At 42.6% G+C, this 142,971-nt stretch overlaps 9 protein-coding genes and 1 long non-coding RNA gene across 10 annotated transcripts in view; 3 read left to right on the top strand and 7 right to left on the bottom strand.

The window, feature by feature from the left end:
• LOC140372077 (myosin light polypeptide 6-like) overlaps positions 1-402 on the top strand; it is a 631-nt gene extending 229 nt beyond the window's left edge. The window contains exon 1 of the mRNA XM_072459356.1: positions 1-402. This exon is cut by the window's left edge and continues 229 nt beyond it. Within this exon, the coding sequence (XP_072315457.1) occupies positions 1-391 (391 nt within the window). The 3' untranslated portion in view covers positions 392-402.
• A 28,451-nt stretch (positions 403-28,853) lies between these two features.
• Positions 28,854-39,918, bottom strand: LOC140371534 (butyrophilin subfamily 3 member A3-like). Its single transcript, XM_072458704.1, has 14 exons — positions 39,859-39,918; positions 37,544-37,580; positions 37,265-37,348; positions 35,388-35,726; positions 34,196-34,471; positions 32,970-33,083; positions 32,878-32,900; positions 32,160-32,213; positions 31,879-31,941; positions 30,174-30,230; positions 29,933-30,043; positions 29,691-29,795; positions 29,415-29,531; positions 28,854-29,331 (listed from the first exon to the last, which is right to left on the bottom strand). The coding sequence occupies exons 1-14, from the start codon at positions 39,916-39,918 to the stop codon at positions 29,287-29,289; spliced, it is 1,485 nt and encodes a 494-aa protein (XP_072314805.1). The 3' UTR covers positions 28,854-29,286.
• Positions 38,979-45,157, bottom strand: LOC140371993 (butyrophilin subfamily 3 member A2-like). The gene is made up of 5 exons (XM_072459230.1): positions 45,098-45,157; positions 41,947-42,288; positions 41,586-41,864; positions 41,246-41,356; positions 38,979-40,806 (listed from the first exon to the last, which is right to left on the bottom strand). The coding sequence occupies exons 1-5, from the start codon at positions 45,150-45,152 to the stop codon at positions 40,145-40,147; spliced, it is 1,449 nt and encodes a 482-aa protein (XP_072315331.1). The 5' UTR covers positions 45,153-45,157; the 3' UTR covers positions 38,979-40,144.
• Positions 45,158-59,305: 14,148 nt separating this feature from the next.
• On the bottom strand, positions 59,306-74,977 carry LOC140372076 (butyrophilin subfamily 3 member A2-like). The gene is made up of 5 exons (XM_072459355.1): positions 74,909-74,977; positions 72,495-72,836; positions 72,134-72,412; positions 71,680-71,796; positions 59,306-59,986 (listed from the first exon to the last, which is right to left on the bottom strand). The coding sequence occupies exons 2-5, from the start codon at positions 72,823-72,825 to the stop codon at positions 59,325-59,327; spliced, it is 1,389 nt and encodes a 462-aa protein (XP_072315456.1). The 5' UTR covers positions 72,826-72,836; positions 74,909-74,977; the 3' UTR covers positions 59,306-59,324.
• Positions 74,978-78,463: 3,486 nt separating this feature from the next.
• On the bottom strand, positions 78,464-84,815 carry LOC140372078 (butyrophilin subfamily 3 member A2-like). Its single transcript, XM_072459357.1, has 6 exons — positions 84,795-84,815; positions 84,301-84,364; positions 83,414-83,755; positions 83,053-83,331; positions 79,304-79,420; positions 78,464-79,208 (listed from the first exon to the last, which is right to left on the bottom strand). Exons 2-6 carry the CDS (start codon positions 84,353-84,355, stop codon positions 78,565-78,567), a joined length of 1,437 nt encoding a protein of 478 aa, XP_072315458.1. The 5' UTR covers positions 84,356-84,364; positions 84,795-84,815; the 3' UTR covers positions 78,464-78,564.
• Positions 84,816-85,722: 907 nt separating this feature from the next.
• Positions 85,723-91,317, bottom strand: LOC140371533 (uncharacterized). The gene is made up of 5 exons (XM_072458703.1): positions 90,969-91,317; positions 90,608-90,886; positions 90,154-90,270; positions 89,063-90,058; positions 85,723-85,760 (listed from the first exon to the last, which is right to left on the bottom strand). The coding sequence occupies exons 1-5, from the start codon at positions 91,297-91,299 to the stop codon at positions 85,723-85,725; spliced, it is 1,761 nt and encodes a 586-aa protein (XP_072314804.1). The 5' UTR covers positions 91,300-91,317.
• A 3,140-nt stretch (positions 91,318-94,457) lies between these two features.
• On the top strand, positions 94,458-116,613 carry LOC140371532 (Fc receptor-like protein 5). Its single transcript, XM_072458702.1, has 13 exons — positions 94,458-94,509; positions 94,702-94,968; positions 96,506-96,754; positions 96,828-97,067; positions 111,269-111,517; positions 111,591-111,830; positions 112,009-112,137; positions 112,216-112,251; positions 113,375-113,446; positions 115,577-115,636; positions 116,142-116,204; positions 116,290-116,343; positions 116,603-116,613. The coding sequence occupies exons 1-13, from the start codon at positions 94,458-94,460 to the stop codon at positions 116,611-116,613; spliced, it is 1,722 nt and encodes a 573-aa protein (XP_072314803.1).
• LOC140372111 (Fc receptor-like protein 5) lies at positions 98,839-108,087 on the bottom strand. Its single transcript, XM_072459393.1, has 6 exons — positions 108,003-108,087; positions 107,857-107,910; positions 102,592-102,861; positions 101,282-101,530; positions 100,969-101,208; positions 98,839-99,062 (listed from the first exon to the last, which is right to left on the bottom strand). The coding sequence occupies exons 1-6, from the start codon at positions 108,031-108,033 to the stop codon at positions 98,839-98,841; spliced, it is 1,068 nt and encodes a 355-aa protein (XP_072315494.1). The 5' UTR covers positions 108,034-108,087.
• On the top strand, positions 109,661-110,173 carry LOC140372080 (uncharacterized). Its single transcript, XR_011928516.1, has 3 exons — positions 109,661-109,745; positions 109,838-109,891; positions 110,046-110,173. It is a non-coding gene; the product is annotated as an uncharacterized lncRNA (long non-coding RNA).
• Positions 116,614-135,456: 18,843 nt separating the features above from the next.
• Positions 135,457-142,971, bottom strand: part of LOC140371948 (phosphatidylcholine:ceramide cholinephosphotransferase 2-like) — a 17,429-nt gene continuing 9,914 nt past the window's right edge. Inside the window, exons 4-7 of the mRNA XM_072459187.1 lie at positions 142,552-142,609; positions 142,229-142,324; positions 138,367-138,533; positions 135,457-137,419 (exon numbers count right to left, since the gene is read on the bottom strand). Coding sequence (XP_072315288.1) covers positions 137,246-137,419; positions 138,367-138,533; positions 142,229-142,324; positions 142,552-142,609 — 495 coding nt within the window. The 3' untranslated portion in view covers positions 135,457-137,245. The remainder of the gene's footprint in view (positions 137,420-138,366; positions 138,534-142,228; positions 142,325-142,551; positions 142,610-142,971) is intronic.

Raw genomic sequence — 142,971 nt, 5'->3', positions numbered from 1 at the left:
CGGCGAGATGAAGATCACCTACGCCCAGTGCGGTGACGTGATGCGCGCCCTGGGGCACAACCCGACCAACGCCGACGTCCTGAAGCTGCTCGGGCGCCCCAAGCCGGAGGAGATGAACTCCAAGCTGCTGGACTTTGACACGTTCCTGCCGATGCTGCAGCACGTGGCCAAGGCGAAGGAGCTGGGGAGCTTCGAGGACTTCGTGGAGGGCCTGCGGGTGTTCGACAAGGAGGGGAACGGGACGGTGATGGGCGCCGAGTTGAGGCACGTGCTGGCGACCCTCGGCGAGAAGATGACGGAACACGAGGTGGACAGGCTCATGGCGGGGCAGGAGGACGCCAACGGACACATCAACTACACCGAGTTTGTCAAGCACATCCTGGCGGCCTGAGCGAAGAGCGACCGCTTTGTGTTCACGCAATAAACGACTATTAACGTTGTAGCTCTGTTGTGTGCTGTTTAATAAATCGATTTAATTAAGTATAATATTGTTGTTATGGAGTTGATAGTTACACATGTGTTGCAGAATTGTTTATTTGTGAGGAATAGACGGACGAAGATTATGCAAATATCAAGTTCTCCTGTAAATATGATGTGTTTTACATGAAATACAGCAATTAAAGTTTTTTTTTTGCATGTAATAAAGTGAAATCTGTTTGCCCCAGTGTAGATATATTGTAATAGTGGGTGAAAATGAGACCACAGCGCTTTTTTCTGCCTCTAAATACAAAGTTTTGTATTCCCCGAGGAGCAGGAAGTGTGCCATTAGCATGCTAATGTTTGTTAGCTTTACCCGGGACGGCAAAACTCACTCTGGACTGGTGAAAAGTGCTAATAAAACACATTGTGGTGCATGTTTATGATGCCGGGACTGCATCAGGTGATGCAGTCCCGTTCTGTGTTTTTCACATTTCAAAACAGTAAAAAAAGGGTACAGCTCCTTTAAACTATTAAACGTGCGCGGTATGACATGAAATAATTTGAGTGAATGAACACGACGACAGCATAGACCAACTTTATTAAATGTTTCAGGATCATAATTCACAGGAAAGACATAAATACATGGGGTTCTCATTTACAGAAACTCATTTGACACTCACTATTCTACTTCAACAATATATTTATCTATGAAGCATTGACCAATCAGAAAGACCCGTTAACCCAGGGTGATTTACAAAGACCATTAAAAGCATATTTCTGACACCATATACGGTACACAAACAAGAATCTCCTGTCAATCACGGCCTTTGACTCGGGGGGAGATGTTTGTGTCCTGACTCACTAAAGTATAGGATAAATGTGTGTATTCTCCGCAGTCAAAGCTCTAGTCGGCTGTATTTGTCTGTGCCCTTCGACAGCCGGGCAGTTTTCCAGCGCGATGGAGAAACAGAATCTGTAATATGACATTACCGGGCAGATTGAACCAGCCACCCGATAACCACAGAGCGCACGGGCTGTCGGCGCTACACCTCACTCTACTCGACGCTACACTGGACGCGATTTCGCCCGCGACCTTCAGCACCAGAGTTCCCAAAATGGCGGATATTGTGTGGAAGGCTCTCTGTGTGGATTTGTTCTTCTTCGCGCCATCTCCTGGCCGTGGACGGAGAAGTGCTACCAAGACAGAAATGTTAAAGAAAAGAATGAAGCCAAATATCAACGCCAATCCAAAATTGATAAGGAAGAAATCGATCTCGTTCTCTAAGTACCCTAAGCAAAACCCCTGGACAATGCACTGCAGCCACATCAGCCCGCAGATGATGTTCCGGGCCAAAACTTTCTTTTTCAGACGCAAATATGTGAGTGGATGGACCACAGCTATGTAACGCTCGCCACATGTCAAACACTGGAACAGTGAGAACGCTGAAGTGTTGACAGAAAACATGTAAATACCTATGAAAATCAAAATGTCACTGCGCAATTCTCTGCCGATTATGCCAAGGAGCGATGCACAAGCACCTATAATTTGAATGGCAGAGACGTGGTACGTGAAGGCGTCGGTGTGGCTGATTTTGGCGACCTGTTTCAGCTGCTGGAGACCCAGGTGCAGGACGGCGACGCAGATGGGCAGGACAACAAGGAGGTTCACACAGAAGAAGACAAGGCTGCTGTTCCAGCCGACTCTGGTGTAGAAGCACAAGAGCAGCTGCTGGAACACAGGTCCAGACGGAGATGAAGAGTTCTGGCACATGGCTGCGTAAAAGAGAGGAAACAACATCACATCGTTCAGAAAAGTAAGGCTTTGAAAAGAGGATTCGAGGAACTTGGACTGAATTGAGTTACAGTTTAAACATTTGAGAAAAAAAACACACATATTTCCCTCCACAAATGCACAAAGTGGCTTTATGTGGATTTTTTCAAAAACAAAATTATCCATATTTCAAATCAAATAGTACAAAGTATTTTGGTCGATGGCATCACGTTTGTTTGTTTGTTTGTTTGTTTGTGCGCTTCACCTTACAAACAGTGCTGCGCTGTGATTGGTCCAAGCCACTGTCGGTCAGATGGATTCTCAAGAGTTTGTAAACTCACAAATACTGTAAGAATTCATCTGACGGGCCAGGTTAAAAAAGTGTAACGCTTCAGGGTCTGACCGTCTGAAATGTAAGGAAACAAGCAAAGCAAGGCAGTGCCGCCACGTTACAGGTCAGAACTGCGGTGAGGCGACCCCGCTCACAGCAAGAATGCATGAGTTTTAGCCAATAAAAACCCCTGCAATTGAATAAATGCAAGATAGTGAAGTTGCAGCAATAACGTCTCCATGGGGACAACCACAGGACCTGAAACACTTTACAGTGCATCTTTAAACATCTTTAAACATTGCAATTTAAGTTCAGCCCTCAATCAAGATAGCAATTGACGTCCACATAGAAAAACTGTCCCATCATCCATCTCTAACATTTCCTGATCAAAATAAAACACACATTTTAACAGTTACATCCAGAGCAAAGGTAAAACCACTCGCCTCACCTGCAGCGTAGAGTCTGAGCAGCTGAAAGAGCTGCTGCTGAGCTCACACCTGAACACATTTGCATCTTTTCCATGTTTCTAGCTCCTAAACGCGGGGGTTTTGCATGTTGCAAGATGAATCCCGACCAAAGTCTGTGATTTAAACAAACTGTGGGTTCTGGGCTGCTTTATGTACATCCAGAAACCCACAAAGTCTTTTACAGGTGCACAATTATTATTATTACTATAGAATTTACTGAATTGGAATGACGTATTTTTGTGTCTTGAATGATCACTTATTATATTTTTAGTTCTTTCATTATTATTGTGACTGGAATAATCTACTAATGAAGTTTACATTTGTTGTCTTAAAGAAGAAATATTATTATTAGGCCCGAGCGCCACAAGCTGGCGAGAGGCCTATTAATCTCGTAAGGCCGTGCGAAGCACGGCTGCGAAAGTGCACACGTAGTGCGCACGAAATCGAGCGCGAAGCGCTCGCCCACTTCCAAACACTCACTAACGCACTCCTTCACTCACGCACGCCCCGTGCATACTAATTAGTAGTAGGAAAATGGAACATTACCGTTGTAAACGGGCAAAGCCCGTGTAAAAGTGCGCACTAAACGAGCACTTTACATTGGGATGAATATAAAGCACTCATTTGCCCTAAGTTGCTCACGAATACGTTCCCCATCTCTTGCATGTTCCGTGCATATAAGCATGTAATGCAAAAATTTAACATTATTACTGTATAGAGGGCCAAAAACACAAAGTGGGCAGAGCCCACTCAAAATTAACGAAAGTACCCGTCAGTGACCAGGGACCCACACCATGAGGTAGGAAAGCGCGAGCGCTTTCTGAAAATGTATAGTTTATGATGTTTGAAAAATGGGAAACATTGTTTTCGCATCGGAATATTATTCTTTCTTTCTTCTTCTTCTTCTTCTTCTTCTTCTTCTTCTTCTTCTTCTTCTTCTTCTTCTTCTTCTTCTTCTTCTTCTTCTTCTTCTTCTTCTTCTTCTTCTTCTTCTTCTTCTTCTCGGGACCAACCCCCCTATTTTTCACCCAGTGAACATTGACGAAAAGTCACGAAAATTTGCAAACCTCTAAAAATCGTGCCTCTCTAGATTCTGGCTATTTACCTTTTCTAAAATAAAAAGATTGGCGCGTCAGCGCCCCCAAATGTACCAAAAATGCATTGCGAGATAGGAAATGACCCCAAAAAAATCTGATCGTAGAATCATGAAATTTGGCGCAGAGGTAGATGGTGACAAGAGAAGTAAAAAATATTATTACGGCAACGCCGTCCACCAAACCAAATGTCGGCCATATTGGTTCAAAAATGGCTAAGCAGGAATCGGGAGTTTTTCCAAATGTCGTACTTTTATGAACTCCTCCCAGGGCGTTGGCCCTAAAAAGCTGAAATTTGGTGAAAATGGAACTGAGGAGTGGGACATCAAAAGTTATTCAAATTACATTGATACCTGTCACGGTCTCTGTGCGGCGAAGCCGCAAACTTTAGCTAGAATTTCAGAAATCTCCCAAATTTAACATTTCTGCCGTTTGCGCAGATAAAGTCAGAATTGTGTCAAATTAGAATCGGTTGTTAAACTCTTTGCGCTAAACGTACTTGAAGTGAAATAAATTAATTTGGCACCACAGCGCCTCCTACAGATTTTATATGGAGGTTAAATGTTTAGTTTTGCGAAATTTTATGAAATTTAACACACAACTCAATTTTGGCATCCCCATCAAAAAAGTCAATGAGACCCATGTCATAATTGTTATGGCTTTGCCGTAACAATGACCGAAACCTCCCACGTTATTCCGATGGGGAAATCGCCAGAACATGTTTACACTTTAGACTTTCACAAACTCCTCCCAGGGCGTCAGCCCTATTAACCTGAAATTTGGTGAGACTCATCTTCAGGGGTGAACCGTTTATTCAAAGAGTCACGGTGTCTGTGCGGCAAAGCCGCACATTTTGCCAAGAATTCAAAATAAAATTGCTTTTTGATGGTAAAACAAAGGGGAGAAGATGTGACAGCGTCACAGATTCAGCAGCAGGCGTACTAAAAGGACAATTGGGGCGCGTTAGCGCCCCCTCCTCTTGCGGCGTGGCGAGGGCCGATCATTGCCGCTTGCGGCTATATTTATTATTATTTACAACTTTAATGAGCTTTTCACCTTGTTACAGCAATGTTTCCTCATCATTATTTCATTCAAAGTTGTATTTTGCTGTGTTTGAGTAATCCTGTGTAATCACCTGAGGCTTGAGCGCTCAGAACACTGACACTGTCACTACCGTATTTTCTGGACTATAAGTCGCACCGGAGTATAAGTCGTACCAGCCAAAAAATGCATAATAAAGAAGAAACAAACATATATAAGTCGCACCCCAGCCAAAACTATGAAAAAAGGTGCGACTTATAGTCCGGAAAATACGGTATGAAGAGGCGGAGCTTATCAGTGCTATTAAGAAGTTAATGGACCAAATCAACATTGCGGTTTACACAGTGTATGTAAAATGATGATGTACTTTCAATACTAATGATACTTGACAAAAGCACAATACGTCCCCTTTAAGTTCAAGAGCAGGACCACACCTCACCCACGCCCCTTTGACCTTTAAACCCTTTAAGCTCCTGGCCACACACCTCTTTCCAGGAGGGGTAGTTTCTTCTGCGCCAGATTTGCGTTGTTTTTAGCTCCAATCGCCGTCGTCGTCCTTCCTCATCTGTGTCGTCGTCCTCCTGAAGCAGAGTAGAATTAACAGTCGTGGACGTTCTGCCTCGTTTACCGGTTCAAGCTGAACTCTGACCTCGTGTGTGGCGCTCGTCCTCAAAAGTAAACCTTCTCGCCACGACTGAAGCTGTGACCATGTGATGTTGGTTCAGTTTGTCCTGGAGAGTTCCAACATCCGCACCGACTTTTATCAATCCGCCCCGACTTTTTTCGCAGGGACTACTTTTTCTTCAAGGTGTTACCAACCTGCTCCTCAACCGCTTATGAAACCTACACTCACTGCAGCCTGGGCGACCTCCCCATAAGCTTTTCTCCCCACATTATTTGGGAAGAAAGTAGATAAATACTCTTCTACACAAAAACACACACTCTAATTAAATAGGCTGCATTTTGCCTCTTTTAAGTATATTATAAAAACGTAAGTTGGCTATAATGTTATACAAAAATCACTATAAAATCCCAAATATTGTGAATTAAAGCTGAGATACCCGACTTTTTGTTGATTGTAAACTGAATTGTGTGTTTTCCGTCAGTGAGTACATTGTAAAAGCTGCGATGTGTAACAAAACGAGACCTCTGCGCGCTGTCTGCAGCTAATAGTAACATATTTTATTGCTCGTCAACCAGGATTTAGCAGCTGAAAGCAGCGCTGTGATTGGCTGCGATTTGGTGGTCCACCCCAGTTTGAAAAAGCGTGTGAAAAAGCTGTTCTGAAGCCGCGCACGAGCCCAGAAACGAATGCGTACGGAGACGATTTTTTTCTGAATGTGAGAGATGAGTTAGCTCTGATTCTTTCATGGTTTGAAAATCGGATACCGCAGCTATAATTTTAACTTACTATATTTAAATTGGGTCAATGTTTAATTTTTTTAATGTTTCCACGACTCTGTTAGCGCATGTTAGGGAAATTTGTATTGTTGTTGTTATCGTCAGAGTCTTGGTTATAAAGTTATAGCAAAGTTAGTTAAAGTTTAGTGCCTCGCTAGCTCCACTCAAAGTAGTATTTTGCTTGATTCACGGATGTTCGAATAACTGCGTACATTTAAAAGAGGCGGGACCAGCAGCCGAGTATCAGTTCTGCCATTTTGAACAGGAAGTCCGTTGATTTTTAATCTTTTTTTTAAATTATGGGCTGAAAAAAAACATACTATGTTTTCGCTGCGTAGGAGGAAGAACACAGAGCCCCAAAAATGTCTAAGAAATTCTTAAATAGAGAATTTAAAAAAAATCTAAATCACTACAACGCGGGATTATCATGACTCGTCCGGGAAATGAACGACAACAACAGAACGTACCGTAACCGACTATTGGCCGCGAAGGGCTCCAACTAAAAAATCTAAAGTGTACAGTCCTCGTTTTCTACACTTTCCGCGGGTTATTTCTTGCAGCAGACTAGTTTCCCCGCTCTCTTCAGATACAGCAACGGCAAAACAAGTTGACTCGGGATGTTGAACAGGAGAACGGAAACGAACGCGAGGCACTTGTCAGCGTCGCTCAACGAGGAGTACTGGAGCATCATGCAGAGCAGCATCCCCGTCAACCAGACGAGCAGAACCCCCACGATCGCCGAGATCGTGTGAAAAGCCTTGCGTTTGGACTGGTCGACGCGCTCCCCGTCGCTCGGGCCGGGACGCAGGAGAACGCGCTGGACGGCAACGCTGCAGAAGCAAACTATGCCCAGAGCGGCTCCGAGTACGCAGACGAGCAATACTGTCGGGAACTCGGGGTATGTCGCCTGTACTGCGCCGAGGTAACCGCAGCACAGCAGCCAAGCGCACGCCATCGCCGCCTTCCGTAAGCGTTCCCCGCTCGCGCTCCTCAGTTTGAGGTACGTGACGGGGTGGACGACGGCGAGATAGCGGTCGGCGCAGGTGAGGCAGTGCACTTCTATCTCCACGAAGTACGTCGCGGTGCTGCAGTAAAACGCGATCTCCGTGAGCACGCCGCTTCGGATAAAATAACCGCAAAAAAATGCCACTGTCGCCAAAGCGGAGATCAGCTGCAAGGAAATCATGTGGAAGGTGAAATAGTCGGCGTGGCTGGCGGTTTTCGAGGACGTCTGCGATCGGCGGCCGTTCCGGAAGCCCAAAAATAAGACGTAAACGTAGGGTGGAAGCACGAGGAGCAGCTTGACGATGGTGGAGGACAGGGAGATCACGTGTGGTTTCCATGTTTCGAAGCAGAGCGGGGAGGACGAGTTGTTCCACATTGTCTTTAAAAAAGCGAGGTCGGAACAAACGCTGCGGAAAACACAAACGTCAGTCGTTGTTAGAGCGGCTTTCCTTCGTTTGGATTAGTTTTGACTCGACCGACATCACCGAGCGGAGTGACAAAACGAATCACTTAAAGGTGCAAGATTGTTTCCATGGATATTGTATTGCTTTGCCCGGAAAGTTCTACATTAGGATATTTATCTTGCATTTACCTTATTTTCCGAACTGTAAGTCGCAACGTTTTTCATAGTTTGGCCGGGGTGCGACTTATATGTGATATTATTTGTTATTTTCACACTGACGACCACAAGAGGGCGCTCTAGGCTCTAAGCGACGCAGAAGAAGAATCTGCACTTCCTCTTCCTCTGGAGTTTGTGGAGTTGTTTAGAAGTGACACAGAGGAAGAAGAATTCAATGGATTTAGTGATTTGGGGTAAAACTGATGCTTTGGTAAACTTGTTAGCATGTTCTTTATGCTATAGTTATCTGAATAACTGTTCATATGTTACGTTAACATACCAGACACTTACCACAGTTCTGTCTGTGCCTCATGTAGCTGAAGGTGTTAGCGTTAGCATACGTCATGTAGCTGAAGGTGTTAGCGTTAGCATACGTACACCTATTCACCATGTTCTCTCATCTGTTATTATTTTAAACTGCATTTCAAGATGAAATGACTGTTCTTGGTCTTGGATTCTATTTAATACATTTCCCCCAAAAATGCTACTTATATATGTTTTTTCTTCTATATTATGCATTTTTTAGCTGGGGCTTATAGTCTGGAAAATACGGTATTCAACTACAGGTGTTTTATTGCCAAAACCTCGCTCTGGTAACTTGGCAAGATGGCGTCGCCTGCTTATCTCCATGGAAACAGATGCGTTTAATGCCATGCTGTGGAACATTCAAGTCAGTAGCCATGCAATCGGGTAATTTATAATGCTTTAGATATGATAAAACATAAAATAAAAAGTAAAAAAATCCATCAAAACTATTGACATTAAGGTTTGGTTCTAGTGTCAAAGCTACTCAACAAAACAAGTACTGAATGAGGTGAATCAACACTTTAGCAAAAAGTTTAATTGATTTAATTAGTGTTAAATAGAAGGGTTGTCGTATAGAAGGGTTTCATTAGTAATTATGACTATAACAACGAGTATATTGGCCGTTTGGACAGTTCTTTTTTCTTATTTTAATGATATTCATGTTTAACTAGATCTCACGGAAACATTATTGAGGATGTATGATTTATATTCAAATACTTTTCAATTCTACCTTAAAAATAAAATAAAGAACAAACACATCTTGAAACAAGGATCTAAAACTTTACAATTTTGATGCAAACTCAAGCTCAAAAAGTGAAGTCGTTCATTAAGACGTTTGAATGGCATAAATATCACACAGTTCTCATAGTATTTTAAGTCGAACTTACCTCTGGACGGTGACTTCTCGGACGCCGCCTCGAGCCGTGACTGGTGAGGGCGACTCTCATGGAAGTGGATATTTTTGCATATCCACATTTTCATATTTTTGCCTCGAACCTTTGTTGATTTTCTTTTCTATGCTCAACCTATGCTATTATAAAGTGCTTTTTTTGACTTTGTGTAGGCTGCATTTGTAAATTAATTAATTCACCTGCAAAGCCCAGTATTTCGTGTAATACGTGATTAAAAAGCGAGACGGGCAGATTCAGTTTATAATGTTTAATAATAATAGTAACAGCTTATGTGGCATAATGTGTGGTTTTACAATAGCTGAAGTAAAATATAATAAATAATGGAGATGTTTTATATGGTAGCTACAGTATATATTAATTTAAATGTATATGGTAGTGTTTTTTCCACACATTAAAAAAAACATTAAATAAAACAACAAAAGATAATATTAATTTAAATGTATATGGTAGTGTTTTTTCCACACATTAAAAAAAACATTAAATAAAACAACAAAAGATAATATTAATTTAAATGTATATGGTAGTGTTTTTTCCACACATTAAAAAAAAACATTAAATAAAACAACAAAAGATAATATTAATTTAAATGTATATGGTAGTGTTTTTTCCACACATTAAAAAAAAACATTAAATAAAACAACAAAAGATAAAATAAAATAAAAACGCAGTGGAGTAAAAAGTAAAATATAAAATTATTAAAAGTAAAAACAAACAAAACTATCGGCAATTACATAGTGCAACTTTAAATAGATCATCTGAAATCCAAATAAATGCAAATGGAAATGAAATCCAATGGAAAAAAGTGACATATTATATTTAATTATGGTCCTTGAACCGACACCTTAACGTGGTGGAGGGGTTTGAGTGCCCGAATGATCCCGGGAGCTATGTTGTCGGGGGCTTCATGCCCCTGGTAGGGTCTCCCAAGGCAAACAGGTCCTAGGTGACGGGTCAGACAAAGATCGGTTCAGAAGCCTCTTATGACGACGACACAATCAAGGCAGTTCACGTCGCCCGGATCGGCGTCACCGGGGCCCCATCCTGGAGCCAGGCCTGGGATGGGTGCTCCATGGCGAGCGCCTGGTGGCCGGGTCTTACCCCACGGGGCCCGGCCGGGCACAGCCCGAAAGAGCGACGTGGGGCCGCCCTCCCGTGGGCCCACCACCCGCAGGAGGATCCATAAGGGGCCGGTGCAGAGAGATCTGGGCGGCAGTCGACGGCAGGGGCCTCGGCGACCAGATCTCCAGACACAGAGACTAACTCTGGGGACATGGAATGTCACCTCGCTGGGGGGGAAAGAGCCTGAGCTTGTGCGGGAGGTTGAGCGATACCGACTAGATATAGTCGGCCTCACCTCCACGCACAGTTTGGGCTCTGGAACCCATCTCCTCGAGAGGGGCTGGACGCTCCACTTCTCTGGTGTTGCCCGCGGGGAGAGGCGGCGGGCTGGTGTGGGCTTGCTGATAGCCCCTCAGCTCAGCCGCCACGTGTTGGAGTTTACCCCGGTGAACGAGAGGGTCGCGTCCCTCCGCCTTCGGGTGGGGGACAGGTCTCTCACTGTTGTGGCGGCCTACGGGCCGAACAGCAGTGCAGAGTACCCGGCCTTCTTGGAGTCCTTGGGAGGGGTACTGGACAGTGCACCGACCGGGGACTCCGTTGTTCTACTGGGGGACTTCAACGCCCACGTGGGCAATGACAGTGACACCTGGAGAGGGGTGATCGGGAAGAACGGCTTCCCCGATCTGAACCCGAGCGGTGTTCAGTTATTGGACTTCTGTGCTAGCCACGGATTGTCCATAACGAACACCATGTTCAAGCACAAGGGTGTCCATCAGTGCACGTGGCACCAGGACACCCTAGGCCGGAGGTCAATGATCGACTTAGTTGTCGTGTCATCAGACCTCCGGCCGCGTGTCTTGGACACTCGGGTGAAGAGAGGGGCAGAGTTGTCAACCGATCACCACCTGGTGGTGAGTTGGATCCGCTGGCGGAGGAGGAAGCCGGACAGACTTGGCAGACCCAAGCGCATTGTGAGGGTCTGTTGGGAACGTCTAGTGGAGCCCTCTGTCAGTAGGGTATTCAACTCGCACCTCCGGGAGAGCTTCTCCCATGTCCCGGGGGAGGCTGGGGACATTGAGTCCGAGTGGACCATGTTCTCCGCCTCCATTGTTGATGCGGCTGCTCGGAGCTGTGGTCGCAAGGTCTCCGGTGCCTGTCGTGGCGGCAACCCCCGAACCCGGTGGTGGACACCGGAAGTAAGGGATGCCGTCAGACTAAAGAAGGAGGCCTATCAGGCCACTCTGGCTTGTAGGTCTCCGGAGGTCATCGACGGGTATCGGCAGGCCAAGCGAGCCGCGGCTCGTGCTGTCGCAGAGGCAAAAACCCGGGCCTGGGAGGAGTTCGGGGAGGCCATGGAGGAGGACTATCGGTCGGCACCAAAGAAATTCTGGCAAACCGTCCGGCGCCTCAGGAAGGGGAAGCAGTGTCTCACAAACACCGTTTACGGTGCGGGTGGAGGCCTGCTGACCTCGACTGGGGATGTCGTCGGACGGTGGAAGGAATACTTTGAGGATCTCCTTAATCCCTCAGTCACGTCTTCTGAAGAGGAAGTAGAGACCGGGGACTCGGAGGCTGGCTCATCCATCACCCAAGCTGAAGTCACTGAGGTTGTCCGCAAACTCCTCGGTGGCAGGGCTCCGGGGGTGGATGAGATCCGCCCTGAGTACCTAAAGTATCTGGATGTTGTAGGACTGTCTTGGTTGACACGTCTCTGCAACATCGCGTGGCGTTCGGGGACCGTGCCTCTGGACTGGCAGACCGGGGTGGTGGTCCCTCTGTTCAAGAAGGGGGACCGGAGGGTGTGTTCCAACTACAGAGGGATCACACTCCTCAGCCTCCCGGGTAAGGTCTATTCCAAGGTACTGGAGAGGAGAATCCGACCGATAGTCGAACCTCGGATTCAGGAGGAGCAGGGTGGTTTTCGTCCCGGTCGTGGAACACTGGACCAGCTCTATACCCTCCATCGGGTGCTCGAGGGTTCATGGGAGTTTGCCCAACCAGTCCACATGTGCTTTGTGGATCTGGAGAAGGCTTTTGACCGTGTCCCTCGGGGTGTCCTTTGGGGTGTGCTCCGGGAGTACGGGGTCCGGGGCCCTTTGCTCAGGGCTGTCCGGTCCCTGTATGACCGGAGCAGGAGCTGTGTTCGCATTGCCGGCAGTAAGTCAGACCTGTTCCCAGTGCATGTTGGACTCCGCCAGGGCTGCCCTTTGTCACCGGTTCTGTTCATAATTTTTATGGACAGAATTTCTAGGCGCAGTCAGGGGTCGGAGGGGGTCCGGTTTGGGGACCACAGGATCTCATCTCTGCTGTTTGCAGACGATGTTGTCCTGATGGCTCCATCAAACCCGGACCTGCAACATGCACTGGGACGGTTTGCAGCCGAGTGTGAAGCGGCTGGGATGAGAATCAGCACCTCCAAATCCGAGGCCATGGTTCTCGACCGGAAAAAGGTGGCTTGCCCTCTCCAGGTGGGTGGGGTGTCCTTGCCCCCTTTGCCCCAAGTGGAGGAGTTCAAGTATCTCGGGGTCTTGTTCACGAGTGAGGGAAGGATGGAGCGTGAGATCGACAGGCGGATCGGTGCAGCGGCTGCAGTGATGCAGTCGCTGCATCGGACCGTTGTGGTAAAGAGGGAGCTGAGCCGAAAGGCAAAGCTCTCTATTTACCGGTCGGTCTACGTTCCTACCCTCACCTATGGTCATGAGCTTTGGGTAGTGACCGAAAGAACAAGATCGCGGATACAAGCGGTCGAAATGAGTTTCCTCCGCCGGGTGGCTGGGCGCTCCCTTAGAGATAAGGTGAGGAGCTCGGCCACACGGGGGGAGCTCGGAGTAGAGCCGCTGCTCCTCCACGTCGAGAGGAGCCAGCTGAGGTGGCTCGGGCATCTGTTCCGGATGCCTCCTGGGCGCCTCCCTCGGGAGGTGTTTCAGGCATGTCCCACCGGGAAGAGGCCCCGGGGAAGACCCAGGACACGCTGGAGAGACTATGTCTCTCGGCTGGCCTGGGAACGCCTCGGGATCCCCCCGGAGGAGTTAGAGGAAGTGTCTGGGGAGAAGGAAGTCTGGGAGTCCCTGCTCAGACTGCTGCCCCCGCGACCCGGCCCCGGATAAAGCGGCAGAAGATGGATGGATGGATGGATGGATGTTCTCAGTGTGTTACTTGCAGAGAGTACACCTCACGGTCCTTTGGAAGTACAGCACAAGAAGCACCAAACTGGAAGGCAGACTTAACCAGGTGATCGCCTCGAACATCACATAATGAGCCGTTAGGTACGTCTTGACCACGCCCCCCAGGCAAATGCCAACGAGAACCCCCATCACCCAAATCAGTACCACCACCATCACGGCCATAATCGTTTGAAAGGCTTTCAATTTTGCTGGGACCTCTGTCGCCTGGACCCGGGCGACACAGAACGCAGAGAACATAAACGCTACAAAAGGAAACAATGAGAAAAGTCATTATCAGCGCGCCGACCATCATAGCGAACGGGTAGGTGGGGTAGTAAACGTGCACGAGACCTACGGACAAAGCCGACACCAACCACGCAAGGCCTACGAGGACATTCCGGACCACCACGCCAAGACTTTGTTTGAGCTTTAGGTAAAAGATCGGCTTGGCGATTGCCAGGTATCGGTCCACACAGGTGAGGCAGTGAATCGACAGCTCTGTGACGAAGTGTGAATAGTAAACGTACACGCCTGCTTGGATCACGCCGTGCGACGACGCGTAGAGACCGCAGGTGCTGACGAGGGTCCCGAGCGTGTTCAGGAGCTGCGCCAGAGCCATGTTGTAGGTGAAGAAGTCGGAGTGGCTGACGTTTCTGAGCGTCCTGCGCGGCTTCTAGCGGCGATATGCGTGGCACAGGACGTAGAGGGCCAATGGCAGCATGAGAGGAGTTTGAACCACGCTCCGCGACAAAGACATGATTTTTCGAAAGGCAAACATTTGCTCAAAATTGTCGCTGCAGTTCGGCGACGATGAGGCGTTCCTCGGCATGTCGGTCGTAGCGCTGAGTCAGAATAAAAATTGAGGGCTGCGGTACTCGACGTTGTGTCTCCGTGTCAGTGGACCCAGTCGCTGTTTGTAAATGATTGATTTGCATATCAGTATCTTTTACATAGTTCCTTTAGTGCATTGGACACTCGACCTGTGTCATACTTTTCAAAAATTCAAATCAGTCATAGATAGAGGCTGCTGTTCATTCAAATGTGTGTCACAACACAGATTTTTATTTGCACTCTGTTGTCATTAATAAACCTTTAACATCGTAAAGCGTTGTGTTCAGCAGTGTGGTTCAGGCTTCACACGCACACTGCAAATACACATCTCACTCTGGCTCTTCTGATGTGGACTCCAGGTCACGTACAACCAACGAGTGCATCTGTCTCGGGTGAAGTAACACTTTTCTTTAGCCGCCACCCGCTCCTGAGCACGACATGACCATATTAGGAACGAACAGAGAGGCAACAACTTCATGGAAAAGAACTGCGAGATTCAACCTGCATTAATATTCATAATGTTTTTATCACAATGTACGGCGCAAGGGATTCCAAGTCGAAGCAGCTGCTGGAATCCTGTGAATAGAGTGGTTTGTTTTAGTTTTTTATTGAAACAAAATAATCAGTAGACAATTCTAGGTATTTAAGGACAATTCTAGGTCTATAAGGACAATTCTAGCTCTGTAACAGGACAATTCTAGGTCTTAAAGGACAATTCTTGGTCTATAAGCACACGTATAGGTCTATAAGGACAATTCTAGGTCCATAAGGACAATTCTAGGTCTATAACAGGATAATTCTAGATCTATAACAGGTATATTTACCAGCAAAAAGTCGCGTTTCTAGAATAACAAAAGGCCCGGGTCAGAGGGGTTAAATATGATCCAAGCCAAGGTAAAGACCTGAGATGGGTTGTGGGTCAATAGCAGCGGACACATTTACCTGGAACAATAAAGGTCAAGTAACTGTTAAAACCCTTTGCAAGATCCAAATCGATTCGGTCACCTTTCTCTTCATTAAATTAAATAATCGCTGCTGAATAGACTTAAATAGTCTGGAAACAATGACCACAGTTTAGTCAAATCAGAACACCTGTGTTTTCTTTGGCCGTCGTCACCTTCTCTGAACCAACAATAGACTCCACACTAAAAGTAGCTCGAGAAAAGAATGTACGTTGACGCCAAACCTTCTATTGAAAGAGATAATGTGAATTGTACAAACAAATACATGAAGATCTTGCATAGAAAAAAGAGCACTCAAACAAAACAATCTTCCAATCCAAGGGAACATTTTCATTCACAAACCATTCATACTTAAAGAAAGTCAACCACTCCTTTTAGTGTGAGTGAAGCCGATATCTCCTGCTGGAAATAAAACTGTCAATATCTCGTTACCTTTCCTAGGATGAGGCTTCAGTTAAACAGTCTTATCTGATCGCATTACATCAAGAAAGTCCTGGAAAACAATGACCACAGTTTAGTCAAATCAGAACACCTGTGTTTTCTTTGGCCGTCATCACCTTCTGTCGAAAGCCACGTTTTATGCAAACTCAACTCTTTAACCACGTTAGAATGGTGTTCCCTCATCGCCAGCTTAGTCAATGTTGTATTTTGAGTTATACATGTTCGAGTAATCCTGTCTTTTTCACAAAGTTTTGCAACAAAATGTGTGCTGCTCTGTACTGTGAACTGATAAGGAAGCACTGTAGTCCAGACGATATGTCTTTCGAAGTTTCCAAACACGTTTAGCTATATTTTGGAGTTTCTTTAAGACTCCAGACTTATTCTGATCACGTCTTAGCTCAAATTGCATCCGTTGCGCTCCACAGCTGTATCTGCCAGTTTAGCGTTCCATTGTTTTTAGCTTCAGACAAACTCCTGCTCTTTTCAGTCCACCAGCAGATGCTCTTTTAAGGATGATCGGGATCCCGGTGCTGGGCCATCGGTACTTAGCGTGGCATCATCCGAAAGCTTGGCGTCGGTGGCCATATTGGGGAATATCCCGAGCAGTTTAGCGTTAAAGCTGCTACAAACATTGCGTTTCGCCCAAACAAAGCGTGCAGGTGGGTACATTGAGCTGACGCAGAGGCAGATAAGCCTCGACTCTACAAACCCTGTACAAAGATGTGGCTAATTTATAGATTTTTATGCGCTGACTGCCTCTAGGGGCGCTCTCTCTCTCTCTTGCACAGGAGCAGATCAAACCAAATGTGAAGACAAAGTAAGAAAAGTGCTTCAAAATGCTGCGTGTCTTATTACAATCTGACTCACATTCACTGAGAATGAGTCTAATGAGGAACTGAATTTAAACACGTCCAAACGCAAAAGAAATGAGAATTACTTGTCCCAACGCGGGTAACTCATGAAACTCAAACGGCCACCACCACAGAGGTTACACGGTGCACATTTAAATCAATGTATGGAAAACTGATTTGAATAAGGGGTTCCTCTGTGTGTGTTTTGACAGTGGTTGTTTGCATAAACCTTCATTTACAAAGAACTTACTTGTCACATACAGTAGACAACCTATACATCAGCCGAAGGAAAAGAACACACGGGTAAGTGTGCCCTCTACTAATCACTCTGTCGTCAATACTTTGTAACATTTAAAAAAGACAATTTTCTATTTTCAGCTTGAGTTAAGATGATTTATTTAGTTTTACCGCAAACACAATATTGTCATGTCTAAAATGTAATAACTGAAAATATTTGACTTTTACTACATCCTTCTAAACGATTACTTCTTATTATTATTTTCACCTTGATAACTATTTAGCTCAGGTAGCTTTTGTCCATGTGACAAGATTTTGTGACCGAATAAAATAAAATAAAATGCTGTTACTGTTGAATTAGAACTGCAGCTATTGATTATTTTAGTAGTTGTGCAATCTATTGATTATTTTCTTTGATTAATTGTGTAATCATTTTTTACATTCCGTAATTTTTTAAAAGCACATAAAATCATGTTTAATAACCATTATAATTCATAGTAAAAATAAATAACAAATAAGAACTTTCTGCTTAAAATCTATAAATACTGCAGGTCTCATTTCCATGCAAAATTTCCATGAAGTTTAATCCTGGATTTAGTTGCCGCAGGTCTGCGTGGAACCAAGCTCTGTGTGATAAAACCCACTCACAATTAGTTCCTTTTGCCACAGATTTACACGGTTTTACTTTAAAATCAAATTACTCGATTACTCGTTTCAGCCCAATGTCGACTACATTCTCTGTGCAATGCAACTTAGTGTCATCATTATATTTTTGACAGAAAATGAAGGCAACAAATCACACCGACCTGGAAATGAATTTGGAGATGGGTTTTGTCGTTTCGTACATCCTGGTCATGTTTCCGATCTCCGTTTACATCCTTTATTTGGGATTTCTCCGCTGGAAACCGCAGAGGAACGCCGAGTCGTCCGTTAGCCACTCGGACTTCTTCACCTACAACATGGCCGCCATGGAGCTAATCGGTGTGTCGGGCTACGTCGTGTGGTTCATCACCCGCGACAACGACTTGGTTTTCTGCATCGGCACCTTTCCGTGGTATGCCGAAATTATGTTCCCCGTCTACACCAGCATCGAGCAGTACATGGCTGTCGTTTATCCGCTAACGTACCTCAGCCTAAAGCGCGGTAAAGGCGGTCTTTGGTTACGCTACGCTAGCACTTTGTTTGTTTGGCTGTTTAGCTTGGGCAAGACAATCGTAATGGTAAAAACGAAGAACCGGATAACACTCTTATTCACCTTAGATGTGATTGAAGTTGCGACGCTGTTTATTATCATGATTTTCTGCTCCACGTCCGTCCTTTTCGCGCTGTGTAAGCCCAAACCCGGAACTCGCGGCAAGGCGGACAAAGCAAAGCAAAAGCCGTTTTTCATCTTGCTGTTCGTCACGGTCGTGTTGGTGTTTCGATTTGTGTGTAATTTGTGGCACAGTGTCGTCTGTGCCGTTTCAAAGCGGGGCTCTCAGGAGGAGTGTTTTGTCTTCGGTGAAATTTTGAACTGGGTGAATCTGGTAACGACGCTGCTGACACCTCTCCTGTATTTGCAACGCGCCGGCAAACTGCGCCGATGCAGTTCAGAATGAAAGTTATCAAACATGTTTACAATGATGTACAGAAGTTGTTTCATGGTGAGGCCGTGTCTTCTAAAAAACATTGCCAAAATAAAAAGTATAGTGTCCAAACCAGATTTAGAGAGAATTATCCATGTGTTTGTCTCCAGTAGATTAGACTGTAACGGCCGCTCACTGGTCTCTCCAAACGAGCTGTAAAACAGCTGCAGTTCATCCAGAACGCTGCTGCTCGGGTCCTGACCAGAACCAGGAAGTACCATCACATTAGTCCTGACTAGAACCAGGAAGTACCATCACATTAGTCCTGTCTCTGCACTCCTGCTGGTGCCAGAGTCAGGACTAAACATGGACCGGCCTCCTGCTGGTGCCAGAGTCAGGACTAAACATGGACCGGCCTCCTGCTGGTGCCAGAGTCAGGACTAAACATGGACCGGCCTCCTGCTGGTGCCAGAGTCAGGACTAAACATGGACCGGCCTCCTGCTGGTGCCAGAGTCAGGACTAAACATGGACCGGCCTCCTGCTGGTGCCAGAGTCAGGACTAAACATGGACCGGCCTCCTGCTGGTGCCAGAGTCAGGACTAAACATGGACCGGCCTCCTGCTGGTGCCAGAGTCAGGACTAAACATGGACCGGCCTCCTGCTGGTGCCAGAGTCAGGACTAAACATGGACCGGCCTCCTGCTGGTGCCAGAGGCAGGAGTAAACATGGACCGGCCTCCTGCTGGTGCCAGAGTCAGGAGTAAACATGGACCGGCCTCCTGCTGGTGCCAGAGTCAGGACTAAACATGGACCGGCCTCCTGCTGGTGCCAGAGTCAGGACTAAACATGGACCGGCCTCCTGCTGGTGCCAGAGTCAGGACTAAACATGGACCGGCCTCCTGCTGGTGCCAGAGTCAGGACTAAACATGGACCGGCCTCCTGCTGGTGCCAGAGTCAGGACTAAACATGGACCGGCCTCCTGCTGGTGCCAGAGTCAGGACTAAACATGGACCGGCCTCCTGCTGGTGCCAGAGTCAGGACTAAACATGGACCGGCCTCCTGCTGGTGCCAGAGTCAGGACTAAACATGGACCGGCCTCCTGCTGGTGCCAGAGTCAGGACATATGACTTAAATGATTTTCTTTGCACTCTTCTCTTTCCTTTCTTAAACTGTTTTGTGATTTCTGTCATGTCTGTGTTATTTTAATGCATTTCCGTCCTGTTGTGTGAAGCACTTGGGATATAGGGCAGACCCTGTGTTACAAATGGTTTTATGTTTGGAAAATGTATTTACCTGTTAAAAAGAAAATATCATTTACTTTTACGTCCTTGAGCCTGATTTTTTAGATAGTTTGACCACTAGAACCAGTTAAACTTGTGTTTTCCAGCAGATTCTTGAAATAAATTAGCTGTAATACTTATAGACTGAACAATACATCACAGTTATAGTGGTTTTAGTAATAGAAATAGTAGTAGAATACAATATCAGGCGGAGAACGTGATTATTCAGGCACTAAACTGAACACTGCTTTTTCAGACTAATTCAGAACACGTCTGATTCACTTCAAATTAGTCTTTTTATTGATTATTTCAGTTCATGCGGAACAAAATTGCACACAACGTCAACATATTGGAATTGCAAAGTATTCATATTGTATGTAAGATCAATTACAAACACACAAAAGAGAAATAAGATCTAAGTTACAACATCGACATACAGGAAACACGACAGAGACATTGGAGGCAAAGCGGGTGAAGTTAATGTTAAGTTAAATCTCTTACACGGCATTTAATCACTCTATTTCTTAACTCTATTCATTAAACTGCATGTTGAAGTGAAATAGGGTCAGCTAACACAATAATCTACTAAAATAAATACAATTAAACATATGGCCGCTCCTGGCTGGAAAGCCCTGGATCAGGGTTCATCCGTTCATATATTCTGTCCTTCAACTGAAAAAACAACACATAAAGTCATTTTATTATCACTTAGTTTGTGTTTTATGTTGTGAGGACAAAGTGAACAGTGAACCCACCTCTTTGTCTTTGTCGTAGAGAGAAACAACAGCTTTTTCTCCAAAGTTCCATGGATCCTGCTCCTTCCATTCCTTATTATATGTATCTTCTTTCTCTAGACGACCTTTAGCCCAGATCTGCAGAGGAATTTACAAATAGGTTACGAAATACAGTATTTTATGGCATATCATCATGAATATGTACATGATTTTCCAGTTTCTTGTAAGTTATTTTAATTCTGTGTAAAAGTCAGATATTTTATATTTTGTGAATTCTATAAAAAATCTTTCTAAATTCTTTAAAACATAATTTTTTGTCCATGTTAAATGTAAAAGCAGAAAAACTCACCGTAAAAACTTTCTTTTCCCACAGTTTTGTGCAAGTCTCAAATGTGTAGATCAGAGTTTTATCATCGATCGCGATTTGGACGCTCCAGTCTTGAAGATTTTGAGCCTAAAATGTAAAAATAGAATAAACTTTACATGAACAGACTTTGTTTTCCTCAGAAAAGTGAAAACAGAAGTAAATATTCTGTCATTATTTTAAATGTAGGAGATTATTGTTTAAATAAAGTGTATTTAATGATTCACCTCTGTAGATTGATTTTTCAGACTGAAACTCGTGCCAAACTTGCTGAAACTGTTTATGATTACAGGAGATTTACACTCTGAGATTTCCCTCTGACGCTTCAGTTCTTGGATTTGAGAAAGACAGAAAGAAAACATATTTGTCCCTCTCAATGTAGGATGTTTGGGGTAAACTGTAGTAAAATGACAATACAAAATCTGAAGTGACATACTTTTAAATAAACATAATACATTACATAAAATAAATATTCTCAGCTCTTCTAAAAGCTTCAACTCTTTTTGGAGTTTGTGGAGATCAGTCGGTGAATTCTCCTTTTTAAAGACAAAAACATAATGATTCTGGACATTGTCAGAGCAGACTTTGTCACATAAAATGTCTCTTTTCACTGCTATGCTGATGATCTGCAATTATATCTCCCTCTGTCCCTTGGAAACCAGTGTTCTATTGAAAGGCTCAGTGACTGTATCATGGACATAAACACTTGGATGGCTCACAGTTTCCTACAGTTAAATTACAGCAAAACTGAAGTGATTCTGTTTGGTCTGACTAAACAAACCGAAGGCCTGAGAGGAATCCTGGGCTCCCTTCCCCCATCTCTGAAACCACAGGTCAGAAATCTTAGAGTGCTTTTTCATCCAGAATTAAAATCTGGTAAGGCGAGAGTTTTTTAAATCAATTGTTTTGCGAGCCCGCCAACATCAAAAAACGGACATCCAAAACCTGAATAAAAATAAAAATACACATTTATTCTGCACCAGCGACTCCGACCCAGAGTTAGATCACTTTCATCAGAACGTCAGAGAGCTTTAAAACTCTCGCCACTCACGGCTTCCTAGATCCACCATAGATCATGAGATCGACTGATAGATTCACTTAAAGGATGCGGGGTGGGCGTGGCTTTGGCTCGGGCTCCCATTCATTGAACTCGTCGTGTTCGAACGAGGAAATGAAGAATACGCGTCTTGACCGATTATGTCATTTAAGTAGCACAAGTCCTACTCATGTGGACAAGTCCTCATGTGGACATGTCCTCCTCATGTGGACATGTCCAGCTCGTCTGTGGAGTCACGTTCTCATCTGATCGCATTGTAAGACCGCATTGAGTTGATCTGAGCTGCCTGTCCACGACTCGAGCGTGTGAAAGATTCCTACTCCACAGTCACGGTGGCCAAATTGAAGCTGCTCAATAAGACATTTTCATTCATTGCACACTTTGTGTTCCTGTCAAGACTCAATGAAGTTTATCAAAGCGGCATGATGGTCACGGGATGATTCATTTTCTGAGAATCTGTCAGTCTGGTACTACTTTCTGTCTGATCACTGAGTTCCACCTTTCATTAAACAGTTAGTTTATGACATTGCAACGGCAGCGCTCCATCTCTGAAACCTATGGAAGGAATGTTTACTTTAAAAACAAATGACACTGGATGTAAGAGTGTTAAACATGAATACAGGCCATCATAGTACTCCACATTAAAGGTGAAGTTCATTCATTCACCAGGCTTAGGGTTAAGGTTAAAGGTGAAGGTCATTCACCAGGCTTAGGGTGAAGGCAATCACTTTTTGTAGTCTACTTTATTGTGCACTTGGCCAACATTTAATTAAAAATATAGTGAACAGGCTGCACACCAGTGGAGCATCTATTATCTCACATCATTGACATTTTGCTGGAGCCATCTTTTTTGAAGGCATTTTTGTACCGCTCAGTATAATAAGGGTTATTTTCAATTTCTTGCATTGATAACTATAATTATGTAGATAATGTAGAGAGGTGAGGTGATAGTACGGCCTTTATCAGGGGTGGGGAAACTACGGCCCATGGGCCACATTAGAATATAGGCCCTATATTCTAAGAATCCAAGACGTTTATTTAGAATAAAATTTTGATAATGTGAAAATAACATTTAATTTTTAATTTTCATTCCGTCCTCCCCTCTTAAAAAATGCCAAGGAAAGTCCATGAAACAACTCTTGCCTTAACAGGTCAATGCTGTTGTCAAGGGCAGCTTCTATCAGCTAAAACAGTAGCTAAATCAAAATAATTTTGATAAAAACTGCAGTAGATTTGAGAAAGTCAAACATGCATTTATTACTTCAAGATTGAACTATTGAAATGCCCTTTATACTGGAATAAATGAATAATCTCTTTCAAGATTACAGTTAGTACAAAACGCAGCCGCTAGACAAAGAAATACAAACACATCTCTCCTGCATTGACTTAATGTCAAATTTAGAATCCAGTATAAAGTGGCATTGACTGTTTTTAAATCACTACATGGAAAGGTTCCAGGTGATGTCTCAAACAAGCTCAATTTTTACACTTCATCACGCCCACTAAGATCTGCATCCCACGCACCCCTGGACACGCCCCGTACCCCTGGACACACCCCATACCCCTGGACACACCCCGCACCCCTGGACAAACCCCCGGACACACCCCACACCCCTGGACACACCCCGCACCCCTGGACACACCCCGCAGCCCTGGACACACCCCGCACCCCTGGACACACCCCGTACCCCTGGACACAGAAAGGTGACCGGGCTTTCAGCAGTTATGTACTCTGGAACAGTTCACCTCAAGACCTTAAATTAGCATCATCAGTGACTGTTTTTTCAGACCTGCTTTAACAGCTCCTGAGCCTGTGAAATAACTGGAATTTTCTGGAACCCCGGCGTGCCCGGGCCGGGGTTTGCGTACCTGCACGGGGCAGAACACATCCCCTCCGCGGCGCTCTCCAGAGAGTGGTCTCAGTCCCGGTACAAAGCCCATAGTCCGACATTCGGGAAGAAGTGCATTTCCCCCAAACCAGTAATTTGTCCTGGTTTTGCACAGGCTTCGTCCTGTGTGACCGGGACTAAACCGGGTCAAAACCGGGTCTAAATTGGGTCTAAACCGGGTCTAAACCGGGTCTAAAACAGGTCTAAACCAGCTCTAAACCAGGTCTAAACCAGGACTAAACTCTGGGTCGATTTGAGCGATGTTGTAAGCCGTGTTTTCAATGGGAATTGATGGTCATGCAGTTTTAGTTGTCTGATTTCGAGTACTCTCTGGTAGCGCGGTGACGTCACATGGCTATTATTTGCTCGCCCGCGTTGAGCTATTGAGATTATGTAGGGTGTTTAATCATGACTGTGGTTTAGTGAAGTGCTAGTCACTCAGCCACCGTGCAACCATGCTGTGGCTGTAGTACCTTTTTAAACCCCTAGGAACACATGCTTACCATTAAAGCTCCTTCCTTGGTCTCTGTAAAATAAGCACATTCACTTAAACAACAGACATATTCAGCAGTACAACAAAATTATATTAACTTACGATTCTGTTTAGTTCTGAAAAGAAGAAAGAAAGAAAGAATGATGGCGACTCCAGCAAAAACAACCAGTCCAACTGTTAAACCCACGACTACTGGAAAAACAGCAAAATAAGAATCTGCAATAGAAGAGAGAGAAATGTTTTATTATGAAAAAGTAAAACACAATTCCATAATGATGTTTGTGCGAGGATGAGACAAAACAGAAGCAGTAAAAGGAGAGAGCATTTAAAACATAAACTAATGACTAATAACTAATTACATTCCTGAGGACATTTGCATCCTTGTAACCCCTTCTCAAGAGAGGTGGATTGTACTGTGTTATTACACGTTACATAATAACACTGTTATAACAATCTTTTTGAAGTAGTGGTGCTTGAGAACAGTTTTTGTCTCCTCTAGCAACGTCATTGCTCATGCTCGTGCCTTCTGCTCTCACCTGACACCTGCACACTGCTCTGCTCTGTGAGGTTGGTAGCGCTCTGGGTCACGATGCAGCTGAAGATGCCGCTCTGCTCCACAGTCACTCTGCTGCTGACGTTGTAGAGTCCATCAGAGAGAGACACAGTGTGCTCCACAGACAGCAGCCTCCCCTCAGAGTCGAGCCACCACAGCTCAGGCTCCGGGAACCAGCCTCCAGAGACACACTGCAGCACCACCGCTGCCCTCCACTGGGCCACTGCTGCTACTGACACCACCACTGACGAGGAGGAACCTGGGAACAACACAGCAGCAGGTTGGTAACAACTGATGTGTTACTTTACATTTAACTTAACTGAAAAAAAACATGTGACTTCTGCAGGTTTCAACACCGCACATTGTTTTCTTTTTACTTGTGCAAGATTATATATTATTATATTTTAAAGTAAAAAACAATATAGTAATCCTAGGATACTGTATTACATTTGTATCATATTCATGTTTCTTGCATTCTATTTTATTTAAGGACTAATTTACAAGCTTTTTCTATGGATTTATCAGAATTTGTCCAGTATTTCATGTTTTGTTTACCTGTAGAATAAATACAAATATAATCAGATTTAATATTAAGGTAAGTTAGAGTATGTCCCACAATTACAAATAAATTGACAAGAAAAATTGTAATATCATTGTAGGTTGTGTTTTCCACAGTGTCAAACTTTTAATTTTGGTGTTAAAGTGTCAAATATCCCAGTAAAATAAAAAAAAATGTACAATAAGGCTACCCCAAATAAATTGTCTGTTTGCTGTAACCCGAGTCAACATTTTTCATCTGGCTCGGTCGGAAGGCAAATTCTTATTTTTTTCACTTTGAAGGCAAAAAAAAAAGATCCAAATTTTGTCATTTTTTGAGTCGGAGTGACCACCAGGGGTCAGGCTTCAACAGTCAATGACGGAAAACGTGAGTGAGTTAGTTTTAAAGTTTAGTGTTTTAAAATAATAGTCTGTTTACAATTGCAAGATGTTTGAAAAATGTTTAAGGATCAGGGCCAGACATGTTTCTAGAGATTTGTGCGAGGACCAATTTCAACAACAGATGGCAGTGTCGCTCAAAAAGGTAAATCATGGGATGGACCACTGCGAGGTAGTGCTCCACGTGGGTTAAAATGTCCAAACCAAGGCAGTTTATTCACAATTGACCCCACCATCAATAAATATCCATCTTTACTCAACTTTACATGAAGTTGTCAGAGTTAAGCCCAAAACATTCCAAAAAACAAGAACGACACAGGAGGCAGTTATTTTACTTGCGTGAGGAGAAATGTTGGAGGTCTCAGTCGCAGGACGTCACAAACATCTCTGAGCTCTCTGCATTTCTCCTCAGTTTTATTGGTTTAGAGTTTAGCAGTCCAGGGTCAAAAGTTCACAAGACACTCCACATATTGGTTAATGGTCCCAAGATAAGCACACACAATGTTATTTTCCTTGAGTCCTTGTTTAAACATTAACATCCGCTTCATATTTTGGCAAGGTTTGAACAGCATATATCTCCTGCCTAGTCTTGATTTAATGTCTAAAAAGATGGATCTTTAGGATCTTTACTTTTTTATTTTTATTTCCTGACTCTGTTTTTAATTGTAATCTCATTACAAGTCTGTACTTTAAGATTTCCTTTGAATTACATTTTGACTCCCCATTCATTTTTTTAGCAGACCCATTTCTTGAACGACAGGTCCTCATTTTACCGCATATTTGATTTTCTAGAATGGCTTTAAATTGGTTGTAACAACGACGCGGAAACTAATAATATATATATATATAGTCCCTTTAATTTAATTAGTATCATTCCTGTCCAGATTAACTTTCTAAGTTTTCCTTATTTTTAAGTAATTTCTTACATATGTTCTATTGACTTCTCTTTCAACTTAATTTACAACATTTTATATCAGTTCTTAGTTACAGAGTGTGGTTGGAATTCAAGGAGAATGACTCATGAACCGCGGTGTATTTCCTACGTGGCAAGCTTCTAGGTCAAACCTATTGTCTGATCCAGCCACGTACTGGGCGCTCTATCCCAGAAATACAGAACATTTTAGACTCCTAATTCTTTCCACCTAAAGCCTTAATGAGATGTTCTCTCATTCTACTTCAACAAATGACAAGTTTGTGTTAACACCATTTGGTTCAATCTGCTGCTTCAAAAGAGTTCACTCCAATCACACTTAAATTCACACATACACAACTGGCAGTTTGAATATTTTGTTGTATCTCAGGTCTCTTCTCTTCTTTTTTGAACCTTCATTTTCAATTCAATGGTATTTTGCATGCTTAATTTTTTTCTTTTCCCAATGTTTTAAGCATTTAATAGCAGTTTTTCCATGTTTGGCATGCATATATTTTGCATCTCCCTCCAATCCTTTGCCTAATTTTAAACATAAAAAACGGTTACAATATCCCATTTCAATGTTCTACATTTATTTATTTTCTCTCCCGTCCGAATTTTGTTCCTCTCTGTAGACTAGGTAACACGGTTTTGGCTTTTACCGGAAATTTTAGAGGACACTGACTTTATTGGCGCTGAAGGACCATGTAAAATGTCAGAGTTAAGCACAAAACATTCCAAAAAACAAGAACGACACAGGAGGCAGTTATTTTACTCGTGCGAGGAGAAATGTTGAGGAGGTCTCAGTCCTGTCTTTGCCCCAATGGCAGTTACTGAAACAGAGCGCTCAGGGTGTGGCTCCTGAAACAGAGCGCTCAGGGCGTGGCTCCTGAAACAGAGCGCTCAGGGCGTGGCTCCTGAAACAGAGCGTTCAGGGCGTGGCTCCTGAAACAGAGCGCTCAGGGCGTGGCTCCTGAAACAGAGCGTTCAGGGCGTGGCTCCTGAAACAGAGCGTTCAGGGGGTGGCTTCTGAAACAGAGTGTTCAAGATGGCTCCTGAAACAGTGTTCAGGCCGTGGCTCTGAAACAGTGTTCAGGGCGTGGCTCCTGAAACAGTGTTCAGGGCGTGGCTCCTGTAATAGTGTTTGGGGCGTGGCTCCTGTAATAGTGTTTGGGGCGTGGCTCCTGAAACAGAGCGTTCAGGGCGTGGCTCCTGAAACAGAGCGTTCAGGGCGTGGCTCCTGAAACAGAGTGTTCAAGGCGTGGCTCCTGAAACAGTGTTCAGGGGGTGGCTCCTGACACAGTGCTCAGGGCGTGGCTCCCGACACAGTGTTCAGGGCGTGGCTCCTGTAATAGTGTTTGGGGGTTTGGCTCCTGAAATAGTGTTCGGGGCATGGCTCCTGAAACAGAGCGTTCAGGGCGTGGCTCCTGAAACAGTGTTCAAGGCGTGGCTCCTGAAACAGTGTTCAGGGCGTGGCTCCTGAAACAGTGCTCAGGGTGTCGCTCCTGAAACAGTGTTCAGGCGGTGGCTCCTGACACAGTGTTCAGGGCCTGGCTCCTGACACAGTGTTCAGGGCCTGGCTCCTGACACAGTGTTCAGGGCCTGGCTCCTGACACAGTGTTCAGGGCCTGGCTCCTGACACAGTGTTCAGGGGGTGGCTCCTGACACAGTGCTCAGGGCGTGGCTCCTGACACAGTGTTCAGGGCCTGGCTCCTGACACAGTGTTCAGGCGGTGGCTCCTGACACAGTGTTCAGGGCGTGGCTCCTGACACAGTGTTCAGGGCCTGGCTCCTGACACAGTGTTCAGGGCGTGGCTCCTGACACAGTGTTCAGGCGGTGGCTCCTGACACAGTGTTCAGGGCCTGGCTCCTGACACAGTGTTCAGGGCCTGGCTCCTGACACAGTGTTCAGGCGGTGGCTCCTGACACAGTGTTCAGGGCGTGGCTCCTGACACAGTGTTCAGGCGGTGGCTCCTGACACAGTGTTCAGGGCCTGGCTCCTGACACAGTGTTCAGGGCCTGGCTCCTGACACAGTGTTCAGGGGGTGGCTCCTGACACAGTGCTCAGGGCCTGGCTCCTGACACAGTGTTCAGGGCCTGGCTCCTGACACAGTGTTCAGGGCCTGGCTACTGGCACAGTGTTCAGGGCCTGGCTCCTGACACAGTGTTCAGGGCCTGGCTCCTGACACAGTGTTCAGGGCGTGGCTCCTGACACAGTGTTCAGGGCCTGGCTCCTGACACAGTGTTCAGGGCCTGGCTCCTGACACAGTGTTCAGGGCGTGGCTCCTGACACAGTGTTCAGGCTGTGGCTCCGGTCCTGCATTATACTGGAGCTGAGTCTCTGCAGCTGCTGGTGAACATAGACTCCATACTTCGTTGTGGACGCCTGATCAGCCCATTTCACAATCTGAGAAAGTGCATTTTTGTTCTTCACCGACACTTTTCCAAACCAAGATGCAGAAGGCTAAGATGGACTCAATGAAAGCAGAAGAAAACAAAGACACACCAAACGTTCACTTCTTGCACACGGCCTCACAGTTTGCATCAAAGTTAAAAACTCCAGAATTCACCGACAAATCACTGCCAGGTGTAAGTCTAAGTTTGCAACAGCGACATCCGTTCATATATTCTGTCCTTCAACTGAAAAAACAACACATAAAGTCATTTTATTATCACTTAGTTTGTGTTTTATGTTGTGAGGACAAAGTGAACAGTGAACCCACCTCTTTGTCTTTGTCGTAGAGAGAAACAACAGCTTTTTCTCCAAAGTTCCATGGATCCTGCTCCTTCCATTCCTTATTATATGTATCTTCTTTCTCTAGACGACCTTTAGCCCAGATCTGCAGAGGAATTTACAAATAGGTTACGAAATACAGTATTTTATGGCATATCATCATGAATATGTACATGATTTTCCAGTTTATTGTACGTTATTTGAAATCGTGAATCCTATATAATTTCCTGTCCATGTTAAATATAAAAGTCAGAAAAACTCTCACAGTCAAGTCATAATTTTCCCTCAGTGTTCTGCGACTCTCAAATGTGTAGATCAGAGTTTTATCATCGATCGCGATTTGGACGCTCCAGTCTTGAAGATTTTGAGCCTAAAATGTAAAAATAGAATAAACTTTACATGAACAGACTTTGTTTTCCTCAGAAAAGTGAAAACAGAAGTAAATATTCTGTCATTATTTTAAATGTAGGAGATTATTGTTTAAATAAAGTGTATTTAATGATTCACCTCTGTAGATTGATTTTTCAGACTGAAACTCGTGCCAAACTTGCTGAAACTGTTTATGATTACAGGAGATTTACACTCTGAGATTTCCCTCTGACGCTTCAGTTCTTGGATCTGAGAAAGACAGAAAGAAAACATATTTGTCCCTCTCAATGTAGGATGTTTGGGGTAAACTGTAGTAAAATGACAATACAAAATCTGAAGTAAATAAACATAATAAAGTACATAAAATAAATATTCTCACCTCTTCTAAAAGCTTCAACTCTTTTTGGAGTTTGTGGAGATCAGTCGGTGAATTCTCCTTTTTAAAGACAAAAACATAGAGTAATTCAGGACATTGTCAGAGCAGACGTTGTCACATACAAGACGGTCTGTTAATAGTTGTCACGATTATTATCAGTCTCTAACATTTAGAGAAACTATTATTTTCCTGCTTATACTTTCTCGTCTTGTTCAGATCGTCTCTATTGTCATTAATAAACATTTGATATTTTAATATAATAATAAACCTTTCAATGTTATGCTTACTGCCTTCACACACACACACACACACGAACAAACACACACGAACAAACACACACGAACAAACACACACACACACAAACACACACACACAAACAAACACACACAGACACATACACAAACACACACAGACACAAACACAAATACACTCTACACACACACACACACAAACAAACAAACAAACAAACACAAAAAGACACACACACAAACAAACAAACAAACACAAACAAACAAACAAACAAACAAACAAACACACACACACAAACACACACAGACACAAACACACACAGCAGATATATTATGGCTCTGTCTGCTTCCTGTTCACAACATGACCATATTAGGATTGGACAGAGAAAAAGCATCTCCGTGGAAAGTCCTGAGAGGCTGGTCCTGAGAAGATCCACCCTTCATGAATATTCATATTCTTTGTCTTGTGTGTGTTAGGGAAAAGTTCTAAGCAGAGCGCCTGATGGATCATGTGAGGGATAATCTCGCGCTGTTTTATTTGTATTAGTCTGTAATGTCAGGGAATAAATTAGCTTTCCCCCGCCCCCCGGCTCCGGCCCCGCCCCCCGGCCGGCGCCGTACCGCGTTTCCACAAAGGAGGAACTCATGAAACTGCGGAGAACAGTCGTCTTACCCGGAGATCGTCACGTTATCCCGTCGCAGTACTGACCTAACCTAATACTGATGTGCAATTCTGTCGTATGTGCAATTACTGTGAAATTCATGTGCAATCTATGTGCTGTCGTGACACATATTCATGTGCAATTACTGTCACATGCAATGGTATTTATTTATTTATTTGTCTATGGGAGTTTTTATTTATTTATAGGAGATCTTCTACTGAAAGTGTTTTTCAGACTTCCTATAAGTGATCTGTTCTTCTGTATCTACCTCTGTATCTACCTGCGTTGCACCAATGAAATTTCCCCATGTGGGACAATAAAGGAATATCTTATCTTATCTTATCTTAGCTTGATCTACACGACCACGTCCTGCCTTGTTTTCAGTTATAATGAATCCAACACCTCCAAAGTGCAAGTCTTCACTTACTGCCCCCTGCTCTACGGGAAGTGAAGCTGAATACTGTACTGACACTAACACGTATTTAGTTTGTTTTCTCATATAATTTGAGTAAAATGTGCCTTTTTACTCATAAAAATCTGCATTTGTATCAGTGATCAGCTGCTCTGGATTCAGATCTCTGTCACTCAAAGATCTGATGTAACCATGTGCTCATTTCATAGACGGATTATGGTAAAGGTAAAATACAAATCCTTATTCATTTCAATGTAAAGAAACTTGCGACAAACTGAGTTTACCAATACAATTATAAAAATGCACATCATTATTTATGATGATTTTAATTTACATTGTACATTGCACCAGTTGTGTCAACACTGAAGGCAGTAATAATTACTCACCAGTTCATTCTTTAAGCTTTCATTCTCCTGTTCAAGTGATGCAATCTGTTTGGTCAATGAACCCTGTAAAAACAAACAGCATTGAAATCGTATTTTTGAAAAAAACGCATTGGATTAACAAAGAAGTATTCTGTTAATCCAATGCAATTACACAGCAACCAAAACAGACCACAAAAAGATGACAAACAGCCGATAATGTACATAATTATGCATAGTAATGCCAACTTACATTGTACATTGCACCAGTTGTGTCAACGCTGAAGGCAGTAATAATTACTCACCAGTTCATTCTTTAAGCTTTCATTCTCCTGTTCACGTGATGCATTTGGTGTGATCTGTGTAGAAAGAAACAGCATTGAAATAGTCACGGTATTGAAAAAAGTGTTGTATTTGCCCAATGCAATTATACAGCCGACAAACAGAAGACAAACAGACGACAAACAGGCGACAAACTGACGACAAACTGACGACAAACTGAGGACAAACAGCAGACAAGCAGACAACAAGCAGACGACAAACAGACAACAAACAGTCAACACACAGACAACAAACTAACAACAAACAGTCAACACACAGACGACAAACAGTGGACAAACAGCAGACAAACAGACGACACACATGCGACACACAGATGACAAACAGAAAGCAAACAGCCGACAAACCGACAAACACTGAAAACAAACAGATGACAAACAGACGACAAACAAACAACAAACAGTCAACAAACAGACAACAAACAGACGACAAACAGATGACAAACAGACAACAAAAAGACAAAAAACAAAACACAAACAGACAACAAACAGCCTGTATGTAAAGAAACACATCCTTCAATGCGTCTGGGTTAAACATGTTGGCCCTCAGAAACAGAGACATTCAAACTCTGGTCCAACTCGGGAGTCGAACCTGTGGCTTTCTTGTGCAAGTCACTCATCCACCGTGCAGCCATGCTGTGGCTGTAGTACGTACCTTTTTAAACCACTAAGGACACATGCTTACCATTAAAGCTCCTTCCTTGGTCTCTGTAAAATAAGCACATTCACTTTAACAACAGACATATTCAGCAGTACAACAAAATTATATTAACTTACGTTTCTGTTTAGTTATGAAAAAGAGAATCAAAAATATTATAGCGACTCCAGCAAAAACAACCAGTCCAACTGTTAAACCCACGACAACTGGAAAAACGCCAATCAAAGTATCTGCTACAGAACAGAGAGAAATGTTTTATTATAAAAACGTAAAACAAAGTTCCATCATGATGTTTGTGCGAGGATGAGACAAAACAGAAGTAGTAAAAGGAGAGAGCATTAAAAACATAAACTAATGCCTAATATTATTACATTCTTAATTGTGTGAGGACATTTGCATCCTCGTAAGGCTGAGCAAAATAATATGTCTGTTTGCCGTAACCCGATCGACCCGGTATGGAACTAGCCGATTGAAAAAAATATATCAGCATTTTGTCAATATGACGCAAAATTATTTTATTTTTCTAATATTTCGGTGACTCACCGACCGTTCTTTCCAAAAGCGCTGTGTGAAATAATGTTATAGCGCTGGTAAACTTATCTTTCATCCCAAGGGACAAATAACGCATTGTATGACGCACATACGTTAACATATTCGGTCATAACATATGCTTCTGTATTAAACAGACCAAGCAGGAGAAAACCTGTATTTCCTTTTAGTGGATGGTTTGGCTCTGTCAGCGCCTCTGCCCTGGCCATCGCTCATGTCGTTCTATGTCATAGTGTGGCTTCATGTAAAATTTGACCTGCGCTTTGCATTCTGGGAGGGAAACAGCCCAGCAGCGTCATCACAATAAACATGGCGGTGCCCGTGTCCTCCGCATGTTCCCCCCGCTCGCCTTCGCTACCAAAATAAAGGATAACGGCGTACAAAAGGTCGATTGAAATATCTTAAAATTGGGAGATTTAGTCTCCGATCGGGTTGATCGAGACGTTTTCTGTCATTGACTGTTGAAGCCTGACCCCTGGACTGTTGAAGCCTGAACCCTGGTGGTCACTCCGAGTCAAAAAATCTGGACGATTGGACCTTTTTTTTTGCCTTCAAAGTAAAAAAAAAGAATTTACCTACCGACCGACCCACTTGAAAAATGTTCGGTTGGGTTACAGCAAACATACAATTTCTTTGGGGCAGCCTAACCCCTTCTCAAGAGAGGTGGATTGTACTGTGTTATTACACGTTACATAATAACACTGTTATAACAGTCTTTTTGAAGTAGTGGTGCTTGAGAACAGTTTTTGTCTCCTCTAGCGACGTCATTGCTCATGCTCGTGCCTTCTGCTCTCACCTGACACCTGCACACTGCTCTGCTCTGTGAGGTTGGTAGCGCTCTGGGTCACGATGCAGCTGAAGATGCCGCTCTGCTCCACAGTCACTCTGCTGCTGACGTTGTAGAGTCCATCAGAGAGAGACACAGTGTGCTCCACAGACAGAAGCCTCCCCTCAGAGTCGAGCCACCACAGCTCAGGCTCCGGGAACCAGCCTCCAGAGACACACTGCAGCACCACCGCTGCCCTCCACTGGGCCACTGCTGCTACTGACACCACCACTGACGAGGAGGAACCTGGGAACACACAGCAGCAGGTAAAAGGTTCATGTCTAAAGGTTATATAAGGCCCAAAATAATACCGTGGGTTCATAAAGCGCCTTTCAAGACACACAATGCTCTTTACTGTGTATTATTCATTCAGTCCACACTCAAGGGAGCTACAGACGACTACTGCAGATCCAAAGGTGCCAATCAGCACCAATGGCCACGACTAATGCACACACCATAAATGCTGGGTGGGTCAAAAAACATGAGCAAAGTAACTCTAGAGCAGTAGTTCTCCATCTTTTAAGTACCATCTAAGAAACAATTTGGCTCTCCAAGATCCAGGGCCACTGCAAGCGTTTTGGGTGCACTAAGTAGAAATGCTCAGTGGTGCCCCCATGACCCCTTTGAACATGTTAAAAATACAACTATAATAAATATAATTTTTAATATACTGTGTTTCATTTTGCATTTTGCTTAAATCACAACCCTAAGGGGGGTCTGGGGGTCATAAAATGTCCTGTAATCTGGTGCATTTTAGGTGTAATATTAAACTTGTACAGTGGAGCTGCCGGTGCACATTTGCAGCTTGATTTGGAGACAGAGCGCTAACACTCGAGTCCTAGAGTTAGTTTAGTAACTAGAGACAAAGTAGGCCTTCTTTATGCTCCCTGTTTAATTGGAAAAGGAACGGTGCAACTGCTGCACAAATAAACCATTCTGTCATTCAAGCCAAACTGCCTGATCAGGTTGTTGCCCTTCAGAGCACCTGATGCTCTACGGCGTGTAGAGTCTACGCACTGCATGTTCTGGAGGCGGCGAGTACCACTGCATCAAAATCAGGTTGTGGGATTATTTCACGTCTAAATTGGGCCTAAACCAGGTCTAAAATGTAAAACAGCTTCTACTTTTGTACATGTTTATTGTTGGGTCTGTAATGACTCACCAATAATTAGTTTGACTGAGGTTTCTTCTCCTTCTGCTGGGATGAAGCACCTGTAAACGCCACTGTCCTTTGGTTTTACATTGGTCAGTTTCAGTGAAATGTTTCCATGTTTCAGTTCGTCTTTGAACAGAAATACTCTGTTGACAAACTGTGTGTGTTTTAGGCCTGAAAGCTCCTCATGTGATCGCCAGACAAAAATGAATCGGGGATTCAGGTCTGGTCGGGTCCACTCCAAAGTTAAAACTGCTGCGTCTCTGGGAGGTCGGAAAAAACATGGCAAAATGACGTCATCACCGACACTGGCGACTATCGGCCGAGACGAGCCAATCAGAGCCTGTCCTGGAAAACACAAGAGAGAAGATGGGTTTGCAAGTTTCTAAAATGATCAAAAGGTCATGCTGCTTTCCACTCATCTTCGGAGGTCAGAACTCGGACCTCAGAGAAAAGGGTTGTCAACCGAGCACCACCAGGTGGTGAGTTGGCTGGAGGAGGAGGTAGGCCCAAACACATTGTGAGGGTCGGCTGGAAATGTCCTCAACTCCCACTTCCGGGAGAGCTTCTCCCAGATCCCGAGGAAGACCGGGTACATTGAGTTTAAGAGGGCTATATTCTCGACCTCCTTTGCCGACCTGTTCACAAGGTCTCAGGTACTGCAGGTGCAACTCCTGAACTCGGTGGTGGACACCAGAAGTAAGGGATTCTGTCTGTCTGTGGAACTTCTAAGACAGTTGACAGCTGCCAGCAAGCCTATCACGCTGGTCAAACGGACTCAAATGCTACACTGAATGGAGTGAACTCAAAAGACAAAATGTAGCAGACTTCTTTAAACAGAGGCAACAGGAGGCGTGAATGTCTGTGTTGACAGTTCGACAATCAAGCAGAGACGGACGGGAGAGAGGGAGCATATACGCTCCCATGGCCTACGAGGGAATGAAGCGAGAGAGGGAGCATATATACCCCCCATGGCCTACGAGGGAATGAAGCGAGAGAGGGAGCATACCCTCCCATAGACTAACGAGGGAATGAAGCGAGAGAGGGAGCATATATACCCTCCCATGGCCTACGAGGGAATGAAGGGAGAGAGGGAGCATATATACCCTCCCATAGACTAACGAGGGAATGAAGGAAGAGAGGGAGCATACCCTCCCATAGACTAACAAGGGAATGAAGGGAGAGAGGGAGCATATATACCCTCCCATAGACCAACGAGGGAATGAAGGAAGAGAGGGAGCATTTACCCTCCCATAGACTAACGAGGGAACGAAGGGAGAGAGGGAGCATGTATACCCTCCCAAGGGTAGCTGCAGAGAACGGGAAAACAGGGCATGGAGCAAAACTCGAACAGGAGCTGAACCAGGGAAAACAGAAACACAGGATCATGACAAAGCCAAACACACTGCGACTCGTTCAGTCGGAGAGGCAAAACCCCAGGTCTAAAAGGAGTTCTGGGGGGACATGGAGGAGGACTATCGCTCGGTCTCAAAGAAATTCTGGTAAACTGCTCGACGCCTCAGGAAGGGGAAGCAGTCTTTCACCTCAACTGGGGATGTTGTCGAACAGTGGAAGGAATACTTTAGATTTCCTCAATTCCGCCATCATGTCTTGAGACTGAGGACTCTGAGGACTCATCCATCACTCAAGTTGAAGTGGCTGAGGTTGTTGGCCAGCTCCTTGGTGACAGGGCTCCCAGGGTGGATCAAATTCAACCTGAGTATCTTACGTCTCTGGATGTTGTAGGACTGACACGTCTCTGCAACATCGTGTGGCAATCAGGAAGAAGTGTCTGGGATGAGGGAAGTCTGGGAGTCCCTGCTCAGACTGCTGCCCCGGAAAAGCAGAAAAAGATGGATGTTTTATCTACATATTTTTGCGCTTACCTCTACAGTCCTGTATTTGAAGAAGACACCAGAGAACCAGAAGAACACAGAGAGTTTTGAGAGAGTTTTTCATCTTCATCAAATCTAGAAAAGAGAAAGAAAATAAAACAGCCATTTCCAACAGCTCCTTCAGTTAGATTCACTTACAGCTCATGTGGACTATTAACTATTTCAAACTAGTCATAATAAAAGCATGCTAAACGTTTGAAACAGTGTGTATTTTTAACTGTTTTCATACATTTCAGGCCATGATGTTTATTAGTTCAGAAAAGCTCTTACCTCTATTGGGGGATTGTGATGGCAGAAGTTTGAAACGCTGCAGCAACACAGTTTTAAAAGGAACATACTTTCACTTTCTCCTCCTCTCCCCTCTGCTAAATTTAGTTTGACATTTGATACAGAAGCCAGATAAAAATAAACTTGTGCACAACATTCAGAGCAACTGATGTGTTACTTTACATTTAACTTAACTGAAAAAGAACATGTGACTTCTGCAGGTTTCACACCGCACATTGTTTTATTTTTACCTTTAACTTGGGAAAGATTATATTATTACATTTTTAAGTAAAAAATAATGCAATAATCTTAGGATACTGTAAGTCACTTAAACTTTTGGATCACATGCATGTTTCTTGTAGTCTGATTTACAATGTGTAATTCAGGTTTTTCTTTGGATTTATCAGAATTTGTCCAGTATTTCATGTTTTGTTTACCTGTAGAGTAAATACAAATATAATCAGATTAAATATTAAGGTATGTTACAGTATGCTCTATCATTAACAAATTGAAAAGAAAAAATGTCAAAGTTTCAATTTGGGTGTTAAAAGTGTCAATTTTCCCAGTTCTTAAAAACATTGAATTACAGTAATGAATGTTTAGAAGACACTGGTATTGCCACATATGATTCTTGGCTGGAGTTAGTTTGAAAGTTTAGTGTTTTAAAAGAATAGAAAGCTTCAGGGCCAGACATGTTTCTAGAGCGTTGTGCTTAGACCAATTCAAACAACAGGTGGCAGTGTCGCTCAAAGTTTAGCCAAACAACAGACCAGGCTGGGTACTTCTAAACGTGCATAGAAATGTACACTTTTTTATTGTTTATAATCACGACAGGATATTTTTTCTGCAAAGGAGTTTTTTAATATTGCACAAAAAGTGTAATTTGTTCCTTTAATTTTTAAAATTTTATTGACAATCAAAACAAGTTTAAAAAAAAATACATATTAGTCAAATAAATTCACTTTTTTTCCTGTAACATAACAGATATAATACTTGCACATTAGACTGACAACATGAGAAAACTGTTCAGTAAAATCATTAAGTTTGTCAAGTTTTAGATACTGTGCAAAAATATTTTTAAAAATATTCAGCAGCGTGACATTTCACAGGTTAGACTTGGTTAGACTTGGTTAGACTTCACAGATAAGACAAGATAATGCAGTAAATCAATTTGTCGTGTCATAATGTAATCGTAAAATAATGGTAATAATTTTAGAATCAAAAATATATGATTTAAGGCGAGACGAGACGCTGCAGGTGAATCGGAAAAACAACTTAAATTTAACTATATCCATTGTAAACTTCTCTGTAGTTTACTCAAATAAATATAAGAAAAAAACATTTATTACAAGTTTTTCATCATGTAAAGTTTTTGTATTGAACCATTTAAAGGCATTTAAAAAAAAAAAAAAAGGTCAAAATTGCACATACTTCGGGACATTTAAATCTGGAAAATGGACGGAGCCAAGTTTAATTTTTTTGATTTCCTTTTGTTGAAAAAAAACACAGAGGGGATTTTGGATATCTTTGGATTTTGAGCAAACTAAATTTGACTGAAAATTTGAAGGGAAAAAAAGGGGAAAAAAATCTAATTGTTGTTTTAAATTTAATTTAAAACATCAATCAGGCTTAGCATTTTTAGATATGAACAAATCCTTCTGTGCGTCTAATGAGAAGGATATTGTAAAGTTTTGTGTGTGTAGAAGCTAATCAATGATCTTTATGTCGCCACAGGAGGAAAATGCATTTTAAGAAAACAGTCTTTAAAGTTAAAATATCCCAGAGAAATCCTTAGATACAAGCGGATTAAATGAAATAATAAAAAATGTTGACAATGTTGTTGTTTTGACATGAATTACTTGAAAATGATTAGTTTTGCTTGTAGTGTCTCGCCCTAAAATTTGGTCTTTACTTCCAGAGCAAAAACGTTACATGCTTGTTTTTTGTTTTTTACTGGTGATCTGTGAAACATTGTGAATTAAATTGAATTAAATATTTCCCAGTTGGATAATCGTGTTTCTAATGGCAACAATCGCGACACTAAAACTCATATTGTTGACCATCGTGAGCAGAATCCCAAGTTTTAACACGCAAATTGACAAAATTGCGAATGCTGTCGGTTATTTGACTCAAGTCAGACGCAAGTGAGATTTTACTGTTATTTTTCTTCTTCTTTTTGTAGGTAAAAGCTCCTCCCTCCTCGTCTCCATGGAGCCGTTATTGCTTGGCTCGTAATGTTCTCCAGTGTAGCGTGACTTTATACCTGCCGTTCATTCAATTAAAGGCGTTTCTATTCAAATAAGAAAAATACATATAACCGCATTCTCTGTGCCCGCCTCTCCGCAGATCTGACCGAATACTTGGTCTGGCGGCGTCATTTGCTTGTCTCCGTGGAGATGGATACGTTTAATGGCAATAAACTGTGGAACGTTCAAGTCAAAGCGATACCAAAGCACGTCTCCAGACCTCAACCAGTGGCATTAAAATACTGCCCGATTATTGTCTTCAAAGATATAGGAACATTCTTTTTGTGACCATTGTCCACTGCCTCCATTTGCAAATCAAGAAACATTTATATTTTTCCAAACTGATCACATAGGATCTCTACCTCGTCCTCTGTTGACTCCAGTTTGTTCCATGTTCACTGGTCCCTGACTGAGCTCCTTCTGGCTGATCCTGAACTTTGTCCTGAACATTCTCATTTCCTTCCTCTTCCTTTCCCTTCTGTTGTGGCTCGGTTTCCAGATGTTTCTTCTCTTTTTCCATCAGCTTTGTCATGTGTTTAAGTTCTCCCTCCAAAGCCCCTTTTCTCTGCACCGTCACCAGAATCACCTCCTCTAATGTCTTCATTTGTTTTTCAAGATCTTCAATTGTTTTTTCATACTGCTTCTTTTCTTTCTCCAGGGCTTCAAGGTTCTGTTTCTTTTTTTCCCCTTGTTTCCCCATTGATAATACATTATTCATGGCACTAATCTGCCTATTCTTTTCTGCCTCTATTAAACGGTTCATATTATGAATCGCTTCCTGAGGTTTGTCCTTGAGCGTCGTTAAGAAGACTTTTGTCTCAGTCAGTTTGTGGATCACATCATTGACATAAAACAGGTCATTTTCCAGGTTTTCCTTTTGCTCTGGAACAAACTCCTTCAGGTCAAACCTCTGAGTGACTTCTTCAAACTTCAGTACATTTGTCGTCTCATCGTTCTTGATCATGATCTCTCTTTCTTCTTTTTCTCCAAGTTCAATGTTTATGATTTCAGATTTATTTCCTAGAAAAAGGGAAAAAACAGACTGAATATTATGCATCAGACTTCAAAATACTCACTGGAACATACCACCCCAACTTACATATTAATGTCAACAGCAGCATAAATAAAGAGACGAGTAATATATTGCCCAGTTTTACTTTTGTGTCACTTTTAAAGTATGTGGTGCAGAATGTATTTATTTAATTTATTCAACTATGTAAATCTTACAGTTAATTAATTTTATATTTTGAACATTCATTCATAACAAAGGATCATTAAGCAACAGATTGTATTTGTGTCCTATAATGATCCATCATAATGTAAATATAAATATGAACTTCCCATGTTCCACAGACCTGTGAGTGACTGTGCAAAACATAATTATGAGAACGTCTGAAACTTACAGTTCTTCGGCTGTTGCAGCGTCTCACAATAATGCAAAGACTAAAACTGAACTTACTGCTGGATTTAAACTTCCACACGACCAAAGCGACAGCAGCAGCAAAGACCAGCCCCAAAGCAAAGAGGATCCAGGCCAAAGAGCACGAGGGACAAGAGTCCAGGAATTCATCTGAAAGAACATGTCAGAACATGTCAACCATTCCATATTCTGACTCTGCACCGTACAACAAAGTGCACAGACTGATGGGTTCAAAGCTACAGTAAAACTAACACTTTACACATGCAAATGATCAGTGGAAACAGGAAAGTGTCTGAACTATTGTTTAAACTGCTCTAAAACATGTGTAGAATACTTTTCCTCAGAGTCTGATGGAGTCGATTCCCTGTGGCCCTCTCACCTGTGAGTCTGAGCTGAGCCTCCCTGCTCTGGCCGCTCTCCTGCTGCTTCACTCTGCAGGTCAACGTGTTCCCGAGCCTCTGCTCCACACTCAGTCTGCTGCTCACACTGAACAGCTCGTCACTCGCTCCTCTCTGAGCCTCAGTCCTGAGCAGAACCGTCCCCTCTGAGTCCAGCCACTCCAGCTCCGGCTCCGGGTACCAGCCCCTGGACTCACACCTCAGCACGGGAGACCCCGAGCGCTCTTTGGTCAGGCTCAACGAGACAGGGGCCACGGACACTGGAGACAGGAACAGTCAAAGAGCAAAGAGCGAGAGAAGGGAAGAGTTCAACTGGGAGAAAAACACACAAACAGCACTCACCGACCAGCAGAGTGACCTCTGCTCTGGTGTTCATCTGGGGGATGAAGCACTGGTACGTCCCTCCGTCGCTGGACTTCACTCGGGTCAGACTCAGGGACATGTCCCCCTTCTGCAGCCGGCTCTCGGACAGAGCTGTGCGGCCCAGGTACAGGGAGTTCTGGTCCAACATGAGGGCCACGCCGTCTCGCAGGATGTAGACATAAGGTGGAGTCAGGTCTTGCCGCGCCCACTCCACCGCCAAGTCCCTGAGGTCTTTAACGGGGTCCAACTCACAGGGCAGAGTGACATCACTGCCAACGGACGCTATGATTGGCTGAGACGGAGCGATCATTTTGTACTGACCTGAGGAAATCAAAATAAATGATGACTAGAGCAAAGTAAATGTGTTTGTGACAAGAGATTTGCCCTGTTTCTGCCGGGTGCTTGATTGACAGGCCGAGTAACCAATCAGAACTTAGCATAGGCAAGTTTGGTTGACGTTGCTACGTGTAGGGTAATTACACTCGTTTCTTGCTCACACATTTGTACCAAGATGGAATGTATATTCTCTGGGACTAGCCATTTCATCGTGGACAACACGTGTAGCACTTTAGGTAGTTAATGTTCATATTTATATTTAAAAGGGCACCATCTGAAGCTTGTTCAGCAAAACATTAACATCTACTAGTCTCATTCTCTGAAGGGGAGTACACGATTCATTGACCGACAATTATAATTCTATAAAGATCAATACAAAGGCTCTATAAACCAGGATGGTTTTGTGTGGTTTAATAAACAAAGATATAAAATCAATTAATGACACATTTGGTTACACAGGCTGTGCCTGGGCTCAACTTAGTTAGAGGAAATGCTGGTATTAAGAATTAGTTTTTGATTGGTTTTAGGGAATAATTCAAGGGAACCTGTCTTTAAATGCCACTCTGTAATCAGCCACTCTCAGGTCCAAGGAGGATGTGGAGCGAGGCCTCCCACGTCTTTGCGTTCTCAGAGTCCTTTGCGTCCTTGGAGCTGTCGGGCGCTGATGCTTGAGCAGGTTTAGCATTCGAAGAGTTTGATGAGTCCAGGGTTCGTTGAATTGTGCATTTTTTTGATAAAGATGTTCGGGTTGTTTGGTGAAAGCCGAGTTTGGGAGACAATGCAGCCTCCCTGGTGGGGGAGGGGCCCCTGCGGGGGTCCCCGACCCGGTGTGTCGTCCTGGCAGGTCACGATGGAAGAAAGAAGAGGAGGAAGCAGAGCTGAGTCTGCTCTTTTATTGACCTGAGAGGCGTGGCCTAGTGGGAGTGGCTTTAACTCTTGGTCAAACTTATTCTCAGTTTGGGCAAATTTAACTCAAACCAGCAGAAATGACATGTGACCATAATAAAATACACAACATTGTCAACAAACACACATCAATAGCAGGTGATGAGAAAGTACATTAAGTACGACATGAACTCACTTCAAACCAGTTCTTGTGGCAAACGAAACTAAAACATGATTTAGTCACAAGTTTCGATCACACATTCAGCATCAAGTCGGTTTAGATGTGAAATATAGTCATTAAGAAACGTAGTCCTGAGGAATGTCTCTTATCAGATTCAGGGGGAGGGGCTCCGGTGAAGACAGTGTCCTCTCCGTGGGGGGTCATTCCTTTACACCCAACATTACGCTTTGATTTCTGCAACTGTGTTGAGCTGTGAAAAGGTATTATCTTTCAATCGTCTTTTTGGGACATATGGGTCCCCCACATACGTGTTTGCTAAGTTTGAGTTGTTTTCATCCACATCGTGCAGAGCTTGTGGTTTTCGATTTGTGTGCGTAGTAAAAAAGTGAGTAGTGATTAAAAATGAAGGCAAATATAAACCCTGCATTTGTTCATATTGTTTATAAAGTTTTGCATGTCATGTGGGTTGTTAAATAAGGTAGTTAAGGCCGTATATTTACATCGTTTGTATTTGTAAATGCTAAGTGCCTCGAGCTAAGTGCTAACAGCATTGGTTATGACGGAGCTCAAGTGTATTTGTGCATTATATGTTGTCGTTTATTATATGTTGTCATTTTATAGATTGTATTATAAGACCAAGACCAAAAAATAAAGGCGACATCACAAAGTTTAATGATGGGAAATGTATATTGTTAATAGAGAGAAATAATATATAAATAAATCCTCTGTTTGACGTTTGTGAATATTCCTTTGGGATGTTTGGTATCAAAATATTCACCAACTCATTTTTACTCATTTTTTTATTATAAAATTGTACTTTTAAAAGTTGTTTTCAGACATACTTTTACTACTTGAGTAACACATGAAGTGTATTAAAACTAGGTCCATGCAAAGTTAGGCCTCATTCTGAGACTGGCTTTTAGGAATATGTGTGTTTCTACCAAAATGTCTATTCCACGGAATGTAAGGGGCCCACATCTGATTAACTACCGAATGGGAGATGTCTCCATTGGCTGCGAGGCCTTGAGATGCCTTGTGTACAGCTGTGTTTTCTCATGATCTCATTTCTGTAACTTCTCCCCTGGTGCTACCCAAATAAGGATACCTTTACATCTTGCTCTCTCATTGGCTAATCCGTTGGTACATGGATAGGGTCATACCTGTCAGATATTGTTTATCGGTCTTTGTGCGTCTTCAGTATATAAAGGCCAGATACGCCCAGAGACGGGGTTCGTCTTCCTGATCACCAGCGGACCCGGGGCGCTGTTTTCTGCTGTCCTGTATTTGACACTGCTTTCTCTGTAAATAAACTACCTTGAAAAGTTTGCAGAGCTTTGTCAGCGTGAATCCTTTGTCTCCACCCTACGCCCCAAACGAGCATTGATCCAGCCACCACAAAATGGCGTCACGACACACATTCACAGTGAAAGAAACAATATCAGTTTGGGATTTTGTTTGTCAAAAAAGTGACAAAAGGTTTACGTTGACAATATTGGAACATTTAGGAATTTCTTACACCGCTCCTAAGATATGATTTATTATTATTTATTATCTGTGGTCTTTCCTTTGAAATGTCCTATTTTTGTTATGTATTATTATTATTTTTCCTTCAAATTATTTCCCCAAATACTTAAAATAACAGCTTAAGGAAAAAAAATAATCAAAAAACGTGATAATCTACTATTGTTTCAGTGTTTTTGACAGACAGAATCCATGTCCTGTACTTACTCCAGCAGAAGTGAGCCTGCATGAGTGTGAAGAGGGACAAATGCAGCAGGAACATGCTGAAAATCTGAGGAAAAAACAGTCAAATCACTGAAATGAACTCATCACGTGAGCTTTTTCTCATTATAAACACATTATTAATCACTTTTCTAATGCTTTTTTGCTGCATTGATTATCATCACATGACTCGTGTTATTAGTCATTTCTGTTGTAAGTTTTTAGGGCGCGTCACTAACTCAAAACGAAACTGAAAGTAAAGCGCACAGGCTAAAAACACGATTAAAACCCGTCTTAGAACAACACACGGCATTAACGCGACTAAAACAACATCTGTCAGTAACGTATAGATGCAGTTGCCATGCCAACAGTAAATAACAGGTGACATATCATTTATTATGGCGCAAACGTGGATGAAACGCGCACGTTTGAGCCTCGCGCACTGAAGATAAAGACACGAGACAAAGGATCGTCTCAAGATTAGAAAGTCGTAAAATTACCTTTTATTGGACACGATTATATGTTCGGGTCAGAGTAAAGTTGGCACGTTTCCTGGAGCAGGACGAGCTGCGCCTCGACTCTCCCAGTTCAGACAAGTCAGATTCACAGAGTCGGACTTCCGGTGTCAATGGCTCCTAAACAATAAAGTCTTTACAGATCATTAACATGCAAACAAATTCACATTTACAGCAACTTTCATTTTTCCATATGAAGCTTTATTGGTGTTTTATTTATGAAATATGATTAAACTTGAAAATATAATCTTCAATAGCTTTTTTATTATTTAATGTAGTCATCAAATTCACAGCACTTATCAATAATGACAATATATATCTACTACAACCTTTATTTTACCCATCAGAAGCATACTACATGTTTTAATGATAAAATAGGACCCTATATCCAATAATAATACATTTATTGAAGATGAATTAGCATATTTCATCATATTTTATCATGAAAACATGTACCATGGGACCCAGGATTGACCCCAAGCAATCCTGGGTCCCCTTTTGTTCAACCTCTACATGCTGCCGTTAGGTCAGTTGATACGCAGTGAAAATGTGTCCTATCACAATGAAGCAGACGAGTCAGATCTATGTTTCACTGTCGGCAGGTGAATATGGACCAGTGGATTCACTCTGTCACTGCATCCAACAGATCAGTTTGTGGAGCAAAACAACTTTCTCCAGCTGAACTCAGACAAGACTGAAATCATCGTTTTTGTCACAGAAACAAAGAGAAAGTGTTAGCGGTCACCTCCAGAGTCTCGCTCTAAAACCAACAAATCAAGTTAGAAATCTGGGGGTAATAATGGACTCAGACTTGAACTTTAACAGCCACATCAAATCATTAACATCAGCAGATTTTTATGATCTAAAAAACATCACAAGTCAGCACTTACTTTGACACAGGAGAATCAGAAGAAACCAAATGGCAAAAGAGACGAGCTGCTTTTCCAGAGCCATAAAGAGAGAAAACCTGGGACAAAACCAGTCACAGATGCATTTGCACACGGCCAAGAACGTCTGAGTAAATCTAATCTAACTCACTCAAACTTATACTTTATCTTGTCTTAACAAACATGTTTAAAAACGTATTATTTTATCCCATTTGAACAGTAAATGATGCATGAATCCTCTCACATGAAACTTGTATAAATGAACCTAAATCTTAAGCATTTCTAACACATTTAACATGATTTCTTTTTAAATTTTGAAGTTTTTTGTGTGTTTTCATGTCATTTTGTCAAACATTATTGTGACAGAAACACACAGTATCTTCACTGACTCTTCTCTCTTTGTGAAATAAACACTAAACTAAATCAACACAAACGGCAACATACCTTTTATTTTAGGTCCTTTTTCCTCCGGTAAAAAGCAGCTTCAAAACCACAGCTCACAATCGACTGCACCTCATGAGCCACGCCCACTGTTTATCATGTGACTCCAGTAACATCAAGATTACTCAAGAAGCTTATTCAGTACTGCAGTATTTATACCACACAGTAATACCATCAGGTATAAATACTTTAATTCAAAAGTAACATTTGTGGGTTTCTACCATTGTAACTAAATGAAAAATGTTGATTAATTATTAACTTTATGAGCGTCTTGTTTCCTGCATGTGCCACTGTTGTACATTAAATATGAAACTTTCCTTGACTACGAACATTTTAATACAGGATGAACTCAATGAGAGAAACTCTTTTCATGAGTTCCCTGTTCAACACAAAACACATGAAAACACATGAAACCAATAGAACAGAATATGTAGATAAAATAGCAATAAAACATATTTTACTTTCACTTTTCAGCAGTTATATGTATTTCACCTTCAACACTGGTTTAATCTTTAATCTCTGTCGTTACTAAACTTTACCCTTTATAATAGAGTTCATTACAGTGTATTTATACTGCTAATCTAAGTGTTTTTTATACATTAAGCTTTAATAACGTCCAATAGCGTAATAATGTATTTATTTTTACCATTACTATAATCAATATAATTCAAAAAGAGATGTAATCATCACCATAATTCTTGAGAATGTGGCAGTGATGAAATCGGACAGGTTTTCTATCCATAATTATTATTGCCTTGTTGTAAAGTGAACCGATTTTCTTTGTGGCTGAGGGAGCTGCCTGGGCCCATGCTGTCATGCAGTATGAGATGTGAGAGAATATCAGAGCATGTAGCATGTAGCATGTAGCATGTACAGCAGGGCCGCTTGGTTTGGGATGTAGTGTCTGATTAGTTTGAAACAATTTAGATTTCTTTGGATTGTTTTGGATATTTTCTTAATGTGTTTGTCATTTTTTTCAGTTTGAAGATTGATTTGAAATTTATGGTCCAAATTATTATTATTTTTAATGGAAAAACACATGGCAACTGTCTTTGTGAGATTTAGAACCAAATTATTTTGAGTAAGCCACTGACTAACCTCAGCCGTGCAGACAAGATCTCTGCTGCCTGCTCCGGTGTCTTGGCGGGTGCATAAAAAACTGCATCATCCGCATAAAGTTGGCAGCAGACACTTGGACAGATCAAAGGCAGGTCTTATAAAGAGACTAAACAGTAGTGGTCCCAATATGGAGCCCTGAGGTAGGCCCATACTGATGTTGAGACTGACAACATTAGGAATCTGTTCAGTAAAATCATTAAGTTAAGTCACATTTTCATTAAATCATTAATCATTAAATTAAGTCAAATTTTAGATTCTGTAAAAAATATATGATTTAACGCGAGATGCTGCAGGTGAATCGGAAAAACAACTTAAATTTAACTATATCCATTGTAAACTTCTTTGTAGTTTACTCAAATAAATGTAAGAAAATACACGTATTACAAGTTTTTCATCATGTAAAGTTTTCATATTAAAACTAGGAATTTCATGTTAAAAAACTGCCAAAATTGCACATATTTCGGGACATTTAAATCTGGAAAATGGACAGAGCCTCCATCCATCCATCCATCCATCTTCCGGGGCCGGGTCGCGGGGGCAGCAGTCTGAGCAGGGACTCCCAGACTTCCTTCTCCCCAGACACTTCCTCTAACTCCTACGGGGGGATCCCGAGGCGTTCGAGCCGAGAGACATAGTCTCTCCAGCGTGTCCTGGGTCTTCCCCGGGGCCTCTTCCCGGTGGGACATGCCTGAAACACCTCCCGAGGGAGGCGCCCAGGAGGCATCCGGAACAGATGCCCGAGCCACCTCAGCTGGCTCCTCCTCCGAGATACTTGAACTCCTCCACTTGGGGCAAGGACACCCCACCCACCTGGAGAGGGCAAGCCACCTTTTTCCGGTCGAGAACCATGGCCTCGGATTTGGAGGTGCTGATTCTCATCCCAGCCGCTTCACACTCGGCTGCAAACCGTCCCAGTGCATGTTGCAGGTCCGGGTTTGATGGAGCCATCAGGACAACATCGTCTGCAAACAGCAGAGATGAGATCCTGTGGTCCCCAAACCGGACACCCTCCGACCCCCGACTGCGCCTAGAAATTCTGTCCATAAAAATTATGAACAGAACCGGTGACAAAGGGCAGCCCTGGCGGAGTCCAACATGCACTGGGAACAGGTCTGACTTACTGCCGGCAATGCGAACACCGTACCGGACCCCGTACTCCCGGAGCACCCCCCAAAGGACACCCCGAGGGACACGGTCGAAAGCCTTCTCCAGATCCACAAAGCACATGTGGACTGGTTGGGCAAACTCCCATGAACCCTCGAGCACCCGATGGAGGGTATAGAGCTGGTCCAGTGTTCCACGACCGGGACGAAAACCACTCTGCTCCTCCTGAATCCGAGGTTCGACTATCGGTCGGATTCTCCTCTCCAGTACCTTGGAATAGACCTTACCTGGGAGGCTGAGGAGTGTGATCCCTCTGTAGTTGGAACACACCCTCCGGTCCCCCTTCTTGAACAGAGGGACCACCACCCCGGTCTGCCAGTCCAGAGGCACGGTCCCCGAACGCCACGCGATGTTGCAGAGACGTGTCAACCAAGACAGTCCTACAACATCCAGATACTTTAGGTACTCAGGGCGAATCTCATCCACCCCCGGAGCCCTGACACCGAGGAGTTTGCGAACAACCTCAGTGACTTCAGCTTGGGTGATGGATGAGCCAGCCTCCGAGTCCCCGGTCTCTACTTCCTCTTCGGAAGACGTGACTGAGGGATTAAGGAGATCCTCAAAGTATTCCTTCCACCGTCCGACAACATCCCCAGTCGAGGTCAGCAGGCCTCCACCCGCACCGTAAACGGTGTTGGTGAGACACTGCTTCCCCCTTCTGAGGCGCCGGACGGTTTGCCAGAATTTCTTTGGTGCCGACCGATAGTCCTCCTCCATGGCCTCCCCGAACTCCTCCCAGGCCCTGGTTATTGCCTCTGCGACAGCACGAGCCGCGGCTCGCTTGGCCTGCCGATACCCGTCGATGACCTCCGGAGACCTACAAGCCAGAGTGGCCTGATAGGCCTCCTTCTTCAGTCTGACGGCATCCCTTACTTCCGGTGTCCACCACCGGGTTCGGGGGTTGCCGCCACGACAGGCACCGGAGACCTTGCGACCACAGCTCCGAGCAGCCGCATCAACAATGGAGGCGGAGAACATGGTCCACTCGGACTCAATGTCCCCAGCCTCCCCCGGGACATGGGAGAAGCTCTCCCGGAGGTGCGAGTTGAATACCCTACTGACAGAGGGCTCCACTAGACGTTCCCAACAGACCCTCACAATGCGCTTGGGTCTGCCAAGTCTGTCCGGCTTCCTCCTCCGCCAGCGGATCCAACTCACCACCAGGTGGTGATCGGTTGACAACTCTGCCCCTCTCTTCACCCGAGTGTCCAAGACACGCGGCCGGAGGTCTGATGACACGACAACAAAGACGATCATTGACCTCCGGCCTAGGGTGTCCTGGTGCCATGTGCACTGATGAACACCCTTGTGCTTGAACATGGTGTTCGTTATGGACAATCCGTGGCTAGCACAGAAGTCCAATAACTGAACACCGCTTGGGTTCAGATCGGGGAAGCCGTTCTTCCCGATCACCCCTCTCCAGGTGTCACTGTCATTGCCCACGTGGGCGTTGAAGTCCCCCAGTAGAACAACGGAGTCCCCGGTCGGTGCACTGTCCAGTACCCCTCCCAAGGACTCCAAGAAGGCCGGGTACTCTGCACTGCTGTTCGGCCCGTAGGCCGCCACAACAGCGAGAGGCCTGTCCCCCACCCGAAGGCGGAGGGACGCGACCCTCTCGTTCACCGGGGTAAACTCCAACACGTGGCGGCTGAGCTGAGGGGCTATCAGCAAGCCCACACCAGCCCGCCGCCTCTCCCCGCGGGCAACATCAGAGAAGTGGAGCGTCCAGCCCCTCTCGAGGAGATGGGTTCCAGAGCCCAAACTGTGCGTGGAGGTGAGGCCGACTATATCTAGTCGGTATCGCTCAACCTCCCGCACAAGCTCAGGCTCTTTCCCCCCCAGCGAGGTGACATTCCATGTCCCCAGAGTTAGTCTCTGTGTCTGGAGATCTGGTCGCCGAGGCCCCTGCCGTCGACTGCCGCCCAGATCTCTCTGCACCGGCCCCTTATGGATCCTCCTGCGGGTGGTGGGCCCACGGGAGGGCGGCCCCACGTCGCTCTTTCGGGCTGTGCCCGGCCGGGCCCCGTGGGGTAAGACCCGGCCACCAGGCGCTCGCTATGGAGCACCCATCCCAGGCCTGGCTCCAGGATGGGGCCCCGTTGACGCCGATCCGGGCGACGTAAACTGCCTTGTTCGTGTTGTCATCATAGGGGGCTTCTGAACCGATCTTTGTCTGACCCGTCACCTAGGACCTGTTTGCCTTGGGAGACCCTACCAGGGGCTTGAAGCCCCCGACAACATAGCTCCCGGGATCATTCGGGCACTCAAACCCCTCCACCACGTTAAGGTGTCGGATCAAGGAGAGGTGGACAGAGCCTGTTTTAAAAAAAAAACAAAAAAAAATGTATTCATTTTGTTGACATATTAATTACAGAAAAAAACATACAGAGGGTCTTCACATCGTTTTCTTCTTCTCCCACTTCCCGTTGGGAGTGGAACAGGCACATCGATGACCTGGGGACCCAGATGATCCTATAGTCCCTGGAGAAGCGGTCTCTACTCCATATGAACGGTTCTCCATCTGCCTGGAAGAACTGGTTTGACAAAATTACTATTGCTCTACTACTGCAACATTTTTGGCGTTGTTGTTTAACACGCAAGCAGTGATGACCTGCAGTGACCAGCGACAGCTTCACATGTCACGCTCTGGGGCAGATCGTGAATCTCCCACAATTTCATTGGCTGTGAAATACGTGGGAATTATGAAGTTTTAAAAGTACCTTTAATATTTCAATAGGCAGATCCGAGTAGTAGTTTGTGAAATACAAAATATAAAAATTGGACAAATGGGACTGTTTTTTCCTCATGTTTTTGAATTTGCACAGTTGTCCTGTTCCTGTCAGCTCATTGCTCTGTCAAAGAAACACGCTCTGATTGGCTGCAGTGATGGCGACAGCGACAAATGTTTTCAGCTTTCTGGATCGTGTCACAGGCCGACGTGTGCACGTCGACATGCACAAGCATGACATCGCTCCCAGTGTGTCGAGCCCTTTACAGTGTATTATTCACTCAGTCCACACTCAGGGGAGCTACAAACCACTACTGTAGAAGCTAAACTGCTAGTCCGCACCACTGGGCCCTACGACCACCACCAATCACTTACAGACTAGAACACAAGGACAGTTTACTCTAGGCAAGGCAAGTTTATTTGTAGAGCACATTTCATACACAAGGCAATTCAAAGTGCTTCACAGCAGGAAAAATGCATTCAAATCACAAAGAAATTACAGAAACAGAAATACAATAAAATTAACTAAATTAAAAATTATCAATCCAACTGATTTTCTAAACTAATAAAATCACAAACAAAAGAGAAGAGTGCAAAGAAAAAATCCTTTCAGTCATATGCACAGCTAAACAAAACTGTTTTTAGCTTAGATTTGAACATTGTCAGAGTAGAAGCCTGTCTCACATCTTCAGGAAGACTGTTCCAGATTTTAGCTGCATAAAACTGAAACGCAGATTCCCCATGTTTTGTCCTGACTCTGGGCACCAGCAAGAGGCCGGTCCCTGAGGTCCTCAGAGTCCGAGATGGTTCATATGGCACTAACATATCCAAGATGTACTTTGGTGCTAGGCCATGGAGAGACTTGTACACAAGCAGAGCTGCTTTAAAGTCTATTCTCTGAGCCACAGGAGCCAGTGCAGAGACCTGAGAACAGGACTAATGTGCTCATACTTCCTTGTTCTAGTCAGGACCCGAGCAGCAGCGTTAGGTCTCAATCTGGGGGTCCTGAAATGATTTTAAGGGTTGTTGTTTTAAGGGTTTCTCCATCTTTTTACATTGGTTGGTTGTGGATAGGTCCAATTACAGAGATATGAACCATAAATCATGTCAACAAATCTGCAATCTGATGGTTAAAGAGTAAGAAGCATAATAATTCTTACCTGATCCAGCTCAACTTTAAACTTTATCGTTTAAGTTTATTACTGTTGGGTCTGTAATGACTCACCAATAATTAGTTTGACTGAGGTTTCTTCTCCTTCTGCTGGGATGAAGCACCTGTAAACGCCACTGTCCTTTGGTTTTACATTGGTCAGTTTCAGTGAAATGTTTCCATGTTTCAGTTCATCTTTGAACAGAAATACTCTGTTGACAAACTGTGTGTGTTTTAGGTCTGTCAGCTCCTCATGTGATCGCCAGACAAAAATAAATTGGGGATTCAGGTCTGGTCGGGTCCACTCCAAAGTTAAAGATGCTACGTCAATGGGAGGTTGGAAAAAACATGGCAGAATGATGTCATCACCGACCATGGCGACTATCGGCCGAGACGAGCCAATCAGAGCCTGTCCTGGAAAACACAAGAGTTAAGAGAGTATGTAAATCCCTGCTTTTTGGTGCTTTTTATACCATTGCTATTTTGCACTATAATGTATTCTATCCATTCAACTTCTCATGCTTCTCATGCACCAGATGAGAAAGAATATTTTTCCTGAGGTGAATCCTGCGCTTTAGCTGCTTCTTCTCATGTCCACGTACTTAACATTAACTGTCGCTCTGTAGCGGGTTCTCCAACAAACTCTGCAATTTCTTTTTTGGGTACTTTAATTGTGTTATCCCACAGTGGAAAAACAAGTGCAGAAGGTGCTCTGAGAAATATTTACAGTGATAAATCTTGATTTGAGCTCTTAAAGTGTAAAGTTTTGTGTCTATTTGAGGCCTGTTTTTCTGTGTCAAGTTTTATAGTGGGCAGATAGCATTTTTGATCTGGGCCCTTTTTAATAAGTTTGCACAAAAATCGTTTTGAAGGATGTTTGGTTTGGCTGTAAAATGCATGATAGTTTTGGAGTTTGTTTTCTGAACTCACTATTTGTGATGCACTGTTTTGACTAAAAGTGTGTTTTCTCTAATGCTGGGTAATGTTTCTGCTGTGTTAGGCTCAGATTGACTGATTGGTCTCAGCGTGGGCCAAGTTTACCATCCTTCATCAGCTGTTCAGGCTGCTGTAAGAAAGTTTCCCTTTTGGTTTGATGGTCAATGAATTTACTAACATTTCGACTGGATGTTAATTTTTTGGGGGATGCAATTGTGTTTTTTACTGTGGCGTGTGAGAATCTATGCCTTTAAAGTCAATGTCTTCCAAATATGTGTCAGCATGAGAAGGCGTCCCACCAAATGTGTGCTCAATGCAACTGAGGTCTTATAATATATAATATTATATACTAATATATAATTAGGGTAATTGTTGCCACTATTTTCTTTTAGAGTTGAAATTTCAGATTTCAAATGTTTTAACTCTAAATCGGCTTGATCATGCTCGTACCCCTTTTAGGCTCGTCTTGTTTAGCTCAGTGCGTGTTCCTGTTGTTTGGGGATTATTTCTCCTGCTTTGTCAAAATCTGATTATGTAGAATTGAAGAGTCATGAGTGCATGAGTTTCAGGTCATCTAAAAGAATGTTCTTATCTTCTTTGAGAAATGTAACTTGTGTAACCAGTTCATAACAGCCAAGTTAGGTTATGGTCTGTTGACTTTCTCCTACCGCCTCATTTACCAAAGATGACACTTGGTATTTTAGTTCAATGTGATGTTTTTTGCACTTTGTCCCAAAAGTTGGGACATGGTTAAGGACGTCTCGCCAACTGAGGTTAGAGGGCGCTAGGACTTCCATCTTTGTATGGAGACACTAGTCTTTATTTAAACTCGTATTGCGTGCCACTCAACATTCCTCGTGTGCCCACGGTGCCTAGGTTTGCCGACCCCTGCTATAGGAGGAGATAAGGCTATAGAATTTTTATTACTATTATTATGACTTTATAATATTAAATTGATTTATCTACATATATTTGCGCTTACCTCTACAGTCCTGTATTTGAAGAAGACACCAGAGAACCAGAAGAACACAGAGTTTTGAGAGAGTTTTTCATCTTCATCAAATCTAGAAAAGAGAAAGAAAATAAAACAGCCATTTCCAACAGCTCCTTCAGTTAGATTCACTTACAGCTCATGTGGACTATTAACTATTTCAAACTAGTCATAATAAAAGCATGCTAAACGTTTGAAACAGTGTGTATTTTTAACTGTTTTCATACATTTCAGGCAGTTTTTAGTTCAGAAAAGCTCTTACCTCTCTTGGGAGATTGTGATGGAAGAATTAGAAACTCTGAATCAACACACAGTTTAAAAGGAACATACTTTCACTTTCTCCTCCTCTCCTCTCTGCTAAATTTAGTTCAACATTACAGAGAAGCCAGAGTAACTGATGTGTTACTTTACATTTAACTTAACTGAAAAAGAACATGTGACTTCTGCAGGTTTCACACCGCACATTGTTTTATTTTTACCTTATACAAGATTATATATACAGTATTTTCATATTTTTTCATAGTTTGGCCCGGAGTGGGACGTATACTCCGGAGCAACTTATATGTGATATTATTTGTTATTTTCACACATGACCACCACAAGAGGGCGCTCTAGGCTCTAAGCGACGCAGAAGAAGAATCTGCACTTCCTCTGGAGTTTGTGGAGTTGTTTAGAAGTGACACAGAGGAAGAAGAATTCAATGGATTTAGTGATTTGGGGTAAAACTGATGCTTTGGTAAACTTGTTAGCATGTTCTTTATGCCCATGGCACAGCCGTGAATCCGTCTGAAAATTTGGTGTTACGACAGAAGTAGTTTGCAGATGTCCTCAGGAGTCAGTTTGGTCCTTTCCTGTAGGTGGTGTCTTCCTGCAGTCTGGTCCTCACCGCTGCTACTGCCTCAGAGGTCGAGATGCAGGTGAAAAGGGACACGACATCATATGAAACCATGAGGTCATCTGGGTCCAATTGGAGATGTTTCACTTTGTCCACAAAATGATGTGTGTTTTCCACATGATGTTCCGAGTTCTCCACCACTCTCTTCAGATGTGATACTTGAAGGAGGAGGTTTGGCACGTTTGTGACACGTAGCCTCAGGTCTGAAGCCTCCGTTTATCTCATCTTGTTGTTCCTAATGGCTGTTTCTGTGGCTGTGATGTAGTCTTCTGTAAGGATGTGTTTAGAAAGTAGTCGAAAAGTTGAGCCCTTCAGAGAGCACGTTCTTTTCTGCCTGAGAAGGACGCGGTGTGTTGTTTTTGCTGGTCTCCAATAAGTCTGTCTCTGTCCTTCTGTCATGCTGGTCCTAAACAGGGTTCTTTTATTCAACAGAATGTTCAACTTCTTGATTTGGCGTTCCTTTCTCTTACTGTGCAGTGCTTCTTGTGCTGTTGTTGCGCCCTCTGCTCCGACAGTTTGGGAGAGGTACGTGGTTGCTTTTTGAATGGGAAAAGAGAAGGACAGAGACGGTCACGTCCTTATTCTTCCGTTTTATTTCAGGAAAGAACACTGAAAACTTTGCGCAGGCGCATATCACACATTTCCGCCAGCCAATAGAAATAAACATTGTTAACAGGTCATATGTACATTTTTAGCATTCACACTTTTTGTACTGAACACAGTCTTGACCACAATAATTAACTAAAAGGTGAAAATAGTGTCTTGTGACAAATTTCAAATCTGTGACTCGCTTTTTAACCTGTCACACTGTCTGTGTAAAATCCATCACTCTCTTGAAGGCTTCTTCAGGAAGAATACTTTAGTAGTAAAGTATACTATTTCTTCTGTAAAGTTTCTGTTCAGTCTTTCAGTTTATCAATCCTGAAGTTGATTTCCTGGATCCTTTCGCTGAGCATCTGCATTAGGTTTCTTCTCCAAATCATCTCTGCTCTGTGTCCTTCTCAGGTTAACATCAGGTTTACAAGAGAAGACCCTAAGGAGAACCGCTTGGCCTTTCTAGATTGTTCCACGATCAGAGGAGAGGACGGGAAGCTCCAAATAGAAGTATAAAGGAAATCTACACACACAGATCAGTATCTGCTCTTTGGCGCTAACCCAAGAGCCCAAGAGGAGCCCACCAGCTCAGAGGGCAAGAGGAGCCCACCAGCTCAGAGGACAAGAGGAGCCCACCAGCTCAGAGGACAAGAGGTGCCCACCAGCTCAGAGGACAAGAGGAGCCCACCAGCTCAGAGGACAAGAGGAGCCCACCAGCTCAGAGGACAAGAGGAGCCCACCAGCTCAGAGGACAAGAGGAGCCCACCAGCTCAGAGGGCAAGAGGAGCCCACCAGCTCAGAGGACAAGAGGTGCCCACCAGCTCAGAGGACAAGAGGAGCCCACCAGCTCAGAGGGCAAGAGGTGCCCACCAGCTCAGAGGACAAGAGGAGCCCACCAGCTCAGAGGACAAGAGGAGCCCACCAGCTCAGAGGGCAAGAGGAGCCCACCAGCTCAGAGGGCAAGAGGAGCCCACCAGCTCAGAGGGCAAGAGGAGCCCACCAGCTCAGAGGGCAAGAGGAGCCCACCAGCTCAGAGGGCAAGAGGAGCCCACCAGCTCAGAGGGCAAGAGGAGCCCACCAGCTCAGAGGACAAGAGGAGCCCACCAGCTCAGAGGACAAGAGGAGCCCACCAGCTCAGAGGGCAAGAGGAGCCCACCAGCTCAGAGGACAAGAGGAGCCCACCAGCTCAGAGGACAAGAGGAGCCCACCAGCTCAGAGGACAAGAGGAGCCCACCAGCTCAGAGGGCAAGAGGAAAGAGGAAAAACACTTCCGGAATGCCCTCTAAGCCTGTGGATACCCGGCTTGGGCTCTTAACAAAGTGAAGAGAACCAAAAAGCAGGACAAAAGGGACAAAAGGGAAACAGAACAGAGAAGGAAGGGTGTTTCTATCCCTTATGTCTCTGGACTCTAGACATTTTTTAGACAACACAAAATCCCTGTTTATTTTAAAGCAGGAAACACTTTGAGACCCAGAGGAGGATAAATAGCTGAGTTCCGGGTCTTGATTCGCAGATGAATGAAGAATGACTCTATGAGATGATACAACTGAATCTTTATCTGCAATGGAACCCTCCTGGACGATTGAGGGATTACAACAACATTTAGTCATGTGATCCACAAAACAAGGGAAATAAGTGACAGCTCATTTTCAGTATTATTAGTTCAAATAACATAAAACATATTCACACAACAGCACTTGTACTTTAGAAAGAAAACACAAGTAAATGACAATATAATTCACATTATGGTGTATTGTTTTATTTACTACCTTAAGTACATTAAAATGTACATTTCACAGAAAATACTTCAGTATTTGTATTAATGTTCAGGTTGTCAAGATTCATCGATAAATCAGTAATAAAAAAGAAGAAAAAATGTAAAAGCAAAAATGTGTCATTCAATCAAATCTGCACTTCAAACCTAACCTAACCCTAAATGTGAAATTCTGTTTTACTTTATCGATCAGAAAGTTGATAAAACTGGTCACACACAGGAATTGTTTAGGTTAGAATAAGTTTAGGTTAAGTTTAGTTCAATTACATAAAACACAATGTAATTCTAATACATAAAAGAGCGTTAGTCATTTTATAATAAAAACACTATAATAATCAATCATCTCCCCCACAGTGCATTTAATCAAGTTTAGTGAAAATATTGTCTACATTTTGACATGTGGCACTTCTGTTTAGTAAAAATACTTGTTATTGTATTTTTTCTCTCCAAACATTTCATACAATCCAACTGTTCTGTCATATTTTAAACTTATTAGTATTAATAGGGTGAGGTTTCAATACAGTTTTTGTGTCCTTTAGCAAGGCAATACTTCATTTCACCTTCACAACTAAAACACTGGAACTTCTTAACTTTCTGTGCAACATTGGAACCTCAAATAAATACATTTAAGTATATTTTCAATCAATTCTTATTCTCATGTCTGTGTTTTTGTGCGTTCAGACCGCGGCGTCAAAGCTGTTGAGTTTACATGAAAAGTCTACGATGGACGCGCGTCAACCAATCAGGAGCTTCCTCTAGAGTATCAGTCATTCATCGAAATGACAAGACCGTGGATTTGCATCTAGTTTAAACTCGTGTCCAGGACGCCAAAGACCCGAGTCAGTGTTTGTCCTCAAAAAAGGTCCAGCTAGAGGCGATTTGGCGCCGCAGTCTGAACGTGGCATTCAAATATTTCCAGATTATTGTCTTTGTGATCATCTTCAAAAATAAACTCATGTTTTTTTTGTGACTAGTCCACTGCCCCCTTTTAAAAATCAAGAAACATTTATCTTTTTTCCAAACTGATCACATAGGATCTCTACCTCGTCCTCTGTTGACTCCAGTTTGTTCCATGTTCACTGGTCCCTGACTGAGCTCCTTCTGGCTGATCCTGAACTTTGTCCTGAACATTCTCATTTCCTTCCTCTTCCTTTCTCTTCTGTTGTGGCTCGGTTTCCAGATGCTTCTTCTCTTTTTCCATCAGCTTTGTCATGTGTTTAAGTTCTCCCTCCATAGCCCCTTTTCTCTGCACCGTCACCAGAATCACCTCCTCTAATGTCTTCATTTGTTTATCAAGATCTTCAATTGTTTTTTCATACTGCTTCTTTTCTTTCTCCAGGGCTTCAAGGTTCTGTTTCTTTTTTTCCCCTTGTTTCCCCATTGATAATACATTATTCATGGCACTAATCTGCCTATTCTTTTCTGCCTCTATTAAACGGTTCATATTATGAATCGCTTCCTGAGGTTTGTCCTTGAGCTTCGTTAAGAAGACTTTTGTCTCAGTCAGTTTGTGGATCACATCATTGACATAAAACAGGTCATTTTCCAGGTTTTCCTTTTGCTCTGGAACAAACTCCTTCAGGTCAAACCTCTGAGTGACTTCTTCAAACTTCAGTACATTTGTCGTCTCATCGTTCTTGATCATGATCTCTCTTTCTTCTTTTTCTCCAAGTTCAATGTTTATGATTTCAGATTTATTTCCTAGAAAAAGGGAAAAAACAGACTGAATATTATGCATCAGACTTCAAAATACTCACTGGAACATACCACCCCAACTTACATATTAATGTCAACAGCAGCATAAATAAAGAGACGAGTAATATTTGTCCAGTTTTACTTTTGTGTCACTTTTAGAGTATGTGGTGCTGAATGTATTTACTGTATTTAATTTATTCAATTTAGTATGTAAATATTATAGTTAATTCATTTTATATTTTGGACATTAATTCATAACAAAGTATTGCCTTTTTTTTCCTCACTTCCCCCGATCCCCAAGGACGTGTGAGAGATGCTCCTGGTGAAGCGGTCTCTACCCCGTATGGACGGTCCTTCATCTGCCTGAAGATCTGGTTCTCCTCCTGAAGAGCTGGTTCTCCTCCTGAAGATCTGGTTCTCCTCCTGAAGAGCTGGTTCTCCTCCTGAAGAGCTGGTTCTCCTCCTGAAGATCTGGTTCTCCTTCTGAAGATCTGGTTCTCCTCCTGAAGATCTGGTTCTCCTTCTGAAGATCTGGTTCTCCTCCTGAAGATCTGGTTCTCCTCCTGAAGATCTGGTTCTCCTCCTGAAGAGCTGGTTCTCCTCCTGAAGATCTGGTTCTCCTCCTGAAGATCTGGTTCTCCTCCTGAAGATCTGGTTCTCCTCCTGAGGATCTGGTTCTCCTCCTGAAGATCTGGTTCTCCTCCTGAAGATCTGGTTCTCCTCCTGAAGATCTGGTTCTCCTTCTGAAGATCTGGTTCTCCTTCTGAAGATCTGGTTCTCCTCCTGAAGATCTGGTTCTCCTTCTGAAGATCTGGTTCTCCTTCTGAAGATCTGGTTCTCCTCCTGAAGATCTGGTTCTCCTCCTGAAGATCTGGTTCTCCTCCTGAAGATCTGGTTCTCCTCCTGAAGATCTGGTTCTCCTCCTGAAAAACTGGTTGTCCTCCTGAAGAACTGGTTCTCCTCCTGAAGATCTGGTTCTCCTCCTGAAGATCTGGTTCTCCTACTGAAGATCTGGTTCTCCTACTGAAGATCTCTCCTTCACTCTGGAACTCCTCCAGGTTTCTACATTTTCCCAAGGAGGTTTTCTGTAGTTTTTCCAGGCTGAGAAGGAACGTCTAAGGACAGAGGACTCTGGGACATCGTCCCTCGTCCCCACGGACATTGTTTAATCTGTTTTTCACTGTCGCCCTCAGAGGCAACTGTTGTGATTTTGGGCATTACAAAAATTAATTTAATTTAATCTTTGAGTGAGTGTGTGCAAAACATAATTATGAGAACGTCTGAAACTTACAGTTCTTCGGCTGTTGCAGCGTCTCACAATAATGCAAAGACTAAAACTGAACTTACTGCTGGATTTAAACTTCCACACGACCAAAGCGACAGCAGCAGCAAAGACCAGCCCCAAAGCAAAGAGGATCCAGGCCAAAGAGCACGAGGGACAAGAGTCCAGGAATTCATCTGAAAGAACATGTCAGAACATGTCAACCATTCCATATTCTGACTCTGCACCGTACAACAAAGTGCACAGACTGATGGGTTCAAAGCTACAGTAAAACTAACACTTTACACATGCAAATGATCAGTGGAAACAGGAAAGTGTCTGAACTATTGTTTAAACTGCTCTAAAACATGTGTAGAATACTTTTCCTCAGAGTCTGATGGAGTCGATTCCCTGTGGCCCTCTCACCTGTGAGTCTGAGCTGAGCCTCCCTGCTCTGGCCGCTCTCCTGCTGCTTCACTCTGCAGGTCAACGTGTTCCCGAGCCTCTGCTCCACACTCAGTCTGCTGCTCACACTGAACAGCTCGTCACTCGCTCCTCTCTGAGCCTCAGTCCTGAGCAGAACCGTCCCCTCTGAGTCCAGCCACTCCAGCTCCGGCTCCGGGTACCAGCCCCTGGACTCACACCTCAGCACGGGAGACCCCGAGCGCTCTTTGGTCAGGCTCAACGAGACAGGGGCCACGGACACTGGAGACAGGAACAGTCAAAGAGCAAAGAGCGAGAGAAGGGAAGAGTTCAACTGGGAGAAAAACACACAAACAGCACTCACCGACCAGCAGAGTGACCTCTGCTCTGGTGTTCATCTGGGGGATGAAGCACTGGTACGTCCCTCCGTCGCTGGACTTCACTCGGGTCAGACTCAGGGACATGTCCCCCTTCTGCAGCCGGCTCTCGGACAGAGCTGTGCGGCCCAGGTACAGGGAGTTCTGGTCCAACAGGAAGTCAAGGCCGTTGCGCCGGATGTGGATGTAACGTGGAGTCAGGTCTTGCCGCGCCCACTCCACCACCAAGTCCCTGAGGTCTTTAACGGGGTCCAACTCACAGGGAAGAGTGACATCACTGCCAACGGACGCTATGATTGGCTGAGACGGAGCAATCATTGTGTACTGACCTGAGGAAATCAAAATAAATGATGACAAGAGCAAAGTAAATGTGTTTGTGCCAAAGAATAAGACAAATTCTCTCTCTCCCTCTTCTGTTCTACCAACATACACCCAGTATGTTACCTGTCCCACCAGAAACAACAGAACATTGGACTTGTTTTTTGCCAAAACCAAAGAGGCTTATTCCTCTTCCCCCCTTCCTCCCCTGGGCAGCTCGGACCACAACCTTGTACATCTGAGGCCTGTGTATGAACCCATCGTGCGCAGGCAGCCTGTGGTGTCCCGTGAGGTGAGGATGTGGTCTGCTGAGAGCGAGGAGGCTCTGAGGGACTGCTTCAGCACCACTGTCTGGACTGAGCTTTATGACCCACATGGGAAGGACATCAACACCATCACAGAGTGCATCACGGACTACATCAACTTCTGTTTTGAGAACATTGTTCCCTCCCGGACGGTGCGGTGTTTTCCAAACAACAAGCCATGGATTAACCGTGAACTGAAGGCTCTGCTGAAGGAGAAGAAGAGAGCCTTCAGGTCAGGGAACAAGGAGGAGCTGAGGACAGTGCAGAAGGAGCTGAGGAGGAAGATCAGGCAGGCTGAGGCCGGCTACAAGAGGAGGATGGAGGAGCAGCTGCAGCAAAAGAACATTCAGGGAGTGTGGATGAGCCTGAAAACCATCTCGGGCTTCAAAATCCCCCCTGCCCAGACAGAGGGGGATCTACAGTGGGTGAATGATTTAAATGCTCACTTCTTGAGATTTGATCGGTCACCCGCCCCTCCCCCTGCACAGCTGCATGCTCCCTCTTCCACAGCTGGACAATGCCCTGCATCTGTTCCTCTTCACTTCTCTGCCCCGGACCATCAGCTCCCCACTTCACCTGGACTCACCCATCCCCCCAGCACACGGTCCCCCTGCCAACCACTGACTGTCACAGCAGCACAGTTGAGGAGTGAGCTGAGGAGGATTAAAGTGAGGAAAGCAGCAGGACCTGACGGCATCAGCCCCAGGCTCCTTAAGTCCTGCGCAGATGAACTGTGTGGAGTTATGGAGCATGTCTTCAACATGAGCCTGAAGCTGAGGGTGGTACCACAGGTCTGGAAGACCTCCTGTCTGGTACCTGTGCCCAAGACACCGCGCGCCAAAGACTTCAACAGCTTCAGGCCGGTGGCTCTCACGTCCCACCTGATGAAGACACTGGAGCGGCTGGTCCTGGACCACCTCCACTCCACCGTGAGCTCAGCCATGGACCCGCTGCAGTTTGCATACCGGCCTGGCATCGAAGTGGAGGACGCCGTCATCTTCCTGCTGCACCGCTCTCTCTCTCTCACCTGGAGAAACCTGGCAGCTCTGTGAGGATCCTGTTCTTCGATCAACACCATCCAGCCGCTGCTCCTGAGGGACAAGCTGGAGACGGCTGGTGTGGAGTATGACCTGGCAGAGTGGATCCTGGACTACCTCACAGACCGACCCCAGTTTGTGAGAGCCCGGAACTGTGTGTCTGACACTCGGACCTGCAGTGTGGGGGCGCCCCAGGGCACTGTCCTCGCGCCCTTTCTCTTCACCCTTTACACTGCAGACTTCAGACATGACACGGACAGCTGTGTCCTGCAGAAGTTCTCTGATGACTCTTCCATCATCGGACTCATCACGGACGATGATGCTGAGTACAGGGAACTGGCGCAGGACTTTGTGGACTGATGTCAGCGGAACCACCTCCTCATCAACGCGGGGAAGACCAAGGAGATGGTGGTGGACTTCCGCAGACGCCACCCCACTGCCCCCTCACCAGTGAACATCCAGGGACGGGACATTGAGAGAGTGACTCATACAAGTACCTGGTGTTCATCTGAACCACAAACTGGACTCATAACACAGACGCACTGTACAGGAAGAGCCAGAGTCGGCTTTACCTCCTGAGGAGACTCAGGTCTTTTGGAGTGACAGGGCCACTCCTGAAGACCTTCTACGACTCTGTGGTGGCATCGGCCCTCCTGTACGGTGTGGCCTGCTGGAGCAGCAGCATCACAGAGAGGGAGAGGAAGAGGCTGGACAGAGTCATCAAGAAGTCCAGCTCCGTCCTGGGCTGTGCTCTGGACTCAGTGCAGGAGGTGGGGGACAGAAGGGTCCTGGCTAAATTCACATCTATGCTGGACCATGAGTGCCGCCCCCTGCAGGACACTCTGTACCCTGCAGGACACTCTGTCCCCTGCAGGACACTCTGTCCACTCTGGAGAGCAGCAGTGAGAGACTGATCCACCCTCGATGTGTGAAGGAAAGGTTCCGTAGGTCTTTCCTTCCTGCTGCTGTCAGACTTTATAACAAACACTGTTAGTCCTGAACACTCGCAATACTGACCTAACCTAATACTGATGTGCAATTCCGTCATATGTGCAATTACTGTGAAATTCATGTGCAATCTATGTGCTGTCGTGACACATATTCATGTGCAATTACTGTCGTGATCACATGCAATGGTATTTATTTATTCATTTATTTGTCTATGGGAGTTTTTGTCCATAGGAGATCTTTGTTACGAACCTCTCTCTCTCTCTCTCTCTCTCTCTCTCTCTCTCTCTCTCTCTCTCTCTCTCTCTCTCTCTCTCTCTCTCTCTCTCTCTCTCTCTCTCTCTCTCTCTCTCTCTCTCTCTCTCTCTCTCTCTCTCTCTCTCTCTCTCTCTCTCTCTCTCTCTCTCTCTCTCTCTCTCTCTCTCTCTCTCTCTCTCTCTCTCTCTCTGCGACTGGTTGCTGTGCTTTGCACATTTTCATTGCAACGATACATAACACAGTACACTTAGTTAGTTGCCATCTACACTGATACTTAGTTTCTTTTGTCAGGGCCTGATTATTTATAATAAACGATAATATTAATTATTGTAAGTGCTGTGTGGACTCCCCTCTTTGTTTGGCTGCCGTTGAGCCAGGTGGTCGTAACATCTTCTACTGAAAGTGTTTTTCAGACTTCCTATAAGTGATCTGTTCTTCTGTATCTACCTCTGTATCTACCTGCGTTGCACCAATGAAATTTCCCCATGTGGGACAATAAAGGATTCTTATCTTATCTTAAATGAATCCTCTATTTGACGTTTGTGAATATTCCTTTTGGATGTTTAGTATAAAAATAAGATAAGATAAGCCTTATGTCCACACAATGGGGAAATTTTGACGTTGCAACACAAGTAGATACGGAAGTAAAAGAACAGATGACTTATAGAAAGCTTTAAAAAAAAAACAAAAAAAAACACTCTCAATAGAAAAGCTCTTGTAAACAAAACTCCTATAGACAAAAACCTCTTATGAGGAATAGAAAGACAAAAATAAAATAAAAATTAAGAAAAATAATAATAGTGGCAAAAGTAAACTCTTATTTACAGCAGCAATATGGACGGAGAATATTGCACAATTACGATTGACTAAAAAATATCTACCAACTCATTTTTATTTATTTTTTATTATAAAATTGTACTTTGTTTTCAGACGTACTATTACTACTTGAGTAACATATTCACAGTGTAACAATATCAGTTTGGGTTTTTATTTGTCAAAAAAGTGACAAAAGGTTTCACAAATTAACAAAGCAATACAGACTATTTTTGACACCCCTATCCCACTCAAATTTGGAATAATGTATTTTGGTCTCAAAACTCCTGCCATGAACATAATGGATGGATATCTATGGAACATACTTTTGGCCGCCGGGAAGAAGGCAATAACAAAAAAGTGGATGACCCAAGCTGCCCTGACGGTGAAGGACTGGACGGACATTTATAACTGACATACGCAACATGGAAAAAAATAACCGCCAGACTCAACTTGAAAATGGACGAATTCAACAAGCAGTGGACAAAATGGGACTCATACTTCTTGCCATAAGATGCTTTAACCCCTTTTTTTTCGATTAGATGCAACCTAGTTCACTTTCTGCTAATCCCTATCCCTTACATATCTTGAATTCGCGATGTCCTACTCAGCCCTACCCCTCTTTTTTCATTCTTTTATTTTCTCTTTTATTTTAATTTTTTTTTATTCATATTATTTGTTTTTTTTATTTGTATTTATTACTCTAATATAAGCATAAGAGAAAATGTATGTATGCATAAGTGAACCTAAATTTGTACATCGATGTATATATAAATATTTTTTTTCCTCTCATTATTTAATTTTCTTCCCTCAACCTTTAAATAGGTCATTTTGTGTTATGTCATTTTTGTTGTTGTGTGTTTCAAAAACAATAAATAGTAGAAAATAAAAAAATAAAAACTATTTTTGTGCTTTATTTTTTTTCCCTTAAAAATTATTTCCCCAAATACTTACAGTAACAGTTCTCTCTAAAACCTATGACCAAGATTTCAAGTGGCTTAAGGAAAAGAAAAAACGTTATAATCTACTATTGTTTCAGTGTTTTTGACAGACAGAATCCATGTTCTGTACTTACTCCAGCAGAAGTGAGCCTGCATGAGTGTGAAGAGGGACAAATGCAGCAGGAACATGCTGAAAATCTGAGGAAAAAACAGTCAAATCACTGAAATGAACTCATCACGTGAGCTTTTTCTCATTATAAACACATTATTAATCACTTTTCTAATGCTTTTTTGCTGCATTGATTATCATCACATGACTCGTGTTATTAGTCATTTCTGTTGTAAGTTTTTAGGGCGCGTCACTGACTCAAAACGAAACTGAAAGTAAAGCGCACAGGCTAAAAACACGATTAAAACCCGTCTTAGAACAACACACGGCATTAACGCGACTAAAACAACATCTGTCAGTAACGTATAGATGCAGTTGCCATGCCAACAGTAAATAACAGGTGACATATCATTTATTATGGCGCAAACGTGGATGAAACGCGCACGTTTGAGCCTCGCGCACTGAAGATAAAGACACGAGACAAAGGATCGTCTCAAGATTAGAAAGTCGTAAAATTACCTTTTATTGGACACGATTATATGTTCGGGTCAGAGTAAAGTTGGCACGTTTCCTGGAGCAGGACGAGCTGCGCCTCGACTCTCCCAGTTCAGACAAGTTAAAGGTGGTATGGACGATTTTTCGGCGATTTGGGAACGCAGGCGGAAGTGCGCATGCGCACTCCCCCGTGCGGACTGATACATCACACACGTGCGTTTGTTTATTAGGGCAACGGAGCGCATCGCATCTCTCGTCTCTCGTAGATTTCTGTCCACTTCTGCGTCAGCTCGAACTGTCTTTCTCCGTCTTCATTTTGCCCCGTACACTGAGGGAACTATATTATGATAGATCCATGCGCTTAGGCACGCGGAAACGTGGGGAAGAGCCTGACACGGCTGCAGGTGAGCGGTAGGTGCGTTTTATGATTGATACGTGGCAGGACAAATGATTTATCCACGCCATGAGGAAATATGATAAAAAAAATTGCTGAAAAAAATCGTCCATTCCACCTTTAACTTCAGATTCACAGAGTCGGACTTCCGGGTTCAATGGCTCCTAAACATTAAAGTCTTTACAGATAATGCACATGCTCATATTTACAGCAACTTTATTTTTTCCATCCATCCATCCATCTTCTGCCGCTTTATCCGGGGCCGGGTCACGGGGGCAGCAGTCTGAGCAGGGACTCCCAGACTTCCTACTCCCCAGACACTTCCTCTAACTCCTCCGGGGGGATCCCGAGGCGTTCCCAGGCCAGCCGAGAGACATAGTCTCTCCAGCGTGTCCTGGGTCTTCCCCGGGGCCTCTTCCCGGTGGGACATGCCTGAAACACCTCCCGAGGGAGGCGCCCAGGAGGCATCCGGAACAGATGCCCGAGCCACCTCAGCTGGCTCCTCTCGACGTGGAGGAGCAGCGGCTCTACTCCGAGCTCCCCCCGTGTGGCCGAGCTCCTCACCTTATCTCTAAGGGAGCGCCCAGCCACACGGCGGAGGAAACTCATTTCGACCGCTTGTATCCGCGATCTTGTTCTTTCGGTCACTACCCAAAGCTCATGACCATAGGTGAGGGTAGGAACGTAGACCGACCGGTAAATAGAGAGCTTTGCCTTTCGGCTCAGCTCCCTCTTTACCACAACAGTCGATGCAGCGACTGCATCACTGCAGCCGCTGCACCGATCCGCCTGTCGATCTCACGCTCCATCCTTCCCTCACTCGTGAACAAGACCCCGAGATAATTGAACTCCTCCACTTTCCATATGAAGCTTTATTGGTGTTTTATTTATGAAATATGATTAAACTTGAAAATAGAATCTTCAATAGCTTTTTTATTATTTAATGTAGTCACCAAATTCACAGCACTTATCAATAATGACAATATATATCTACTACAACCTTTATTTTACCCATCAGAAGCATACTACATGTTTTAATGATAAAATAGGACCCTATATCCAATAATAATACATTTATTGAAGTTGAATTGGCATATTTCATCATATTTTATCATGAAAACATGTATTAAGTTTCTGATGGTTAAAATAAAGGTTGTAGTAGCTAGATATTACCATTTTTGATAAGTGCTGTGACTGTGGTGACTTTACATCAAATATTTAAAAAGCTATTGAAGATTAATTTTCATATTACATCATATTCCATAAATAAAGCTTCATATGGAACAATAAAGGTTGCTGTGGTGTCCATCGTGTTGTATTTATTGTGTTATTCAAATTGTATCACTCTATTTAATGTTCCATTCCAGCTATAAAACTTTTCCATTTTTGGTTCTGCTTTTTGATGACGGTCCCTAAGCGCTCGGCTGCACATTCAGAGCAGTGGAATTCTCTGCACACAAAATACACATCTGATTTATAAAAACGAGGTTGAAGTCTCTTGGCAGTGTAAATATGAGTTTGGCATGTGAATGATCTGTAAAGACTTTAGTGTTTAGGAACCATTGACCCCGGAAGTCTGAGTCTGTGAAAATGACGCTAACTTGACTTCCTTCGTCTCACTCTCACGTTGTCTGGGATCAGCGGTGGGAAAAGTACTCAGTAAGTACAGATACAAAGAAATACTTGGTGGTACTTTCTGTTTGGTTTGAGCTGCTGTTCATTTTCAGCACATTCATGGAGACATTCTACATTTTTGTACCTTGTGTTAGACCCACCTCAATGGCCCAAACTGTCCCACTTTTAGAAAACAATTAACTGAAAAACATGTTGATTAATCAGATTTAGCATTAGGGGAAATTTAAACACAATGATACAGAGTTAAACCATGCACAGACCAGTCCATTAATTATTATTTATGATGAACCTTTTGACTGTCATAAAAAACATCTTTAATATGATGGACTCATTCAATGAACAGTTTGTTTTTGTTGTTTTCAGTTTTTGTTCCATTCTCGTTTTAGAATGGACCAATCTGCTCTTTTCTAACATATATTTCCATCTTCAATAGTTTGTCCAAGAAATCCAAAAAAACAGGCTCAGTTTTGCCTATGACTTTGTGGGAGAGAATAATGTACATTATTTGCTGGTTGTAATAAAGATAAATATGTTATAACAAGTGTAATCCTGTTTCATGTCATTCATAAACTAAATAATGAAACTATTGTCAGACGTGATCATATCTGTGGTGTTGTTCTCCAGGTCAAAACACCAGGACAAAGGGCTAAAGTTTCATCAAGATAAACATCAACTTTTACTTTTTTTTCCAAATGAAACAGTTATTATATATCTTACAAGTTGTACAAGTTTTACTTGTGGATTTACATTTCAACACCAGATGGCATCATTGCACACAATTTAAATATTCTAAACATTCTATGCTATTAACTAAGTTTAAGTAACAAAAAAATCATTTCAAACCTCCAAAAATAATTTCATTTCTTTCTCTTTTATAATGCCAATAATTAATTTTATTGCAATTAATGAAACGATAACTAGCACCAAAACCTTAAACCTTTTTATTGTCAAATAAATACATAAAACAAAGAGTTAAAAAAGCATTTATTCACCATCTTATAATGTCACTTATTGAACTCATTGAATAAACAAATACAATATATAAAACTAACAGTTGTACATTTACAAGATAAGAATTAAAACACAAAAGTTCTCTATATTTGTCATTTGGTACAAAAACATTATTATTTCAGTTCAATCCCATTTCACAGTTAGAGAATCGTTAGTGAAGGATTCTTGAATTGTTTTACATCAAGTCCAACATTAAACATGATTGACACATATTTACTGAGACATTATTATTATTGTTATTATTATTACTAGCATTATTATAATTTTTTAATATTAGTGTTGTGTATGTAAAGATTCCCATAGTTTAGTATATATTCACTTAGACTTTAATCATTATTGTTGTAAATTATGATGGAACTTGAAAAATGTTTTTTGCTTCGATGATGCACGTTTATCTTTTGTTTGTGTTTGTCCTTTTCTTTTCTTGCCTTGTTCAGCTGCAGTTGTGGATCCTGTTTCTCCTGCTTCCTCCTCCTGTGGCGGGGCGGAGCCTCCGTCGGCTCCTGAGGCGGAGCCTCCGTTGGCTCCTGAGGCGGAGCCTCCGTCGGCTCCTGTGGAGGGGCCTCCGTTGGCCCCTGAGGCGGAGCCTCCGGAGGCGGAGCCTCCGTCGGCCCCTGAGTGTTTGCAGACATTTCCTCATGAAGTTCTCCATCATTAAACCCTGTGGTTCTGTCGTCGTGACCTCTGACCTCCAGTGTTTTCTTCTTCTCTTCTTTGGCCTCAGTCGCTTTCATTTGACTTTCATCTGTTTCTTGGTCGTTTCCTTTTCTTTCGTCCGTCACGACCACTCGCTCCGTCTCAGGTGGAGCTGCTGTCTCCAGACGTCTCTTCTCTTTTTGCACCTGTTTTTCCTTCTCCTTCTTGTCCCTCTCCAGCTTCCCTTTCTTCTCCATGGTTTTGTGAACAATCTTATCGATTTTAGACATTTCTGTGTCAACGTCTGTGATAAAGTCTGTAAACTCTTCAATTTGAGTCTTAAGTGTCTTCACTTTCATGCGATAATTTTTTTTTCTCTCTTTCTCCTTACGGTTGATCTTTTTGTCGAGATCGTGATTATATTCTACTAGTTTTTCTTTGATCTTTGTTAGAACATTCTTTGTTCCTTGTAGTTCTTCACTCAAACTTGCAGCAGCTTGTAACTCTTCTATAATCTGATCTAAATCCTCCTGAAGTTCAGTCACTTTTTGGTCTTCACTGTGACTTTTCTCTTTCTGCTTCATCAGAGGCAAAACTTCTTCACAATCTTCAGGTTTGTTTCTTGTTGTAAGAGTCTTGGTTTCTGTGCAGAGAGTCCAGAAGTTTAAACATCAGCATTTTACTGAAAACTACAATAAAACCGTATAACCGTAAAGTGAAGAGTAAATCAGAACTTACTGTTGATTTTGAACTTCCAGACGACAAAGGAAACAGCAGCAGCAGCAACGAGACACAGCCCCAAAGCAAAGAGGAGCCAGGCCACAGCGCAGGAGGAGCAGGCCTCCAGGAACTCATCTGGACACAACAACACAACGTAACATGACAAACTTTACTAGAGCTGAAAGATTTGACAACAATATATTTAGTCTGAAAAGCATTGGTTTTATATCACGTTTTAAATGTTCAGAGAGAACGTTCAAGAATCATTGTGGACGATTGTCACACGTTTGGGCTTGAGACATTCATCAACACTCACAAGTAACAAGATAAAATGTATTTGTAGACTTTCTATTTCTTTCTACATTACTTTGTCTGTAAATACCATGAACCTGTTTATGTTGAAGAGCAAATCAATAAATGAAATGAATAAGATGTGACAGAAGTTATGAACAAGTGTGTTTCTGGGCCTCACCTGTGAGTCTGAGCTGAGCCTCCCTGCTCTGGCCGCTCTCCTGCTGCTTCACTCTGCAGGTCAACGTGTTCCCGAGCCTCTGCTCCACACTCAGTCTGCTGCTCACACTGAACAGCTCGTCACTCGCTCCTCTCTGAGCCTCAGTCCTGAGCAGAACCGTCCCCTCGGAGTCCAGCCACTCCAGCTCCGGCTCCGGGTACCAGCCCCTGGACTCACACCTCAGCACGGGAGACCCCGAGCGCTCTTTGGTCAGGCTCAACGAGACAGGGGCCACGGACACTGGAGACAGGAACAGTCAAAGAGCAAAGAGCGAGAGAAGGGAAGAGTTCAACTGGGAGAAAAACACACAAACAGCACTCACCGACCAGCAGAGTGACCTCTGCTCTGGTGTTCATCTGGGGGATGAAGCACTGGTACGTCCCTCCGTCGCTGGACTTCACTCGGGTCAGACTCAGGGACATGTCCCCCTTCTGCAGCCGGCTCTCGGACAGAGCTGTGCGGCCCAGGTACAGGGAGTTCTGGTCCAACATGAGGGCCAGGCCGTCACGCAGGATGTGGATGTAACGTGGAGTCAGGTCTTGCCGCGCCCACTCCACCACCAAGTCCCTGAGGTCTTTAACGGGGTCCAACTCACAGGGCAGAGTGACATCACTGCCAACGGACGCTATGATTGGCTGAGACGGAGCGATCATTGTGTACTGACCTGAGGAAATCAAAATAGACATATTGTCAGGGAAATGTTAACAGCAATGAATGGCAGCAATGTGTCTTGAAACTAATCAGATTAAACCTTAGCGACCCTTGACCTTGCACTGGAGTGTTTTTAAAAAGCAGTGTTAGAGTCTGGACCAGACTAAAAGAGACATAGCCCATACCACGAGACCAAGACTGAGGCTGAGTGTCGAGATCGAGACAAGACTGAGACGAAAGCACATTGAAACCAAATCAAGACCATGTTTGTAATTTTCTGCATGGTTAAGACCAAAGAGCTGTCAAAAGACATCAGAGACGAAATTGTAGACCTCCACAAGACTGGAAAGGGCAACGGGGCAATTGACAAGCAGCTTGGGTAAAAAAGATCAACTGCAATTGTTAGAAAATGGAAGAGGCTAAAGATGACTGTCAATCTCCCTCAGACTGAGGCTTCATGCAAGAACTCACCTCGTGGGGTCTCACTGATGATAAAAAGGTGAGGAATCAGCCCAGAACTAAACTGGAGGAGCGGGTCAACGACCTGAAGAGACCTGGGACCACAGTTTCAAAGGTAATACACCACGCCGTCATGGTTTAAAATCATGCATCGCACAGAAGGTTCCCCTGCTTCAGCACATGTCCAGCACCATCTGAAGTTTCCCAATGACCCTCTGGATGATCCAGAGGAGTCATGGGAGAAAGTCATGTGGTCAGATGAGAGCAAAATAGAACTTGTTGGTATAAAATCCACTCGTCGTGTTTGGAGGAAGAATAAGGAGGAGGACCGTCCCAAGAACACCATCCCTTCTGTGAAGCATGGGGGTCCTCATGCTTTAGGGGGCTTTTCTGCACAGGGGACAGAACTGCTCTGTATTAAGAGAGAATAATTTGGGCCATGTATTGTGAGATTTTGGGCAACAACCTTCTTCCCTCAATCAGAGCTTGAAGATGGGTCATGAATGGGTCTTCCAACATGACAATAACCTGAAGCACACAGCCAGGAGAACCGAGGAGTGGCTCTGTAAGAAGAGTGGCCGAGCCAGTCTCCAGACCTAAATCCAATAGAAAATCTTTTGAGGGAGTTGAAACTCTTTGTTGCTCAGCGAAACCCCGAAACCTGATAGATCTAGAGAAGATCTGTGTGGGGGAGTGGCCAAACTCACTGCTGCAGCGTGTGCAAACCTGGTCAAGAACTACAGGAAACCTTTGACCTCTGTAACTGTAAACAGAGGCTTCTGTACCAAATATTAATATTGAGTTTCTCAGTGATTCAAATACTTATTTGCAGCAATAACATACAAATTCATAATTTCAAAATCATACAATGTAATTTCTGGATTTGTTTTTTTACTCATTTCTGAACTCATTTGATGTTTTTCAGTCAGGTTTTAGACCTCATCACAGCACTGAGACTGCTCTTGTCAAGGTGACAAATGACATCCGCCTGAACACTGACACGGGCAAAGCCTCAGTCTTAATTCTGTTAGATCTGAGTGCTGCTTTTGACACTGTCGATCATGGGATCCTCTTACAGAGACTAGAGGACTGGGTGGGCATCACTGGCACTGCCCTAAACTGGTTAAGGTCCTATCTGGAAGACAGGAAGTACTTTGTTGAAATTGGCAGCTGTGTCTCAGACCACATGACCCTGACCTGTGGAGTGCCCCAAGGGTCAGTCCTGGGTCCCCTTCTGTTCAACCTCTACATGCTGCCGTTAGGTCGGATAATACGCAGTGAAAATGTGTCCTATCACAATGAAGCAGACGAGTCAGATCTATGTTTCACTGTCGGCAGGTGAATATGGACCAGTGGATTCACTCTGTCACTGCATCCAACAGATCAGTTTGTGGAGCAAAACAACTTTCTCCAGCTGAACTCAGACAAGACTGAAATCATCGTTTTTGTCACAGAAACAAAGAGAAAGTGTTAGCGGTCACCTCCAGAGTCTCGCTCTAAAACCAACAAATCAAGTTAGAAATCTGGGGGTAATAATGGACTCAGACTTGAACTTTAACAGCCACATCAAATCATTAACATCAGCAGATTTTTATGATCTAAAAAACATCACAAGTCAGCACTTACTTTGACACAGGAGAATCAGAAGAAACCAAATGGCAAGAGACGAGCTGCTTTTCCAGAGCCATAAAGAGAGAAAACCTGGGACAAAACCAGTCACAGATGCATTTGCACACGGCCAAGAATGTCTGAGTAAATCTAATCTAACTCACTCAAACTTATACTTTATCTTATCTTAACGAACATGTTTAAAAACATATTATTTTATCCCATTTGAACAGTAAATGATGCATGAATCCTCTCACATGAAACTTGTATAAATTAACCTAAATCTTAAGCATTTCTAACACATTTAACATGATTTCTTTTTCATTTTGAAGTTTTTTGTGTGTTTTCATGTCATTTTGTCAAACATTATTGTGACAGAAACACACAGTATCTTCACTGACTCTTCTCTCTTTGTGAAATAAACACTAAACTAAATCAACACAAACGGCAACATACCTTTTATTTTAGGTCCTTTTTCCTCCGGTAAAAAGCAGCTTCAAAACCACAGCTCACAATCGACTGCACCTCATGAGCCACGCCCACTGTTTATCATGTGACTCCAGTAACATCAAGATTACTCAAGAAGCTTATTCAGTACTGCAGTATTTATACCACACAGTAATACCATCAGGTATAAATACTTTAATTCAAAAGTAACATTTGTGGGTTTCTACCATTGTAACTAAATGAAAAATGTTGATTAATTATTAACTTTATGAGCGTCTTGTTTCCTGCATGTGCCACTGTTGTACATTAAATATGAAACTTTCCTTGACTACGAACATTTTAATACAGGATGAACTCAATGAGAGAAACTCTTTTCATGAGTTCCCTGTTCAACACAAAACACATGAAAACACATGAAACCAATAGAACAGAATATGTAGTTAAAATAGCAATAAAACATATTTTACTTTCACTTTTCAGCAGTTATATGTATTTCACCTTCAACACTGGTTTAATCTTTAATCTCTGTCGTTACTGAACTTTACCCTTTATAATAGAGTTCATTACAGTGTATTTATACTGCAAATCTAAGTGTTTTTTATACATTGTGCCTTAATAACGTCCAATAACGTAATAATGTATTTATTTTTACCATTACTATAATCAATATAATTCAAAAAGATATGTAATCATCACCAGGCTAAATTTAAAGTCAGGTCTGCGGAGAGGCGTCCACAGATTCACAGTGAGAAAAGCAGGATTTTCCTTTTTTAGCTATTAATGAAACAATTTAAGCTTAAAAAGTTGATTTATTTTTATCTCCTCACATTTTAGGTGTCAAGTTACAGTTCAACACATTTACACAAGTCACCAAACACAGCAAACTTAAAATCATTAGTTTGTAACAATCATACTGTTATTAAACCTTATTTTACCCCAAACATTCACAATAATCCTCCTGCTCCAGATCTGGAGCTGGAGCCCGAGCGCCTCATGATTCATGAAGTGAACTTCAGCCTTAACCACGAGTGCAGCTCATGTGAAAAAACACCATGGACTCTAGTGAACTAAAATATATATTGATGAGTAAAAATGCATAATGTATATTCATATATTACATGTTAGATTAAAAAAATACATTTACATTAGGCTGAGCAAAATATTGTCTGTTTGCCGTAACCCGACCAATGAAACTAGCCGACTGAAAAAAAAAAAAAATCTGCATTTTGTTGAAAAAACGCCAAAATATTTTATTTTTCAATTATTTCGCCGACTCACCGACCGATCTTTCCTGAACCACCGTGTCGAATATTTTTATCACACTGGTAAACCTGACTTTCATCTCATAGGACTGACAACGCACTGCGCACCATATGCGTGTCATCATTTACAGTCCTCCACATGTGTCTATAACAAAATAGAATGCGCGTAGGGGTTGTCATATTGCCGTTTACAAACTGGTTTGCCCCTGTCGACGCCACTGACATTTCCATAGTAATGTCACCCTCTGTCAGGGTGGGAAATTTGACCTACGCAGATGCATTCTGGGATTGAAACACCCAGCGTCATCACAACAAACGTGGCGGCGCCCGTGTCCCCCGCATGTTCCCCCCGCTCGCCTTAGCTACCAAAATAAAGGATAACGGCGTACAAAAGGTCGATTGAAATATCTTAAAATCGTGAGATTTAGTCTCCCGATCGGGTCGATAGAGACGTTTTCCATCATTGACTGTTGAATTCTGACCCCTGGTGGTCACTCCGAGTCAAAAAATGACAAAATTTGGATCTTTTTTTTTGCCTTCAAAGTAAAAAAAATAAGAATTTGCCTACCGACCGAGCCACTTGAAAAATGTTGACTCGGGTTACAGGTAGCCTTAGATACAAAAATATGATACTTGATGATACTGAAATATAATTTGCACATATTTAGTTGCCAATTCAGTCATATGAAAACATAGCATCATTAGTGTAACATGTAAACATTGCTGTTCACCGTGGACTTAGAAGGATCTTTTTCTAACCTGCAGCTCAGTACTTTCAGTCAGAGTGTATATTTATACTCAGAGAAGGTCATAGGTACACTATCCTTTACAGATGATTATTCAGGTGTAGTGTTTGTGTACTTGTGTACTGAAAGGTCCTGGCTGACATGGGCCCTTATGGGCAGGTAGAATACATGAGGTCTGATGATAGTACTGAGTACACATGAGGTCTGATGATAGTACTGAGTACACATGAGGTCTGATGATAGTACTGAGTACACATGAGGTCTGATGATAGTACTGAGTACACATGAGGTCTGATGATAGTACTGAGTACACATGAGGTCTGATGATAGTACTGAGTACACAGGAGGTCTGATGATAGTACTGAGTACACATGAGGTCTGATGATAGTACTGAGTACACATGAGGTCTGATGATAGTACTGAGTACACATGAGGTCTGATGATAGTACTGAGTACACATGAGGTCTGATGATAGTACTGAGTACACATGAGGTCTGATGATAGTACTGAGTACACAGGAGGTCTGATGATAGTACTGAGTACACAGGAGGTCTGATGATAGTACTGAGTACACAGGAGGTCTGATGATAGTACTGAGTACACAGGAGGTCTGATGATAGTACTGAGTACACAGGAGGTCTGATGATAGTACTGAGTACACAGGAGCAGTACCAGGCTGTGCTGGATCAGCCTCATCCTCTCCACATCCAAATGGAACTGCTGAACCTGGAGAACTCTGACATGTTCAGGCTCATTCAGAGCTTCCAAACATGTTGTGGGCCTACGCTGAGCAGAGGCTGCTGCACTCGCACTAAACACACTCTCTACATGTAACTGCCTCACAGCCTCATGCTGCAGGATGCTAATGTTCAGTTGTGTCGTGATTTCAAACATCAAGACGTAAAGTTGGACTCGAGGTGTGAGAGTTACAGTGAATATTTAGTGTTTTAAATTATAATGGACAAACCTATTAATACTTAGTCTTGCTTTGATTACATGTTAACGAGTTAATGAAGGTCCAAGTTCTCCTCAACATGCTAGCATGTTATTTAAAAAAGCATTGTTATGTATTTATTTAGAGAGAGGAGAGACATTTGGCAAACATGGCCAGGAGACAATCCCACATCACCAAAGCACAAAAATAAACTCTAATTTATAGTTGTTTTTGGGTTAGTCAGTTTGCTTTCTCACAGTAGTGTAATGTACTAATGTATACAGTTTATTCTTTTATTCTATTGCATGTGCCTGATCCTCGTCTCTGCTCTTGAGGGTTTTCAGAATTGATGTTCATATTATTTAATGCAGTGGTTAAATCATCCTCATCCACAATCTCCGGTTTCGTCTCCTCATTTTTTGTCTCGTCTTTTGTCTCCAGACATCCCATTACTTTTTGCATTTGTTTTGTCATTATCTTCATCTCTCCCTCCAGCTTTCCTTTCCTCTCACTTGTTTTCCTAATGAGCTCATCAATTTCAGACATTTTTCCGTCAGTGATTTTCATAATATCTTCAAACTCTTCAATTTTCTTCTGAATTTTCTCAAGTTTGGCAGCTGTTTCTTTCTTTCTATCTGACATCATTATCTTCTTTGACTTCATCTGGTTTTCCATCTCTTCTTTTTCAAAGTTGAGTTCATAAATATTTTGATGCAGTTTTTGTTTGAGCTTTAGAAGGAACTCTTTTTCCCCTTTTAGTTTTTCACACAAATGATTCACAAAATCTAACTCTTCTATAATCTGATCTAAATCCTCCTGAAGTTCAGTCACTTTTTGGTCTTCACTGTGACTTTTCTCTTTCTGCTTCATCAGAGGCAAAACTTCTTCACAATCTTCAGGTTTGTTTCTTGCTGTAAGAGTCTTGGTTTCTGTGCAGAGAGTCCAGAAGTTTAAACATCAGCATTTTACTGAAAACTACAATAAAACCGTATAACCGTAAAGTGAAGAGTAAATCAAAACTTACTGTTGATTTTGAACTTCCAGACGACAAAGGAAACAGCAGCAGCAGCAACGAGACACAGCCCCAAAGCAAAGAGGAGCCAGGCCACAGCGCAGGAGGAGCAGGCCTCCAGGAACTCATCTGGACACAACAATATTCATGTCTCAGAACACAACTTCACTGACAGTTGAAACATATCCTCTAATACCAATGATCCAGTACATTAGAGGTCATAGTCACGTCTGATACTTTTATTCATGGGTTTCAGTCACTTATTTGTTGTAGTTTCCATGTTGAAGACGTGACACGTGATGTTTCCTCTGTTAGAAAGTCATGAAAAACAGAGCATGAAAATGAAAAGGTTTGACACTTGAAGAGGACAGAAGTTCTGGGCTTTGATCCTCATCGAGTCGCTGACAGAGATGGTCAGCCTCCAATCGTGAGAGGTACCGATGTTCCCCCTGGCTACAGGCTACTGTGGCCCGTCCACAAAGACAATACGATTACGCCCAGGTCATGCGGCTCCAGGTGTGCTATTCCTGTGCCAACACCGTGACCGCTTGTAAAAAAATATCCACAAGAATCCCATCCAGCAATTGTCCACACATGTTGTTCAGTCCCGCTGTACGTGACAAGGCCGCAGCGGATCTGGACGTGTCATTACAAGGCATTAGAAAATATGCAAATTTAGGACCCCAGAGCGCCTGTAGAGGTCATTAAAACACTGTGACTTCAACCAAGCTTCAGCAGCAGAAGTGAGTGGAAAACAGGCTTCATCCATCCTTCTTCTTTCACTTATCCGGGGCCGGGTCGTGGGGGCAGCAGTCTAAGCAGGGACTCCCAGACTTCCCTCTCCCCAGACATTTCACCCAAATCCTCCGGGGAGATCCCGAGGCGTTCCCAGGCCAGCTGAGAGACATAGTCTCTCCAGCGTGTCCTGGGTCTTCCCCGGAGCCTCTTCCCGGTGGGTCATGCCCGAAACTCCTCCCGAGGGAGGCGCCCAGGAGGCATCCGAAACAGATGCCCGAGCTACCTCAGCCAGAGGAGCAGCGGCTCTACTCCGAGCTCCCCCCGTGTGGCCGAGCTCCTCACCTTATCTCTAAGGGAGCGCCCAGCCACCCGGCGGAGGAAACTCATTTCGACCGCTTGTATCCGCGATCTTGTTCTTTCGGTCACTACCCAAAGCTCATGACCATAGGTGAGGGCAGGAACGTAGACCGACCGGTAAATCGAGAGCTTTGCCTTTCGGCTCAGCTCCCTCTTTACCACAACAGTCGATGCAGCGACTGCATCACTGCAGCCGCTGCACCGATCCGCCTGTCGATCTCACGCTCCATCCTTCCCTCACTCGTGAACAAGACCCCAAGATACTTGAACTCCTCCACTTGGGGCAAGGATACCCCACCCACCTGGAGAGGGCAAGCCACCTTTTTCCGGTCGAGAACCATGGCCTCGGATTTGGAGGTGCTGATTCTCATCCCAGCCGCTTCACACTCGGCTGCAAACCGTCCCAGTGCATGTTGCAGGTCCGGGTTTGATGGAGCCATCAGGACAACATCGTCTGCAAACAGCAGAGATGGAATCCTGTGGTCCCCAAACCGGACACCCTCCGACCCCTGACTGCGCCTAGAAATTCTGTCCATAAAAATTATGAACAGAACCGGTGACAAAGGGCAGCCCTGGCGGAGTCCAACATGCACTGGGAACAGGTCTGACTTACTGCCGGCAATGCGAACACAGCTCCTGCTCCGGTCATACAGGGGCCGGACAGCCCTGAGCAAAGGGCCCCGGACCCCGTACTGCCGGAGCACCCCCCAAAGGACACCCCGAGGGACACGGTCGAAAGCCTTCTCCAGATCCACAAAGCACATGTGGACTGGTTGGGCAAACTCCCATGAGCCCTGGAGCACCCGATGGAGGGTATAGAGCTGGTCCAGTGTTCCACGACCGGGACGAAAACCACTTTGCTCCTCCTGAATCCGAGGTGCGACTATCGGTCGGATTCTCCTCTCCAGTACCTTGGAATAGACCTTACCCGGGAGGCTGAGGAGTGTGATCCCTCTGTAGTTGGAGCGGGTGATCCGTACTTTTATCTCTACGCGTCTTGACAACTGTAATGCACTGGCTTTTCTGTAGCTGGCCCTAAACTTTGGAACGCTCTTCCTCCCACATAAAGACTGCACCTTCAGCTGATGCTTTTAAGTTTTGTTTAAAAACGCATTTTTACTCACTGGCATTTAACCTGGCATGAGAATTGTGTGGTCAACTGGCTGTCTTTCATTATTTCATATATTTTATGTTGTTTTCATTTAGTTTTTATTTTGTTTGTACATATTTATTAATTTTTTATGTATTTATTTATTGTTTAACATATTTTACTTGTGCTTGTTTTGTACTCTGTGTAGCACTTTGGAGACTTTGTTTTGGTAAAATGTGCTATACAAATAAAGTTGGATTGGATTTGATAGTTGGAACAAACCCTCTGGTCTCCCTTCTTGAACAGAGGGACCACCACCCCGGTCTGCCAGTCCAGAGACACCGTCCCCGACCGCCACGCAATGTTGCAGAGACGTGTCAGCCAAGACAGTCCTACAACATCCAGAGACTTTAGGTGCTCAGGGCGGATCTCATCCACCCCCGGAGCCACTCAGGAGTTTGCCAACAACCTCAGTAACTTCAGCGTGGGTGATGGACGAGTCAGCCTCTGAGTCCCCGGTCTCTGCTTCCTCTTCGGAAGACGTGACTGAGGGATTAAGGAGATCCTCAAAGTATTCCTTCCACCGTCCGACGACATCCCCAGTCGAGGTCAGCCGGTCTCCACCCGCACCGTAAACGATGTTGGTGAAGCACTGCGCCGAGAATTTCCTTGGGGCCCGACTGATAGTCCTCCTCCATGGCCTCCCCAAACTCCTCTCAGCCCCGGGTTTTTGCCTCTGCGACAGCACGAGCCGCGGCTCGCTTGGCCTGTCGATACCTGTCAATGACCTAAGGAGACCTACAAGCCAGAGTGGCCTGATAGGCCTCCTTCTTCAGTCTGACCACATCCCTTACTTCCGGTGTCCGCCGCCACGACAGGCACCGGAGACCTTGCGACCACAGCTCCGAGCAGCCGCATCAACAATGGAGGTGGAGAACATGGTCCACTCGGACTCAATGTCCCCAACCTCCCCCGGGACATGGGAAAAGCTCTCCCGGAGGTGCGAGTTGAATACCCTACTGACAGAAGGCTCTGCAAGACGTTCCCAACAGACCCTCACAATGCGCTTAGGTCTGCCAAGTCTGTCCGGCTTCCTCCTCCGCCAGCGGATCCAACTCACCACCAGGTGGTGATCGGTTGACAACTCTGCCCTTCTCTTCACCCGAGTGTCCAAGACACGCGGCCGGAGGTCAGATGACACGACAACAAAGTCGATCATTGACCTCCGGCCTAGGGTGTCCTGGTGCCATGTGCACTGATGGACACCCTTGTGCTTGAACATGGTGTTCGTTATGGACAATCCGTGACTAGCACAGAAGTCCAATAACTGAACACCGCTCGGGTTCAGATCGGGGAAGCCGTTCTTCCCGATCACCCCTCCCCAGATGTCACTGTCATTGCCCACGTGGGCGTTGAAGTCCCCCAGTAGAACAACGGAGTCCCCGGTCGGTGCACTGTCCAGTACTCCTCCCAAGGACTCCAAGAAGGCCGGGTACTCTGCTGCTTGTTTTTTGAGTTCAGCTCATGAAAAAAGGGAGCAAAAAGAAAAGAAAGAATATGCATTCGCGGGCCTCACCTGTGAGTCTGAGCTGAGCCTCCCTGCTCTGGCCGCTCTCCTGCTGCTTCACTCTGCAGGTCAACGTGTTCCCGAGCCTCTGCTCCACACTCAGTCTGCTGCTCACACTGAACAGCTCGTCACTCGCTCCTCTCTGAGCCTCAGTCCTGAGCAGAACCGTCCCCTCTGAGTCCAGCCACTCCAGCTCCGGCTCCGGGTACCAGCCCCTGGACTCACACCTCAGCACGGGAGACCCCGAGCGCTCTTTGGTCAGGCTCAACGAGACAGGGGCCACGGACACTGGAGACAGGAACAGTCAAAGAGCAAAGAGCGAGAGAAGGGAAGAGTTCAACTGGGAGAAAAACACACAAACAGCACTCACCGACCAGCAGAGTGACCTCTGCTCTGGTGTTCATCTGGGGGATGAAGCACTGGTACGTCCCTCCGTCGCTGGACTTCACTCGGGTCAGACTCAGGGACATGTCCCCCTTCTGCAGCCGGCTCTCGGACAGAGCTGTGCGGCCCAGGTACAGGGAGTTCTGGTCCAACATGAGGGCCAGGCCGTCGCGCCGGATGTGGATGTAACGTGGAGTCAGGTCTTGCCGCGCCCACTCCACCACCAAGTCCCTGAGGTCTTTAACGGGGTCCAACTCACAGGGAAGAGTGACATCACTGCCAACGGACGCTATGATTGGCTGAGACGGAGCGATCATTGTGTACTGACCTGAGGAAATCAAAATAAATGATGACAAGAGCAAAGTAAATGTGTTTGTGCCAAAGAATCAGACAAATAAATCCTCTGTTTGACGTTTGTGAATATTCCTTTTGGATGTTTAGTATCAAAATATCTACCTATTCACTTTTATTTATTTTTTATAATAAAATTGTACTTTTAAAAGTTATTTTCAGACATACTTTTACTACTTGAGTAACACATTCACAGTGAAACAATATCAGTTTGGGTTTTTATTTGTCAAAAAAGTGACAAAAGGTTTACGTTGACAATATTGAACATTTAGGAATTTCTTACACTGCTCCTAAGATATGATATATTATTATTTATTATCTGGGGTCTTTCCTTTGAAATTACCTATTTTTATGCTTTATTATTTATTTTTTTCCTTCAAATTATTTCCCCAAATACTTACAGTAACAGTTCTCTCTAAAACCTATGACCAAGATTTCAAGTGGCTTAAGGAAAAGAAAAAACGTGATAATCTACTATTGTTTCAGTACTTTTGACAGACAGAATCCATGTTCTGTACTTACTCCAGCAGAAGTGAGCCTGCATGAGTGTGAAGAGGGACAAATGCAGCAGGAACATGCTGAAAATCTGAGGAAAAAACAGTCAAATCACTGAAATGAACTCATCACGTGAGCTTTTTCTCATTATAAACACATTATTAATCACTTTTCTAATGCTTTTTTGCTGCATTGATTATCATCACATGACTCGTGTTATTAGTCATTTCTGTTGTAAGTTTTTAGGGCGCGTCACTGACTCAAAACGAAACTGAAAGTAAAGCGCACAGGCTAAAAACACGATTAAAACCCGTTTTAGAACAACACACGGCATTAACGCGACTAAAACAACATCTGTCAGTAACGTATAGATGCAGTTGCCATGCCAACAGTAAATAACAGGTGACATATCATTTATTATGGCGCAAACGTGGATGAAACGCGCACGTTTGAGCCTCGCGCACTGAAGATAAAGACACGAGACAAAGGATCGTCTCAAGATTAGAAAGTCGTAAAATTACCTTGTATTGGACACGATTATATGTTCGGGTCAGAGTAAAGTTGGCACGTTTCCTGGAGCAGGACGAGCTGCGCCTCGACTCTCCCAGTTCAGTCAAGTCAGATTCACAGAGTCGGACTTCCGGTGTCAATGGCTCCTAAACAATAAAGTCTTTACAGATCATTCACATGCTAAAACACTCATATTTACATTGCCAAGAGACTACAACCTCGTTTTTTAAAATCAGATGCATGTTTTGGGTGCAGAGAATTCCACTGCTCCGAATGTGCAGCCGATGATGATTATGAAATATGATTAAAAATGAAAATGAATCTACAATAGCTTTTTTATCATTGGATGTAGGGTCATTAAATCCACAGCACTTATCCATAATAACAATATCTACTACAACATTTATTTTACCCATCAGATGCATAATACATGTTTTTTATTATGAAATAGCCCTATATCCAATAATAACACATTCATTGAAGATTAATTTTCACATTTCATCATGAAAACATGTATAAAGTTTCCGATGGGTAATATAAAGGTTGTAGTAGATAGATATTGCTGTTATTGATAAGTGCTGGGAATTTGGTGATAACATTAAATAATAAAAAAGCTATTGAAGTTTGATATCCATAATTCATCATATTTCTGCGTAAAAACATGTATTAAACTTATGATGGGTAAAATAAGATATATTACCATTATTGATAAGTGCTGTGAATTTGGTGACTCTACATCAAATATTTAAAAAGCTATTGAAGATTAATTTTCATATTACATCATATTCCATAAATAAAGCTTCATATGGAACAATAAAGGTTGCTGTGGTGTCCATCGTGTTGTATTTATTGTGTTATTCAAATTGTATCGCTCTATTTAATGTTCCATTCCAGCTATAAAACGTTTCCATTTTTGGTTCTGCTTTTTGATGACGGTCCCTAAGCGCTCGGCTGCACATTCAGAGCAGTGGAATTCTCTGCACACAAAACACACATCTGATTTATAAAAACGAGGTTGAAGTCTCTTGGCAGTGTAAATATGAGTGTTTTGGCATGTGAATGATCTGTAAAGACTTTAGTGTTTAGGAACCATTGACCCCGGAAGTCTGAGTCTGTGAAAATGACGCTAACTTGACTTCCTTCGTCTCACTCTCACGTTGTCTGGGATCAGCGGTGGGAAAAGTACTCAGTAAGTACAGATACAAAGAAATACTTGGTGGTACTTTCTGTTTGGTTTGAGCTGCTGTTCATTTTCAGCACATTCATGGAGACATTCTACATTTTTGTACCTTGTGTTAGACCCACCTCAATGGCCCAAACTGTCCCACTTTTAGAAAACAATTAACTGAAAAACATGTTGATTAATCAGATTTAGCATTAGGGGAAATTCAAACATAATGATATGAGTTAAATCATGCACAGACCAGTCTATTAATTCTTATTAATGATGAACCTTTTGACTGTCATTTAAAAACTCATAAACCACCAGCTTTAATATGATGGACTCATTCAATGAACAGTTTGTTTTTGTTGTTTTCAGTTTTTGTTCAATTCTCGTTTTAGAATGGACCAATCTGCTCTTTTCTAACATCTATTTCCATCTTCAATAGTTTGTCCAAAAAAACAGGCCCAGTTTTGCCTATGACTTTGTGGTAGAGAATAATGTACATTATTTGCTGGTTGTAATAAAGATAAATATGTTATAACAAGTGTAATCCTGTTTCATGTCATTCATAAACTAAATAATGAAACTATTGTCAGACGTGATCATATCTGTGGTGTTGTTCTCCAGGTCAAAACACCAGGACAAAGGGCTAAAGTTTCATCAAGATAAACATCAACTTTTCTTTAAAAAAAATAAATTAAACAGTTATTATATATCTTACAAGTTATACATGTTTTACTTGTGGATTTACATTTCAACACCAGATGGCATCATTGCAAACAATTTAAATATTCTAAACATTCTATGCTATTAACTAAGTTTAAGTAACAAAAAAATCATTTCAAACCTCCAAAAATAATTTCATTTCTTTCTCTTTTATAATGCCAATAATTAATTTTACTGCAATTAATGAAACGATAACTAGCACCAAAACCTTAAACCTTTTTATTGTCAAATAAATACATAAAACAAAGAGTTAAAAAAGCATTTATTCACCATCTTATAATGTCACTTATTGAACTCATTGAATAAACAAATACAATATATAAAACTAACAGTTGTACATTTACAAGATAAGAATTAAAACACAAAAGTTCTCTATATTTGTCATTTGGTACAAAAACATTATTATTTCAGTTCAATCCCATTTCACAGTTAGAGAATCGTTAGTGAAGGATTCTTGAATTGTTTTACATCAAGTCCAACATTAAACATGATTGACACATATTTACTGAGACATTATTATTATTCGGCCCGAGCGCCACAAGCTGGCGAGAGGCCTATTAATCTCGTAAGGCCGTGCGAAGCGCTCGCCCACTTCCAAACACTCACTAACGCACTCCTTCACTCATGCACGCCCCGTGCATACTAATTAGTAGTAGGAAAATGGAACATTACCGTTGTAAACGGGCGAAGCCCGTGCAAAAGTGCGCACTAAACGAGCACTTTACATTGAGATGACGACCGCGAAGCGGTCGTCATCCCCATATAAAGCACTCATTTGCGCTAAGTAGCTCACGAATACGTTCCCCATCTCTTGCATGTTCCGTGCATATAAGCATGTAATGCAAAAATTGAACATTATTACTGTATAGAGGGCCAAAAACACAAAGTGGGCGGAGCCCACTCAAAATTAACGAAAGTACCCGTCAGTGACCAAGGACCCACACCATGAGGTAGGAAAGCGCGAGCGCTTTCCGAAAATGTATAGTTTATGATATTTGAAAAATGGGAAACATTGTTTTCGCATCGGAATATTATTCTTTCTTCTTCTTCTTCTCGGGACCAACCCCCCTATTTTTCACCCAGTGAACATTGACGAAAAGTCACAAAAATGTTCACACCTCTAAAAATCGTGCCTCTCTACATTCTGGCTATTTCCCTTTTCTAAAATAAAAAAATTGGCGCGTCAGCGCCCCCAAATGTACCAAAAATGCATTGAGAGATGGGAAATGACCCAAAAAAAATCTGATCGTAGAATCATGAAATTTGGCGCAGAGGTAGATGGTGACAAGAGAAGTAAAAAATATTATTACGGCAACGCCGTCCGCCCAACCAAATGTCGGCCATATTGCTTCAAAAATGGCTAAACATGACTTCGGAGTTTTTCCAAACGTCGTACTTTTACGAACTCCTCCCAGGGCGTTGGCCCTAAAAAGCTGAAATTTGGTGAAAATGCTACTGAGGAGTGGGACATCAAAAGTTATCCAAATTACATTGATACCTCTCACGGTCTCGGTGCGGCGAAGCCGCAAACTGTAGCTAGAATTTCAGAAATCTCCCATATTTAAAATTTCTGCCGTTTGCGCAGATAAAGTCCGAATTGCGTCAAATTAGAATCAGTTGTTAAACTCTTTGCCCTAAACCTACTTGAAGTGAAATAAATTCATTTGGCGCCACAGCGCCCCCTACAGATTTTACATGGAGGTTAAATGTCTAGTTTTGCGAAATTATATGAAATTTGACACACAACTCAATTTTAGCATCCCCATCAAAAAAGTCAATGAGACCCATGTCATAATTGTTATGGCGTTGCCGTAACGATGACCGAAACCTTTCATGTTATTCCAATGGGGAAATCGCCAGAACATGTTTACACTTTAGACTTTCACAAACTCCTCCCAGGGCGTCAGCTCTATTGACCTGAAATTTGGTGAGACTCATCTTCAGGACCATCAAAAGTTATCCACATTTTCATTCAAAGAGTCACGGTGTCTGTGCGGCAAAGCTGCACATTTTGCCAAGAATTCAAAATAAAATAGCTTTTTGATGGTAAAACAAAGGGGAGAAGATGTGACAGCGTCACAGATTCAGCAGTAGGCGTAATAAAAGGACAATTGGGGCGCGTTAGCGCCCCCTCCTCTTGCGGTGTGGCGGCGGCGTGGCGAGGGCTGATCATTGCCGCTTGCGGCTATATTTATTGTTATTATTATTACTAGCATTATTATAATTTTTAATATTAGTGTTGTGTATGTAAAGATTCCCATAGTTTAGTATATATTCACTTAGACTTTAATCATTATTGTTGTAAATTATGATGGAACTTGAAAAATGTTTTTTGCTTCGATGATGCATGTTTATCTTTTGTTTGTGTTTGTCCTTTTCTTTTCTTGCCTTGTTCAGCTGCAGTTGTGGATCCTGTTTCTCCTGCTTCCTCCTCCTGTGGCGGGGCGGAGCCTCCGTCGGCTCCTGAGGCGGAGCCTCCGTCGGCTCCTGAGGCGAGGCGGTGTCTTGATCGGCTCCTGTCGCGGGACGAAGAGTCTATCGGCTCCTGTGGTGGGGCGAAGCCTCTGTCGGCTCCTGTGGTTGGGCGAAGCCTCTGTCGGCCCCTTTGGCAGGGGGGGGCCTCTGTTGGATCCTGAGGCGGGGCCTCCGTCGGCCCCTGAGGCGGAGCCTCCGTCGGCCCCTGAGGCGGAGCCTCCGGAGGCGGAGCCTCCGTCGGCCCCTGAGTGTTTGCAGACATTTCCTCATGAAGTTCTCCATCATTAAACCCTGTGGTTCTGTCGTCGTGACCTCTGACCTCCAGTGTTTTCTTCTTCTCTTCTTTGGCCTCAGTCGCTTTCATTTGACTTTCATCTGTTTCTTGGTCGTTTCCTTTTCTTTCGTCCGTCACGACCACTCGCTCCGTCTCAGGTGGAGCTGCTGTCTCCAGACGTCTCTTCTCTTTTTGCACCTGTTTTTCCTTCTCCTTCTTGTCCCTCTCCAGCTTCCCTTTCTTCTCCATGGTTTTGTGAACAATCTTATCGATTTTAGACATTTCTGTGTCAACGTCTGTGATAAAGTCTGTAAACTCTTCAATTTGAATCTTAAGTGTCTTCACTTTCATACGATAATTTTTTTTTCTCTCTTTCTCCTTACGGTTGATCTTTTTGTCGAGATCGTGATTATATTCTACTAGTTTTTCTTTGATCTTTGTTAGAACATTCTTTGTTCCTTGTAGTTCTTCACTCAAACTTGCAGCAGCTTGTAACTCTTCTATAATCTGATCTAAATCCTCCTGAAGTTCAGTCACTTTTTGGTCTTCACTGTGACTTTTCTCTTTCTGCTTCATCAGAGGCAAAACTTCTTCACAATCTTCAGGTTTGTTTCTTGTTGTAAGAGTCTTGGTTTCTGTGCAGAGAGTCCAGAAGTTTAAACATCAGCATTTTACTGAAAACTACAATAAAACCGTATAACCGTAAAGTGAAGAGTAAATCAGAACTTACTGTTGATTTTGAACTTCCAGACGACAAAGGAAACAGCAGCAGCAGCAACGAGACACAGCCCCAAAGCAAAGAGGAGCCAGGCCACAGCGCAGGAGGAGCAGGCCTCCAGGAACTCATCTGGACACAACAACACAACGTAACATGACAAACTTTACTAGAGCTGAAAGATTTGACAACAATATATTTAGTCTGAAAAGCATTGGTTTTATATCACGTTTTAAATGTTCAGAGAGAACGTTCAAGAATCATTGTGGACGATTGTCACACGTTTGGGCTTGAGACATTCATCAACACTCACAAGTAACAAGATAAAATGTATTTGTAGACTTTCTATTTCTTTCTACATTACTTTGTCTGTAAATACCATGAACCTGTTTATGTTGAAGAGAAAATCAATAAATGAAATGAATAAGATGTGAGAGAAGTTATGAACAAGTGTGTTTCTGGGCCTCACCTGTGAGTCTGAGCTGAGCCTCCCTGCTCTGGCCGCTCTCCTGCTGCTTCACTCTGCAGGTCAACGTGTTCCCGAGCCTCTGCTCCACACTCAGTCTGCTGCTCACACTGAACAGCTCGTCACTCGCTCCTCTCTGAGCCTCAGTCCTGAGCAGAACCGTCCCCTCTGAGTCCAGCCACTCCAGCTCCGGCTCCGGGTACCAGCCCCTGGACTCACACCTCAGCACGGGAGACCCCGAGCGCTCTTTGGTCAGGCTCAACGAGACAGGGGCCACGGACACTGGAGACAGGAACAGTCAAAGAGCAAAGAGCGAGAGAAGGGAAGAGTTCAACTGGGAGAAAAACACACAAACAGCACTCACCGACCAGCAGAGTGACCTCTGCTCTGGTGTTCATCTGGGGCATGAAGCACTGGTACGTCCCTCCGTCGCTGGACTTCACTCGGGTCAGACTCAGGGACATGTCCCCCTTCTGCAGCCGGCTCTCGGACAGAGCTGTGCGGCCCAGGTACAGGGAGTTCTGGTCCAACAGGAAGTCAAGGCCGTTGCGCCGGATGTGGATGTAACGTGGAGTCAGGTCTTGCCGCGCCCACTCCACCACCAAGTCCCTGAGGTCTTTAACGGGGTCCAACTCACAGGGAAGAGTGACATCACTGCCAACGGACGCTATGATTGGCTGAGACGGAGCGATCATTGTGAACTGACCTGAGGAAATCAAAATAATGAACAGTAAAAAACTGTTGGGGCAGGAAACAGCTCAAGGGTTCGTCGGCCACCATCATGTCAAAGCACGAGCGTAGAAAGGACACCAGAGGGCGCTTTGGCAGCTTGATTTGATCAAACGTTGAGTGTTTAAAAAAATGCTCAAATTCCAACAAGTCATGGTGTTGGTTCCTACGTTTAGCTCAAATGATTAAGAACTCAAACAAACAGACACATTTCTGGCCCCTGAAGAACTGCCAACAGTGACAGTGAAGAAACACCTGTCATTTCATTTTGTGAACACGTGTTTTTGTCTTTACTTAATATATTTTTGTGCACAATTGTGTTTATTTCATTTAGTCTAAACTTACCCCAGCAAAGGTGACCGTGCACGAGTAAAAAGACGGTGAGCAGCTCCAGGCCCATTGTGAAACCCTGGAAACGAAAGAGTTCCCAACACCAGATTACATGCACAAATCATGATAAGCTACAACTTCATTACCAGGTTTAACGTTCCATTGACGCCACCGTTTTTTAAATCCGCACAAAAAGAAGAAGCGACATTGCCACATTATAATCATGTTATAAAATGGAATTCATACCTATTTTATTTGAAGTTGAATTTCCCCAGTTCAGTTCAGCGTGAGCGTCGGACTCGAGTCTTGCAGATCATAAAGTCTGTCTTCCTTGTTTCGGTGACTCCTGTGGAGGGACGGCGCTTATCTGGAGTGGACTTTGGACCAGTGAAAGTGAGACTCTGAGACAGCAGCAAGTAGAGGTTGAACAGAAGGGGACCCAGGACTGACCCTTGGGGCATCTCACAGGTCAGGGTCATGTGGTCTGAGACACAGCTACCAATTTCAACAAAGTACTTCCTGTCTTCCAGATAGGACCTTAACCAGTTTAGGGCGGGGCCAGTGATGCCCCCCAGTCCTCTAATCTCTGTAAGAGGATCCCATGATGGACAGTGTCAAAAGCAGCATCAGATCTAACAGAATTAAGACTTTGCACATTATTTACATTGTATTTGCCTTTAACTCGCACACATCACTTTCTACATGTCAGACGTTCCCTCCTCAGGAATTGCATCAGAGCTCCATCTACTGGCTGCAGAGGGAATAACATAGTTGAATTAAACTAACCGAGCTAGCCCCAACATGCGACGTTGGAATGAACGCAATTTGACGACAGATATTTAAGAACGAAGAGCCTTTTAGTTTATAAAACTATATTATTTGGAGTATTTTCGTGAGGCTTTTATGAGGGAGAGGATTTATTAATACATCATAGTTTTTTATTTTTACCCAGTTTCAAAAGTTGACTTTTCATGTGAGTTTATTGTCTTTTGTTCATTAGTGTGTTCAACACTTTGGTCGACGCCGTTGTGTCTTTCAAAGCCCCACCTCATTAGATTTCAGTCAACATAAAGACTAATATAAAGAAATGTATGTCAATATGTCTATTGCACTAAAAAGCTGCTTGTTTCCACGGAGACGTTCTTGCTTTGGCTGGAATGGCAAAAAAACTGATACATCTAACTTTTTATATCCGTTGTGCCACATTATTTTTTTTTATTTTTTTTTTTAAAGGGTAGCAGAGGAAGCTTGGCCTCTGATTGGCTTGCTCATGACCCCCCCAAACCTTTTCTATTCCCATTTCATCCAAGGCTTTACATTCACCTGACCACACACAAATACGTTCATGGGGACAGTGCATGTTAATGAACTTACATACATACATACAACATAAACATGCTGCAAACACAATGGTTAGTTTATTTCTTTCTGTAAAAAAACTTTCTGTAAAAAAACTGTATTCACTCTCACAAACTGTCAATTTTAACTGCACAACATGAATTAGATGTTACACCCAGACAGTTACTCTTGGAGGGCATTAACGTCGCACTTCCTTCTACTTCTTCTGCTTGACCCAAAGTATAAGAATCCCAAGGTACCGATCATGGATGAAATCATACTGAACCTTACTGTCAAGGCCGTCATTACTTGGCCTCATAATGCTTGCTCTCACTGCTCAACGTGCTCTCGAAACCTTAAATAAACACAGAGGAAACCTTTAGATAGAGTCACCTCTCAGGTTTGCAGACACTAAGACATAACAGCTTCCGCCATCGCGCCCACAGAGGCTACGCTGACACTTTAGTCTCTTAAAGTATTACAGAAAATAGTTTGAAACACGTAAATGACCTGTGCAGTGATGAATGTCCTGGTGCTGGTGTTGACCGTTCATAATGGACTGAATGTTTTTGTTGTACTGTCTTATTTGGATAAAGAAATGAATAAAAAGTAAGGCAAAAAAAAGAGTGTTCATCATGTGGGGTCATCAACGTTACATAGTATTAATTCAGCAAAAAAAAACAACAACATTGTGGACTTCTTCTGCTTCCCCGGTACCACCATCACCCGGGACCTCAAGTGGAGGCCCACCATCAGCTCCCTCATCAAGAAGGCCCAGCAGAGGATGTACTTCCTGCTGCAGCTGAGGAAAGCCAATCTGCCAGTGGAGATGATGGTGCAGTTCTACACGGCCATCATCGAGTCCATCCTCACCTCCTCCATCACCTCCTCCATCACCGTGTGGTACGCTGGAGCCACAGCCAGGGACAAACAGAGACTACAGCGCCCTCTGCTGAGAAGGTGATCGACTGCAGACTTCCATCTCTGCAGGACCTGGACGTCTCCAGGACTCTGGGACGAGCAGGTCGGATCACGGCAGTTTCCTCCTGTGTCGTGGATTCATGAAGCGTGTGGGGCTATGTAGGTTTGGATTCTGTTTTCCCTTAATAATAAAAACCTTGATTTAAAAGCAGCATTTTGTTTTTTCTTTGTGTTGTTTTTGTATTTAAATGTGTTTGATGATCTGAAACATTGTAGATATCACTTCAGGTTTTACTCTCGTGCTGCTGGCGCTGACGTGCAATCGTGGTGTCACTTCTGTCAACACAAAACTCTCACAACTAAAAATAAACAGGTTAAAATGAAGCGGAAGCGTCACTTCAGTCAGAGGCAGGTCTCGGTTTGAGCTGACATGGACCTCACAGCTTTCCCCGTCTCTCTGAGTAAGTTTCCGATGACAATTTAATCCATTTTTAAAAATACTGTACTTTGAAACCTCTGTATTGCCTGCGCAGCGATGACTCTGCTGGTGCTGATGTCCGTTCATAATGGACTTTCACGAAAAACAGGTAAGACTTTCTGCACACACAATCGCACCGAGCTACTTTCCATGCAGCGTTTCATAGTTTTTACCGACAATGACAATGCCTTTTAGGCCAATAACTTGAATATAGATTTATTTATACGCCAGTTCCTTAGCCGTGCGTGTTCACTTCGCACAAATACTCACCGTCAGCTGGTTTACTTTCTTTCCTCCTCAGAGCGTACTTTCCCTCGCGTCGTCGCGTCCAGGCGGCAGTTCTTCAAATACACCGAACTCACTGTGACGTGTGAAGGGTTTTTCGGAGGCGTGACCAAATGGCGGGTGCTGCGGGAGAATATGGCGGAAAAAAGAGTGTCCTGTAACAAAAACAGTGGCATTTATGGAGCGTGCCACATCGCAGCGCTGTACCCGGGCGACTCTGGGGAATATTGGTGCGAGAGCGAGGACAAAAGGAGAAGCGAGTCCGTCCGGATCACAGTCACAGGTGCGTTTATTTCATTGTCTGCAGAAGTTAGTAGGTAGAGCTGGATAACACAGCAAGGGCAGGACAGCAACAACTAAGAATGGTTTAGCTCAGGCTGTTAAAGTGCCCCCTACAGGTCAGGCGATGTATTTAAAATTTTGCTTAAAAACATATATAAATGTTATCACAGAATAGCACGTTTTTAGCTTTTGAATTTCACTTCCTGTTTATATGAGAGCGACTTTATTTTGTTGAATTCATGTTTAGATAGAGTCAAAAAAAGTCGTTTATTTTGTGTCAATTCTGCATAAACTTTGACCTGGTGTGTCACTTCCCGTATTTTCTAAAGATTTTTCAATGTTTTCTCCACAAATACCTGCTCGATTAGTGTAAAAGTATAATTTATACGTACAACAGGTTAAAATACATCAAATAAAGTCCAAATTTGAAAATCGTAAAAAACCCGTGATACGCCCTTTAACTGAGCACATGTTCGTTTTGAGTGACTTTTTCAGTGTTTTCTCAGTATTTTGACAGTCGGAGACATTTGGCTTGTCTGAAGTTGAACTGTAAGTCCTCTCTTGTCCAGTCAAATGTCAGTCAGACATTTTATGTGGCAATGCGATTGGCAGAGCTGCCTTGTTTCTCACATTATCGATTTAAGTTCTAAACAGTTACCACAATACCACCCTATTATGTAAGGGACTGGGAACCCAGAATAGCATTTTAACCTGTTTAGGTCACACAAGTTCAATTGGACATTAAATAATTGGATAGAGACAATGATACAAAAAATTGTAATTATGATTTAAGTTAGATTTAGCTTAGTTTAGTTTATATTAAATGCTAGTGTGTCTAGTTGTACATAATTCACTTCTCCAGAAGGCTCAGAGTATGTCAGTCTCCACATTGTCCATGTGGTCACTACATAATCCTCAGTTCAACAAAGAATGGGTCCGAGTTCAGAGAGAGAAAAAGGGAGAGACGCAGGAGCCTGGACATTATATTTAACAAATAAACAATAATGAGACAAGGGTGTATTGATAGTGTTTGTAACATACAGAGGTAACTTCATTGCGGCGTGCAACCTGAACATGCCCAAGACAGCCCAGCGTCGAGCTATGGAGGCAAAAACACAACTTACTTTAGCCTCACGCCTGCCGTTACTGAGCCTACAACACAAAAACCCACTTACCCCCACAATACCCACACACTCTCCGCCTAGTGGCGGTCCACACAAGGCTTCACCTCTTTCCGCCACGCCCCAGGGAGCGAGACGGCTGTCCATTCAAATCAATGAGCCATTCTCGCTAGCGCATGCATCCGTTGGCTGTTGTCACATACAACGTGACCACTCTGACCAATCAGAGCAAGAGATGCTAAAGTGTGAAGCAGAGTGAGCTGAATCTTTAGATTTAAAACCAGTTTTTAAGAAAACAGAAGGATTTTGGAGAAAGGTTCATGATCTGAAAATCGCCACAAAATCCGACCTTTTTGAATCTTAGTAAATCTGTCCCTTTGAGTATTATAAATACTAATACTCTTATTTATCTTAAAGACGCTGATGTTATCCTGGAGAGTCCAGTTCGTCCGGTGATGGTTGGAGATAATGTGACTCTTCGATGCCTTGAAAAGAACAATAAAACGGCTTCCACAAAGTTTGACTTCAACAAAGATGGCGTTGTCTTAAAGACAAGTTCATCTGGAGAATTGACCCTTCACAACATCTCAGTGTCTGATCAGGGGCTCTATAAATGTAAAACATCTACAAGTGAGTTCTCTGAAGACAATCGGCTACAAGTTAGAGGTGAGTCTTCGTAATGTCTCAAAGATTTCAGCACATTTAAGCTTTAAAATCACAGTGAGGGGGTTTTATCCAGCTGTGTTCCTGGAGTGTCCTGATCAGCCCGTGATGGAGGGCGAGAACGTCAATCTGTTCTGTGGAGACAAGATGGCCTCTTCAAACTACACCTCTATTTTCTACAAAGACGACAAGATGATTGGGAAAAGTTCCACTGGAAGCTTGACCCTGAACAAAGTTTCCAAATCAGACGAAGGAGTTTACAAGTGCAAAGCCTCAGAGGACAGAGAGTCAGAGGAGCAGTGGCTGGCTGTGGGAGGTGAGGGGACGTTTGAATCAAATTGAGAAGAAAATAAACCATCTCGTGAATGTTATGAATGACCTTTGGCAGTAAACTCGATGGTGAAGGCGGCGGAAGAGAGTTCAGCGACAAACGCAGCTCGATCCAGTCTCTGACCGGCCTAAAGATTGTTTAAAGATGTGTGTCTTTTTCTCAGGGAGCAGCTCCATCACTTCTGCCGGTGACGTTTCGGGCATAACTCACTCCAGACACATATATCTCACTGCTCTCGTCGCTCTGCTGTTGCTCCTGTTTGTTTTGGCGTTCATCTATAAAAAATACAAAGGTAACTTAAACATTTTACTCCTCATATTAAAAAAGTTACATTTCAATAACTTTTTTAACCACAGGTACATGCGATTGTGGCCCCGACACGAGACATCGAGGTAAGAAATGTCCATCACCAACATAAATTCATTTTCTTTAATACAGGTGCAGTTGTGGCTAGATTAGGTTTAAACATTGTTTTAAATACTGCACGTGGCTCTAGAATAGAAGAGCAGACTGACCAATGCACCAGTATTAGACCCATTTCCCCGTCTCTACTCTTTACTCTTCTCTGTTGTATTCTGTCCTACTCTTTACTGTATTCTGTTCTTATTTTCATGGAATAATGAAGGTAACGTTTTTGCATAAATGCACTTAAACCTTTATGTTTTCCCCTCTCTTCAGGATCAGTTACACCCAATGAAGCAGAAGGAACATACACCGCTTTATCTAAAAGAGACACTGCTTTGTACCAGGACTTGAGGCAACGCCCTGCAGATGAATAAGGGAAAATCATACATTTAGAAATGTGAATTTGAAACGTTTTCTGCTGTTTAATTACATGTGTTTTTCAGAATGTTATGTTTTCATAAAAAAATATGTAATTTCATGTGTAAATAGCCAATCGTGTCCATATTTGTGACAAACTGTATAAATCACAAAACTGGATATTGTCAGGCTTCTTTTTCCAAATCTCTTCATGTGGAATTTGAACTAAATCAAGTTTAGAATATCATCTCTCCATTCTGAATTTTCCCGATGTGTGATGTCATATTCTACCAATGACGTGGCTCCAAGATCTGCTCTTTGTAAATCCATAACAACAGACTCATTAGCATTAGCATGTTGGAGGGAAGCCAACATTTTAATCCCATATAAATCTATTTGTATTGTGTTTTTAATGTATTTTTATGTGTGTAAATGTGAATTGTGCTTTACAAATAAATGAGATTCAATGACAAAGTTTGGTCTGTAGTGTCTCGTCTTGCATAATAATACTACAGCTATCCCAGTTTAAAGCAGCATGTGATGGGTCAAATGCAGAGGAGAATTTGTTTTGTTTGTCATGCACGATGTGGGACAAGAGAAGTCTCACAACCCACCCCACAAACAGTGTCGGCTGATGTAAACAAGCTTTAAAACACTGGATAAAAACACTACAGACATCACCACTGTCATCACCACTGTCATGTTACTGAAGTGGGACAATCTGGTTAAATTTGAAAACATCTGCCTCATGCTCCATCACTTTGTGAACTCTCTTTGTGAGTCTCCCTCATGTTTTATTTTGTTTTAAAGAATGCAAAAAATGGCTCATAGAAACACTGATTTGTGAGCATTAAAGGTATATGATTTGAAAATATTTGATTAATTGCACTGCCCATACTGACAATAATTCTGCCACTGGAATTAAAAATAAGATATATCTTAGCCCCTTATGACGAGTACTAAAACAAGGCCAGTTACGTCGTCCGGATTGGCGTTACTGGAGCCCCATCCTGGAGCCAGGCCTGAGGTGGGTGCTCGACGGCGAGCGTCTGGTCTTTCCCCACGGGATCCGGCCAGGCACAGCCCGGACGAGTGAAGTGAGACCGTCGTGGACCCACCACATGCAGAGGGATCCGTAAGGGACCGGTGCAAAGAGATCTGGGCGGCAGTCAACGGCAGGGGCCTTGACGACCAGATCTCCGGACACAGAAGCTGACTCTGGGGACATGGAAATTCACCTCGCTGGGGAGGAAAGAGCTTGAGCTTGTGCGGGAGGTTGACTGGTATCGTTCACTGGGGTGAACTTCAACTTCGGCTGAGCTGAGGGGCTATAAACAAGCCCACACCAGCCCCGCCTCTCCCCGCGGGCAACACCAGAGAAGTGGAGCGTCCAGCCCCTCTCGAGGAGATGGTTCCAGAGCCCAAACTGCGTGGAGGTGAGGCCAACTATTTCTAGTCGGTACCGCTCAACCTCCCGCACAAGCTCAGGCTCTTTTCACCCCAGCGAGGTGACGTTCTATGTCCCCAGAGTCAGCTTCTGTATAACACCAATCGGGGCCACGTAACTGGCCTTGTTATAGGACTCGTCATTATGTCTTAGCCCCTGAAATGGGATATAATTGTCCCACTTCAGTAACATGACAGTGGTGATGTCTGTAGTGTTTTTATCCAGTGTTTTAAAGCTTGTTTACATCAGCCGACACTGTTTGTGGGGTGGGTTGTGAGACTTCTCTTGTCCCACATCGTGCATGACAAACAAAACAAATTCTCCTCTGCATTTGACCCATCACATGCTGCTTTAAACTGGGATAGCTGTAGTATTATTATGCAAGACGAGACACTACAGACCAAACTTTGTTTTTTTTCGTCAATCGAATCATTGAATCTCATTTATTTGTAAAGCACAATTCACATTTACACACATAAAAATACATTAAAAACACAATACTAATAGATTTATATGGGATTTAAATGTTGGCTTCCCTCCGACATGCTAATGCTAATGAGTCTGTTGTTATGGATTTACAAAGAGCAGATCTTGGAGCCACGTCATTGGTAGAATATGACATCACACATCGGGAAAATTCAGAATGGAGAGATGATATTCTAAACTTGATTTAGTTCAAATTCCACATGAAGAGATTTGGAAAAAGAAGCCTGACACTATCCAGTTTTGTGATTTATACAGTTTGTCACAAATATGGACACGATTGGCTATTTACACATGAAATTACATATTTTTTTATGAAAACATAACATTCTGAAAAACACATGTAATTAAACAGCAGAAAACGTTTCAAATTCACATTTCTAAATGTATGATTTTCCCTTATTCATCTGCAAGGCGTTGCCTCAAGTCCTGGTACAAAGCAGTGTCTCTTTTAGATAAAGCGGTGTATGTTCCTTCTGCTTCATTGGGTGTAACTGATCCTGAAGAGAGGGGAAAACATAAAGGTTTAAGTGCATTTATGCAAAAACGTTACCTTCATTATTCCATGAAAATAAGAACAGAATACAGTAAAGAGTAGGACAGAATACAACAGAGAAGAGTAAAGAGTAGAGACGGGGAAATGGGTCTAATACTGGTGCATTGGTCAGTCTGCTCTTCTATTCTAGAGCCACGTGCAGTATTTAAAACAATGTTTAAACCTAATCTAGCCACAACTGCACCTGTATTAAAGAAAATGAATTTATGTTGGTGATGGACATTTCTTACCTCGATGTCTCGTGTCGGGGCCACAATCGCATGTACCTGTGGTTAAAAAAGTTATTGAAATGTAACTTTTTTAATATGAGGAGTAAAATGTTTAAGTTACCTTTGTATTTTTTTATAGATGAACGCCAAAACAAACAGGAGCAACAGCAGAGCGACGAGAGCAGTGAGATATATGTGTCTGGAGTGAGTTATGCCCGAAACGTCCCCGGCAGAAGTGATGGAGCTGCTCCCTGAGAAAAAGACACACATCTTTAAACAATCTTTAGGCCGGTCAGAGACTGGATCGAGCTGCGTTTGTCGCTGAACTCTCTTCCGCCGCCTTCACCATCGAGTTTACTGCCAAAGGTCATTCATAACATTCACGAGATGGTTTATTTTCTTCTCAATTTGATTCAAACGTCCCCTCACCTCCCACAGCCAGCCACTGCTCCTCTGACTCTCTGTCCTCTGAGGCTTTGCACTTGTAAACTCCTTCGTCTGATTTGGAAACTTTGTTCAGGGTCAAGCTTCCAGTGGAACTTTTCCCGATCATTTTGTCGTCTTTGTAGAAAATAGAGGTGTAGTTTGAAGAGGCCATCTTGTCTCCACAGAACAGATTGACGTTCTCGCCCTCCATCACGGGCTGATCAGGACACTCCAGGAACACAGCTGGATAAAACCCCCTCACTGTGATTTTAAAGCTTAAATGTGCTGAAATCTTTGAGACATTACGAAGACTCACCTCTAACTTGTAGCCGATTGTCTTCAGAGAACTCACTTGTAGATGTTTTACATTTATAGAGCCCCTGATCAGACACTGAGATGTTGTGAAGGGTCAATTCTCCAGATGAACTTGTCTTTAAGACGACGCCATCTTTGTAGAAGTCAAACTTTGTGGAAGCCGTTTTATTGTTCTTTTCAAGGCATCGAAGAGTCACATTATCTCCAACCATCACCGGACGAACTGGACTCTCCAGGATAACATCAGCCGCTATTAGATAAATAATAGTTTGAATATTTTGTGTTTAACTGTGGGATCACACGACACACCAAATCGAACTGTACGGTCAGCGACTCAAAACTAAATTAGACCAGGACCAAACCAGGACTAGACCTTTTTAAAACAAAGCTTTAATTGAATCTACTTCATCTTTTTCTCGTCCCATCTTGTCCAGTAAAGTGATCAGATCGGTTTTGTAAATGTCGCACTCTTTGCACAGCGACTTTCAGCTTCTTTCATCTGGACAAAAGTTCTTGGTCCCAAGATGCAAAAAGAAAACACTTAGTTTAGTTTATTATCCTAGCAGCTGTTTGTTTCCTATAGATGAAAACTGTTTTTATGGTTTGATTAATGCAGGGCTAGTCAACATAAGGCCCGGGGGCCATATCAGGCCCACCAAGCAATTTTATCCGGCCCACAGCCCATCTTCCTTTTCTGGTCTGATTCTGGGTCAGCACTCGATTAGACCTGGTTCTTGGGTTTGGTCCTGGTCTGATTCTGGGTCAGTCCTGGTTCAGACCTGGTTGGTTATAGTCTAGTCTTAACTTAATTCTGGTTCAGTTCTGGATGGAAAATTTTGCAAACCAATGTTGGGAAAGTATTTTGTATGTTATTTCTCAGAAAACTCTGATCTAGCAGTAGTTATTTTATTGTTTTAACTAAATTTACTGAAATTGTGCAACCCAAAATGTGGTTACAGTAGTGGCATGTTGTGAACCTCCGTAAAATCTGGCCCCCGGGAGAATAAAGTTGAATAGCCCTGGTAAAATGTACAGTATGTATGGAAGCCAACTCCAACTGCAAACCAATTCCACCTGCAGGTATAAATAAAGGTACCTGAACCTGAACGCACGCTAGACCTTTAGAAGAAAACATGCAACGCTTTTCCGGGTTTGGTCCTGGTTTGATCCTGGTTCTGTCGTGATGTAGACATGGTTTAGTCCTGTTCTAGTTCTAGTTTAGTCCCAAGGAAATGGAAAGTAGTTTTTAAAGGATGATAGAAGACAACGGTAAATCAATATTATAGAATGATAAAGGAACTGGAAACGTACCTGTGACTGTGATCCGGACAGACTCACTTCTCCTTTTGTCCTCGCTCTCACACCAATATTCCCCAGAGTCGCCCGGGTACAGCATGGCGATGTGGCACGCTCCATAGTCTGTATTTTTGTTGCATGGAATTGTTGATTTTTGTTGTGTCATATTCCGCCGCACCACCCGCCATTTGGTCACTTTATTGAAAAACCCTTCACACGTCACAGTGACATCAGTGTATTCAAAGAACTGCCGCCTGGACAGGACCATGCGAGGGAAAGTACGCTCTGAGGAGGAAAGAGATGCATTAATCATATTCTTAATGACGTTACTGGGGTAAGATTTATGGTCAATGTCAAGTAAAAAACATAAAAATACAGCGTAGCAAGAAACCTAGTGGGGGCATTGCTCAAGCTCAAGAAGAGTGCACACGCTTTTTCGCTCGCTCCGCTTGCTATCGCTGCTTTCCTTATTTATTTTGCTTTTTAATCAGTTTTTGTCTTCCAAACATTTTTGCTTTAGACTTTTTCAAGTAAACCAAGGATTTTAAGAACATTTTTCCAGTTTTAACGACATATCTGACGCCAGCGACATGTCCGGGAGAAGAAGTGAGAAAGACTGTGAACGCTGTCGGAAATATCAACAAGAAATTAATGAGCTGAAAACACGGATATTTGTTTTGGAATCTGAAAAAGTTCTTCACGATACCATTCCTGTGTCAACCGACGGTAAGAAGAGCACACTTTTTACAAGAAAAACTGCTACTTTCAACCTAAACCGCAGTGACTCTGTGTCGTTTCCAAAACTGTCTAAAAACCAGAAAGACCAGGCTGTTTCTTGGAACAAACTTGGAGCAAAGCCTAAACGATACAAAGATAACGTGAAGTCGCCTAAAATACAGCTCACCAACAGATTTTTACCACTTTCAGAGATGGAATTAAATGAAAAAAGGAAAGATGACGTGGCCAAAATACAGCGAGGAGGATCTGTGCCACAAGCCAAGGTCACGAAGATTGTTTTAGTTGGGGACGGCGCGATAAGTCACGTGACGCATGAAAAGATAAACACACATTCTTTTCCAAGCGCCACTGTTTCTGAGATAACGTCACTCCTTCCAAATATTATGGCTAAGCATGGAGGAGCTAAACAGCTGATTGTGCACGTGGGTGCAGTGGACATGCGGCGGGAACAGACTGAAGTTTTGAAAAAAGACTTCTTGAAGTTATTCGACGTGCTTGATAAAATGGAAATCAAAACATTCATAAGTGGACCTCTTCCAAACATCGACAGGAGGATAAACAAGTTTAGCCGGCTTCTTCAGCTGAACACATGGCTGTCCAAAGAGTGTACCCCTAGAGGACTACACTACATTGAGAACTTCTATCTATTCTGGAAACGAGAGGACCTGTTTAAGAGAAATGGCCCCCACCTATGCAGAGGTGGAGTGAGGGTGCTGACAGAGAACCTGCTCCACGCTCTGAGGCATTGGACTGGGCCTGGACAGGGTCCTGAGCAGATAGTTAGAGAAGAGAGGAATGAGAGAAGAATTCCTGCTCCATCAGCCAGAGACCGAGCCAATGTTTCAACATCAAAAGCACCACAACCTCAGCCTCCACCAAAGGATTCATCAGCAGCTGCTCCACCACCACCAGCAAAGGATTCAGCTCCAGCTGCTCCACATTCACCTCCACCGCCTCCAGCAAAGGAACAATCTTCAAAGGCCTTGGACCCATCTGTGACAAGCCCAACAACATCCCTGTCATCGCCCCTGCCTTCACACCAGCCCTGGGTTCCCCCTGCAACATCTACTCCCACTAAAGATTCATCATTCTCCTTCTCATCTCCACTCTCACCCATGGGCCTTCCCAGCCATTTTGAAAGTCTGATCAAATCAGGCATTAAGATGGCTCCACTCACGCCCAATATAGCAAGGGCTATGTCAATACTTATCAACTCTTCCCTGCACAAGCCGACTACACCAACAAAAGCCCCACCACCCATCCCCCCTTGTCTCTCACCTGGTATCTCCCATAGCTAGGATGCACTGGGTCTCAGCGTTGCCGGGACTTATTGTCACATTAAAAATCAAACCAACCCGGGGCCCTATGTAAAAAGAGCCCCCCCTAGTGCTATTTCTGTAGTCACATCATCACAGAGATGGAAAAACAAAATGCGAGTCAGGCCCAATCTGAGAAATGTGATTCATATTCCCTGTGAAAAGATAAAGCCCAGTCTCACTGAAACTAGTCTGAAACTTGCTGTGCTAAATGTCAGATCCTTATGTAACAAATCTCTCTTAATTAATAATTTTATTTCTTCTTATAATCTTGATTTTATGTTTTTAACTGAAACATGGCTTGACAAAAACACAGGAAATGTAGTTCTGATAGAATCTGCTCCACCCAACTTTAAGTTTGAATCTGAAACACGAGAAAACAAAAAAGGGGGTGGAGTCTGTGCTGTCTTTAGAGATGAAATAATTACCCGCAGGTTGTCTTTTGGGGTGTTTTCATCATTTGAGTATGTCTCCTTTAAAATGGAGCTAAAACGGTCTCCATCCATTCTCTTCATTGTTTTATACAAGCCTCCCCAGCACTGCCAAAGTTTTATTGATGATTTTACTGAGATGCTTTCAGTTGTATGCACAGACTTTGATGGTTTGGTCATTACAGGTGATTTCAATGTGCATGTTGATAATATTTGTGACAGAAACGCTAAAGAGCTTGATGCTGTCCTTGAAACCTTCAGTCTTACTCAGCATGTGAGAGGCCCCACCCACAGCAGAGGGCAGACTCTAGATCTCATAATTACAAAGGGGGTAAATATTTCAAATATTAATGTGATCGATGTTGCTCTGTCTGATCATTTCTGTGTCTTCTTTGACCTGTCTGTTTCTCCCAAACCTCCGGTTGGTCCTCCAGTTGTTCAGAGGAGACACATAAGTGATGGCACAGGTGCACTGTTTATGGAAATGATAAACTTCGAAAATGTCTCATGTTCTAATGTAAATGATTTGTTGAACTCTGTTACATCTAGTGTTTTGAATGTTCTGGACACCATCGCCCCTATAAAGGCTAAAATGGTTAAAAATAAGCAGAAGGCGCCGTGGAGAAATGATGATTCGGTCAGGGCACAGAAAAGGGAGTGCTGCAGGGCCGAACGGAAATGGCGCAAGTCAAAGCTCCAGGTTCAAAAAGAGATTTACAAAGAAAAGCTGAACATGTACAACCTAATCTTATGTAGAACTATGGAAAGATATTTTTCTGAAATAATTGGAAGCTGCAGTAACAACTGTCCTGTTTGCCACAGTAAACAGATTAACAAACCCTCCAGCTCAGCTGCCGTTAGAACTCATTTCCACATCCAAGTGTAATGAGTTTGCATTATTCTTTAATGACAAAGTTCAGGGCATTAAAAATGCTATAAATCCCACAATGCAAAAAATTACCCTAAAACCACCAAGACACTTAGAGCTAACTCACTTTGCACCAGTAACTGACAAAACTGTCCATGAGATCATCACCAGTCTGAGTTCATCTACATGCTGCCTTGATGTGTTACCCACCAAATTTCTAAAGTCTGTGCTGAACAGTTTGTTAGCACCACTCACTCACATAGTTAACATGTCGCTTCAATCTGGAACATTCCCAATGTCTTTGAAAACTGCGGTCATAAAGCCTCTCCTAATGAAGAGCAGTCTTGATGCCGCAGTACTGAGTCATTACCGGCCCATCTCTAATCTGCCATTTTGGGGCAAAGTCCTTGAAAAGGTTGTTTACCAACAGCTCACAGATTTCCTCTTAATAAACAACTCATTTGATGTTTTTCAGTCAGGTTTTAGACCTCATCACAGCACTGAGACTGCTCTTGTCAAGGTGACAAATGACATCCGCCTGAACACTGACACGGGCAAAGCCTCAGTCTTATTTCTGTTAGATCTGAGTGCTGCTTTTGACACTGTTGATCATGGGATCCTCTTACAGAGACTGGAGGACTGGGTGGGCATCACTGGCACTGCCCTAAACTGGTTAAGGTCCTATCTGGAAGACAGGAAGTACTTTGTTGAAATTGGTAGCTGTGTCTCAGACCACATGACCCTGACCTGTGGAGTGCCCCAAGGGTCAGTCCTGGGTCCCCTTCTGTTCAACCTCTACATGCTGCCGTTGGGTCAGTTGATACGCTGTGAAAATGTGTCCTATCACAATTATGCAGACGACACTCAGATCTATGTTTCACTGTCGGCAGGTGACTATGGACCAGTAGATTCACTCTGTCACTGCATCCAACAGATCAGTTTGTGGATGCAAAACAACTTTCTCCAGCTGAACTCAGACAAGACTGAAATAATCGTTTTTGGCCCACAGAAACAAAGAGAAAGTGTTAGCGGTCACCTCCAGAGTCTCGCTCTAAAACCTACAAACCAAATTAGAAATCTGGGGGTAATAATGGACTCAGACTTGAACTTTAATAGCCACGTCAAATCAATAACATCAGCAGCTTTTTACCATCTAAAAAACATTGCCAAAATCAAAAATATAGTGTCAAAACCAGATTTAGAGAGACTTATCCACGCGTTTGTCTCCAGTAGATTAGACTACTGTAACGGCCTGCTCACTGGCCTCTCCAAACGAGCTGTAAAACAGCTGCAGTACATCCAGAACGCTGCTGCTCGGGTCCTGACTAGAACCAGGAAGTATGATCACATTAGTCCTGTTCTCAGGTCTCTGCACTGGCTCCCTTTGGCTCAGAGAATAGACTTTAAAGCAGCTCTGCTTGTGTACAAGTCTCTCCATGGCCTAGCACCAAAGTACATCTTGGATATGTTAGTGCCATATGAACCATCTCGGACTCTGAGGACCTCAGGGACCGGCCTCCTGCTGGTGCCCAGAGTCAGGACAAAACATGGGGAATCTGCGTTTCAGTTTTATGCAGCTAAAATCTGGAACAGTCTTCCTGAAGATGTGAGACAGGCTTCTACTCTGACAATGTTCAAATCTAAGCTAAAAACTGTTTTGTTTAGCTGCGCATATGACTGAAAGGATTTTTTCTTTGCACTCTTCTCTTTTATTTGTGATTTTATTAGTTTAGAAAATCAGTTGGATTGATAATTTTTAATTTAGTTAATTTTATTGTATTTCTGTAATTTCTTTGTGATTTGAATGCATTTTTCCTGCTGTGAAGCACTTTGAATTGCCTTGTGTATGAAATGTGCTCTACAAATAAACTTGCCTTGCCTTGCCTAGAGACCAAAAGTAAAACACGACGTGAGTTCAGAGTCTTACCTGTTTTTTGTGAAAGTCCATCATGAACAGACATCAGCACCAACACATTCATAACTGCACAGATAATTTAGAGGTTTCAAAGATCTCAAAGTGTTAATAATCGTACCGTATTAATTCATAGAAGTAAATAGTAACTTCAGACTTACGCAGAGCGATAGAGGAAGCGTCCAGGTCCATGTCGTCTCACGTCTGCTCAACGCTTCAGCTCAGGCTTCCTATTTACGCTGTTATTTTTGGTTCTGGCGGTTTCACATTGACAGTTTTACCTTAGAAACGTCATCATTTCCTGTCAGAACTAGAGCTCAGGACAGTTTCTAGTTAGCACACACAAATACAGAATTTGGTGTTCATTTCAAAGTATTCTGACATTATGGAAAGATGTATTTAACAGTATATAATCAGCAGTGTAGTAGGATGTTTCACATTTTAATTGAATCTAAACAGCTTCACCAAATAGCATTATGGCAACTTTGGACATAAAGCATTCTCATGTGTCACACGTGTGGTTTGTGAGGCCGTCAAATGCAGAAAACAGACGACTTCCTCTTCACGTGTTTATTTTTGATTTGAAGTTTCATATTGAGAGACTCTACATTGTACATCTACATTTCATGCTTGTGCTTAGGTGTTCTTGTGATATTGTAGAGTCCACAATATCACAAGTGCACACAAGCACAAGCATGAAACAAATGATTATTCTAAACAATTTGATTGACTTACCGTTTTTCGTCCTTAAATAATAATAGATTATAAATAATAAAGAGGTGGGAAGGGGCATCTGTTCCGGAGCCTCCTGGGCGCCTCCCTGGGGAGGTGTTCCGGGCATGTCCCACCAGGAAGTAACCCAGGACACGCTGGAGGGACTATGTCTCTCGGCTGGCCTGGGAATGCCTCGGGATCCCCCTAGAGGAGTTGGAGGAAGTGTCTGGGGAGGGGGAAGTCTGGTAGTTCCTGCTTGGACTGCTGACCCTGTGACCCAGCCCCGGATAAGTGCAAGAAGAGGGATGGATATCAAAACATTGCATTAAACAGGAAGTTGAGACCCGTGGACAGGAGCATGTTCTCTGTGGTGCTGACATGAATGTGGCGCCATCACCCATTTTGAGATCTAAACTACACATTTTGCTTAAAGGTGAACATTTTTGGACCTGGCTGCTGGACAAAAACCTTTGAAGTATTAAAGGTGTTCAATAAGTTCACACAATCTACATTTTCCCTCAAAAGTTACCAACTAAGCAACAATATCAGTTTACAACAGATTATTATTATTATTATTGAGGGAAGAAAAACAGTAAGATGAGATCAAACTCTTTAGAATAATACATTTGCTTCATGCTTGTGCTTGTGTGCACTTGTGATATTGTTGAGTCTCTCAATATGAAACTTCAAATCAAAAATAAACACGTGAAGAGGAAGTCGTCTGTTTTCTGCATTTGACGGCCTCACAAACCACACGTGTGACACATGAGAATGCTTCATGTCCAAAGTTGCCATAATGCTATTTGGTGAAGCTGTTTAGATTCAATTACTGATAAATGTGTTAAACGTCCACAGAGAAGCATTAGCAAACACAATATAAAAACTGTGAAACATCCTACTACACTGCTGATTATATACTGTTAAATACATATTTCCATATTGTCAGAATACTTTGAAATGAACACCAAATTCTGTATTTGTGCATCTTAAAATCTATAATGGTTTAAAACTGTGCTAACTAGAAACTGTCCCGAGCTCTAGTTCTGACAGGAAATGATGACGTTTCTAAGGTAAAACTGTCAATGTGAAACCGCCAGAACCAAAAATAACAGCGTAAATAGGAAGCCTGAGCTGAAGCGTTGAGCAGACGTGAGACGACATGGACCTGGACGCTTCCTCTATCGCTCTGCGTAAGTCTGAAGTTACTATTTACTTCTATGGATTAATACGGTACGATTATTAACACTTTGAGATCTTTGAAACCTCTAAATTATCTGTGCAGTTATGAATGTGTTGGTGCTGATGTCTGTTCATGATGGACTTTCACAAAAAACAGGTAAGACTCTGAACTCACATCGTGTTTTATGGCACTTTTGGTCTCTAGGTTTCTTGCTACGCTGTATTTTTATGTTTTTTACTTGACATTGACCATAAATCTTACCCCAGTAACGTCATTATGAATATGATTAATGCATCTCTTTCCTCCTCAGAGCGTACTTTCCCTCGCATGGTCCTGTCCAGGCGGCAGTTCTTTGAATACACTGATGTCACTGTGACGTGTGAAGGGTTTTTCAATAAAGTGACCAAATGGCGGGTGGTGAGGCGGAATATGACACAACAAAAATCAACAATTCCATGCAACAAAAATACAGACTATGGAGCGTGCCACATCGCCATGCTGTACCCGGGCGACTCTGGGGAATATTGGTGTGAGAGCGAGGACAAAAGGAGAAGTGAGTCTGTCCGGATCACAGTCACAGGTACGTTTCCAGTGCCTTAATCATTCTATAATATTTACTATTGTCTTCTATCATCCTTTAAAAAATACTTCCTTGGGACTAAACTAGGACCAAACCCGGAAAAGCGTTGCATAGCATGTGTGTTTTCTTCTAAAGGTCTAGCGTGCGTTCAGGTTCAGGTACCTTTATTTATACCTGCAGGTGGAATTGGTTTGCAGTTGGAGTTGGCTTCCATACTGAACATTATACCAGGGCTATTCAACTTTATTTTCCAGAGGGACCAGATTTTACAGCGGGCCAAGGTCTCTGGGCCAGAGGTTCACAACATGCCTCTACTATAACCACATTTTGGGTTGCACAATGTCAGTAAATGTAGTTAAAACAATAAGATACTACTACTAGATCAGAGTTTTCTGAGAAATGACATACAAAATGCTTTCCCGGACAAGACCAGACTATAACCAACCAGGTCTGAACCAGGACTGACCCAGAATCAGACCAGGACCAAACCCAAGAACCAGGTCTAATCGAGTGCTGACCCAGAATCAGACCAGAAAAGGAAGATGGGCTGTGGGCCGGATAAAATTGCTTAGTGGGCCTGATATGGCCCCCGGGCCTTATGTTGACTAGCCCTGCATTAATCAAACCATAAAAACAGTTTTCATCTATAGGAAACAAACAGCTGCTAGGATAATAAACTACCAAGACCAAGAACTTTTGTCCAGATGAAAGAAGCTGAAAGTCGCTGTGCAAAGAGTGCGACATTTACAAAGCCGATCTGATCACTTTACTGGACAAGATGGGACGAGAAAAAGATGAAGCAGATTCAATTAAAGCTTTGTTTTAAAAAGGTCTAGTCCTGGTTTGGTCCTGGTCTAATTTAGTTCTGAGTCGCTGACCGTACAGTTCGATTTGGTGTGTCGTGTGATCCCACAGTTAAACACAAAATATTCAAACTATTATTTATCTAATAGCGGCTGATGTTATCCTGGAGAGTCCAGTTCGTCCGGTGATGGTTGGAGATAATGTGACTCTTCGATGCCTTGAAAAGAACAATAAAATGGCTTCCACAAAGTTTGACTTCAACAAAGATGGCGTTGTCTTAAAGACAAGTTCATCTGGAGAATTGACCCTTCACAACATCTCAGTGTCTGATCAGGGGCTCTATAAATGTAAAACATCTACAAGTGAGTTCTCTGAAGACAATCAGCTACAAGTTAGAGGTGAGTCTTCGTAATGTCTCAAAGATTTCAGCACATTTAAGCTTTAAAATCACAGTGAGGGGGTTTTATCCAGCTGTGTTCCTGGAGTGTCCTGATCAGCCCGTGATGGAGGGCGAGAACGTCAATCTGTTCTGTGGAGACAAGATGGCCTCTTCAAACTACACCTCTATTTTCTACAAAGACGACAAGATGATCGGGAAAAGTCCCACTGGAAACTTGACCCTGAACAAAGTTTCCAAATCAGACGAAGGAGTTTACAAGTGCAAAGCCTCAGAGGACAGAGAGTCAGAGGAGCAGTGGCTGGCTGTGGGAGGTGAGGGGACGTTTGAATCAAATTGAGAAGAAAACAAACCATCTCGTGAATGTTATGAATGACCTTTGGCAGTAAACTCGGTGGTGAAGGCGGCGGAAGAGAGTTCAGCGACAAACGCAGCTCGATCCAGTCTCTGACCGGCTTAAAGATTGTTTAAAGATGTGTGTCTTTTTCTCAGGGAGCAGCTCCATCACTTCTGCCGGGGACATTTCGGGCATAAGTCTCTCCAAACACATATATCTCGCTGCTCTTGTCGCTCTGCCGTTGCTGCTGCTGGTTTTGGTGTTCATCTGTAAAAAACACAAAGGTAACTTCAAGATCTCACTGCACATATCAAAAAAGTATAGACACAAATCATTTTTCAATAATCTTCTTTTAACCACAGGTAAACGCAACCGTGGTCCGGGCTCTGGACATCAAGGTAAGAAATGTCCATCACCAACGTTATTTCCAACATTTCTTTCTGCCGCGGTCGTGTGTCAAACGTCCAGGGATTACGAGGCTGGATCAGGTTGAAAGGAGACGTATTAATGAATGAGAACAGTGTTTCTAACCCTAACTCTGCTTTATCTGTGATCAAAACCGCAAGACGATGGAGCCGTTTATTACTAAGCATTTTTAGATCAGTATTGCGGTTTTCAATGACCAAAATATAAAGCGATGATGTACTTCTTCAATTTTGGGGGTAAAAAAGCATAATATGTCTCTTTTAAACATTATTTTTTGCTGACCTTAACAGACAAAATGGGCACGGTTGTCATGAAAATCTTAAAAATAGTTATTAGAATGACATTTTAGCTACACAAGTATGGAGTATACCTTTAAACCTATTCCTCTGATATGCTAGACTTAATGAGTTTTCTATTTTGTTTTATTCAATACCGAGTGATACCAGAGCTAGTATCACAATATCAACCCAAATCCAGTGTATTTCATGTTCATTAAAACTCCTTTGCGATTCTGAATTAACATGATTTTCATAAACTGTAGCCGTTTACAAAATCGCTCAATATTTGCATGAATTGACATTATGATGTAGCATGTCACTCGTTGCGTTTGGTTGTTGTTGTGTTGCTTTTAATGGCAGCTAACTGAAAAGGTGCATTTACCGCCACCTATGGGCTAACCTAAGTATGTGTTTTACGCTATATCGTTAAAAAAAGGGGGAAAAAGTTTGAAAAAGGAGAAAAAAAGGTGACTATATACTCCGTGGTGATGTCATTACTCTGCCTAGAATAATCCACAGTATTTAAAATGTGCTCAGTTACGTGTCTATCGCTTTTATCGCTTCTATCTACCTTACTTACTGTAAGTACTTCTGTGAGCGAGGTCAAGGCAGTTGCCGTAACACCAGAAATGTTACAGCGTGCAGCGAGTCAAAAAAAAAACCCTTTGTACGCCGTGATAAAAGAGGCGCTTCCTGTTTACGCGTAAAGGCGGCTGAAGTGGAAATCGAGGCGCAGACAAAAGTAACTGCGCATAACTGCTGCCTACTCTTAAAAACGGTCTTCATGTCTGTGGTTTCTTTACTTCTTCTATTTCAGCCGAGGAGTCCGAACAGAACGGAAGAGACATCTACTCTCTGATCCACGACGAGAGCGTGCACTACGCAAACGGTATCGCGCACAAACTCCCGCCCAAGCGTTGTCCGCACACGCTGCTGTAAACCACGACGGCAAATGCGCCGCCAAAAACAATTGTGCCTGTGTGAACGTGAACTTTGCACACACATTTTCGAAAGAGCCTGTTCTCCAGTTGGACCAAGTGAAAGAACCATTTGCTCTGCTCACTTCCGTTTCTCGTTTCATATTTTTTCCACCTCGACTTCCTCCTGCAGCACCTCTGATTGCATAAAGGCGCATGTGTTTACAAAGTCTTACCAGAAAATATCATCTTAAATGTTTCGCTAAAATCCAGCTCCGCGATGCACGTTCGAGACTAAAAGACTTTTCGGGTCAGGTACACGCCCGTTCAACGACGCACACTATGCAAAACTTCAACCGCGCGAGTCCTCATTGGCTTCACTCACGCTTGTTTTACAGAACTGGGCGTTTCCTCACAAAAAAAAAAACAGTTCCAAGTTCCTCAGATTTGTGACGTCATTGGTAGCGCCCTGGAGGTCTTTTGTGCCATTACTATCGAAACGTTTCTGTCGTCAAATCGCGTTCATCACAACCGTCTACCTGCATTAGCCTAACGGGGGCAAGCTAGCTTTTGTTTACTACACCATTAGTAATGCCAAGGGAATGAGTTGTAGCCTAAACCTGCCCTTGTTTGTCAGACTTACAAACAAGAACAGGGCAGGTTTCAGTTATAACTCCTCCCTTCTGACAGGGCCAATCAGCGCTCATGAGTCCAGATGACATCCTTTGAAACCTTTTCTGACAAAAACAAATAATGCAACAATGTGTGTCCCACAATAACAGCTTAGTTGCGAGTAGGAACTCTTTTTTTGTGTGCTTCCTGCTCCTCACTGTTACCGGTTACCCCCCACGAGACCGAAGGTTCGCTAGTCCGAAGGTTCGCTAGTCCGAAGGTTCACAAGTCCGAAGGTTTTAAAGGTTCACTAGTCCGAAAGTTCGCTAGTCCGAAGGTTCACAAGTCCGAAGGTTTTAAAGGTTCACTAGTCCGAAGGTTTGCTAGTCCGAAGGTTCACAAGTCCGAAGCTTTTAAAGGTTCACTAGTCAGAAGGTTCACTGGTCCGAAATTTCGCTAGTCTTTAGGTTCACTGGTCCTAAGGTTCACTGGTCCGAAAGTTCCTCATAGGCTAAAGTGAAGGTGCAGACGGCATCGGGATGTAGTCAGTCTGTAAAATGCGCACGAAGCACGAAGCCACGCACTGGGGCTCGTCAAGCTGGCCAAGACGGGAGTGTCTACAGAGCCGCGGCGCGCGGCCGAAACAGCTGGGCTATTTGAGTTAATTCATTCATTAATAATATGATAAGGAGCTCAGGCTATGCACAGAAACAAGTCGGTTAAGGAAAATACGTGAGTTTAATCATAAAAAGTGCATCAACACTAGAAACATCCAAAAAGCAGTGTGTGGGGCAAAGGGAGGCGAGGAGAGCCCGCTGCACGGAGACACAGCTTTGGTGAGGAGAGCCGCAAGTAGAGCCCACTGCGCGGACTCACACCTTCGGACTCGTGAACCTTCGGACTAATAAACCTTCGGACTTGTAAACCTTAAAATTTTGGTGAAATTTTTAAAATTTCTGTGAAATTTTTAACATTTCTGTGAAATTTCAGACCCGTGAACCTTCGGACTAATAAACCTTCGGACATGTGAATCTTAAAATTTCTGAATTTTCGGACTCGTGAACCTTCGGACCAGTAAACCTTCGGACTCGTGGGCAGCCACCCTGTTACCAGCGCACAACGATTTGATGCTTTTCCCCATGTAATATAAACGTGGATCCTGAAATTAAAATCCTCTCCTACAATCGTCAGGGAGCTATTGCTGAAAGTAGTGGAATTTACCAATTTCAAGCACATTTTCCAGTTGACTTCATTTGAAACCTCAGCGCTGAATGACCTTTACTGTTCTTTTACATAAATATGCCATGAAAACGCTCTGACAAACAAAGATACTTCAACCTGTGTAAAATTGGGGACAAAAAACATACACACCTTTGTTGTCATTATTTGAAGTTGGAGAGAGAGTTTCATCTTTTCTGCAGAATTTAACTCCAGCAGTACATGTGTATAATATACACATGTATATGTATATTTTTATTTCATTTTTTCAGATGTTGCAGTGACGGAGGTAGCCATGTACTCTACAGTGAACAAGGCCAAGAAGACCAAACGTACATTTATTCATTTCATTGACGTCCTTTTTTTTTTTTTGCGCTTCATGTTCCCCACCGTTACCAGTGCGCAACTATTTGATGCTTTCCCCATGTCGCAATGTCATGTTACATAAATGTGCATCCTGAAATCAAAATCCCCCTTCTTTAATCGTCAGGAAGCCATTTGCAATCTGAAAGTACTGGAATTTACCAATTTTAAGAACATTTTCCAGTTGACTTCATTTGAAACCTCAGTGCTGAATGACCTTTAATGTTCTTTTACATAAATATGCCATGAAAACGCTCTGACAAACAAAGACAATACTGAGCCTTCAACCTGTGTAAAATTGGGGACAAAACAATTATTTATTTTTTTCCAATTTTGCAGCGACGGAGGGAGACATGTACTCTACCGTGAACAAGGCCAAGAGGACCAAACGTACATTTATCAATTTAATTAACCTACTGTTATGTTTTATTTGTTAATGTTATGTTTTCCCTCAATTTTGAATTTTACCTTTAGGCAGTGGATCAAGAGCCGCTGATCAAGGGGAGCTGTACTGCACCGCCGACAAGATGAAGAAGAGTAAGTATATGAACGGAAACTGTGTCAAAATTCAACAATGTCAAAGGACAATTTGATCAACAATGAACTCGTTTGTCTTTTTTAGAGCAGAATGTGTCCAGTGAGACTGCATTGTACTCTACTGTTGAAAAGAACAAAGGTAAAAAGGTTATTTTAATTGTTTTGTGTGGCGAATGCATACAACGGCATCTTACATTTTAGCTATCAATTTGTTTTGTTTTAAAGCAGGGCGTTCTCGCGGTGCAGCGGCAGCAGAGGACGCCTTTTATTCTGTGGCTCGTTAGCATTGGATACTTCTTAATGATCTACTCTGAATATTGTCTACAAAAACCTCTTGTTTTCTGTGTTTTCTGACCATTGCAACCTTTTTTCTGCTCTGGAAAATCGTTTTGTTACAGAATTAGAATGACAATATTCCACATAACTGCCTTTCGTTTGCTTTTGTGACTCAGTTTAGTCAGTTTTGCAAAGCGACGGGCAAAAGAACATGTGCCACAGGGTAAAAGGCCAATGTGGAAGTGTATTGAGCTGTCAGAGCGTAACGAGAAATAATCATTTGTAAATGTATTTAGTTACAGAATACTGAATACCTGCATTAAAATGTAGTTGTAACATACTCCTTTATCTAATCAGCGTATTGTATTTACATAGTACACTTTCACATTGAGTTGCATTATATTAGCATAACATGTAAATAAAAACTGCTTTTTTAATTTAGTTTCACATTTTGTTATGAATTTATAAGATTTTTTATCATGAATTAGAGAATAAAATATTGCACATGCACTCGCTATAAGGGCTATTAAGTTTAGGATTTCATAAAATGCTACTATTTGAAAAACTTGAAAAAGCTCATCCTGGATAATCAACGGTGCCGACATCAGCCAACTTAGTTTTTAGCTGTATTTTTTGTATCCGTCTGTATTGATTGTGTAACTCTTAGAAATGAATTTGTTTTATAGTGCGTTTTACTGAGCTAATGTTGATAATGAAATGTAACGTGTTGTAATTATAATGAAACGTGTACTTTTATTACTGTGACGTATTCGCCTGCCCAGGGACTGTAGATTGAAAGTAGCAGGAGCTAAATCTGGTGCAGATCATCTTTCTCTTGAAGATGAATGATTTTGTACATGGTCCCTGACAAATACAGACTAAACTATACTGTATACTGTGTACTGTATTGTGTTTTTTGTCCATTCAGTTACTCATACAACAATTGTGAAGGAAAAATGTCATGTCTTTGCCTGATTCCATAAACTTAGGTCAACATGTGTGTAACATCCGGGTCACACTTCTTGTGGCTCTGCTTGTGGACATCCTGGGGAAACAGACTGAGAACTGGAGATCCAAGGAAGTCTCACATGCGGTAGAACATTGAGTGCATTTTTGCAATATGTTTGGACTGGTTTTGTGCATACGTGGCACCTGCTGTGCCTTGATAAGTTGGACTGATCTTTGTTCTGGAGTCAGACCAGGGAGGGAGAGACGACTCTGTCAGGGAGAGCATTTTGGCTCTGCACGGCTAAAATAAAGATTCACCTTTTGACAAGACAACTTGGTTCTATTTAGCCTCATTTCCATCTCATTGTTACAGTATATTTTAAGATAAGATAATCCTTTAATATCCACACAAGGGGAAATTTCGCTGTTACAACACATCACATTCACAGTCAATGGTGGACAGTCAATGGTGGATATTGTTTACAGTAAAGTTAAAGTTTTTAAGCTTTTTTTTCACATTTTCAAACTTACAATTATGGTAAACATACTGTAAACATAAACATACTGTTTGCAGCAAGGTATTCGGGTGTTGGGTGCCCTCTGCTGTCAGAAGTGGGAAATGAACACTGATTAAATACACAAATCAAGCCATTGGTCAACGTAAATGCTATTCTAATTTTTATTTTTTATTTCTTATTGAACACCAGGTGATGGGGCAATACAAAATTAACAATATTTACAAAATTATGTATTTTGTGACAGAAGTTAAAGTGAATTTAAAGGATGTGAAAGGAGAAGAAGAAAAACAAATAGAGCTATAATTGTTATGCATTTGCATAATGTGTAGAGGATGTAATGTGTAGAGTATGTACTGTGTAGAGTGTGTACTGTGTAGAGTGTGTACTGTGTAGAGTGTGTACTGTGTAGAGTGTGTACTGTGTAGAGTGTGTACTGTGTAGAGTGTGTACTGTGTAGAGTGTGTACCGTGTAGAGTGTGTACCGTGTAGAGTGTGTACTGTGTAGAGTGTGTACTGTGTAGAGTGTGTACTGTGTAGAGTGTGTACCGTGTAGAGTGTGTACTGTGTAGAGTGTGTACTGTGTAGAGTATGTACTGTGTAGAGTGTGTACTGTGTAGAGTATGTACTGTGTAGAGTGTGTACTGTGTAGAGTGTGTACTGTGTAGAGTGTGTACCGTGTAGAGTGTGTACTGTGTAGAGTGTGTACTGTGTAGAGTGTGTACTGTGTAGAGTGTGTACTGTGTAGAGTGTATACTGTGTAGAGTGTGTACCGTGTAGAGTGTGTACCGTGTAGAGTGTGTACCGTGTAGAGTGTGTACCGTGTAGAGTGTGTACCGTGTAGAGTGTGTACTGTGTAGAGTGTGTACTGTGTAGAGTGTGTACTGTGTAGAGTGTATACTGTGTAGAGTGTGTACCGTGTAGAGTGTGTACCGTGTAGAGTGTGTACCGTGTAGAGTGTGTACCGTGTAGAGTGTGTACCGTGTAGAGTGTGTACTGTGTAGAGTGTGTACTGTGTAGAGTGTGTACCGTGTAGAGTGTGTACCGTGTAGAGTGTGTACCGTGTAGAGTGTGTACCGTGTAGAGTGTGTACTGTGTAGAGTGTGTACTGTGTAGAGTGTGTACCGTGTAGAGTGTGTACTGTGTAGAGTGTGTAATGTGGATGTTGATGTGTTTTACCAAAGCCTCGGTAAATGGTCGAATGAAAAGCAATTAAGTAAATACCTTAAATAACCTGAGGACATAAAGACATATAAATAGCAAATAAATCAGTTTTTTTCTTATAACTACAACTGTCATATCATTATAATTTCTTAGATATTTTCTGTATTAGTAGTTGTGTATGTCGTTTTCTACACATTAAAATAGGAAAGGATTCTTGCAGGGTTGAGATGAGAGCATGAATGATACAAGCTAAATACAACTGAAGGAGAGAACAATAATATGACATATACAAACAAAATAATTACCATATTTTCCGGGCTATATGTTGCACCTTTTTTCATAGTTTTGGCCGGGGTGCGACTTATACTCCAGAGCGACTTATATGTGATATTTTTTGTTATTTTCACATTGGCAACCACAAGAGGGCGCTCTAGGCTCTAATCGACACAGAAGAAGAATCTGCACTTCCTCTTCCTCTGGAGTTTGTGGAGTTGTTTAGAAGTGACACAGAGGAAGAAGAATTCAGTGGATTTAGTGATTTGGGGTAAAACTGATGCTTTGGTAAACTTGTTAGCATGTTCTTTATGCTATAGTTATCTGAATAACTGTTCATATGTTACGTTAACATACCAGACACTTACCACAGTTCTGTCTGTGCCTCATGTAGCTGAAGGTGTTAGCGTTAGCATACGTCATGTAGCTGAAGGTGTTAGCGTTAGCATACGTACAGCTATTCACCATGTTCTCTCATCTGTTATTATTTTAAACTGCATTTCAAGAGGAAATGTCTGTTCTTGGTCTTGGATTTTATCAAATAAATTTACCCCAAAAATGCGATTTAAACTCCAGTGTAACTTATATATGTTTTTTTCTTCTCTATTATGCATTTTTTGGCTGGTGCGACTTATAGTCCGGAAAATACAGCTACAGAAAATTATCACCTTGACTACAATTTTTTTCTCAACTTTGACTTCTCTTTCGTTGGAGAAACAGCACGGGTAACGCCAGGCTACACGGGATGTTGAACCACATCACGGACGCCAACAAAAGGCACTCTCTTTTAGGGCTCATCACCGACGCCTTTTTCAGGGCCAGGTCGATCAGAATGCCGAACAGCCACAACAACTGCGCAAGCAATATCGCCACTATGAGTTTAAAGGCCCGGAGTTTCAATTGGTCCGTTTTGCCTTTGTGAGCGTACGTATCGCTGGGCCCTGGACGAAGCAGAGCGCGGAGAACGGCGGCACTGCAGAGCGACACGACGGCCAAAGACGCGACTAACAAGCTCAGATATTCAAGCATGGGAAGACGGGGATAGTAAAGATATGCGAATCCAATACAACCGAGGCACAGGATCCAGACTACGCCCATGCTAACGTTTCGCCCTACGACGCCTTTTGTCTGTCTCAGCTCCAGGTAGACTATCGGGCGCACGACGGCCAGGTATCTGTCGACACAAGTTAGAGAGTGGATAATAAGTTCACCAGGAAAAATGAACGAAAGCAACATAATTCCCCAATTGGCAGTGTGCTCGATCCCGGCTAAAATGCCACAGAGATACACAACGCATCCCACACATCCGACGATTTCGAGGAGGACCATGTGGCAGGTGAAGAAGTCGGAGTGGCCCAGGGTTTTCCGTAAGGATCGTTGCCGTTGACGGTAGCCGAGGCGCAGGACCAACACGGACAGAGGAACCAGCAGCGCCGTTTTCAGTATGAAGCACGAGACTGTGATGGGTTTCACGTTGGGCCGTAAAAAACAGTGCGGCGCTATGACGGCCTGTGTAACGTTAGCGTCGGACATATCTGCAACAAGGATAAAGGTAAAGATGAGACATTAGCAGAACGCACACCAGAGTACTTTTTGATGGATTTTATGAGTTTGCGAAGGCGTGGCTCGAGTAGCGAGTGCTTATTTGCCGTGGCACTCCTCACGTCATTTGGGGTAATTGTGACTTTACCACTGCTTGTCGGGTCGCAGCTCAAACACCTCAAATGTTGGGATTTTACTCTTAAACTGTGCGCCGCGACAATTCAACTACACGCGGGCGTCTTCAGCTGTGTCATCGGGACGTTTGCGATTTCGAAAGAAGACGCCCCAATCGTATTCCTTGGGTTTATTGTACATGCGGTTTTCTTGGCGTGCCTGTAAACGTAGAAGAGGCACGACCAGCAGCAAACAAACCCTTCTGTAGTTTTCAACAGAAAGTCAATGGATCTTATAACAAAGTTGTTTTAGAGCAATATTGGTATGTACGATTAACAAAATGGAAAATAATGATCTTCGCATTATGTATTATAGTTTATTTAGTTTAAGTACTGTTGGTTCTAATTACTGAGAATAACAAGACAAGATTCTGGTCGTTATAATAAAAAGTATTTATTCCCTACGATTACAAAACTAACAGATTAAAACGCATGTCATGTTCCTCAAGTTCCATTCAGACATCTGTGCTCCTCATCTGGGGGCTTCTCACACAGAGGACAAAGAATATGAATATTCATAAGAAGGTGGATCTTTTCTGGCACCTCTTGGTACCAGGCTGTACCTTCCAGGACATCCTAATATGGTCGTGAGATGCGACCCTTGACCCAGACAGAGAAGCTGGGGGAGCAGAGACAGACCAAGCAGACAGAGCAAAGAATGTGCAGTGTGTGTGTGTGTGTGTGTCCAGTCTGCAATAACAATGATAGGTATATTAATGCATTACAATATTAAATGCTTATTAATTCCTTCAGTACCGTAAAAAGCATAATATGTCTTCTTGCAAAAGTAGATAAAGCTGAATAATATTTATTAGTTATTTATTTGTCCAAAAATATATGTGTGTCAGACCCATATTTATAACAGAAATGCATTTTTATCTGAGTACACTATGTAGCCTGCTAAATAGTAGTGAAGGAGGGGTCGGGTGGACATTCGGACGCAGCCAAAGTTGCATTGTAATTCTTTTAAATGCAAGGGAAGGAGCATGTTCAATTTAACCATTTTCAGTTGACCACTTCTTAAATAATCTGGTAATTAGGGCAGGGATCAAATGTCCAAAAGGTATTCGACAAAAAACGTCAAACCAAACAACGTAAGAACTAAACCGGGACTTACCTCTTGTAGGTTTCTGAGCTTCAACCCGAGTAGGATTAAAAAAAGAAGACAATGAAATGATAATTGAGAAAATAAGGTGTTTTTGTAATCAGAGTAAAGTGTTAGAAGCCTAAAAGTGCTGTTTCAATTCAAAGATGTGTCTCTGGTGCGTGTCCAGTTTGGGCGCTCAACAATTTCCATCATGATTTGCCTTTTCTTTTGTCAATGCATAATTTCCCATTAAAGCAAACGTGCATCGTGCTTGTGTTCATAACCAAATCAGCCGCGGTTTGGTGGAAATTCTCACCTGGCTGACTTCACAGACGGCATTCAAATCACCTGCAAATGAAGAGCTATTTTTCAAACCTCTATCCTCCAATGTTTATTCGTCTCCAAAAGCAATAAAAAATGAACAGAATGTATTTTATTCGATTACAATGTTGTCTAAATCTTTACACAATAAGCAAGACAAACCCTCAACTGTTTAATCATTATTACAAGCTATAATTAATGGAAAGATATTATGTAAATCACCTTTCATTGGCTTTGAAGCTTGTAATAATAGTCTTCCCACATCATTTTCTCACTCGAGTTGTATTTTGATTGATGTCAAAATACATGGGGCATGTTTGAATAACTCTATTGTCCTGCATTCAAATTAATTCCATACTTTACCTACCCACAGCCCCGCCCTTACCCCTTTTCCACTTCTTTGAAACATCAGGCTCTAGGTCAAACACTAATGTTCAAAAATTGCCATTATTCAAACATATTAACATCACGATGGACAATTGATTGGAATATACCAGAAATAAAGCATAATATATGACCTGTAAATAACAAAAACAGCTACAATTCTGTACAATATTTAGTATTTAGTGTGTTTAGTCAGTCCGATGACAAAAGAGAGTGGTTATTTACTGAAAGGAGTAAAGAAAGATCCACATTTTGAGAAAGAAAACTGATCAATTTCAAGTCCACAACCATTTGGCGTCACGAACAAGTTCATTCGTCCAGCTGTCAGTCTTCCGCGAGCCGTGTGACGCAGTGCAAATCAGAGAAATCACAAAAAAAGTTCATGTAGAAAGTTTTATGTTTTGCTTCGTCGACTTTGCCATTGTCGCTGGACCCAGGCTGAAATAGCACTCGGAAGATCGAAATTGTGCAGAAAAAACGACGACAAAAGGAGTTCCTAAATATGTCACCGACAAATAGATTTGAGTTCCAGCTGGGAACATAAAATATACTATCGGGATTGTAAGTACTTGTTACCACCCAGACAGCCATGATGCTAACTTTACACATTCTGACTGATGTTTGACGTGATTATAGGTAAAAAAAACAGGTGCACCACAGCAAGGTACACGTCCACGCAAGTAAAGGTATACGTGAACTATTCGGCGGGAAGACTTACGCAAAAAATATTATATCCAACCTTAAACTGCGTTCAGACCATGGCGTCCAATTTGCGCCAGATGCATGTACATTTGAAGGCAGATGCCTCGGACGCATATCATACTATAATATAATATATACTATATATAATATCATTATTTGCCCCAAGAGCTGCGTCTTGAGGATTTTTGTTTATTGTTGCGGGTTTTGTTTTGGGTCTTCTTCCGGGTCGTGCGTAGCTCGTCACTAGAGCGTAATCTGATTGGTTGCTGCGCCGCGTCTGCCGCAGAAAAGTTGAGCTTTGTTCAACTTTTCTGCGTTGGACGCTTTGGACGCTCAAGCGCCCCCAACACCACGTCTGAAGCTCAAAACGCAGGATTTGCGGCGCAAAAACATTCAAAACGCAGGATTTGGGCCGCAAAAACGCTCAAAACGCAGGACGCCCAAGACGCGCGTCCACATAGACTTTGAATGTAAACTGGGAGCTTTGGACGCGCGGTGTGAATGGCCCATCAGACGTAAAGTGATCATTTGCAAAACCCCCCGATAATAATATCATTACCACCCAAGCAACTGATCTTTTCCATTGTGGATAAGTTGTAGGTGATAAAGTCACATTGGAATTTGATGTACAAGATGTTCACACATAAAACCAGGAGTGTCTTTTTGCAAATAAACCAGAAACAGAAAATGACAATAATTCTCAAATCCTGATTGCGTTGTCCTGCAGAACAAGACACCATTGATTTATTTATGGAGGTATAGTTGTTGAAATTGGTAAATGTGTCTCAGACCACATGCCCCAAGGGACCTCTTTTGTTCAACCTCTACATGTTGCCGTTAGGTCAGTTGATATGCAGCGACTCTGAGGATCTCATGGACCGGCCTCCTGCTGGTGCCAGAGTCAGGACTAAACATGGACCGGCCTCCTGCTGGTGCCAGAGTCAGGACTAAACATGGACCGGCCTCCTGCTGGTGCCCAGAGTCAGGACTAAACATGGACCGGCCTCCTGCTGGTGCCAGAGTCAGTACATATGACTGAAATTATTTTCTTTGAACTCTTCTCTTTTAGTTCTTAAACTGTTTTGTGATTGCTCGTCTTTGTGATTTGGATGTCTTTTTTTCCTGTTGTGTGACACACTCTGAATTGCCTTTTGTACAATATGTGCTCTACAAATACTCTTGCCTTGCCTAATTTGGATATGTGCTCGTGTTTCCATGAGGCTTGTAGTCACACAGCCTGTTACAGGTGGACTGCAGTCACTCGCGGATGAACAAACTTGCTTAAGAGGTAAACTTTTTGTAAGTGTGTTGTTGTGAATTGTGTGGAAAAGGCAACTAATTTAAACAAAGGATTGATGTATGACTGAACGGGAAATTGTGAAATTGTTAGAGATTAATTATGTAATGTTATTTTTTTCTAGTATGAAAACATGGCTACCAATGACTCTATATATCAGGAAAACCTTCTCAGAGTGCCTTTTTCCATTATCAGCATCGTCGTACTACTCCCACTTTGCGTTTTTATCCTTTATTTGGGATTCGAGCAATGGAAAACCAACAGAAACAACTCTTCTTGGTTTATAGGCTACTCCGACTTCTTCACCTACAATCTCGTCCTTATGGAGCTCGTGGGAGTCGCAGGATACGCCGCAACTCTCTGTGTCATTTTCAGCGATTATGAGAAAAGCAAAATCCTGTTTAGATTGGGATCCTTTGCGTGGTACGGGGAAATGATGTTCCCGGTTTGTACGTGCATGGAACACTACATCGCCGTGGTGCATCCCATGACGTACCTCGGGCTCAAAAAGGGTCATGGGCGCCTGATTCGGAACATCTCCACTGGACTTGTTTGGGTTGTCACGCTTGTACTAATTCCCACCTCACTCACAATGGGTTACGGTCTGTCCTTTTACATTGTAGATTCATGCCAAATGATCACATATTTAGGTGCAATACTCTACTGCAGTGTGGCTGTTCTCAAAGTCCTCATTCATCCAAAGCCAGGGGGCGCTACAAGCGGCAAAGGGAAGGTGGAAAAATCAAAACGACACGCTTTCTTTGTCATTTTGCTGGTCTTGATAGTGGTGAGTTCAAAGTTTTGTTTCAATGTCGTGTTAGGCATTTTCTATGACCTGATAAAAGTAGGTACGTCTCATGGTTATGTTTTTGAGTTAATTTCGCATTGGGTTAACTTAATAACCAGTCTGTTACTGCCACTGCTGTATCTGCAGCGAGCAGGGAAGCCACAGCCGTGTGGCAGAACATTTAGACAAGGAAGATAAAGATGTCATGGTTTCGAATACTTTACAGCGACGGTGTCCAAACTGTGGCACAAACAATAAATAGTTCACTTAATTGTATCATACATGTGACCATTCTGACAGGTAAGCAGGAAAAAACGAATCTATTTGAAACGTCCCTTGTAGTTAACTTTCCTAAGAAACTTTTTAGTTTTTTTTTCGAGTAATGTTTTTATAAGTAAAGGGAATTGTGTGAGTGAAATGACAATATATATATTTGAATATGTATATAGCCAAGTTAAAATGTATTTCTTCTTCTTTATTGACATTAGATTATTAAAAAAAATAATACAAAGCAGATTTTGAATACCTCAATAAACTTAATCTTACCGTTTTGCCTCATATTTTGAAGTGACAATAAATTAAGATTAGAATTAGATACAAACAAAACCTTGTGTATAAAACTGTAAACTTTAAGTGATCGCAAACCGGCATGACCGCTGGGACTGGCACATCCTGAAATGTGTGTGAAGCTGTTTGCCTTTGGTAAGGTCCAGGGTTACTGCAGATGCCAGAAAGAAAATATATGCGTACAAAATACATGGTATAAAACCAAACAAATGTAATGTAATGGATATAACTTGTGTTTTTTTCCCTTTTAAAAATATCTGTCTTACTTCTGTTCCATCTGTTGTATTATTATTATTATTATTATTATTATTATTATTATTATTATTGTTATTATTATTAAATCTTTTCTATCGGTGGCATTGATGTCCAACATTGTCTTCTTTAAAGTTGCACAAATAAAGGCATATCATCTTTATTTCCCTGTGTGAAAATGCATTTGAAGATAAAATGTCCAATCTATAACCCTATGGATGCAAGTTAATGAAATGAAATAAGAAAACATGTGATACCGAAGGAAATTCAAATTCAGCCGCAGAAAAATTTTCACTGCGCTTTCCTGTTGCCGTTAGCCACGTTTCGACTGGCCTGGTCCGGTTCACTTTGGAGCGTCTCGGGCCCTTCTGTCGATGGCGGTCTGTGTTTCCATGGCAAGGCCTTGGCTCATAACAAATGGAACCTGAATTATACCTTTTCTTCATAAGAAAAATATCGGCGATTCACAAAAAGACGTTTAGCAATTTCAAGTTTGTGGCGCTGTGAGACGTGGCTAAAGCTAGCGTAAACAAGATACTGTCGGTAAACCCCCTAGACAGACTCCTCAGTGCACCTTTAAACATCATTTATTCAATAACACATGTCTTTATCGCTCAAAACACTGTGAGCGGTGCTTGACTGGGAGGTGGCAGGCTGTGTACTTTGTCTTTGTCATTTGTCTTGATTTATGTCATGTCATTTGTTTACACGCGCCTTCCTCCAGCGAGCGTGTGACCACACAGCCCATAGTGGTTCTATAGAAAAAAGCACACACAGGTGAACTGCCTTCACTTATACGATGTACGAAGTCTTTCACGGATGAGCGAACATACGAAAAGAACTGGCTGGATTTAGAGGTAAAACTTTTGACAATCTTGAATGTTTTCTTAGCATTAAATGTAAATGGTGCAGAAATGAACTCTTTTAAATGTCAGCTGCTTGAATAGAATGAGGAACAAGAAGAATAATGTTAGATTGAAATAGTCTGGACTTGTACAGAGGTGGTAAAGTATATGAGTAGAAGGACGCCGAAGTTAGAGCTGTCAGAAAACAGAAATGTAGTTTCAAAGGAAAAGAGAGTGCAGAGGAGGGTCAGTTTGAAAAAAGAAGAATACACAACATAAAAGCAGAAAGATTTGTTAAAATAAGTAAATGAAAAATTATATAATTTCATGTTTTCCAGAAAGATGGCTACCAATGACTCTCTGACTCAGGACATCATTCTAGAAGTGCAAGTGTCCATCTTGTACCTCGTCGTAATTCTCCCAATCTGCGTTTTTATCCTTTATTTGGGATTCGAGCAATGGAAAACCAACAGAAACAACTCTTCTTGGTTTATAGGCTACTCCGACTTCTTCACCTACAATCTCGTCCTTATGGAGCTCGTGGGAGTCGCAGGATACGCCGCAACTCTCTGTGTCATTTTCAGCGATTATGAGAAAAGCAAAATCCCGTTTGGGATTGGACTTTTTGCGTGGTACGGGGAAATGATGTTCCCGGTTTGTACGTGCATGGAACACTACATCGCCGTGGTGCATCCCATGACGTACCTCGGGCTCAAAAAGGGTCATGGGCGCCTGATTCGGAACATCTCCACTGGACTTGTTTGGGTTGTCACGCTTGTACTAATTCCCACCTCACTCACAATGGGTTACGGTCTGTCCTTTTACATTGTAGATTCATGCCAAATGATCACATATTTAGGTGCAATACTCTACTGCAGTGTGGCTGTTCTCAAAGTCCTCATTCATCCAAAGCCAGGGGGCGCTACAAGCGGCAAAGGGAAGGTGGAAAAATCAAAACGACACGCTTTCTTTGTCATTTTGCTGGTATTGATAGTGCTGAGTTCAAAGTTTTGTTTCAATGTCGTGTTAGGCATTTTCTATGGCCTGATAAAAGTAGGTACGTCTCATGGTTATGTTTTTGAGTTAATTTCGCATTGGGTTAACTTAATAACCAGTCTGTTACTGCCACTGCTGTATCTGCAGCGAGCAGGGAAGCCACAGCCGTGTGGCAGAACATTTAGACAAGGGAGATAAACCGCAAAAAGATGTCATGGTTTGGAATACTTTACAGCGATGGTGTCCAAACTGTGGCACAAACGACTATCTCATTAGTTTTAAATTAGGAATCATTTAACAATAAATAGTGAACTTAATTGTATCATACATGTGATCATTCTGACGGGTAAGAAGGAAAAAACTTTCAATTCCACATTTATTTTGAGACATGTAAATAAATAAAAAAATTGATAGAGCCAGGTTGAAATGTCCTTCTTAATTTTTTTGACGTATTAGATTATAGAAAGAAATAATACAGAGTGGATTATGATGATCTCTATTTACCTTTTGAGTAAACTAAATCTTACCGTTTTGCCTCATATTTTGAAGTTACAAAAGATAAGATTAGAATTAGATATAAACAAATCCTTGTGTATAAAACTGTAAACTTTAAGTGATCGCAAACAGGCGTGACCGCTGGGACTGGCACATCCTGAAATGTGTGTGAAGCTTTTAGTAGAACCAGAGTTACTGCAGATGCCAGAAACAAAATGTTAATCCTTCCATACCGGGTCGCGGGGGCAGCCGTCCAAGCAGGGACTCCCAGACTTCCTTTTCCCCAGACACTTCCTCCAGCTCCTCCGAGGGGATCCCTTTTAACTGGCACACGTCGTAGAGAACATATTACACCCATTTTATCCTCACTGCACTGGCTCCTCATTCATTTTAGAGTTGATTTTAGAATGTTATTGTTAGTTTTTAAAGCGCTTCATGGACTGGCCCCCGCGTATATTTCAGACCTCATTGTTCCCTACACTCCTGCGCTCGCTGAGGTCTGAGGGCCAGTTCCAACTTCATGTCCCAAAATTGAGACTCAAAAGTCGGGGCGACTGGGCCTTTTCTGTAGCTGGCCCTAAACTTTGGAACGCTCTTCCTCCCACATAAAGACTGCACCTTCAGCTGATGCTTTTAAGTTTTGTTTAAAAACGCATTTTTACTCACTGGCATTTAATGAGAATTGTGTGGTCTTCTGGCTGTCTTTTATTGTTTTATATATTTTATGTTGTTTTTAATTCTTTTTTGTTTTGTTTGTACATATTTCATATTTTTTGTATGTATTTATGTAGCACTTTGGAGACTTTGTGTTGGTATAATGTGCTATACAAATAAAGTTGGATTTGATTTGATAGTTGGAACACACCCTCTGGTCCCCCTTCTTGAACAGAGGGACCACCACCCCGGTCTGCCAGTCCAGAGACACCGTCCCCAACCGCCACGCAATGTTGCAGAGACGTGACAGCCAAGACAGTCCTACAACATCCAGAGACTTTAGGTGCTCAGGGCGGATCTCATCCACCCTCGGAGCCACTCAGGAGTTTGCCAACAACCTCAGTAACTTCAGCGTGGGTGATGGACGAGCCAGCCTCTGAGTCCCCGGTCTCTGCTTCCTCCTCGGAAGACGTGACTGTGGGATTAAGGAGATCCTCAAAGTATTCCTTCCACCGTCCGACGGCATCCCCAGTCGAGGTCAGCAGGTCTTGTCATGAAATTAGACATAAACCAGTGCTATTCCTTAACACACAGAGAACACAATTCAACTTAGAATATAAAACAATACAGAAACGTCAGACTTTGTGCAGCTTGCAAGGGAGAAAACCTCGGGCCGGGTCGCCAAGGCTGTTGTAAGTAGCCTGGCGACCCTCCTCAGTCTCACAACGTTTTTTCTCTTGCAGGTAGTTTTATTCACATTATGGATTTAGACATAATAGGCGGGTCACATTCTCATTGGTTAACTTCACATCAAGGCACTTGTCTTTTACAACTGTTGGTATTTTCCTTAGAGATAAGAGCTTGGGAGATGTTTACCTAACTCCCCTCCCTGGGGTCCTACACACCTGCCTGGGGTAAACATTCCTTTGCCCCATCTTTACTCTTTCACAAATGCAGTTTTTCCACACATGCCGTTTTTCTCTTAGACTAATTATGCAGATAATATACATCACAGAAATATAATCATATATTTACATTTTATTACAGGTCTCCACCCGCACCGTAAACGATGTTGGTTAAAGTATGTGTACAAAATGCATGGTATAAAACCAAAACATTTTATGTAATGGATATTATTTAAGTTATTTTCCTTTTCTTTTTAAATCTGTCTTATTTCTGTTCTATCTGTTGTATTTTTAGGGAATTGACTACAGGGTATTGGATGCTTACAATGCCTAAACCTTTTGGACGTGGGTTCATGTGTTTTTTTTTAAATGAAATAAAAATATGTAATATTCCAACATTGTCTTCTTACAAGTTATAGAAATAAATGAATATCATCTTTATTTCCCAATGAGTGAAAATGCATTTGAAGGGACAATGTCCCATAAAACCTATAGATTATCAAGTCAATTAAATTCAATAAAAGGATTGTGAGTGTGTGTGTTGATCATTTTGTACCTGAATTATATTTCTTCTTTAGGAAAATATTCACAAAAAGACGTTTAGCAATTCCAAGTTTGTGGCGCTTATGAGACGTGGCTAAAGCTAGCATAAACAAGATACTTTCTGTAAACCCCCTAGACAGACTCCTCATTGCACCTTTTAAACATAATTTATTCAATAACACATGTTTTTATTGCTCAAATTAATATGAGCAGTGCTTGACTTGGAGGCGGAGGTGGCGTGCTGTGTACGTGACTTATGTCATGTCATTTGTTTACACGCGCCTTCCTCCAGCGAGCGTGTGACCACACAGCCCATAGTGGTTATATATTAAAAAAAAAAAGCACACACAGGTGAACTGCCTTCACTTATACGCTGTACGAAGTCTTTCACGGATGAGCGAACATACGAAAAGAACTGGCTGGATTTAGAGGTAAAACTTTTGACAATCTTGAATGTTTTCTTAGCATTAAATGTAAATGGTGCAGAAATGAACTCTTTTAAATGTCAGCTGCTTGAATAGAATGAGGAACAAGAAGAATAATGTTAGATTGAAATAGTCTGGACTTGTACAGAGGTGGTAAAGTATATGAGTAGAAGGACGCCGAAGTTAGAGCTGTCAGAAAACAGAAATGTAGTTTCAAAGGAAAAGAGAGTGCAGAGGAGGGTCAGTTTGAAAAAAGAAGAATACACAACATAAAAGCAGAAAGATTTGTTAAAATAAGTAAATGAAAAATTATATAATTTCATGTTTTCCAGAAAGATGGCTACCAATGACTCTCTGACTCAGGACATCATTCTAGAAGTGCAAGTGTCCATCTTGTACCTCGTCGTAATTCTCCCAATCTGCGTTTTTATCCTTTATTTGGGATTCGAGCAATGGAAAACCAACAGAAACAACTCTTCTTGGTTTATAGGCTACTCCGACTTCTTCACCTACAATCTCGTCCTTATGGAGCTCGTGGGAGTCGCAGGATACGCCGCAACTCTCTGTGTCATTTTCAGCGATTATGAGAAAAGCAAAATCCTGTTTGGATTGGGATCCTTTGCGTGGTACGGGGAAATGATGTTCCCGGTTTGTACGTGCATGGAACACTACATCGCCGTGGTGCATCCCATGACGTACCTCGGGCTCAAAAAGGGTCATGGGCGCCTGATTCGGAACATCTCCACTGGACTTGTTTGGGTTGTCACGCTTGTACTAATTCCCACCTCACTCACAATGGGTTACGGTCTGTCCTTTTACATTGTAGATTCATGCCAAATGATCACATATTTAGGTGCAATACTCTACTGCAGTGTGGCTGTTCTCAAAGTCCTCATTCATCCAAAGCCAGGGGGCGCTACAAGCGGCAAAGGGAAGGTGGAAAAATCAAAACGACACGCTTTCTTTGTCATTTTGCTGGTATTGGTAGTGCTGAGTTCAAAGTCTTGTTTCAATGTCGTATCAAACATTTTCTGGGGCCTGACATATGAAGATGTAGATACATTTCATACCGATATTTTTGATTTCATGTCATATTGGTTGAACGCATTAACCAGTCTATTACTACCGCTGCTTTATCTGCAGCGAGCAGGGAAGCTACAGCTGTGTGGGAGAACATTTGGACAAAGGAGATAAAGACCCCCATCTTACGAACAGCGATGGTTTAAAAAAGAGCTTCAGAGCATGTAATGATATGCGAGCGCACAGAGCTGATGAGGAGGATTCACAGGCCACAGAGTGCGGGGGAAAATGCTTTCATAGACTAACAATTTGTAAAAGAGAACAATCAGACTCCAACATATAGGCCTATTTAAGCCCATCAGGTCCACGAGGTCAGATTGTCTTTTTATACAAACTGTTGATCTTTGAAAGCATTTTATCAACCGCACACTGAGGCCTGCATGCTTGTGTTTGCACTCGCAGATCACATGCCCTAAACCTGATTTTATTACTATTATATATATATAAACTATACAATAAGTGCTGTCAGATGTCATGGTTTCGCATAGTTTTAAGCAGTGGTGGTGACCAAATTGATTTTCATTTAGCAATCATTTCCATCACTGACTAGTTTGTGTTTTTTCTTTTATCATATCAAAATGTATGTCATCTCCATTGGGACAGAGGATAATAAACACAGCCGGCACGGTGGCAGAGTGGCTAGCACTCTTGCCTCACAGCAGGTGGTGGGTTTGGCTCCCAGGCTAGTCCAAGCCATTCTGTGCAGAATTTGCATGTTTTCACCGTGTCTGGATGGCTTTCCTCCTTTACATATTCATTTACATCCCATACCCTTCCACGGCAGGTCTTCACAGCCCATTTCCCGTGGTTTATTCCTGCCATAGCTCAGTTGGTTTACAGAACATTTCAAATGGAAAACATATATTTGCTTATACTTGAAGCGTAGCATTGTCATATTAAAATTAAAATAAAACACCCGCCCATCTTTACACCTGTGCCTTTATACTTCATCTCTTTGGTTGGAATCAACATAGAGGCAGTCAGTGTCTTTCCAGTAGCCAACGGCAACGGCAATGGCGTTCAACGACTCCAACATGTCCGATGCATTAAACTTAACTCTCGTTTTGGATCTGAGCTACGCCGCCTCATACGTACTCATCATGCTTCCCGTTTCCTTGATTGTCCTTCTTTTGGGATTTACGCGCTGTGGACGAAGCGCAGCCACTCCCGCTATGACTATTACGAACTCCGACTTCTTCACCTTCAACTTGGCAGCGATGGAGGTGATTGGCGTCGCCGGGCACGCTACAGCGTTCGTCGGTATCTTGAGTGGTTTTGACCCGAACGCGGGCTTCATGGTTGCGGAATTTCCGTACATCGGACAAACGCTGTTCCCCATATTTACCTGCGTGGACTATTACGTCGCGGTGGTGCATCCCGTCACGTACCTGAACCTGAAGCGAGGCCGGGGACTCTGGGTTAGGTACGTGGGCGCGGCAGCTCCCTGGGTTTTTTCCGTCACGCAATATTCTCACTACGGTCATGGCACGTTCTTCCTCATGGAAATCTGTAACGGAGCGCTGTTTTTAATCTCCACGGTTTTCTTCTGCGTTTCCGTGTTGCACGTCCTGCGTCGCTCGAAGCCGGGAGCGCGCGTCAGGGCGAGAGTGGAGAAATCCAAACGCCACGCCATTCGAGTGATCGTCGTGATCATGGTCGTCTTGTATTGGAGGTTTAAGTGGAATCTGCTGTACGGTTTGCATTGCTACCTCACCCGAAAGGGCGGCGTCAATTCGCAAAGCTGTGCAAAGACGGAGCGTCTCGTGAGCTGGTTGAACATGATCAGTAATTTGATGCTGCCGTCTTTGTACTTCCACAGAGCAGGGAAAATACGAGGCAAAACATTGGTAAAGTCTTAAAACTATGTGGGAACAAGATATTGTAAATTTCGAGCAACCGTTATAACTTTATTTATCCCAAATGACAATTTAAGCACATTGAGGCGTTAAAATACAGAAATAAATAGATCCCAGTGTAGCGTAGCAGCAGGGGCACTGGTCAGGTCAAGGCAGTTTGAAAAGTATTGGAAATGTAAAAATTCCACGGGTCCATACTTGTTTATGTGCCTTTACGTGCCAGATCGTTTTGCCCAGGTCCAGGTACAAAGTGGGGTGTGCCACTTGTTTTTGTTTTTTATAGTTTTATTCCTTTAATTATGTATTGTGCTTTAATACTGTGTGTTTACGTTTATGCTCATACATCATGTAAAGCGCTTTGGTCTTCTGTGTTCTAGAAATAAACTTTGATTGACTGATTATGGAACTGATTTTTTGTTTTTCTAATGACAAGGAAATTGTACTATACGCAGGGCTAATTTTCTTTCAATTATTTTATTGTATATTATATACTATTTGTTTTATTGTATTTTATATTATTTGTTTTATTTATATTATTTATAATATATTTTTAATATGATCTTGTTTCTTTTTCATATATTTTTTCAATTTGATTTGTTTTATATTATTTGTTTTATTTAAATATTTTTTTAATTAGATTTTAATTTTATTTCTATTTAATATATTTATTTTATTTGTATTCTATTAATTTCATTGCATTTATTTATTTTAATTAATTAATTAAAAAAAACATTTATTTTATTCATCTTTTATTTTGTACGTATTCATTTTTAAATTTTCCTTTATTTAACCGGAAAAGCACATTTAGAAAAACAAGAGATTTAGAAAAGAAAAACAAAATGTACACTTAAAAGCATTTTTTTTTTAAAAGATTCTCCCTCTTTTCACTCACTTGGTGGAAAGAGCCTCACATTGACACTGAAACGCAGTGTGAGCGTCAGAGCGTAGGATTGCAGTTTTGTGAGCAGCTGAATACTACGAGGGACAGTATTGCTATAACTCTTACCGTTTGTATGAGAACCAGGGTTAAAAAGTAACCAGCGCAACAGAAAAGCCCGACAATGTAAAAAGTGAGCGCTGCGTGATGCCGCTGATGTACACATGTATTTATTACACGTTTAAATCACAAATTAAACACTAACAAACAAATGTGCATCACTGTTTTATTATCAAAGTCGACATAGATAATAGACACCTTAAGTTTGAGCAGTTAGCAGCGGCGCATTAGGAGGCATCGACTGTACAAATACGAAACATTTTGAAATCACAAAATCATACAAAAAAAAAGAAAAAGCTAATTTACCCACTCTCATGCCGAATCGTTAGCTAAATTTGGCACGATTGTTAGCATTAATGGGCTTAAGTGTTTTTTTTTCTCTTCAATTTATAGTGCAAAAATATTCAAGAAAATAAGCAAGAACTGGACGTCATTAATTATACCTTATAAAAAACAAAGGTGAATTCTCTACAGCTAAATGTTGACTAGTTGTTTGTTTTTACCTAATTTTTGGTGAATTTTTCAACTACTGAGCCTATCCAGCTCAACAAAAACTGGCAACTTCTGTCAGCACAAAATGGCAAAATAAATTAACTTAAATTGTTGATAAGTGGTGGTAATAACTGGAGAATAAACTGGAGACAAACAAACATAAAAGATTATAATATACAAATGAAGCGAACGTGATATGTCCAGACGAAAGCACCAAAAACGTAGATTCCCATGTTAATGCTTCAAATGCAGAAGTAGCATAGTATATATATATTTAAATTACAAGTTTTCTTGTAATTTTATTCAATAACGAGAGGAATCAGTAACAAAAAGTAAAGTTAAAAAATAATAACGAACGGCGCTGTCAGTAAACTTCTTCAGAATGCCTCGAGAAATCCTTCAAACACAACAGAAAGTTCTTAAAGAAAAGCTTAATTAATATGGATGTTTACGCCGGATATTAGAGCCTATTATTTTACACAAATCAATATTTTTTCTTTCTTAAATTAAGATATAAAAATATATATTTATTGGTTTCATTTTTGTGTAAGACGTTAGTTTAGGGACCACATATTAATACTAAATGGTAAGTGTTGTGCAAGTGAGTGGCAATTATGCTATTAGTATTTATAAAGCACTCATTAATGCTATTGCTAATTATCCTAATGAAGCGTATAAAATGGTAGTACAACAAATACTAACAGAGATGCAATTAAGCACTTAAGTCTTTTACATTTAGTCATTATGTGGTTACTAAACTAAAGTGTTTTAGTCCAGTCGTTTTCATAAATCTTGCGTTACTTTTCTAATGCTAGTCTTTATGAAGAATGTAACAGCACCAAAACAAACGTGCTCTGTGCCCAGCAGCAGCTAGCTAACTGCTTCTCACAGCTAATGCTAACACATAACCGCTTCTCACAGCTAATGCTAACACATAACCGCTTCTCACAGCTAATGCTAACACATAACCGCTTCTCACCGCTAACACATATAACCATTTCTCGCGGCTAATGCTAACATATACAATTAATTCAAACGTAAAATAAGCAAACAATTAAATGTTAATTGTTTTGTGTAAAGATTATTTCAGTTTGATATTTTAATAGTTTTTTTTTTTTTTTTTTAAATGCCTCAACCGCAGAATTAGCGTTAGCATTGAGACACAAACGCGCCCCTTTATGTGGGTCTTTGGCTCTCTGTTCACGGCCTGATCTCATAGTATTCATTCATTTTTAGACCGACTTAAGAGAAAACCCCATAGAGCTAAAAGTAGACGAGCCGTACTGATGCTAACACTGAGCTAGCCAGATGCTGTTGAGCACAGAGCCCATTACAGGTCAGATCCATGAAGAGGCAAGCTCGCCTTTTCCGGTCATTTTTAGCGATAGAAACATGTGCAGTTCAATAAATGCCAGACACTGGTTTTTGGCAGTAGTTTGTGGCGTGTCGAGAGTTCGTCGACGGGTCACTCGTCTCGTCCCAGTTCCACCATTTTGTATCGCTGTCGACACGACGACGGCAGGTTTATGGGCCACGAGAACTCGATGGGAACGACGCTTTGCACATTTCTCTCCAGGAAGTTAAAGAGGGGATTCCACCAGGTTCTGGACAGGAGGCAGTTCGGGTCCCGGCGCAGCGACTGAACGCACACCAAAGAAACAATACCATCAGTTAAACAACCATGACAATCTGTGAACATTAATATCGATTTCTGACAGTTTTAGCTAGTATTATTACACTACTACTTTTGAGAGATGCACTTTTCATACCATTTGGTCAATTTTTATGCAATTAAACACAAAAAACAAACTTACACTCATGAATTCAACACATTGACCGATCAATAAATGCAGTGTATTTCATTGGGTGGCAGGAATTATATGAAATAAATATTATACATATTTATAAAGAGTGACCAGCAGAGGGCAGCACAAGTCCATGTTCTGTTTGAAATGAGTCGGGCTGTGTATTTCCACTTTTCTTAAAACAAAACCTTTAACAATGCTTCACCTTCATAGATTTTTTGGCGTTTTAATAAATATCTTGAAACATTAAACTGAAAGTAACGCTCATGAATTAAAAACTCCTAAAATACACTGTAAGCTTCAAGTTAAAACCTAGTACTACTGCCTAGTAAATAGTACAATTCCATTTAAAGACTACATTGGTCACAATTACGAGGTTAATTGTTGTGATTATTCAGGTCACAATATAATCAAAAGAACAAAAAAAAAAATTTAAGAAGCAAAATTAAGTAGTTTTAATACAACTTATTAAAAAATAAACCTAAATCTGAAGAACATTTTCAATTCAATTCCATTCCAAACGGCCACAATTGCACATATTTAAAGATGGATTAAATGGTTTAAAAGTCTTGGTTCATTTTCTCTTATTTGAGTAAACTCCATGTGACTGAAAATTGGGCAAAAAACCTACATTTTGCCAATTTTTTAGACTTAAATCTTTACTAAATCAGGCTTAGAATAAAAAAATCTAACAGTTTCCACATGAACCCCGACGTCGAGAGAGCAAACGCACCGATAGAACAGTGTATACAAGTGTGTGTTTTGCTGTGGTGCGACTCACGTGTGTGTTGGCCATGGTGTGGTACCACCAGAAGAGGCGTGTGGTGATGTAGTAGGCCACCACCACGTCCACGCTGTAGTGCTCGTGGCCCAGGAGGATGCAGACCACGCCCGAGGCACTGAGGAACCAGCAGGCCCACCGGTACCACCACATCCAGAGCGGGGAGTCTGCGGCGGGACGGGTCCAATAAGAGACAAGCGGGTGGTAGATTCCTCTGTGATCCACTTCATACATGCAGATCGTTCTTATACCTCGCACATTGTAAACTAAAACGACTACTGTATTTTCTGGACTATAAGTCGCACCTTTTTTCATAGTTTTGGTGCGACTTATACTCCAGAGCGACTTATACATGATATTATTCGTTATTTTCACTCTGGCAACCACTAAAGGGCGCTCTAAGGGACGCAGAAGAAGAATCTGCTCTTCCTCTGGAGTTTGTGGAGTTGTTTAGAAGTGACACAGAGGAAGAAGAATTCAATGGATTTAGTGATTTGGGGTAAAACTGATGCTTTGGTAAACTTGTTAGCATGTTCTTTATGCTATAGTTATCTGAATAACTGTTCATATGTTACGTTAACATACCAGACACTTACCACAGTTCTGTCTGTGCCTCATGTAGCTGAAGGTGTTAGCGTTAGCATACGTCATGTAGCTGAAGGTATTAGCGTTAGCATACGTACACCTATTCACCATGTTCGCTCATCTGTTATTATTTTAAATTGCATTTCTTGGTCTTGGAAATTATCAAAAAATGTCAAAAATGCAACTTATAAATGTTTTTTTCTTCTCTATTATGCATTTTGTGGCTGGTGCGACTTATACTCCAGTGCGACTTATATTTCGGAAAATACTGTACGAGAGCCCGGCCCATAAGCGCTCGAGCCTGGAGATTAAATGTAGTTTTCCCCCTCAGAGGCGTGGACACATCGAGCTCAGAGATATTTGCTCACTTTAAACCACTTTTGGTCCTTCTTGGATATTTTTCTTGTTAGAACTACTGTAGAAATGATGTCAAATGTAATTTTAGAGAAGGTCCAGGCCCAGTTTTGACCTGGAACAGTCCCGTTTCAGACCCAGTCTAAGCCTGCTGGTGCCCGGAAAGGATCATGTTTTTGTAGGTGGTGCTTTATTGTACAATCATTAGCGTTAGTGACATCGTGTTACCTTCTATCTATGAATTCATCACAATTTAGTGTTCACATTTTGGAGAGATCAAGCCCGGTGTTCTGCACCGGAATCAGTGGCGTTTTAAAACCACCAGATGGTGCTATAGAACGCGCGCACACACAAACACACACACACTCTCACAAAAACAAACACACCTTCCTTGAAAAAGTTGTAGTAAAACAGCTTTGTCGCCACCTGCAGGACAATAACTTATTTGAAGTTTTCCAGTCAGGGTTCAGAGCCCACCACAGCACTGAAACTGCACTAGTTAAAGTCACAAATGATTTGTTATTAGCCGCTGACGATGGACTGGTCTCAATCCTGGTTCTGTTGGACCTCAGCGTTTGACACCATCGACCACAACATTCTACTGCAGAGGTTAGAATGTGATGTAGGTGTTGGAGGAACAGCCCTCAGCTGGTTTAAATCCTATCTATCTGATAGGTTCCAATTTGTTAATGTAAACAAGAGCTCCTCACCATGCTCTAAAGTAATTTACGGTGTGCCACAGGGTTCGGTACTCGGTCCAATTCTGTTTACTCTTTATATGCTGCCATTAGGCAACATTATCAGAAAGCATGACATTGACTTCCACTGCTATGCAGACGACACTCAGCTGTATTTATCAATGAAACCTGATCAGAGCGATCAAGTAGACAGACTTAGTGCTTGTGTGAAGGAGATAAAAACCTGGATGACACTAAACTACCTGCTTCTTAACCCTGAAAAAACCGAGGTCATTGTGCTTGGCCCTAAGCATCTACGAGACGCTCTATCTGAGCAGATAGTCACACTGGACAATGTCAGTGTAGCCTCCAGTTCTACTGTAAGAAACCTTGGAGTCTTATTTGACCAGGAGCTCTCATTTAAAGCTCATATAAATCAAGCTTGTAAAACAGCCTATTTCCATTTGCGCAACATCGCCAAAATCAGAAGAATCCTGCCTAAAAGTGATGCCGAAAAACTTATCCATGCATTTGTAACGACTAGATAAGACTACTGTAACTCCCTGCTTGCAGCGTGTCCTAAAAGCTCCATAAAAAGCTTTCAACTGGTTCAAAATGCAGCAGCAAGATTACTAACAGGAACAAAAAGAAGAGAGCACATTACGCCAGTGCTGAAGTCTCTTCACTGGCTCCCCGTCGAGTCTAGAATCAAATTCAAAATTCTACTCTTGACCTACAAAGCCATAAATGACATGGCCCCATCCTACCTCAAAGATGCTATAGAACCATATCATCCAAACAGAGATCTTCGCTCTCAGAATGCTGGCCTTCTGGTGGTGCCAAGAGTCTCTAAAAGTACTGTAGGAGGTAGAGCGTTTAGCTACCAAGCTCCTGTGTTATGGAATCAGCTCCCGACCCATGTTAAATATGCTGACACAGTCTCTTCATTTAAGTCCAGGCTTAAAACGTTCCTCTTCGAAATCGCTTATGGTCAGACTAGTTAGGAACAGAAACATAAACCCACAGCTTTAGCTACGCTGCCCTAGGAGTAACTATGCTGGGGGAAGTATGACAGCTTGAGCACTATCCTCTTCTTCTTCTGACTACTTATGCTATCAAACAATATTTGTTTTTTGATTCCACTTGCAAACTGTTCACCGCCTTCTTTTCTTTCTCTCACTCCTGAGGACCTGTGGACCCAGATGCCCCTCCCCTGGTGAAGTGGTCCCTGCCCTGTGTGGACGGTCCCTCATCTGCCTGAAGAGTGGGCCCAGCTCGCCTCCGACGGTCCCCCATCTGCCTGAAGAGTGGGCCCAGCTCGCCTCCGACGGTCCCCCATCTGCCTGAAGAGTGGGCCCAGCTCGCCTCCGACGGTCCCCCATCTGCCTGAAGAGTGGGTCCAGCTCGACTCAGACGGTCCCTCATCTGCCTGAAGAGTGGGTCCAGCTCGACTCAGTCGGTCCCTCATCTGCCTGAAGAGTGGGTCCAGCTCCAGTCTCCTTGTGTCCGTCTGTCCGTCTGTGAGAGTCGGATCTCTCCTTCACTGGAACTCCTTCAGGTTTCTACGCTTTTTTCCCAAAGAGGTTTTTTTTGTAGTTTTTCCTGGCCGAGAAGGAGAGTCTAAGGACAGAGGACCCTGGGACATCGTCCCTCGCCACCACAGACATTGTCTGACTCCATCACCACCACAGACATTGTTGATTCATTTCTCCCTGTGGCCCTCAGAAGCAACTGTTGTTGTGATTTTGGGCCTTACAAAAATAAATTGAAATTGAAATTGAAACAAACACACACACACAAACACACACACACTCTCACAAAAACAAACACAAACTCTCACAAAAACAAACACACACACAAACAAACAAACACACACAAACAACAAACACAAACAAACACACACACTCTCACAAAAACAAACACACAAACAAACACACACACAAACACACACACACTCACAAAAACAAACACAAACTCTCACAAAAACAAACACACACACAAACAAACAAACACACACAAACAACAAACACAAACAAACACACACACTCTCACAAAAACAAACACACAAACAAACAAACAAACACACACAAACACACCTCATCTCACATATTCAAATACCTACTTCCTCCTTCTGCTGCTTAAAAACACCACTTTAAGGTCGGATATGACGAGGAAAAAACCTTCAAACGTGGTTCTAAACTTGATATTTGCGTAACACAGGGTTATATTTTGTTGACTTCACTCACACTCTCTGATGAAGAGGTAGGACAGGGTGAGCATCACGGTGTGGCCGCTGTACAGGAAGTCCCCACACATCAGGTGAGTGCCCGTCATGGACAAACCTGTGCAAACGCGTCACGCTCAGTTTAAAACCACACAACACGACACAGCACAACACAATACAGCACGACACAGCACGACACGACACAACACGACACACTGGACCCAATATTGTGGCGACTCTTGACAAACGTGCATTTATCTGAGTTTTATCTTTTGTTTTTCCCCATATAATCCTCTTTTTTTACGGTAAACAATGAAGACTGAAAATAAACGGTGACTCTCATACCTCCTCCTGAGATCAGACGCAGAATCCTCCAGATCTTCCCCGAGGAGTCGTTGTTAAGCTAAATAAATATATTAAAAAAATACCGATTTATAATTTTTTTGACATCTGCAACTATTAAAATGGTTTATGGTCATGTGCGGTCAAAACATAATTATACATTTATAACTTTAAATACCAAAATATCTGTAAATAAATAAAATATTGAATAAAAAATAAAATGTTAAAAAATAAAACAATAATTCCAAAAAGATAAAGTATTTGACTTTTTTGCGTTGGATTATTCAGTGACGTCTGCAATTAATTAATACAATTATTATTAAAATGGTTTATCGTCATGAGCGGTCAAAACTGAATTATACATTTATAACTTTAAACACCAAACTATCTGTAAATAAATAAAATAGCTAAATCATTTTTTTT

This window comes from Eucyclogobius newberryi, unplaced genomic scaffold, assembly GCF_026437365.1.
Source record: "Eucyclogobius newberryi isolate DKJ021-1_F unplaced genomic scaffold, fEucNew1.0.hap1 SCAF_22, whole genome shotgun sequence".
In the NCBI taxonomy this organism is placed as follows: domain Eukaryota; kingdom Metazoa; phylum Chordata; class Actinopteri; order Gobiiformes; family Gobiidae; genus Eucyclogobius; species Eucyclogobius newberryi.
The sequence above is the reverse complement of the archived record's forward strand: the minus strand, read 5'-3'. Positions and strand labels throughout refer to the sequence as shown.

Coding starts and splice junctions, on each gene's coding strand:
- LOC140371534 (XM_072458704.1), bottom strand. CDS start 39,918: ATGACGCCGCCAGACCAAGTATTCGGTCAGATCTGCGGAGAGGCGGGC. Junction 37,581..39,858: donor AGGCGGGCACAGAGAATGCG/GTTATATGTATT, acceptor GTGTTGCTGCAG/CGTTTCAAACTTCTGCCATC. Junction 32,214..32,877: donor CCAAGGAAGGAGCTTTAATG/GTAAGCATGTGT, acceptor CTTTCTACACAG/ATCACACCAAATGCATCACG.
- LOC140371993 (XM_072459230.1), bottom strand. CDS start 45,152: ATGTTCCTGCTGCATTTGTCCCTCTTCACACTCATGCAGGCTCACTTC. Junction 41,865..41,946: donor AGAGGTCACTCTGCTGGTCG/GTGAGTGCTGTT, acceptor TCCTGTCTCCAG/TGTCCGTGGCCCCTGTCTCG. Junction 40,807..41,245: donor GTGGAAGTTTAAATCCAGCA/GTAAGTTCAGTT, acceptor CCCTTTTTCTAG/GAAATAAATCTGAAATCATA.
- LOC140372076 (XM_072459355.1), bottom strand. CDS start 72,825: ATGATCGCTCCGTCTCAGCCAATCATAGCGTCCGTTGGCAGTGATGTC. Junction 72,413..72,494: donor AGAGGTCACTCTGCTGGTCG/GTGAGTGCTGTT, acceptor TCCTGTCTCCAG/TGTCCGTGGCCCCTGTCTCG. Junction 71,797..72,133: donor GGCTCAGCTCAGACTCACAG/GTGAGGCCCAGA, acceptor TGTTGTGTCCAG/ATGAGTTCCTGGAGGCCTGC.
- LOC140372078 (XM_072459357.1), bottom strand. CDS start 84,355: ATGTTCCTGCTGCATTTGTCCCTCTTCACACTCATGCAGGCTCACTTC. Junction 83,756..84,300: donor GCAGGCTCACTTCTGCTGGA/GTAAGTACAGAA, acceptor TGATTTCCTCAG/GTCAGTACACAATGATCGCT. Junction 79,209..79,303: donor CTGGAAGTTCAAAATCAACA/GTAAGTTTTGAT, acceptor CTCTCTGCACAG/AAACCAAGACTCTTACAGCA.
- LOC140371533 (XM_072458703.1), bottom strand. CDS start 91,299: ATGATCGCTCCGTCTCAGCCAATCATAGCGTCCGTTGGCAGTGATGTC. Junction 90,887..90,968: donor AGAGGTCACTCTGCTGGTCG/GTGAGTGCTGTT, acceptor TCCTGTCTCCAG/TGTCCGTGGCCCCTGTCTCG. Junction 85,761..89,062: donor CACAACTGCAGCTGAACAAG/GCAAGAAAAGAA, acceptor TTTTGTGTGCAG/AGAATTCCACTGCTCTGAAT.
- LOC140371532 (XM_072458702.1), top strand. CDS start 94,458: ATGACTCTGCTGGTGCTGATGTCCGTTCATAATGGACTTTCACGAAAA. Junction 94,510..94,701: donor TGGACTTTCACGAAAAACAG/GTAAGACTTTCT, acceptor TTTCCTCCTCAG/AGCGTACTTTCCCTCGCGTC. Junction 111,518..111,590: donor CAATCAGCTACAAGTTAGAG/GTGAGTCTTCGT, acceptor GGTTTTATCCAG/CTGTGTTCCTGGAGTGTCCT.
- LOC140372111 (XM_072459393.1), bottom strand. CDS start 108,033: ATGGACCTGGACGCTTCCTCTATCGCTCTGC. Junction 107,911..108,002: donor CGCTTCCTCTATCGCTCTGC/GTAAGTCTGAAG, acceptor TTATCTGTGCAG/TTATGAATGTGTTGGTGCTG. Junction 101,531..102,591: donor TGTCCGGATCACAGTCACAG/GTACGTTTCCAG, acceptor TTTATCTAATAG/CGGCTGATGTTATCCTGGAG.